The 121896-nt window shown below is 42.9% G+C and overlaps 2 protein-coding genes across 2 annotated transcripts; both read left to right on the top strand.

Moving 5' to 3' along the window:
- The first annotated feature begins 9970 nt into the window (after positions 1-9970).
- cUnh21orf91 (chromosome Un C21orf91 homolog) lies at positions 9971-74839 on the top strand. Its single transcript, XM_083647258.1, has 5 exons — positions 9971-10041; positions 16178-16311; positions 65512-66012; positions 71715-71777; positions 74323-74839. The coding sequence occupies exons 2-5, from the start codon at positions 16185-16187 to the stop codon at positions 74490-74492; spliced, it is 861 nt and encodes a 286-aa protein (XP_083503384.1). The 5' UTR covers positions 9971-10041; positions 16178-16184; the 3' UTR covers positions 74493-74839.
- A 9140-nt stretch (positions 74840-83979) lies between these two features.
- Positions 83980-118616, top strand: vdac1 (voltage-dependent anion channel 1). The gene is made up of 9 exons (XM_083633218.1): positions 83980-84037; positions 96598-96667; positions 108425-108474; positions 109267-109419; positions 109756-109808; positions 110162-110389; positions 111685-111835; positions 113546-113603; positions 117477-118616. Exons 2-9 carry the CDS (start codon positions 96601-96603, stop codon positions 117566-117568), a joined length of 852 nt encoding a protein of 283 aa, XP_083489344.1. The 5' UTR covers positions 83980-84037; positions 96598-96600; the 3' UTR covers positions 117569-118616.
- Positions 118617-121896: the final 3280 nt, after the last annotated feature.

Here is a 121896-nt window from a genome sequence, read left to right as displayed (position 1 = left end):
ATGGCTTAATTTCTGAAGATTTACGGGGCCCCAAACTATATGCGTACCAAGTTTCATGCTTTTATGAAAAAGTTAACATGATTTTCACATATCATCTGGACTAATAGCCTACACAGAAATACGGGGTTTTGTCATTTATATGGGAGTAGGTTTTTTACAGAGTGATAACTATCAATAAGCTACCAGATTGGCAGGGTTATCATACCAAAATATAAACTAGAGACATGTAGGAAGACAAAAATACAAAAATTGCACGGTCCCCTTATGTGGTACCGATTTCACCATTGGCCCATGGACTAATTGCATTGTATCCTTCTCAAAACACCACTGAATTCACCAAAACACCACTGAATTCACCTAACTATTCATGTGAACAGTTTATGATGTTGTATATGGTGTCATTGTAATCCTTGACCATGAAAACATAGGGGTAGACATCACATTTTCTGTGTTATCATGTGTGGTTCAGGAGATATGATGAAATCAGGTTTTTTGTCATTTATATGGGAGTAGGTTTGTTTACAGAGTGATAACTATCCTTAAGCTACCAAATCGGCAGGATTATCATACCAAAATATAAACTAGAGGCATGTAGGAAGACAAAAATGACAAAATTGGGCGGTCACCTCAGGTGGTACTGATATGTCAAAATTTCAGCATTGGCCCATGGACTATAACTTCCACGATGTTTGTTGGATTTGCAAGCAACGTTTTCCCACGTGTTCAGCTGACCTTGGTCTACAAATTTGCCTCAAGGACCCTCAAGATCTACCCAGAAGGTTTTTGAGATATTTTGAAAGTTTTGGAAAACATATTTTTTACATTTTTTCATGACCGATTATCGAATCGTCACAAAAATTTGGGAACATGTTTAGAGATATCATCAAAGACCATGGGTACTTAATTTTGTGCGTTTCAAGCAAGAGGGGCCACCGCAAACACCAAAAATGTGGGTGGCCTAACAAAAAAAGGCCATAAAACTTGGCAGATATATAAAAAAAATTGCGACCTCAGTACCGTTCAGAAAAGGCTTAAACCCCTGTCATGGCCGCTTGCAGCTATACATCCATTTGCTAAGCTGCCTGACTTTTAATATCTTTGAAACAAAAGGAGATTTCAAAAATCTGAAAAGATCACTTGTAGAGCTTGGTCCACAGATGCTACATAGCGATGTTGGTGGAGATCAGTGAAGCGGGCTAGGAGGAGATGTCAAAAATGTGTTTTCCAAATGTTTCAAAATATCTCCAAAACCTTCCAGGTGGACCCCAAGGCTCCTTGAGGCACATTTGTAGAGCAATGTTAGCTGAACACATGGAAAAAAGTTGCTTGCAATTCGGACAAACAGCGTGGAAGTTATGGCCTTTCAAATTTTGAAATTTTTATTTTTTTGAAAAATATTTTCTTAATTTTAAGTGGTTCCTATCAAAAATGGGGAATTGTCAGTACATGGAAACAATTTTATGCTTTTGTCAGGAACGTACACATCCATTTGCTAAGCCGCCTGACTAAAAATGATGTAGGCTACATTACATCCATTAATCCAAAAAGTCAATGCTTGGATCATACTCACATTAAATGAGTTATCGAACCGATTTCTTGCCATCCTATTGGGGAGAAAATGGTGGTGGTGGTGGGGGGGGGGGACTGGGGAGGGGAGGGGAGAGAATGGAAGGGAGAAGGGAGAGAGAGTGGAGCGAGAGAAGGGAGAGAACAGGGGGGAGGGAGGGGGAGGAGAGAGCATGACAGCAATATCTTGTCTTTCAGTTTAAAAATTATACTTTTTTTATGTTTACTTTTATATAGCATAGTAGTTCATGTATATATAGCCTATTTTGTAATTTGGTGTTTCTGACTTGTTTTGTGAGTTATTAGGCTACGTGTGTTTTTGTCATGTAGGCCTATGTGAAAGTAGGCTACTATCTATCTATCTATCTATCTATCTATCTATCTATTGAAGTATATTTTAAGCTAGTATGACTAGCATAATCTCATTTTAAGCTCATTATGCAGAATGATACAGACCTCACTATCTATCTATCTATCTATCTATCTATCTATCTATCTATCTATCTATCTATCTATCTGTACAGCATGAGCCTTTATCCTATTATAAATAAGCCCAGCAGAATAACTTCACACTCAGCCACATTGATTGATAACATCTTCACCAATAATATGGATGGAAAATTGGTGAGCGGCTTGTTGCTCAATGATATTAGCGATCACTTGCCGGTTTTTGTAGTCTTTTACTGTGAACATGTATGTATGAACATGTATAACATGTAATGTATTGTTATCATGTAACCTGTCGAATGGAAGGTGTAGTATTCTTCTTTTAGCACTGACATGCTGCATGTACATCCTGTCTGTGTTTTTCTGTAATTTTGATGTCTGTAATGTGTGGTATCTCTTGCGATGACACGCTACAGGTATTACAGGTATATCAGTTTGTTGCGTACATCCTGTCTGTGTTTTGCTGTAATTTTGATGTCTGTAATGCTGTGGTATCTTTTGCGATGACACGTTACATGTATATTTCAGTTTGTGCGTTGAATGAATGTAATGAGTGATTGTTTTGATATTTATTGGGGACTACGGATGTAAATTAGCATTAGCTAACTCCGGCATATTTACATGTTTTCGTATATAGAGGCTTCTGTATTTCTGAACATGTCCATTAATGTGCATTGTCCCGTCACAATAAACCAATAAAGTAAAGTAAAGTAAAGAACACACAGTGAAAAAGGAGAAAAGAAAGGCCACCTACAGGAGAGTTAAGACGGAGGAAGCGCTAAATGCTCTTAAGGAGGATCTATTAACTCAAAACTGGAAAAATGTGTATGGAGCAGTGGAAGTTGACACAGCCTGATTCTTTTCTAAAAACATTCCTTTTATTGTATGACAAGAACTGCCCAATGAAACAAATTAGGAAGAAATCCAGCAGAACAGACAGCCCCTGGATTACTAAAGGGCTAATGGATGCCTGCAAAAAGAAGAACACCCTGTATAGAGAATTCATAAATAATAGAAAGATAGAAGCAGAAATTAAATATAAAAAATATAAAAATAAATTAATAGATATTATTAGAAAATGTAAAAAGGATTATTATAATAAAATACTTAATGATAACAAAAATAATACTAAGGGGACATGGAGGATATTGAACAGAATCATAGGCAGAGGGTCAACAAACATTGCCTTCCCTGATCACTTCATTGAAAATGATGTTAAAATTACAGACATGAACCATGTGGTTGAAGATTTCAACAGCTTTTTTGTGAATGTGGGGCCTAATCTGGCAAAGGAAATCAAGCAAACAGAAGAGGGAGGCTTTGCCCAATACCTTGGAGAAAGTAACCCTCATTCTATTTCCTTGAGAGAGGTCGAGAGAGAGGAAATCATTGACACTGTCCACAAGTTCAAAAACAAAATGTCCACAGATGAGAATGGAGTTGACATGGCTTTAATAAAAAAAGTAATCATTGCAATAGCTGACCCATTGAGGTACATTTTCAATCTCTCTTTCAAAACAGGCTCTTTTCCTAAAAAGATGAAAACAGCTAAAGTGATACCGATTTACAAGGCTGGTGATAAACATCTATTCACCAACTACAGGCCAGTCTCCTTACTCTCGCAGTTTTAAAAAATACTGGAAAAACTTTTTGTTGAGCGGATGGACAATTTCATTGATAAACATCAGTTGCTTATTGATAGTCAGTATGGTTTTAGAACAAACCGATCAACCTCTATGGCCTTGATGGAGTTGGTTGAAGAATTAACCAACTTCATTGATAAAAGGAAGTATGCATTAGGAGTATTTATAGACTTAAAAAAAGCGTTTGATACAATCGATCATGACATCTTGTTAAAGAAAATGGAGAGGTATGGTATTAGAGGAGTGGGCCTCAACTGGCTGAAAAGCTACATTGAGAGCAGACAGCAATTTGTACAGGTAGGTGATTTCAGATCTACTTGCTTAGAAATGACATGTGGGCTGTGGGGTGCCACAAGGTTCCATTTTAGGTCCAAAATTGTTCATATTGTATATTAATGACATCTGTAGAATATCAAATATTCTGAAATTTGTTGTTTTTGCAGACGACACCAATATTTTTTGCTCTGGAGAGAATCTGCATCAGTTATTGGAGGTTGTCTCATCAGAAATGGGAAAGTTAAAGCGGTGGTTCGACCTGAACAAATTATCGCTAAATTTAAAGAAAACCAAGTTTATGTTGTTCGGTAAAAGAAGGGTCCACTTGAACACCCCAGTCGTAGTAAAGATCGATAACGTTGATCTAGAAAGAGTTTTTGAGAACATTTTTTGGGGGATAATCTTGGACCACAATTTATGTTGGAAACCCCACGTTAAGTTTGTATGCTCTAAACTGTCAAGAAATATTGGTGTCCTAGGTAAAACTAAAAACATTCTGAACCTGAAATCACTGTACATGCTGTACTGCTCGCTTATTTTACCCATCCTGAATTATTGTGCGGAAGTCTGGGGGAATACCTATAAAAGTACCCTTCAGACATTATGCACACTGCAAAAAAAAGCAATAAGGACTGTCCATAAGGTAGGTTATTTGGAACACACTAACGCACTATTTATAAAGTCAAATGCATTGAAACTGAAGGATTTGATTGATTTGAAAATTGCACTAATTATGTTAAAAGCGAGGAACAATCTACTTCCTGGTAATATTCAAAAAATGTTTGCAGACAGAGAAGGAGGTTATGATTTAAGAGGCAAATATAATTTGAAACAGCCGTGTGCTCGCACTACTCTTAAGAGCATGTGTATTACAGTCTATGGGGTGACTCTTTGGAACAGACTGGATGACAGGATCAAAGAAAGCTCTAGTATCTCTATGTTCAAATCTAATTTAAAAAAATATTTAATCAAGAAATACATTGAATCTTGAGTTACTAGGATTCTTACTGTTTTTTGGCAATGTCCTTTTTTCTTCCTGGTAGAGAATTACTGTGTTAATGGTGGGTGTATGTACCTGATCTGATGTGTATTCTGTACATTAATATACATATATGTATGATATACATATATGTATAAAAATTATTGTATGTGTAATGAGGTTATTATGCATATAATGTATAATATATGGTGTACATGATGTAAATTATATTGTAATATACTGTAATAATCCGCTTCCTGGATCATTAATGAAGGAGGAAGGAGGCGAGTACTTGGTCTGCAGGTTTTATTCACCCTCACACTCACAGCTTCCAGCGCTTAGCCACGCTTGGCTACGCTCCTAGCTAACACACTCAGCTCCTAGCTAACACACCCGTCCAGTCCCCTCGTATCTTCCGACTGACAACACACGCACATTTCCCCGCCGACAAAATGGCCGCCTCCCGCTCAACCAATCCCCAGCGAGCTAGCAACCCCACATGACTCCATGTCGCCTTCAGGTGCGTTCCTCCTGTTCCCAGCGCGTTCACGTGCAGTGGGACACACTCTACAACAACACCCCCAGCGAACCAACCCAACCCTCAGACAATCCCATGTTTACTGACAACCCCACATCGCTACACAGCCCCCCCTTTTACACAAACACTTGTCCCAAGTGGCACAGTAAACATGCAACACAACAACACAAAACACCCCACATCCCCATTCAGTTCAACCCGTCACATACATTTTTTTTTTTTTTTTTTACAGACAATGCAACCACCACCAGAAGCCCACTAGTCCCATTCCCCCCCAGCAGGGTCAGTCCTCCGCAGGGTAACTCTCCTCAGCCCCCCCTTGTGCTCTACAGACACCACATGCACGGCAATAGCTCCGCACATCCTCCTTGTGTTGGTTCCAATAGAAATGTTTCCGAACACTGCGGAGCGTCTCCTGAGCCCCCTGATGACCCGGTCCCAGTCCCCTGTGAGCCCACCGTAACACTAATACCCGCAGGTGGCTGGGTACAACCTTCTGGACCCCCGTTATCCCGTGCCCTGTCCTCTCCAACAGCCCCTCTTTACCCAGACGCAGGTCGGTGAACATGTTCCACAGTCCCTTCGTAGTACCGGAAAACATGTGCGTCTCCTCCACAGGGGGCCGGTGTCCGATCGCCACACACGCGAGCATCTGACTGATGTCCGCGTCCTCCACCTGCCTGCGTCTCCACTCACCCACGTCGACATCCGTGATGTCCATGTCGTCATCCTCCAGGTCCACATCTGAACAGTACTCCTCTTCCTCCGCCTCTTGCACGTGCTCGTCCTCCCGTCCCCATCCCCCAGGGGGCGGCGTGTTCAGGTCAGCGGGGGTACCGGCCGCGATCTCCACCTCGGCCTCCTTCACCGCAACCGTGGGGGGTGTGGAGCAGTCAGGTTGGGCCGGCTCCTCCGGCGTCGACCCCTTGCTCACCCGGAGACACGAGCGCCGCCCTCCCGACTGCAACAGCGCCGCAGATGACGTCCTCCACCGTGGGGGTTGCAGAGCAGCTAGGCTCCTCCGGTGTTAGCAACACCCGTCCATCTGGACACACAGCCCACACTCTCTTGACCTGAACAACCAGCTCTGCACCGCTCCGCCGCCTGTTGCTCCGGCTGCTCCCCCGGCTGTGTGTCTCCTCCATCCCCCAAAGTCTCAGTGCACTCTCTGGCTAAGTGCTCAGGTGAACGGCAACTCCAACAGAGTCTCACCTTCCCGCCGCCGGCACGTCCCTCCTCTCCCGTTGTCCTCCGGTCCCCAACAGCCTCTCGACACTCCCTGGCTAGGTGCCCGAACCCGCCGCACGACCAACAGACACCCGGCCGCCCCCAGTACCATTGCTCCGCGTACCTGGTCTGCCCCCCGGGACCGCTGCGACACCACCTCGCCAGATGACCCTGTGCTCCACAAGTCCAACACAGTCTCTGCGGCTCCTCCGTCTGCCGTTCTCCGCGCTGCGTGGCCCCCCTCAGTAGCTTCATAAGCACCTCTGCCCAGGCAGGCGTTGCCTCCAACAGCCGTCTGATCCCCTGCATCAGGCGGGCCTCCACGCCGGCAAGCACCGCGCTGAACTTCTGCTCCAGGCGGGCCTCCATGCCGGCCAGTACCGAGCTGAACTCCGGAGTCGGTAGCTCCTTTTCCCCCCCGTCCAACGACGAGGGTCCACCAACGCGCGCCATGCCACGTGGTGTTTGTAGTGTTAGCAGACACAGCTAACCTCGTATCAGCTAGCAGACACAGCTAACCTTTTAGCAGCTAGCAGACACAGCTAGCCGCCCACGCCTGGCCGATCCTCCAAGGCGTTAATTCTTGCTTCCTCTCCACCTTCCCGCTGCTACCGCGCGAGGCGAGCGGCCAAAGTTCGTAGTCACTCTGACACCAATGTAATAATCCGCTTCCTGGATCATTAATGAAGGAGGAAGGAGACGAGTACTTGGTCTGCAGGTTTTATTCACCCTCACACTCACAGCTTCCAGCGCTTAGCCACGCTTGGCTACGCTCCTAGCTAACACACTCAGCTCCTAGCTAACACACCCATCCAGTCCCCTCGTATCTTCCGACTGACAACACACGCACATTTCCCCGCCGACAAAATGGCCGCCTCCCGCTCAACCAATCCCCAGCGAGCTAGCAACCCCACATGACTCCATGTCGCCTTCAGGTGCGTTCCTCCTGTTCCCAGCGCGTTCACGTGCGGTGGGACACACTCTACAACAACACCCCCAGCGAACCAACCCAACCCTCAGACAATCCCATGTTTACTGACAACCCCACATCGCTACAATACATTATGTAAAGAATTGTTCTATACATTGGATGGATTCTTGGATGCATTGGTTCAACACAGGTTGATATCAAAACATTGGGTTTTCGGGGTAATGTTGGATTGTATTATTGGGAATGGGTATTGATTCAAGATTTCAAGATTTCAAGATTCAAGATTCAAGATTTTTTTTATTGTCACTCCATGGTACAAGTACCACGTGTGAAATTCTTGTGCAGTGGACTCCGTTTACGACATAGTACAAATAGGCAACAAGCAATAAGTAATAGGCAATAAGAAATAGGCATCAATAAGCAATAAGACAGCAATAAGGCAATAAGAAATAGGCATCAATAAGCAATAAGACAAGTCGGTGGCTTATACGACAGTGGCATATTCATTGCACATAGGTGCACATGTCATGTGCATACGTTAGACGTGTTCAGACATTCCAAATTCGACGTTTTATACATACATGTGCAAATAGCATGTACCTTATTAAACATACACTTAAATTTACAATTAAACGTTAGGCACCTTATTAAACATACACTTAAATTTACAATTTAACGTTAGGCATCCGTAATAGTAGCAGCTGCAGTACGGTACGGTACGACTACTGCACTATTTTGTGCATATTAAGGAGTCTCGTGGCCTGCGGGAAGAAACTGTTCCTCAAGCGATTTGTGCGTGTTTTTGGAACCCTGTATCTCCTCCCTGAGGGTAGCAGGGAGAACAGGCTGTTGTGGGGATGGTTTGTGTCTTTGATGATCTTCAGGGACCTCCTGAGGCACAGCTGGTTGTACAGTTCGTGCAGTTCTGGCAGTTCACCTCCTGTTACGTGCTGGGCCGCGCGCCTCACCCTCCGTAGCGCTCTGCGGTCCATGGTGGTACAGTTCCCGTACCAGGCGGTGAAGCCGCCTGTCAGCAGGCTTTCAATGGTGCCTCTGTAGAAGTCCCCGAGGATTTCTTTCCTCAGCCCGAATTTCTTCAGGCGCCTGAGTCCGTGTAGTCGCTGTTGGGCCTTTTTGACAACAGTGGCGGTGTGGCCGGCCCAGGTCAGGTCCTGGTGGATGTTGACTCCCAGGTACTTGAAGCTGTCCACCCTTTCCACCACTGTGCCGTTGATGGTGATTGGGGGGTGTGCGCCCCCCCCTCTCCTGTAGTCTACAATGATCTCCTTGGTCTTGGAGACGTTCAGAGAGAGGTGGTTGTCCTGGCACCATTGTTCTAGGACCCCCACCTCCTCTCTGTAGGGATTTGTAGGTGGATTTATGATGTAGGTGGATTTATGATGTATGTGTATAGGTAAGTTTGTGTACGTTTGTGTATATACATGCATATATATGTATGTGTGTGTATGCATGAGCATGTGGGGAGGAGCGTGAGAGGTGGGATATGCATATAATATAGGGATGTATGATTTTGTTTATGAATGATTGGGGGGCAGGACTCGATAAGCCTAGGCTTCTTCCTGCCCCTTTTCAAACAGTTCACCTTTTTTATGTTTGCGTTTACGTATTTTTCTTTTGATGAAGTCTATTAGACTGTTATGTTTACTGTTTTTTCACTTTATGTATTGTTTTAACTGTTTGAAATAAATCGTTTCAATCAATCAATCAATCAATCAATCAATCAATCAATCAATCAATCAATCTATCTATCTATCTATCTATCTATCTATCTATCTGTCTCTGTCTGTCTGTCTGTCTGTCTGTCTGTCTGTCTGTCTGTCTGTCTGTCTGTCTGTCTGTCTGTCTGATCTGTCTGTCTGTAGCCTAATGAAGGCCTGTCCTCATTAAAACAGTTAGAGAGCATTTAATATTCACCAAACTCACTCAGTAGATATCGCTACTTCAACTGCATGGCGTTTTATATACCATAATAAAAACTGGCTTGTTGTGCCCCCGGGCCATAGTTGTGCGTGCCGCCCTCTTCACATATGGAAATGTTTTGATGACGCTAAAAAGACCTACCAGTTTATAACAGTGGGGGTGCGTGTATAGCTATTACTGTCAGAAACGGGTGGTTTAATCGAATATATACAGATATTATGCAATCATATGGTTTTTTACATCTACTATATGCATTCAATACTTGTTCTCTTTTTCTAGGGCCAGAGTATTCAGTGTATAAACTATTGATTTGTTGGTACACCCCTCTGATAAACTAGTGGGTTGTTCCGCTAAGAGGGGGAAGGGGCTCCTGTAGCTTCTGTGTATTTTTGCCGTAACGTGCAGCGTTTGCTGATGTTTGTGTGCGTGCTTACCAGAGCGAAGAAGACACAGCAAACCAAAATACTTCTCTGAAGATAACCACGTTTTCAAGGTAACAGCGAGTTAACGCTAAAATAGTCTGAAATGATGGTGGCAACCGCACTAGAGTTTAGCTGGATAGGTAGCTACTTACCAACGCCGAATAGCGGTCACGAAGCCAGCCCAGCGCTAAAGGATGTCAGCCTTGTGCTAGCTTAACGTTATAACTTCATGTGTTAGCAAGCTTGTATGTAGATACTCAGTACTGCTGACTGCATAACGTACTGCTTAACGACATAAGGGGAACGCGGTAGTGAACGTAATTATGGACCGGGGGCCTATCGCTAGGATTCTGTGAATAAACCGAGGTGAAAACTCCAAACATAACACGAAAGCCTGTGAGTAACGTTGTGTCCCCAGCTGTCTCTAAACTGCTGTCGAGTGTTGTATAGGTCCAGAAAAACTATTGTGTTGTATTTAATTGAGTTTTCTGCATTCAAAGCATTGGGATTTCATAAATGCATGCATAATAGGCATACCAGAAGTCTTAAAAATTTAGTTTCAGTTTGCTGGTTCTCTAATGATAAAGGATCTGAAGCCTGGATTAATTCCAAAATGCCATATTTTCATTAGTCAACACAGGCCTTTCTCAGAAACATAATCGTAACTCAACGTGCGTGCGTTTACATGTAAGGTGACAGGTAACAGGTTGCATATTACAAGAGAAGGTATCCGTTTCCCCCCCCCCCCCAACTGTTGGTTATCTCAATGAAATGAAAATGAAATACTTCACATCAATCCAGTTGCACTGAACCATACTCCCCCCCCCCCCCCTTTTTCAATTTCATTGTGTGACAACACTGTTCTTGAATTTGTTCTACTTTGCATGAAAAGTCTTAACAGTACTCTAATCCAATTACACATGGATGCTATGTGGAATAATTATAGCCAAACTCATTTTGTCTAACTTCATGTCATCCATCAGGGTGGAAATAACTTTCTCATTTTCCAGCTGTAATGCCAGTGGGATAAAAAAAAATGCATAAAGGTACTTGTTAACTCATTGAGTGCCAGCCACTTTTGGAGAACGGATGCTCCCAGTGCCAGAGTTTCAGAGCGTTTTCAGTGATTTCTCGAGGCCCACAGAATATTGTGTGATATTACTATGTAAACACCGAACACGCACAAAGAACGATGAGACTCTCTTCTATCATCTGCAAAAAAAAGTTTATTGATCCCATTTTCCGTTCTTTAGTTATGAGCCGGAGAAGATAGGCTGTTTTGAGCAAAAAGACACTTTTCAAATTAGAAGCTGAGTTATTCCGCCTTTTGTGAAATGCAGCATTTCAAGCACATTCACTGAGTCTGAAGATAATATTTTCTGATGTAGTGACGTGGTGTAGTTGTGTGGTGCACTGCGTGCCCCACCCCCCTCTCCCCCCCTCAGCTGCAAACTCCTCCCCACACTAACACACAGCCTAACACGCACCCAGTCTATTTTCGGAGCGCTCCGTTTTTTTGCGCCGGCTCCCAGCGCGACTAGGGATGTCGACGGTTAACCGTTAACCGGTTAACCGCCGAGAACGTCTTTGGTCGGTTAAGCATGTCGGTTAAACGGTCAATTTCCATGTTAATTTGCATATAACAGTGTTGCCAATGTGGCGATTCCCCCCCCTCCTTCGTGGTCAGCAATGTAACATAAGTATATTAAATGATGGGGCAAGTATTAATCAAGCTAGATTTGGAAATAAACACATGGTTCATGTTGATTTTATCTACCTGATGTCTGATCAAACGCATTCCGCAGCGAAGCACACACACAGCTGAACACCTGCTGCAGCCACAGAAGTGAAGTGAGCGCACTGACTGCCCCGCTCCTGTCTGAGCACACAGCTCAGATGTGCTCTGTGACCATTTCAGAACGATTAACACACCCAGCGAAACAATCAGCTCATACATGTTCTATAGTTTTGTTAACTCCGTGTGTGCTGTCATTAGCCTACTTTTTCTTCACTGTCTCATTCGGTCTGTTACGGCCGGGACACACATCTTGCATGTGCGTGGCGTGTGCGTGTGCGTGGCATGCTTGCTGCGGCTGGCAACTCTCTCCCTCCCTCTCTGCAGTGCATGTTCAGGCACACGCATGCATACGCTCGCGCTCAATGATGAAACAGTAGTTTTTACCGTGTTACAAAAATGACATGAAGCGGTCGAATTGACGATTGAAAAGTATCAATTAACGTTAACGTTACTGTCCAACACATGGCAGTTCGGATAAATTGTTTCACAAGAGACTGGGTGCAGAGTGCGGACTCGTTTTTATAATGTTGCCCTGCCAGACACAGAGAGCACAGCCCTCGCCGCGTGTGTGAAGAGAGAGAGCGAACGGGTGAGACAGAAGCAAACTATGTTTTGCAGATCTCAAAAGCAGGTAAACCACTGTGGGATTAGTGAGACTATTGCTAAAAGAGAAGATACTGTAGTGATGCTGTGCACTTTGTCAGTGCGCCCTGCAGCCTGGGCTGTCGTCCGCTCAAACACTACTTCACGGGGCGGCTGCGTGTCAATTGACGTGTCCTTAATATGCAAAGCGTGCAGCTCTAAGCAGTATAGCCTATCGGAGGAATGTTTTTGTTTAGATGGCTGGAGGGTTCAACTTGTCTTCTCGTTTTGTTAATGTGTTTTTTTCTGCTTGTAGATGTAAAAATAAACGCTTTCTACTGAAAAAAAATCAAGCATTTGGTAGCCTAATGGTTTAATGGGGCACAGACAGTAAAACAGCGCATTTTAATCTTCTCGGTTAACCGACAGTTGTCGGCTAATGAGTGTCGGTTGTCGGTCAAGAAAAATTATGATTTTCGACATCCCTAAGCGCGACACGGAAATGCCAAACCGGACTGCAGGGAAAGGTTTGGCCCTTCGGCGTCGGGTGCTGCCTTTCTGGCGGCTAATCGTGTGAAGAAACTATGCAGACAGACAGACAGAGGCAGAGGGGCTCAGTTGTGTGCGCGGATTGACTGCTGTTCGCAGCCAACATCAGCTGCAGTCAGAGCCATCTACAGTATATGGCTCTGGCTGCAGCATGAGCGGTTTCTCTTTGATCACAGGGGTTTTTCCTGCTGTTTTCCGGACCTTTCTGTAATCTGGAGAGCACTGTCGCCACCTAATGGGTCGGTAAAATAGGTTATACACATTCAACATGCCCCAAAATTTTACAGGAGATATATTAGGCTTTGATCCACGTCCCACCGTCAAAAAACGCAATTGACGAACATACTCGTCCTTGGCACTCTACGTTACTAAACCAATTGACGAACATACTCGTCCTTGGCACTCAATGAGTTAATAGAGCTGTTCCGATACAGATACCAGTATTGGAAATGCCTCCGATACTGCCTAAAATACTGGATCAGGTATTGGCGACGGCGAGTACGCAAGTCTATCCACCGATCCGATACCACGTAATTTATTAGCCCCGAAAAAAGTAGTTTCACCTGGATAAAACAACAGTTTTCCTAAAGGGTTTTATTTGAGCCTGGCCATACATCAATCATATCGCATCCATACAGGGTTAGCCGGTCCTATTCAAAAGTGTGTCAACCCTTTTTGTGAATGGCCAATGTGACTTTGATATATTTCCCTCAAGCAGGAAAAAACAAGATGCATCATTTTTGTTCTAACTATATACTGCTGTGGTGTGAATGCTTGTCATCCAACATAGAACTGGAGTGAGACACACTGTCCCTGCGGTTCTGTTTGGCTCATCACCTAATGTCATTGAACCATTTCCAACATTGGGCAACGGTTCTCCAAAGACCAGAGACCAGAATCGCTTGTGGCAATTCTGTACCTCCTGTACAAGGACATGAGTTTTCCTCTTGGGAGGAACATTTGTGGTTCATCAACTCCTGTCATCACCAAATTGTCAGTGTGCTGTAGCACAGTAGGTCCCTGGGCCGCGGACTGGTGCCATTCCGCAAAGCATTTGCCGCCAGGCCGCCAGGAAAATGCTATGAATTGGCAGGGAGAAAAAGAGAGAGAGACACACACACACACACACACACACAGAGCGAAATACCTACACCGTGCATTAAGAGAGGGAGCAGCAGCATCACAGTGAAAGTAAAAAGACAGGAGCAAGGAGAGGATCATAAAACATTGGCCCTGTCTGATTCTCAAGTGAACGAGCAATATAGGTGGTATTTCTAGCTAAGAAGTTGTAATTAGGCTGTCTGAAACCAGTTTGATACATAAGTTCACTGAATTTGCAACCTTTCTAGGTACCTGGTTATGGATAATTTCCGAGGAACCATACCATGCATCCTTTGGTTGGTTAGGGTATCCCATAATACCTTGCGCCCCTTCCAAAACGACGAAGAAGAATGGAGCGAGCCCCTAATGACGGCGCCCACAAAGCTTCCCGCCTCAGAAAAAAGTGAAACATTGTTGGCTAAATCAATTTAAATTGATCACACCAATGTTAATCAATTGTCAATGTAACTGAATGTATGTAATTGATGCTCTGTAAGACAAACGGTAGCTGCGTGTATTGTTTTGGAGGAAATAATCAGTTTTGAGAAGAGAGAACATGATTTTGAATGCGGTTTCATTTCGCAAGAGATTTGGGGAGTTTTGACACACCCTTTTCAGTTTTGTGTGGTAGAGTTTTGAGAAAGTGAGCCACAGTTTCTGGAAATGTGTTTAAAACCTTTGGGGAAAACTGTAATTCATAAGTGTGGCCTAATTGACCTATCGCTAAGCCCCACCCCCCGTGCACACTCGGACAAACACAAGGCAGGCTGACTAGAATAAATGGCAGCCGTCACTGTCAAAGTTATATCCCAAGACGCTCTTCACAACTTTTTGAGGCCTGATATTGTCTAGAAGCCATCAGAAAGTACTTCACTATGCCATGGTAGTAGCCTACATCATTTAAAGCTATCGATAAAAAGAAATGCGATACGTGCATGCCTGGAAACGGCTGTAGCGAATCTTTAATCAAACGTTTTAACTGAGGAAGACAGCAGGCAGGGATAACAGACGACTCACATCCAGAATTGACATACACGTAGAGTAACCTCTCCGTGGATTATATAGCCTATATGCCGAATTGAAGAGTGGCGCCTGGTAATCTATTTCATGTACCTCTGTATAATCAATAAACTTTAAATAGTGTAGATGCTTTTCATAGTGAGACAACGGCATGCACGCATGGGTGGTGGTGTAGTAGCAGATCAGCAGAGGCATAGCTTACAGCTTTTAACAACATGTTTTCCTCCTGGATCTTTTCTCTTTAGACTACCTCACATTTATTTGGCGAACGGGATTAATTCCCTCGTTTTAGGGTTTGACTGGTGTCTGGCGATGTTATAATCACATCAATCAATGCGCCTCCTCTTCACTAGTCTCGCTGGCCAGCCTCCCCTCTCTACCTCTTCACCAACTCCATTACGCGCATAACGTAATGACTGGAAACTCGCATAATTCAGCATTTTCTTTCTGAATACCAAGATGATTTCATGATACCTTTTGGATCATGGAAGCCAAATGAGGGAGAAGACTCATCTCACTGTCACCACGAATGCAGATTTAACGTCCTAAACAGCAGCATTGTGGATGTGAGTGGATCTACGTGTACTAGTTTAATATTATCAATTACCTGGCCTCCCAGGATACCTCGTAATGTTGCATTTACCCCCAGGTTAATTGTATCAATTATGTTTGGATGTGCTCCACCCTGTGAGGTGGTGATTGTGCCACCCCCACCCATCAGCATAGAGCTCATCAGCCTATGACTGCGCCTGTGGTGTGCTATATATATGGGCATTCTTCATCCACCAAACATTGCTGACCTGACGAAGATCCAGTGTGGATTGAAAACGTTTGTTTCTTTGAATTAAACTTTTGGCATTGTGAGCAAGTGTGCTGCAGGCTCTACCTTCTTGCATTTACCCCCATGCACATCGTTTGACAATTCTTTTCAATTTATAACTGTATGAAACACCATAAAACCAGAGGAGAATCCCGATTTCTTATGCTTCTCTATGGAGCCCTAGGCTCAGGTTGTCCGAGTGTATGGTAGAGCTGCACGCGCTGTGATTTGCTAGTCTGCATTCGGTGCGGGACTTAACGATAGGTCAGTTGTCAAACTGGAGGTTGGGCAACTCCTCATGTCTAACCATGTGCTCATATTGACTGTTTCTCCCTAGAAGCACTATGGATGAAGAGGAGCAGTTTGTGAACATTGACCTGAACGATGACAACATCTGCAGTGTCTGCAAGCTAGAGACGGATACAGGGACCTTATCCTTCTGCCACGTGTGTTTTGAACTCAGTATTGAAGGTAAGAGACAGGATTGTGTACCTCCGGGGCTTGTTTGCTCATAGCAATGAAGAGCAAACAAAGAGATTCAAGATTCAAGATTCAAGATTTTTAGGCAACAAGCAATGAGCAATAGGCAATAAGAAATAGGCATCAATAAGCAATACTAAGCAGCAATAGGCAATGAGGCAGAATAGCGATAAGACAAGTCAGTGGCATATTCATTGCACATAGGTGCACATGTTATGTGCATACGTTAGACATGTTCGGACATTTTAATTCGACGTATTTGACATACAGTGCAAATAGCATGTACCTTATTAAACATACAATTAAACATTAGGCATTGTGCATACGTTAGACGTGTTCAGACATTTTAAATTCGACGTAATTGACATACAGGTGCAAATAGCATGTACCTTGTTAGACTTACAATTAAACATTAGGCATACATAATGGTAGCAGCTGCAGTACGGTACGGTACGACTACTACACTATTTGTGTATGTTAAGGAGTCTCGTGGCCTGCGGGAAGAAACTGTTCCTCAAGCGATTTGTGCGTGCTTTTGGAACCCTGTATCTCCTCCCTGAGGGTAGCAGGGAGAACAGGCTGTTGTGGGGATGGTTTGTGTCTTTGATGATCTTCAGGGACCTCCTGAGGCACCGCTGGTTATACAGTTCGTGCAGTTCTGGCAACTCGTCTCCTGTTACGTGCTGGGCCGCGCGCCTCACCCTCCGTAGCGCCCTGCGGTCCATGGTGGTACAGTTCCCGTACCAGGCGGTGAAGCAGCCAGTCAGCAGGCTTTCAATGGTGCCTCTGTAGAAGTCCCTGAGGATTTCTTTCCTTAGCCCAAACTTCTTCAGGCGCCTGAGTCCGTGTATTCGCTGTTGGGCCTTTTTGACAACAGTGGCGGTGTGGCCGGCCCAGGTCAGGTCCTGGTGGATGTTGACTCCCAGGTACTTGAAGCTGTCCACCCTTTCCACCACTGTGCCGTTGATGGTGATTGGGGGGTGTGTGCCCCCCCCTCTCCTGTAGTCCACAATGATCTCCTTGGTCTTGGAGACGTTCAGAGAGAGGTGGTTGTCCTGGCACCATTGTTCCAGGACCCTCACCTCCTCTCTGTAGGCCGTCTCGTCGCCCCCCGAGATCAGCCCCACGACTGCTGTGTCGTCTGCAAACCTCACGATGTGTTGAGAACCAAATGGGCTCTTCACATGCTGCCCATAACATTCGTGCTGGGGAATGTTTCAAAGCAACCTGTGGGCTGTAGTTTGTTTGTGGTCTTAACCGTAGCTCCTCAACCATACCATGACGTCTTTGCTTCAAATCGCTATAGATGGTTTTCATGGAATTGTGTTACTAGGGAACAGTTTGAAACGTAGTTTATTCCCTGTCAGCTATCGTATTAGCAAACACTGCAACAGGAAGTAAACTAGGGACAATTTAGATTCCTATGCTGTCAAGTTAAAACCATCTATATTATGAGTTTACGCCAGTAAGGATGTTTCTACACTGAGGTGTCCCTGCCTTATATGTGCAGGGACATTATATGCAGTCAGAAATATTTTCAAATGTGAACCCCTCCTCTGTCTCAGCAGTCTCATTGGCTAGCTAGCTTCCAGAGACACATGGATATTCCTCCTCCATGGCTAGTTCACATCTCTGTGAATATGTATTTTCACCAGGTGTGGGCTCTAATCAGCATGTTTCTTCAGATACTGTAGGTTGTTATCTCACTGCAGAGATTGTTTTTCAATCATCATTCCAGGCAGGGACCATGATGGAAATAAGTGTTTACACTTTTGCATGTCATCCCTTGGATTTTGTTATTCTTTATCCAAAATAAAAATCAACCAATCGTCGCCATTCACAAACTCCACTTCAATCCTCTCCAGAGTGCCACAACAGTGTCATATCTCTGTGCAGGGTAATGGGCCTGGAGGACTAACCTCATTGAGCCTTCTTCGTTTGATGTGGCACTCTAACACAAGAGCCTGTGTTTGAAGTGCTCCTTTATTCCAGTCTTAATTAATGAGCGGCCTGTTTGAAATCAGAAGGGATTAGATCTGCCTCTCCACCATTTGTCTCATAGATCCACAAGAGCTCTTTTTGTGACGGAGAGAAGTGTGATTATCTCCGCACAATAGGAGTGTGTACTCCTTGTAAGACAGCGTCATATACAGTAGCGGACTGCATGTGTCTGTGTACGTCTCGTAAAACAGCGTCATATAGCCCAACTTAGGGTTCCCAAACTTTTCAGCCCGCGACCCCCAAAATAACGGTGCCTGAGGCTCGCGACCCCCACGATCCCTGGAGGTGGTTGAAGCATACAAACAAACAAAACTTGACACTTATGGTTAAAATGTGCTCTTTTTAAACATTTTTAAATTAGATTTCACACTTTTTATAGTTAACACATTCTTTAGGCCAATTTCACACATTATGGAAATGATCTCGCGACCCACCCAGGGGGTCCCGACCCCCACTTTGGGAACCACTGATATAGCCGACTAAATGGTTCTCAGAACGCTATATCATTCTGTTGGCATGGATGGAGGAGGAAGTTCATATGCATCAAAGATTTATAAGTCTACTCTGTTACAGAATATGACAACTGAGTCAGGAAATATTGATTGATTGTTCTGTGCTTTTTTGTATTGTTGAAAGGGTTACACCGGCCACAGTCCCAGAAAGAGCATTGTTGAGTAGTGCTGACTCGGAGTGAGACTGTGATAATGAGTGCCTTCTAACAAATTAATCATAATTTGGGGGGGATAATCAAAATGTAAATGTTTTCTTCTCTTAATCACTGGCACAACATAATTCATAAGTAGTGGTCAGAATTGATTCTTGATGTAAAAAAACTGATTATATATTTATTTAGCAAATACGTTGATTTTATCTAGTGACATTAGGCAAGGATTGCTCCTCTGGCTCGGCTGTGGGGTCGTAGCTCCAATTACAGTGTTTTCGCCCAGGATGCTGTGCACATCATTAGCCACTAGGGCTGTGCCGATTCACTTATCTCCCGATTCGATACTATCACGATACTTGGGTGCCGATTCGATATATATTGCGATTCTTAAGTATTGCGATTCTACGATTATTGCGATTCGAAATTACGATTTATTGCGATTTTTGTTTCTTTTTGTATTTTATTTTTTTCAGTTTGTTTGCTTTTTTACTCTAGAACATGGGAAAAGTTGAATCATACACTTCTAGAGACTGTATATTATATCATGAGTAGGGCTGGGCGATATAGTTAAAAAGTATATCGATATAACATCTTTCATATCAGTCGATATCGATAATTATTGATAATTGTAATTACCCGTTTTTATTAATAAAAAACATGAGAAGAAAAATGTTGCATTTAGCCACTTCATTTTGAACCACCTTATTTTCAAGGCACAGAGGTAGGTCTAATTTGTCACACACACACACACACACACACACACACACACACACACACACACACACACACACACACACACACACACACACACACACACATACATGCTCTGAGTGCAACTGCAAGCAGTAATTTACAGACATGGTGACGTTTTACTTTGATGACAGCCTAGTGTTGCCAGCCTTCTAAAAAAACGTTTGGTAACGTGTATTTCAGGGTTGTAGGGTTAACGTTAGGTGAATCAGAGGTGTGGAAAAGCCTGGGTTTTGCTTTGACTTGCTTAACTACAAATATGCCATAGGCTGTAGGGCTGGAGGGCGACCGTGCTGAGGACCGCGTGCCGTTTGTTGGGTGAGAAAAAGCCTTGCCTCGCTGAAAATGCGGTAGGCTACATTTCTCCATATCAGTTATATACCCATCAAGACTCCGCCCAAGCAGAAGACATAAAGTTATAAGCTGTGTGCTCAATAGATGACACAAGTTATTCCTGTCCCAAAGTACAAGTAAAACCTTTCTAACAGTTCAACTTTGTCTCTGCTCACAGAATTGAGCTGCGGATGCCATTCCGTAAAGGAACGTTGCAGACGTCCGTATTTGTGAAATTGATGTCTTAATATTAGGGGTGTCAAAAATAATCGATTATAAGATGCATCGCGATGCGGACGTGCACGATTCTGCATCGATTAACAAATATCAAAAATCGATTATTAAAAAAAAAAATTTTTTTATTTTTTTTATTTTTTTAATCAAATAAAATAGAATGTAAGTACATGCAGTTGTTTATTTTAATTATGGATCATAATACAATGCAATTCCAAATGCACTTTTATTTTAAAAGTAGCCACACAGTGAGAAAAAAGAAAGTGAGAAAAAATAAATCATGTATTGCGGAAAAAGTGATGCATCGATTTAAGATGCATCGCGATGCATCGTGATGCATCGTTTAATCGAATCGAATCGAATCGAATCGTTGACAGATGAATCGTAATCGAATCGTGAGGCCAGTGTAGATTCACAGCCCTACTTAACATTAACGTTAATTTCCCGGGCGCTTATTAATAGATAGAAAACATGTTAACACGTTACATTAACACAAATTTAAACTCGATCACCCACATCGAATTCTTTAACGCCGGGTGAGATCAAACGAGTGGCGTCAGCGGAGGACCAAAATGCGAGACTCATTAGCCAGGAATGGGTCTCGTGCTACTTTTACATGCTAAAATAAAGCTGATAATGTACAATTTGATTCAAGGGGGGGAAAACCCTTTCAGAGTACAACACAAACGGTCTATTTTGCTGCAACTCAACAGTGCTGCTTAATCCAGGACAGGAGATGTCAGGACTCTCGGCTCTGCATTGTCAAGGGATATGATTAGCTGTGTGTGAGTGGGGGCGGGTCATGGGGCGGGTGCACTCGGAGTTTGTCCGTAAATGATTGGCTGTTTCCGTGTCACTTGTACTAACAAGGTACATGATTGGCTGTATGAACCACGGAGCAGAGGGAAGCGCTCTATATGTGATTGATGAAAGTGGGAACATTTCATACATAAACAGAAAAAATGCGATTATCGATTCTGGAATAAAAGATCGATTCAAAAAATCGTGACATTAAAAATCGCGATACTTAAGTGAATCACCCCTATTAGCCACAATCTGTGTTCAGGTAGGCAATAGCCAACCAGAGGGACAGTTATGTAAGTGCATCTCCACAAATAATAATGAGTTGGGGGCGGGGGGGCGGGGGGGCGGGGGGGGGGGGGTTGAGAATGATGTATTGTGTACCCCTGTTACTGTCTGAGCATGAGGGCAGTTTGTACTGTATTGTTACCATTGTGTGCTTTTTGGGGTGCAGACGATGTAGGCTGTGTCTGGCAATGAGGTGGCCATTACGCAATCATCGGTCCTGGGGGGGGGGGGGATTACAGACAAGTACGTGTTACTCAGGCCATTTACACCTGGTATTAACATGCGTTTTCTGCCATCAGATTGCAATCAGATTGTGCTTGACCACATTAGCCTGATTTCATTTACACCTGGCGTTAACATGCGTTTTGGGTGATCAGATTGCAATCTGATGGCAATCTGATCACCCAAAATGGGTGTCCTCTCAATCCGCATACAGTTGCTGTATCCAGATTGAGAGGACACATTGCATTTACACTTGTGTTCAATGTGGTCACAATGCATCCCTGACCACCTGTGGAGGTGGTTTGGCCGATCAGATTGCAATCCGTCTTCAATGTGTCTTGGGGGTGTTTTACACCTGTACTTTCAAGTGGTCAAGCACAATCTGATTGCAATCTGATGGCAGAAAACGCATGTTAATGCCAGACAGGTGTAAATGGCCTCACTGATGCAGCCGAGTACTACTGTGCATTGGGTGGGAGGGAAGCTAGGATGTGGCTACTTCAGGCGCCGCTGATTCTAAACCAAGGCCAGGCTGTGTGCCCACTGACTGATCATGTAGACGTAATGCCCACAGAGCACTCATCCTGTGCCAGGCCTCATTAGAGGAGAAAAGAAGGGAACAAAAGACTGCTGACTGCCCATGCAGACATGCAGACATACAGAGTGGACAAAGAAATAAGAACGGGAGAAATGAGTGTTCATCATGGAACTTGTTGTTGTTGTTTGTATGCCTCCGGTGACGATAGCCAGGCCGGAGGCATTATGGATTCGGGTTGTCCGTCCATAAACGTCCGTACGTACGTCTGTCCGATGTTCGTTAACGTGATATCTGAGGAACACCTTGATGAAATTTCATCAAATTTGCCTGATTAGAACAGATTAGATTTTGGTGGTCAAAGTTCAAGGTCACTGTGTGACCTCACAAATTTCTTCCAATTGGGCTCAAACGTCGACTTGGATGCAAGGATGAACTGATTAGATTTTGGTGATCAAAAGTCAAGGTCACTGTGACCTCTCGAACACCATTTTCGAGCTCGTTAATGCGATATCTCAGGAACGCCTTGATGGAATTTCTTCAAATTTTCCTCAAACGTCCACTTGGACTCAAGGATGAAATGATTAGATTTTGGCTGTCAAAGGTCAAAGTTGAAGGTGTTGAAGGTCACTGTGACCTCACAAACCCCATTTCCAAGCTCGTTAACACAATATCTCAGGAATGCCTTGACGGAATTTCTTCCAATTTGGCTCAAACATCGACTTGGACTCAAGGATGAACTGAGTACATTCTGGCTGGCAAAGGTCAAGGTTACTGTGACCTCATAAACGCCATTTTCAAGCTCGGTAACGCCATATCTCAGTAACACCTTGACAGAATTTCTTCACATTTGGGTCAAAGTCTGGACAGACATGGATGTCGACTGCTCACTTGTTGGTGGAGGCATTTATCCGCAGTGCGGTCGTTCTAGTTTTTGTATAACATAAAACATTTAATTAAATGAATGTTGGTGCTATGATGCTCTCTGCACTAATTGCACACCGCAACAGTTTTACATTGTAGCCGACGCCGTTGAGAACAGGTCCATATGAATTTACAGTGTATACGTAAATTCTGTTTCCACCCACAACCTCCCCTAGCCCTGCAGGTTTACATGAACTGGGGATGTTCAGGCTTGTTTGTTTACACATCAGCCACTGACACACACAGTATTCACACTTGAAGCTAAATGGTATACACACTGATGCACTCACTAACAAGGTCTAGTAATATCAAAAGACTTTTCCTTCAATCCAGAGTCCAGTACATTATATGTGAATACAGTTTTGAACAAGAGGCTGGTGGATTTGAGTTTTGATTAATGTTCAGGAAGTGCAGTCTTTGTTGTAGCTCAAAGTGTTTGTTTCCTGTGGAGAGCTCTGTGGCCTGTTGCTGTATCCCTCAGAAGCGACGTACTGCCAGTACTACCAGAAATTGCGGCTACGGTATATATATGCCGCTTAACCTCTTGCCAAACTGGGCGTTTCTTACTTGAAAACTTTTCTTTCTGTGTGCACAATCTGAGCTGCCTAATACACATGGCTACAGACTAGAGACCGACCGATAAGGATTTTAGAGAGGGGGAAAATCACCGATAACCGATATGGCAGCTGATATAGTGAATTTTTGAGCTGGAATGAAAACAGACCTTTTTCTATGTGGATTGTGCAGATTTTGCTTTGATTTTGATATGACTATGCAAAGGTACAGTAACAGTACAGAAGGCTGCTTTCTTAAACAAATTAAAGAGTATGTAACATTATTAAACATTGTCAATGGATTATAGAAATGAACACTGAGAAAATAAAGAATAAATAAAAAAATGGCATTGCTGCATGTAAACTTAAAGTCTGCCTTTCATCTTCTAAATTTCGTGTCAACACTACAGTTGTAAGAGCCCTCTTATGGACTATGGACCTTTTTTCGTTAGACAATCTGTGTTGGGCATTAAATCGGAAGCCTAGTTGCGGGAAAAAGTGAGCGGTTGTTCTTTTTTTAAAGACAAAGTTTGATGAGAATCACCAAGTTGCCTGGAAACAGAGTCCAGACGCATGCGCACTGGCATCATTTTGTCTTATACATACATTCTGCAATGCATTTTAGACAGACCACCACCGCTCACTTTTTCCCACAACTAGGCTTCCGATATAATTAGGGATGCACGATATGGATTTTTTCAACTGATACAATAACCTATAAATATCTGCTTCTCCTGCCGATAACCGATACCGATAACTGATAATTATTATAATAAAAATAGATATACAGTATATATATATATTTTTAAGTTTTTAACCTGTATTTTATGCACACCTGGGGTTAAAAAAGGGTTAGGGTAGATGTATGATGTAGTGAGCATAGCTCTCACCTAACCAAATCTAACTGACGTCACTGTGAACGCAAAACAAAGAAAACTTCTGATATAATATGATTGTTTTAATAAAGTGTATCACTCAATTATAGTCAATACAAAAATAAAGGCTTTTATAGAACGGAAAGCCAAGCTGCTTAGTCTGCAGATAAAACACAATGACAAAAGGCATAGTAATTTAGACTCTTATTGTCATGTTACTGATCTGTTCAAATTTTGCATTGGTTCCAGTTCTCAGTGAATTGTAGCCTGGGCCCAATGAATGGGGCAGGCACTATAAACCATCTGTGTCGTTTCACTTTTTAGTACTGAAAAATGCTGCCACCAGATTAAAGAAAAGACACTATGTGATGTTGACTGACTCATGCTTTTTATGTAGCGTAATGTGCTCGACTGCGCCTTTGTTTTCATTATTGGCTCTGTTAGATTGCTCTATCCAGCACTTATTTAGCTCAGGGGTCCAGCAGCTAACGCTAACTAGCGCGGTTAGCTTAACGTTAGCGAGTGGTTTTTTGGAGTGAAATACACAATCCCTGGATGTTTAATTTCGGGTAAAGGGGTTTCCATTAGTTTCTATAAGTTTACGTCAGCTCTGTGTATTAAGTGCTTTTGCGGGCCTGTTTGATCACAAGCCACAGACTGTAAATGTCACAGTTTGTCTGCCAAGCGGACGAGCCTTCAGGGTAGGCCGCGCTACGAGCTAATGCTAACAAAACTCGCTAACAAAACTTGCTAACAAAAACAACAAACATATCCGCTGCATCATCGCCAGCTTTGGTTTAACGTAATGCCAGCTTAGAGGTTTCCCCTCCTCTCAGAACCTGCGTGGGACATGGATTGCAAATTACAGTAGCTTTCTGATCATTCTGAAACTGAACAACAGACTGGCAGCAGCCATGTTTGCATCGCAGCTGTGATGTCACGTGTGTGCGACAACAAAAGCTCAGCTTCCGAGTAAAAAATAAAGCATGATTATTATCGGATAATTTATTGGAAAAAGGCCATTATCGGAATAATAAATAATAACGCAAAATGCCCAATCGGCCGATAATTTATCGGTCCGATAATTATCGTGCATCCCTAGATATAATTAGTTTGCCTCACCTGTGACTTCAAAGTGCAGAAATAAGGTGAGTTTAATGCCAAACACAGATTGTCTAATGAAAAAAGCATGGTCCACGAGAGGGCTCTTACAACTGTAGTGTTGACAAGAAATTTACAAGAGCCTGAGGGTAACCTTTCATCCTACATCGGTGCTGTCCTACTCCTCAAAGTAACGTTACAGGGTGGGCACTGGTTTCTGATCATTTTTGAGCATGTTTAGACTGTATGACAACTATTAATAGCAGAGCTGTGCTGCAGTGTTCAGAGTATTGTAAACAATGCCAGAGCCTGCTCTGATCGATCCAAGCACCTTTTCTGCATTATATATCCAGTCAAAAAAATATTTTCATACATATCGGCAATATCGGCATATCGGCAAACATTTAAGCCGATACCGATATGATGTTTAACGCCAAATAAGGGTCATATCGGTACCGATATACCCTCTACTAGGGGTGGGGGGGGAAATCGATACACCATAGTATCGCAATATTTTGCCTGACGATATTGTATCGATATTTGGACGCCAAGTATCGATAAAATAAAAATACCAGATACCAGTGCTTGACATTAATGGCTGTCCAGTTGCCCTTCCTTGGCAACCATAACAAAAAAAATTGGCCTGTGGTTGCCTCAGTGGCAACCACATTTGAACATATAAACAATAGGGACAGCAAATTGCAAAATGTGCACCCCAAAATAAACATGTTTCTAATATTCCTAAAACCCTAAATCGATATTAATAAGATGACATCACTCACAGAGTCTCTCATCTCCCCGATGCAGCCCTGCGACTGCGCAGTCGCTAGGCATCAGCTTTTGGTTGCCGAAACTGTAATATGGTTGCCATTCTTAGTCACCTTATATTTTAGTAATTAAGACACTAGTATGCACTTAGTCAACTGGCATGGGTTGGTGGTACAATATGGAAATGATTCCTGTCAGAGAATCCTTTGTTGTTTGAGGTTTGATTATTTCCATGAACTGAGTTGAACATATAGACTCGTACTGCGTACGTTTCGTATGATGAAATATGATTTTGGTACTGAAAATTATGTTCATTATAATTTATCAAAAAAACAGAGAGCCTTATGTGCCCAGCTGAGATCTGGTATTTTACCGCTTATGATCGAAACTGGACCGTATGTCAGTTTGGAAGAAGAGCAGCGGGTGTGTCCAATGTGTTGTTTAAATGACATAGAAAATGAGTTTCATTTTGTTTTTTATTGTCCTTTTTACAGTGAACCGCACAATATTTTGTTCAGTAAGATAAAAATAGATTTTGATTTTCTTAATAATGATGATGCACATAATTTGAGTTGGTTGTTTATGTATGAAACTTTTGGACTCGCTTGTTACTTGGAAAAAGCTTGGGACATGAGAAAAAAAGCTCTTTATCAGGAAAAGGCAATGTAAAATAAAAAAAATAAAATGTATGTATGCATGGGTATGTGTGTATATGTGGATATGTATGTACAGTATGTGTGTGTATATGTGTATGTATATGTACAGTACATACGTATGTGTATATATTATATACTTTGTTTATTTTTTTTGTATATTGAGGTACAGCCGGATGGTTATATATATTTTGGTGTGATAGCGTCTTGTAATCGCATGTGGGATGGGCCAGAAATGGCATGACATGGAAATAAAAAAAAACTAACTAACTAACTACAGATATTAGGCTCTGAAATAAACATAAGCAAATAAATGGTCTTGAGTTTAATGTAAATCCAAATATAACAAATATGACAGTTATACAATGACAGTGTACAATAGCTAAGTACACTGTGTATTGAGATAAGTAACTAACTTGACCTCTCTTTTTTAGCACATATTAACAGATTGTCTTAATAAGGGAGAGTAATAAACATTTCAACTGTGTCCATACACCAATAAAGCGATACAGAATTAGGCTACTATTATTAGCACACAATAATCAACATTAGCCTGAACAGCACTGATAATAAGGTAAGGTAACTTCATCTGAAAAGTAGGGTACTTAAACCGTCAGTCAATTGAGCAAGACGTCGGCAAGTAGGCTATGCTAAACAAACAAACAGAATGAGGTAGAATTATTCACAACATAAGTATCACAGCTTACATGTACCGGTAGGTTATGTCCTCACGCAAACTTCAGGGTTATAGACCGTCCATATTATTGTCTCTGGACAGCATTTCGATCTTTAACTAGCTGCAGAGTCGGAGTTGCTCTTAATCAAGCAGGGCTGCGTCAGGGAGATGAGAGAGGGAGAGAGGTCCGTGTGTGATGTCATCTTATCAACTGGGCAGCTGTTAATGTCGAGCCCTGTGTCAAAGTGGTTGGCGTAGCTAGCGTGAAATACCTCCAAATAGGTGATCCTCTGGCTTGCTCCATGCTCGATCCTGCCTAGCCTACATCAGCTTGTTTAGAAACAGTCTACCAGGCGTGCTGAGCACGTTGCTAGCGTATGACGTCACACGCTGCACACACATAGAATTAGAGTGAATAGAATGGCCCCTATGGATCGGTCTATGGACCGGGCCATTTGCCACCGATACCCGATCTAGAATTTTGTGCTATATCGGGGCCGATACCAGTATTGGATCGGCGCACCCCTAATACTTGACTGCTCATAATATTGTGATACCTAGTCCCTTCAGAGCGTCTGGTTAGAATCAGACAGACAGTAATCAGTACGTTCAGATCACAGGCTACAAAGCAACAGGAAGTCATAACTTTGCAATAGAAGCCCGCGACACAAAGCTGCAAATGGCAACAAATAAGAAGTTTACTGTCTACTCTACATAAGTGCATAACATATAACAATATTTTCATATTGATACTATATTATTATATGAATACTATATTATATTAACTGCATACCATTTAACATATTATGCATAACATATTAATATTAACATATAACAATAACGTAACTATTTCAGTGGTGTAGTCCCGGCAGAACGCGTGGGAACGGCGTTCCCATACTTCTCCAAGCAGTGTTTTGTGTGTGTCAACGTGTGTGTGTATGTGGAGCCAATAAAACGAGTGAATCTGGACAAAGTTGTCATTCGTCTATATTTAAGGTGGGCTGAATGATTCACATGGCATCAACTCGTGAGTCGTGGCTTGAAGGAAGAAGGAAACGTTCCACCTTAAATTTAAGGTGGGCTGAATGATTCACATGGTATCAACTCTGGCTTGAAGGAAGAGGGAAACACTCCACCGGTCCACCTTAACTAGCTAGTAGTGGCATTTTAAGCATCAAAATGTTTTTTTTCTCCCAGTACCTGACGAGATAACAAGTAAAGATGAAAAGACAGCCAAACATCCTTTCATTTTTCGGACCAGTTGCGAAAAAGGTACGTTTACAATCATTTAGAAACAATGTTAAAAGCTGTTTTGGCACCAGGCAGGCACACGCCCCCTGGGCCAAATCAGCTACACACGGAAGCACACCGGTCCGGTTTCTCAGTTTCTGCACATGCGCAAGCGGTGTACATTTTACTATGGAGTGCACGTTACATTACCGAGATTTATTTTCAATTAACGCTAATCAAAAGTTAGCGTTAATCACCAGATTGCAATTTGCAACGCCAGAATTCGCCACAAAATGGTAAGTTACTTGCTAAAAATGCCAGCCGCCGTGCCAAATGATCAATTATGCAGCCTTGTGCAACTTGCGTGATGCTTGAGACTTGTTTAGCTTAGCTGTTTGTGATAACTGACTCTGTCATGGGCTACTTCTGCAGTGTCTAGAGGACACAATAAATTATGTGTGTGTGTCAGTGTAGTGTGTGTGCGTGCGGGGGGACCTGTGCGTGTGCTGGGGGAGGGGGGTGTTCCGCAAATAGGTGCGTTCCCTCACTTCTCAAGATAGCACTACACCTCTGAACTATTTCATTGCATTTTTTACCCTACTGGGTAGTAGCATGGTATTTAGTCTGATATTTCATAGGCTATGGTGCACCTATTTTCTGAACACGGGGTAGTTCAGAGTAGGCAGGGCTTCTTTTAATGAACCGGTCTCATTGGATGTGACGTGCTGTGCTGTGTAAACACCTGAGGAATGTGCCATTATGACCTGAGCACAGTAACCTCCAGGCCATTTCTCTCATGTTGCTCTTTTGGTCTCCTTGGCTTAAGCTGTGTTCACACCGAGATATTTATTTTTCTCTCTGTCGCTCGATTCAACTCTTTGGAATCGCTCTGTTTAAATCGCTCGTCAACAGGCAATAATTGACGGACATCTGGGGGCTATAACGTTACGCAATGTCATGATATTTGTCCACTATGAGCCACCGTAGTTGTTTACAAGCTAAGCCTATCAGCGTGCTCCCCTTGCGAGCTCTATACCGGTAGTACAGACTTCACTTCATGTCAGCTGTCAGCCTGTCAACAGCTGTCAATGCGGTTTGTTGCCACACAATAAACCAGCGGTTTGTTCCAAGCCAGTGTGATCCTTGACTCACTCTCACACGGCAGCCAATCAGCGTTGAACAGCGAGCGACTGATGCCAGCGTAATTTCGCTCGAGTTGGGATATTTCATCTCGGGCGACGAGCGAATTTTCTCCCTATCGCTCTGTCTCTGTCGCCCAGCGATTTTTCTCCCAGGCGAATATATGCTCAATCGCTCGTTTGCATTGACTTTGTATGTAAACTCGATGCCAGCGAAAAACTTTAATAGGTCGGTGTGAACGCAGCTTTAGTCTCAAGTCAAAACTAGATGTCTGCTGAGATGCCAGGTTCAGCTAAACCCCAGCACCTTGATTCAGGCTGATTCAGCTAGGACATGCACCAGCCTAAAGCCCCAAACACACAGACGCCAAACACGTCAGACGCTCGCATTTTGAAGTACACCCATTGTTTTAAATGGCCGAACACGCACCAAGAGCGTTCTGACGCACGTTAAACTGCCTTGACGCCCGTACTCCGAACCTGTTTCGATTTTGGTGCGTCAAATGAGGTTCCAGCAGCGACCAAAGCGCTCTGAGCTCCCCCCCCTCTCTGCCCACTTTCATTCCCGTCTGTCTTGCTATGCTCCTCAAACAAATCTCACGGCAGTTTAAATACAGCAAGCATGTAAATACGCTACACTATATCTGATCAAAGTGAGAATAATGTTCTAAACACATCGGCTAGCAAAATATAGCCTATCCCTGGATGTCATGATGAGATTAGATTGGTGAAAGTTTGGACAGAATGATTGCATCATTTTCCCTGCAGCGCAGTCTTTTCTTTCTCCGCTCTGCATGGCAGACAGATAGGATGATCCAACAGCATCTGTTTTTTTCATCGGTCATTGTGCCTGCCTACATATAAATTAGTGGCCTTTCCCCCCAAATACTGATGGTTCTGTCATTCTGTGGTGTAGACATTTCAGATCTGATGCTTGCAGTGCGCTATAGGGGCAGAAATTGTCAAGTTTCGCTCCCTGTGCGTTTCGGGCTTTATACCACCCAATCCACCACATCCTCCCTCCTAGTAAGAAAGAAAGGACTGGCCTTGTTCTGCGCAAAGGCAATCAGTTGTCTTTGCCAAAAACCAGAACAAATAGACTGAGAAACTCCACCATCTCTTGCGACGTCAGGCTTTTAATTTAATGGGCTGTAGATTTGGATAACGTTGATTGTATTTTTGGTGTTGGGGTTTGTTTTAATAATGCATAATGTATGTGTATTTCTTATTGTCTTCAAGTGTACATTCTGCATAATTCAATCATGTATTGCAAGTCAGAATGATTAAACTCAAACTAGTCTTCATCCCCTCACTCACTTCATGCAGATGGGATTTGTGCTGAGGCGTGGTGATCTTACCAGCTGGGGTTGGATCACCAGCAGCTAAGAGTGAAAAAACAGAAAATTCCTCCATCTAGAAGCACAATGCAGTGGAATGATGGACCTGATTGATTCTGGTTGCTGCTCCATAGCGGCTATTGTGGCACTGGCAAGCTCTTAAAAATGGCCGGTTCATTGTGGGTGAACTCTTCACCTCGGGGTGTAGAGAGGGCTGATTATGTTGCTGCACAGTTATAGTTCAAAAACTCTGCTGACTCTGCTGTAGGAGTGTATAGCTGAGCCCTGTAATTCACTACTGAGAGGTTTTTAGTGGGCTGCTTTCAATATGTATTATTGGTTTGGATGACGAGCCCCATTTTCAAAGTTCATAGCCTAAATTAGCCCTGTCAATGTGAATTGTCTTGTTTATTTTTTATTGTATAGATGCCCAGTTTACTGTGGTGCCAAACTGCATTATTCCTTAACCTCGTTACAGATAGATAGATAGATAGATAGATACATTTTTATTTCTGTGTCATGCACCATATTCAAGGTGCCCAGCCTGTCTGGGCTTACAAGACACAAATCATTCAAGTTCAACAATACAAACAAATCAACAAACAAGCTACAAAACGCTCAAACATAAACAAGACAGAGTTATATATTCAGATGAACAGCTTCTCCATTCTGAGATTCCAAGCCCTCCCAATAAACCTGGCCAAACTGAAGACTTCATCTCTGAACAACCATTCCAACTTCGCATCATCTCCTGACCAAAATAGTTCCGGTTTCTTATTTTGCATTAACTGAAATAGAGATAATCTTGGTTCCTCATATAGCGTACAATGAAACAAAAAATGAAATTCATCTTCCACAACACCTAATTCACATACAGTACAAAGTCTCTCCTCCTCAGCAATAGAATTGAACCTGCCAACCTCAATAGCCAAAGGGAGGGTACCCGTTCTCAACTGGGCACATAAAGATCTTCTGGATCTATCCAGGGGTAAAGTAACATAGGGTTCTGGAGTGAACATATTTTTAATTTGAACATATGTTCTAAGTTTTGGTTTGAGCCAGATGTCATTGGCCCATTTTTCTTTATAATCAAGAAATAGCCTATGTTTAATATAGCGAACACTACAACGTAAACTGTTTCTGAAAATAAATTGCTGATCAGCTTCCCTGAACACATCATTGATATCATTACACCATGGATACTTATGTGCTTTATCCCAGTTAAACACTTGTTTTGCAACTCTACTCTCTGGCATATTAGATAGACGGTTCCACAATCTCAACATTTCACCTTTTTGTTTGATCAAACAAGGCTCCCAACCCATATCCCCTTGAAAAGCCAACACAGGTGTAAATTTATGTACCCCCAGAAAACATCGGATTGCACGATTTTGGATGGCATTCACCTTAGAAAATTCCTTTCTTCCCCAAACTCCAGCTGCATAAAACAAAACTGGTGACACACATGCATCATAAAGCTTTGAAAATGTAGCATAACCAAGATTTTTACAAGTTTTCACTTTACTTATTACTGAACCCAGGGCTCTACCAGCAGTGTCGGCCAACACACTGACGCCCTCTTCAAACGTCCAACCCATTAAATGTAATGTCTGGCCATTGTTCACAAATACTACTTTATAAATGTCAAGTCAAGTCATGTCAACTATATTTATATAGCACATTTACAAACAGCAGCAGCTGAACCAAAGTGCTTTACAGGCAGGGAGCAAATAGGGAGCACAAATATAAAACGGGTAAAGTGCAGAAATACTGAATAAAATGCATCACAATACAAGATATGATAGAAATTAAAAGGAGAGAAGATAAAAAGGAATAAAAACAAGAAAACAATAAAAGCCAGGGACCTAACAATAGCTAAGTGGAGGGGAAGGCCAGGGAAAACAGGTGGGTTTTCAGGAATCGTATTTTATTGTTTAGACCACCGTTGAGAACATTTTCGGTGTCTGTTACCACATCGGAGTGATGTGCATGAAGGAGGGCAATGTCAGAAGTTAAGTAGCAACAGCAAAGGAAAACCATCCATCTCTTTAAGTTTTGAAGTATTGATTTAGAAGGTTTCATAACATCTACTCTGTAGAACACCCCACCATGGGAGTGATCAAGACCGTGTGACAATATAGATGGGCATTTTCCCCAACACTTGTCATGTTACTTTGTATTTGTTCCTCATAGCCTGCCTGTTTAATCAAATGTTGGTTTGGTACTAATTATTAGTTTCGAGCAGCTGCTGTGGACAGAATGTATTTCAAAATGTCTCTGAGGTATGATTCAGCATGTTTTTGTGCCTGGTTTGATGTGTTGCTGCCGGAATTCATTTGAGTGAAACAACTTGCTGGCAGAAAGTGGATGTTTGCAGCAGTGGACAGAAAGGAAAATCCAGTAAATGACCAAAGAACTGGTGAATTTGAAGATGGCATAAGGTCTTCTGTTTTTTGCTGATTCTCACACAGACAAATCTTATGCATCATTTCCCCTCATTCTGGAACTCTGGTACACGGTGTCCTAGATTGTTTGCCATCATCAGACAGGCTTGCTAACTTGCTAACTCTGAAAATGCCTTCAGCGGAAGATTCTGTTAACATTGCTCCATGTGGAGAAAGAGGAGTGTCACTGACTACATGAACGTAGCCTCTGAAGGTGGAAAAATGAGCATGGTGCCTCAATGGACCGCTATCGGAATCCCTTATGAGTGGAGCCTACATGAAGTGTCTTGACATAACATGGGCTGCATCAGTTCAAACGTACAGTGGATGACATGTGAATGAGAGTAGACTAATATTAATACATACACACTGTAGGAGCCAAATTTGGTCTGGTATTATTTCCTGTGATTATTATGTGTAATGCCGTGTATGTCCTTGGGGTGTCGCTGTACCATATTACCTGGGCTCAGGTCATCTATATAGGTACCGGTTTCGCTGTGGTTCAGGTGTTTTGACCCCGGAAGGGCAAAGGGTTTTTGACCGCTTACAGTATAGACTGGGCTCCTTTAAGCCATTGATACCTGATGCAGCATTTGCGTGTATATCCCTCATTTCTGTGTGTATCCCTTTAAGACGTGGTTCGCGGTCTTAAAGGGATACACACACAAATGCTGCATCAGGTATCAATGGGTTAACGCACACATTCAGTACCAGTGTACAGGACATTGGTAAACTTTCACGATAACATTTTGATGCTTTTTCTTTGAATTAAGGATGTAAATCTCTCCTCCTTAGACTGATTTGATGTGAGCCTTGAAACAATATTAAGCAATTGAATACAGGAAAGATATATTTGAACAGGTCAACATTTAATATGATGACATTCATCTTTGCTGCTATTGATACAATGTGTTATGTGCTATTCATTCACAGCCATGAATAGCAATGCAGAGATTACTGTATAATGGTGTTCTTATTTTCACTCTGGTGAGTAGGGCTCGGTTAAAAGAAACGATTCTCTTATTTTGAATCTATTTTTATTTGAATCGTTTGATATCGATTCATATGTCCAGAGATCGTTTTTTTAATAAAAATAAATAAACATAGGCTATAATATTATAGGCTGTGTGTGGTAGTTGAAACATAGTTTCAAGTTGACATTTATTTATGTTTGTAGTTGAGACAAAAACATAAATACTGTAGGCTACATGAATGGAAATGTCTGATCATTAATATCTACTTTTAGAAATTATATAGGCTGAAATCAAATCATTGTGAAAGTGTCTTTATTGACAGATGAAAAGGCTGTTATTTACCCTTTGTCACCACCTGGTGAGTAAATATATGTGTAACTAAAACCATTAAAATTGACAACCGGTCCGCAACTTTTTTTTTTCATGTATCTATCTTGGCGCAAAAAAGGTTGGGAACCCCTGACTTAACCCTGACACTTGAATTACATGACTGTCCAGTTATGTAACAGTTACATAACTGGACAGTCATGTAACTAACCAAATCGATATTGAAATTAATCGAATCAGAATTGAATCGAATCGAATCGGGATTAATCGATTCGGAACCTTGTGAATCGGAATCGAATCGATTCTTGAAATTTGAACCAATACCCAGCCCTACTGGTGAGGACTAATCAGTATAAAAAAATAAAGGTTAATCGTATTATAATCAGTATTATCCAGCTAACTGATTCAGCATTATTCAAATAAATACAATTTCTGACCAGTTGCACATTTTACTTAACCTTGCGAGGCATCTGGATTCATGAGATCGCGATCGCGCGAGAAATCCATCACTGTGCTGTAGGGGTGTCACAATATATCGTCCCACGAAATTTCGCGATAGTAAAACGTCACGATATGTATCGTTGAGATGAAATCTCATATCGTGAAGATTTTTTTTTTTTTTTTTTTTTTTTTTTTTTTTTCAAAAATAGACAAAGAAACGTCTTTGTTTGTTGAAGTTCAATGTGTGGAAAGTAGTTCAGTTGAACAAGTCTCTGAAGAGACACATGAGAAGTTATACAGGAGAGAAACCATTCAATTGAGTTTCTGGCAAAACTGTTTACTTGACAGGAAAAACTGAAGATGCATAAAAAATAGACTAAGAAAAGTCTTGTTGTTTGAGTTTGAAGAAAAACTGAAGATGCATAATGAGAATTTATACTGCTGAGAAACCTTTTAGTTCAAAGTAAATCTAAGTGACGGTGTAACTCATTCTATTTCAAGATAAGCCTTATCTCCAATCTCATGTTTTTTCTAGTTGTTATTGTAATAACAATTTCCCCAACAGCATGTTTTGTATTTGTGCATTTCAAATAAAATACTACTTTTCCAGTCATATATTGTCATTATTCAAGTTTAAAAAAATATTGTTAAAATCGTATCGTATCGTTATCGTGAACCCAGTATCGTGATACGTATCGTATCGTGAACTGAGTGTATCGTGACACCCCTACTGTGCTGTAACTCCGTCCTAGATGATGTCACAGTCGAGCAATTGCGTGACATAATTTCCAGTTGAGTGACATCACTTCATACACGCACCCTCTTCCTTGTTGCCTCGATCGAGACCCAAATCCAGACCCAAATCTCGGGTGACGTCACAGTTAAGCAATTGCAAATGCATTCAATGCACACACAACTGCCCGACTGACGTCACTTCCAGGTGACCTCTTAGGTGACTTCTTGGATGACTACATCTTCGGTGACTACATCACAACTGCCTGATGACATCACAGTCGAGCAATTGCGTGACATCATTTCCAGTTGAGTGGCATCACTTCACACACACACACCCTCTTTCTTGTTGCTTTGATCCAGACCCAAATCTCAGTGACATCACAGTTCAGCAATTGCTAATACATTGAACACACACACACGCACACACAACTGCACGACTGACATCACTTCTGTCACAAATTGTCATCACGACTGCCTGATGACATCATAGTCGAGCAATTGCATGACATCACTTCCAGTTGAGTGACGTCACTCGCCAGATCTCGCGAGACTACATCTCATGACAACACAGGACGAGATGGATTCGCCCAGGCTTCAGGTCACTTTTCAGGTGGAATATATCTGTGCTCATCTCATGGTCATACACACAAAGTCACTTACAGAAGTGGTTGCACTGCTTAAAATGACTATTTGAAAATCATTGCGCATCCCTACTGACACCACGAAAAATCTGACTTTGATGAGAGCTCTGACCAGTCAGATACACACAACATTGGGCAAGGAGGACCCAGGGGGATTAACCCTCACACAGTGGGAATTAGTGAATAGAGACAAATTCATGTGGAGCCTAGTTTTGTCCATTGATTCACATTGTTTTGTTTGCAGTGGAGAGTAACAGTGTGACAGTAACATTAGTTTTGTCCATTGATTCACACTGTTTTGCAGTGGAGAGTAAAGCCTGGATTATGCTTGACGCTTTGGCCGGCCGCACGGAAATGAGAGACACGGAATCCGACGAGGAAACGTGTGGAGCTTGTATACTCTGTGTGGGTTTCTGCAGGCGGAATTGAGCGCGAGTCTTGAAAACTCCACTTTGTCCGCCCGTCCGCGTCCGCGTAGTTACAAATTTTGGCGTGCGCACGGCCGCTCGAAAACCATCCGCACGGAGCCTTGCGGAGGGGCGTGTCTGCTGATTTGACATCACTTTTCCGCGCGGACACTCGCGTTCCTCGCTGATGCGGAAAGCATAATGAGACCTTAACAGTGTGACAGTAACATTAGTTTTGTCCATTGATTCACACTGTTTTGCAGTGGAGAGTAACAGTGTGACAGTAACATTAGTTTTGTCCATTGATTCACACTGTTTGCAGTGGAGAGTAACAGTGTGACAGTAACATTAGTTTTGTCCATTGATTCACACTGTTTTGCAGTGGAGAGTAACAGTGTAGGGATGTCACGATACTACAATTTCTACTTCGATACCGATACCCAGGAAAATATCGATACTCGATACCATTTTCGATACCACACGGCGAGATGACAACACATCAAGAGGCATAAAAAATAAACAAAGACAGATGGACGGACAGATGCATGCTTCTCCATAATCTCGGCCCAATAAAACTCATTAAAAACTTTGACCTTACACAGCAGATTACACCTGCTCTAGTGATCAGCCTACCATAACACAGCAGGTTACACCTGCTCTAGTGATCAGCCTACCATAACACAGCAGGTTACACCTGCTCTAGTGATCAGCCTACCATAACACAGCAGGTTACACCTGCTCTAGTGATCAGCCTACCATAACACAGCAGGTTACACCTGCTCTAGTGATCAGCCTATCGGAACACTTTGAGCTTGTTGAAGCAAAAGATACCCACCAATGACAGGGAGGGAGAAATCAGTGGTATGTTTGATTTTTCATTAAGAGAAAGCACTGCTGATATTGATACAGGTGCAAATGAGTATTGTATGAGTTTCACATTTTTAGTGTTGATACTTATCGATACTATCGATACCTGTTGCAAATGAGTATTGTATCCGTTTCAAATTTTTAGTAGATAGATAGATAGATAGATAGAGTACTTTATTCATCCCCGAGGGGAAATTCTGGCGTTACAGCAGCAGTAGCATCAATGACAGTAACAAGAGCATCAATGACAAGAGCATCAATGACATTAAACAATTAAACAATAAAAAAAAGTTACACAAATAAAATAAAAAGTTACACAATTAAGGTAAGGTGCAGAAACAGCAGTATTAAAATATTGCAATAAGAAAAGAAACAAACCAATACGCGAAAATATACAATATACAATATATACCACTTTACTTCCACAGCCTTTACATCTTACGTTTCCCAGAAACTGTAGGTAAATTAAATCAAATCAACTAAATACTCCTAAATAGTATTGAATAATACTATTATTTATATTTCTATTATTTCTATAACTAAACTAAAGCTGTACAGTTTGTTATTTATATAATGATTGATATGACTATACATACTATACATAGTGAGTGTGCAATGTGGGCATGTGCACAGTGCATTGGATTCAATGTTCAGGAGGGCAGGAGGGGAGGGGGCGGTAGGGAGAGGAGGGCCCTCCTCTCTCTGCGTGTCCAGGAGTTATTGTAAATTGTATGTAGTATTGACTTTTATTAGGGGTGCACCGATCGACGCAATCTGTATCGGCCGATTTTGACCTCAAATATGTGATCTGCTGCTGCAGATATTTCTTTATTGTCGCCGATTGCATAGCCGATCATGCTGCACGTGAGAAACATGAGGCAGCCCATTTTCATGTCTTCAATGTCTATCGTTTAACTTTCATATTGTGCTCTAACGTTTATATCATTGTGTTGCAAAGCACACGCTTTGCTTTCGTCAGTGTACTCACCTCCACACACCACACCAGACTGTCAACACACCCCTTGCATCTTTGAATCACACACATCAGCTGGTGATTAGAGCAGACTCAGCAGAGAGAAGTTACCTCCAGTCCTCCCGCCTACCGAGGCATTTGCATGCTGTTAACTCATTCATGGCCAAAGACGTCTTTGACGTGTTATCAGGAATAGCCCAGAGGGCCAATGACGTGTTTGACGTGTTTTTGTTTTTATTAGTGCAGCGCGTAGTTCAAACACTTCCCCAGCCTGTGACATGTTATCAGGTCCCTAGCCTCAAAGCCAAGCCGACAACACGCGATCAAACACATACCGCAGCTGTTGTTTTGAAATGAGCAGGAGGAAAAACAGAAAACAGAGAAACGCGCTTCCTTGTAGAGAGGAGAAACGCCATTGAAACGCCCCTCGGCGCGCTGCACTGGTCGCCTTGCTGCAGGGCGAACCTGGATTGAGTTGTTCGCGGAAGTCAAACCCGTGACGAACATGATCGATCCGGTTCCAGCGCCTGGTCCCAAAGCCAAGCCGGACCCGTTCCTGTGTCGCAGCATTCGTCCCAGCCCGAACGAGAGGAGGAAAACGATGCAGAGGAGGCTAGACGCTGATCTCAGACCAGTTTGGTGGTCCCCTCCTATGCTAATTTGCGGGGGAAGGAGGTGCGATCCAGCAGCAGCTGTGGACAGAACTCTGTGTGTGTGTGTGTGTGTGTCTGTCTGTCTGTCTGTCTGTGTGTCTGTCTGCACACTCACTCACACTGAGTAAACTGTATTGTTGAATGTAAAAAAAGCACTTCATGTATATATATATATATATATATTAGGGGTGTCACAATATATCGTCCCACGAAATTTCGCGATAGTAAAACGTCACGATATGTATCGTTGAGATGAAATCTCATATCGCAAAAAAATTTTTTTTTTTTTTTTTTTTTTTTTTCTCTCTCAAAAAATAGACTAAGAAACGTCTTTGTTTGTTGAAGTTCAATGTGTGGAAAGTAGTTCAGTTGAACAAGTCTCTGAAGAGACACATGAGAAGTTATACAGGAGAGAAACCATTCAATTGAGTTTCTGGCAAAACTGTTTACTTGACAGGAAAAACTGAAGATGCATAAAAAATAGATTAAGAAAAGTCTTGTTGTTTGAGTTTGAAGAAAAACTGAAGATGCATAATGAGAATTTATACTGCTGAGAAACCTTTTAGTTCAAAGTAAATCTAAGTGACAGTGTAACTCATTCTATTTCAAGATAAGCCTTATCTCCAATCTCATGTTTTTTCTAGTTGTTATTGTAATAACAATTTCCCACAACAGCATGTTTTGTATTTGTGCATTTCAAATAAAATACTACTTTTCCAGTCATATATTGTCATTATTCAAGTTTAAAAAAATATTGTTAAAATCGTATCGTATCGTATCGTTATCGTGAACCCAGTATCGTGATACGTATCGTATCGTGAACTGAGTGTATCGTGACACCCCTAATATATATATATATATATATATATATATTTTTTTTGTCATTTGTGTCATAATGAATAATATTTACATGTCTGATGTCAATACAGTTCAAAATAAAAGAATTGAGAGCGAGTTCTGCCTGAGATTGTGTCGTTTACAAAAATGGCCTTTTCTCCTGTTTGTCTTCTCAGAGAGACCTTTTTGGTGAAAACAGGGTGTATATAAATGGCTATAAGTAGAGTACAGAACATGCTAAAAGCTCACTTTTTTTTTCCTGGTGAACCCAGAGACGTACATCTTCATTTTGAGGTATTGCAAATCACTTTGGTGCTAATAGATAATTTACTGTGGGTCTTGAAAGATGACCAACAATTATGAAAATCTTTGGCCTGTGCTAAATATTGGCAGTCCTAAACTGGCCATGAATGAGTTAAGTCCGTGTTTGATCCATATTTGCGTGTATCCTCCTAACTAGTGTTGTCACGGTACCAATAATTCAGTAGTCGGTACCGGTACTAGTGAATTTCCACGGTACTCGGTACCAATTTCGGTACCACGGTAAAAAAAACAGACTGATATTTCTTGAACATATTCTCCTTTATTAAAGTATGCAACCATTTCCAATGAACAAATGGCATGTAGGCTTCAACTTTAAAACAAAACAATGTGCTTCTGCTTACTTCTTACATTCAACTATGTATGGCAGTGAGTACAGACAGTGCAACACATGAAGCCCTCAAGTATTTAATTGTATTATTATATTAAATATTATAATTTAATTTATTTCACAGAATTGCTGGAATCCTTTTTTTTCCTCAACGGTGTATATTGGTATTTGATCGATGCATAGGAATTCTGCCAATGCCCTATCACACTTTCTTGCTTCATGTGAGTTCTTGTCATATTTCCTCTGCTTTTCAAAAACATCAGGAATTGTCTGCTGGGTGGTCTTTTGGGCTCCGCGACTTGTGCCTTCCTCTTCATCTTCATCTCTCGCATACTGTTAAATGGAAAGTAACGTCAGTGAGATTTACTAAAATAAAGAGATGATAAAGAGAACTGCACATACACACATGTAGAGTGCAAGCAATTTTATGTAGCTAGTTTTAATTCACGGACATGTTTCACCCGAAAGAAGCTTGTATTTATTTTGATGCCATGTTGAACTATGGCTAAGTTCGGCTATTAGCCGTGTCCCATAATGTTTCCATTACAAACATTGCATTGCACACGTGTTACACTATGCTAGCTAACGCTGTACCAGGTATTAGCCGGGTCCCATAATGATTCCATTACAAAACACGTTACGTTAACGTTAGCGCAAACGTTTTTTGGTTACACAATGCATTGCCAGCTATCTCAAAAACGAATGTGACAGGATAAGGTCTGTTTGATATGTTGTTAAACGTGTTATTTTACACCGTTTGAAAGAAGTAACCCACCTTGAATCATTTGAACAGGTCTGGGTGCCTGTCTTTCAGCTGCTTGGCGAGATTGGATGTGTTATCCTGTTTGGTTTGGAACTCCCTTTCACACTTTTTGCAGATGGGACTTTGGGGACTGATATTTCCAAATGTGACTCTTTGCATTCTTCTTCTCAACAAGTTGAGTTGTTGGAATAGGACAGGAGCAGCCGCTCCTGCTGTAGCTGTTAGCCATTATCTTCGCTGCCTGTGCGTGCCCTCCAGTGTTGCTCCTGGCCAATCCAGGCGCCACAGGGCGTGGTTATTGCTTATCCTATGTGGGGTTAGAAATCACGCGTATGCGCAGTATATGTATGTATGTTGATCAGGCAGACAGGCTAACGTTAGCTGGCGGCTGGGTCCATGAAGCCAAGCCATGGTGGCAAACTAAATAGTAAATTCGGTACCCTCGGTACCATGAAAAACAGGTCCCGTTCAGTACCGTAGCAATGTAGTACCGTCCAAGTACCGAAGTACCGAGTACCGTGACAACACTACTCCTAACGTTAATAGCTTCGGTTAGCGTTAGCCGCTTTAGCTTAATCGATAAAATAGTTTACTTGGGTCGAAGTAATTTTTCTTGCACTGACGATAGTCCAACTAGGACTGAAACATTTGCTGCCAATTTGTGCCGATCCTCAATAAAATGGATCTGATTTTTTGTCTATAGTTCTGTGTGCGAGTCCTCCACTGCTTGTTCTTGTGTAACAGGGAAATCCCGGAAAATGGAGTATTTTTGTTGAGTGAACTGAACTGCATTGAACTGGTAACATGGAAATCCCGAAGTGGAACAAATTTTGTTCTTTTATAAACTGAACTGAGGGAACTGGACTGAACTACTAGCCATTTAGTTCAACACAGTCTTGTGCTCCAATTATCTCACACACAAAAAATCATGTTGGCGGTTTCCTTTAGCCTACACAGTATAAAATATTGATGTAGAAAAAAGAAAATGTGCTGCACTTTCAATTTGATGCATGAAATGTAGGCCTATATGTAAAATGGACACTGTTCTATAATAGACTGCTATAGCTGCTTACAAAATAAAAATAAAAATATATATATATATATCGGTGATCGGTAATCGGTGATCGGTCGATGATCGGTTGGGCAGATATTTCTCATAGGTGATCGGCAATCGGTGATCGGTGGCAAAAAACGTGATCGGTGCACCCCTAACTTTTATCGATACTTTTGACAAGCCTATAACAGTGTGGCAGTAACATTAGTTTTGTCCATTGATTCACACTGTTTTGCAGTGGAGAGTAACACTGTGACAGTAACATTAGTTTTGTCCATTGATTCACAGTTTGCAGTGGAGAGTAACAGTGTGACAGTAACATTGGTGTTCATGTGAGCTCTGTCTCAGTGTCCAAGTTGGGCTGTGCAGCTGTTGATGAGCCATTGCAGTAAGCCGTGCCAAGAAGCTCTATTTGGACACCTTACCCCCATGACCTCTGTCCTACTTGTCCCTGGTACCAGCTCTCAACCCCCAGCTCCATTGGAAGTGTGTCAAGGATCGAGTGTCCTTGTCTAGGACACACAAACAGTTGAGCGCAAAAACAGAATTCTGCAGAATTGCAAACATGTTGCTTGGTTCTTTGCATCCTAATAATAAGCAATGTAAATGTAGGTGAGGGAATAGCCTAATCACTCAAATGTTTTTTTATGCCTCCGCCAGCGATAGCCAGGCCGGAGGCATTATGGATCCAGGTTGTTCGTTAACGCGATATCTGAGGAACGCCTTGACGGAATTTCATCAAATTTGCCTCAAGCATCCACTTAGACTCAAGGATGATCTCATTAGATTTTGGTGGTCAAAGGTCAAGGTCACTGTGACCTCTCGAACGCCATTTTCAAGCTTGTTAACGTGATATCTCAGGAACGCCTTGACGGAATTTCATCAAATTTGCCTCAAACATCGACTTAGACTCAAGGATGAACTGATTAGATTTTGGTGGTCAAAGGCCAAGGTCATTGTGACCTCTCGAATGCCATTTTCAAGCTTGTTAACGCGATATCTCAGGAATGCCTTGATGGAATTTCATCAAATTTGCCTCAAACATCGACTTGGACTCAAGCATGGACTGATTCGATTTTGGTGGTCAAAGGTCAAGGTCACCGTGACCTCTCGAACGCCATTTTCAAGCTTGTTAATGCTATATCTCAGGAATGCCTTGACGGAATTTCATCAAATTTGCCTCAACTAGTAACTTGGCCTCAAGGATGAACTGATTAGAATATTAATCGTGATCAAGATTTTGGCTTCCCCACAATCATGAAAACAAGAAAATCGAAGATTGTGATAAAATCTGCTGCATTCCGCTTATTAATGTTGCTCTCGTTTTCTCTTGTGTTCCAGTGCACCTCTTTTGCTCACAGTGCTCCTCTAAAGCCCAAACACACTGTGGTGCATGTAGTTTCAGGTCGAGTCGAGAACAGAGAGCCGCGTGTTTGTCCATTTAACCTTCCTTGCTAAAAGGTGACCGACCGTTCAAAGAAGTCCAGTGTTTTTTAGTTTGTTTTTGTTTGATTATCGGTTTGGCCGATTATTATGGCCGATATTCATCATTTTGCCGATTATCTGTATCGGCATTTTCATTGGCTGTTTGCCGATATCATAATTTAATAAAAAAATGCGCTAATTTGCTGGCTGCTGCACCTGGAAGAATCCTCTCCTACAGTAATTCCCTCTGTGTGTGATCTGGAGCAATGTCCCGCCCACAGCGCTATCTGATTGGTTACACATCAAGCAATAGCCTATCAGAGCGCTCAGAGATGAAATCTGACACCTCACCTCAGTGCTCCCTGTTCAGCGCAGCCTGTGCACTGGAGAGGGGCACAGTGCGAGGCTGCCTGAAGCGAGAGCAGCGGACTAGTTGGCTGTTGTGACTGTAACAGTCACTTGTGTTAAGGAAAAGCAGCAGATTTTGCCATGCCAAAGTTGTAATAAAGTGAATATACATAATAATTACCTACGCTGACATTGCAAAAACACCACGATCTTATGAGCGATTCGTATGAAGCGCTGCCTCGCAAAGTGTGGAGTGTGGAGAGGTCTGTCTATCAGTGAGAGAGATGAAGCAGTTTAATTGAAAATGCGCGCATGCACTTTGTTGCAGTGATAACGATAACAAGATAACAGAGATTATTTGTGTACTGATAGCATAATATATCTTTGAGTAACGTTGGTGCCTGCAGAAGTGCAACTCAAACTTATCACCACCGCTGTTGAAAAGGCAATAGCCTAGTAGCCTACAGTAACCTCAAAAAGCATTGGGGCACTACGGTAGTTTTTAATTCCATAAACCATAGTAACGTGTCCACGGTGTAGCGTCGCTCTTTTTGAATCAAATGGCCATTGTTGTCAGTAGCGAAGCTGTTTTATTGATCCAGTCGCGCTGCGTGTCCGAAATTGGCAGGCATGTCTGGGCAAGCTGCAAAGCAGACTTTTTTTCTGTTCTCTGCCTGGAACAAGGAACCGAATAAACCAGGACGAGACATTTCGTCAGCGGAGCGGACTCTTTTTGTTTGGAATGAAACAAGGAACCGAATAAACGAGGATGAGACATTTCGTCAGCAGACTCTGTTTGTTTGGAGGATGCACGGATGAACATGTTTGTTTCAGTATTCTCCTTTGAGAGCCTGGGGGTGAGGTTATCAGGTGTAAGCGGAGGGAAACCCTCTATTATCTTGTTACTGTAGTGAGTCGGTGTTAGTTTGTTAAAAGCATAAGTCCACAGCTTTATCTTGATAATATGCCCAAGTCTCCACTAGATTGAGCACACACACACACACACACACACACACACACACACACACACACACACACACACACACACACACACACACACACACACACACACACACACTTTGTTCATATCAATATTAATAGAGTGAATATTTTCAAATAATATTGTAGTTGGATAAACTGAAGAAAATGAATTTCAACAACGGGTCGTGTTATTCTAAATTTTGACACCAAGATTTAAATTTTTACTGCAAACATATATCGGTTCCAAAATATCGGTTATCGGTGTCTTTCATTGCCGATAATCGATATCGATATCGGCCCTGAAAAACCCATATCGGTCGATCCCTAATGCATAATGTTCCCAAAGTCAAAGAGTAATCGTGTTAAATAATAATCGTGCAGCCCTACCTCAGGCTCCTACGTGCCTCGTCCTTCTTCCTCTCCTCCTCATCTCTTTAGTTTTAGTTTAGTTTATTGGACAGTAGATACAATACATGATAAAAGATTGTCACGTATCATTAAAATATGTCAAGGATAACACAAAAAAGTCATAGACTTATTTCCGTTGTGGTCGTTGGTCTTGGCACACAACAAAATACATAATCAAATATAATCACATGTCAACATTACAAGTCAACGCTACCTCATAAAAAAACAGTCAATAACTAAACAAAATACTACCTGACCACAGTACTTACTCAAATCAATCCTGGACTTTTTCTAGGAACCATTTCCTAACGTTCACCTTAAAGCTATTTGGATTCAGGCTTTGTTTGATGTTCAAAGGTAACTCGTTCCATTCCTTGGCTCCTAAGTAGGCAAAGGAGCATTGCCCCATCTTTGTCCTACACCTTGGAGGATGCAGGTTGGCCAAGCTAGATCTAGTTCTGTGGCTGTGGGATTCCCGAACACTTGGGAAAGTAGCTACTGAGGTACTTGGGTGCCCTGTTGGTAACGATTTTGTGCACCATGTTGAGCCTAAGCTGAGCTACTCTGGCTTCAACTGGTAGCCCAGTTGAACTCGTAGAACTGGCTTCTCCCTACATGGTCCCGGGGGCCAAGCCCCATCACAACTCGGACTAGTTTGTTTTGTGACACCTGTAGTTTTTTCTTGGATGCAGCTGTCTGTCCTCCAAACCAAGATGCACTAGCATAATCAAAGTGACACTGCACAAGACTACCAGCTAGTAGTCTAAGACTGTCCCTGTCGAGCAGGTTAGCCTTCCTAGCCAGGAACTTGGTGCGGGCATTTACTTTGCCCAGCACCTGTACCTACAGCCTTCAGCTTACTAAGTAGGAGACCATGATTGACTGTGTCAAATGCCTTTTGGAGGTCAAGTAGGACCATTCCACACAGTTTGCCTTCGTCCATCTCCTTTCTAATAAAATCAGTTAGATACAGGAGGCACGAGTCTGTAGAGTAAGACTTCCTAAACCCTGACTGAAATTCATATAAGAGGTTTTCCTTACCTACATATTCTGAAATCTGCTCGTGCACCACTCTTTCTAAAATCTTCGATGCAACACTCAAAATGGCCTATAATTACCATGATCAGATTTGCTCCCCTTTTTATACAAGGGAATAACCTTTGCATGCTTGGTAGCTTGTGGAACAATGCCTTGTTCCAGGGAGAGATTAATTAAGTGGGTGACGCAGGGAGCTATCTCCCGAGCCCCATCTCTCAAAAACCTAGCTGGGATGTTGTCCAGGCCGGTGGCTTTAGCTACATTGAGCTCGGCCAACATCTTACCTACCTTCTCAACTGTCACCTTGGACAAGGAAAATGAACTGGCCACTACCCCTCTGCTAGAATAAAACTGGTGGGTAAATCCCTCACCATATACTCCTGTCTTAGGGGGCAGTGCATCAACAAGCTTGTTGGCTACTGAGGTAAAGAAATCATTAAATTCATTGGCTACCTGTTCTTTATTAAAATCAATCTTACCTTTGATATCTAGGCCTATATTGGGCTTGCCACCGTTGGTCTTTCCCCCACATCCCATGTCTTTCAGAGCTTTCCATAGTTTTTCGGATCATTTTTGTTTTCTTTTATTAGGTTCATGTAGTAATCCCTTTTTGCTACTTTAATCCTTCTTTGAGCTTCATTTCTGCATTTTTTATATGTATCAGCATCTACTTGCTCATGAGATTTCTCAAACCGCCGCCGTGCCTCCTCCCTTTGCTTAATGGCGTTTAAAATCTCTGGTTTAAGCCATGGGCTCGACCTCTGCTTTATCCTAACCTGTTTGTGTGGAGCCACATTATTCAATACACTAAGAAAATGTTGGTTAAAAAGGTCCCAGGCGCTGTCAACAGAATAATTTTCCAACACTGCAGACCAGTTCATTCTGCTAAGCTGCTCTCTAAAGGTGTCAATGCAGTAATTCCTAATATATCTAATTTTAATGGTTTTATGACTTGAAAAAGTTTCTCTATGAACCTTCCTGGAACAGAATGTGATGAAATGATCACTGAACCCATATGCAATCACACCATGTTGTGAATGAGATCAATTATCGTTTTGGAAGTTTGGCTTACACGAGTAGGTTCATTGATCAGCTGCTTCAAATCAAAAAGTTTGCTAAACTTAGAGAAAGCATTATACGTGGGGCAACCCTTGTTGGATAGATCGGTGTTAAAATCCCCCATCAAAATGCATTCATTTTTTGTAACACCGCAGCTAGTCAATACATTTTCTAAATTGTCATAAAATGCACTTTGATCAGGCGGCCTGTAACATACTCCCATCAGCAGTGGTTTCGTTTTTGGCAGGTGAATGTCCAGCAGAAATCTCTCATTTCTACCTCAATGCTTTGCCCTCGAGGTCTCGCCTCGGGGTCGCAGATGCAGCTTGGCTGCTGCACAGCCTCGCCCGCTGCACAGCCTCGCCCATTGCACGGCCTCGCCCACTTCACGCAGGCGCAGTTGGGCAATTATGGGCCCCCCACTCTCCAATTATAGTGTGGTGAGATGAGGTCCAAGTTGTAGCTAGTCAAAACAAAACCTTGGACATTCAAATACGGTAAATGTTTCTCCAAAAAACATTTTAACATTAGACTTAGAAAATCTTTCTCATGGAATTTACGGAATAATCATTACAAAGACACATCTATGTTGTCCTGCAAATATGGACGTATTGCACATACTGTACCCAGTTGCAAGCATTGTAACTTTAGGCAATTCGTCTTAGTTTGTGATAAGATACAGGTATGCATTGATTGTCTGACGCTCTATAGCAGTGATACTGCTATCACTGCTAGTATCACTGTAAAACAAAATGAAAAGAACAAGTCATGAAAATACAAAACAAAGCACTATCCAAACTATCACTGTGTGGTCCGCGATGGAATTGCATTTTTTTTTTTTTTACAGTGCACCTGAACCCAACATGCAAGATACCTGCTGAATAAGTGTCCAAATGTTCATGTCATTCTGGCCAATACTCCACTTCTGTTATAGCATTTCAGTCTGGAATATGGAATATCTTTCAATAATCTATGATTTAGCTGCTAAACTGTCAAATACCGACATCTGGTTGTTACCCAGGCACTTATGTTATTGTATGTACTTAACCTAACTAACTTAACCTAACTAACTATCCGGTGTGCGCAACATTGTCAGACTAAACTCTGGCTGACACCCCAAAAACCTACAATCCGCTACAGAAACATATATTGTTGGTAGACATTTTTGTCTTCAGACCAGAAGATGAACAGAAGAGAGCAGAACATGTTGACGGTGAGAGGCATGAAAAGACAGCTTCAGAGCAGATTAGACTACATGATAAGATTACTGTTTCCATGACAGCAGCACAAGGCCAAGTCTGCAGAGTGAGTCAGTTATTCTAGATTACCGTTTCCATGACAGCAGCACAAGGCCAAGTCTGTAGAGTCAGAGCTATTCTAGATTACCGTTTCCATGACAGCAGCACAAGGCCAAGTCTGTAGAGAGTCAGAGCTATTCTAGATTACCGTTTCCATGACAGCAGCACAAGGCCAAGTCTGTAGAGAGTCAGAGCTATTCTAGATTACCGTTTCCATGACAGCAGCACAAGGCCAAGTCTGTAGAGAGTCAGAGCTATTCTAGATTACCGTTTCCATGACAGCAGCACAAGGCCAAGTCTGTAGAGAGTCAGAGCTATTCTAGATTACCGTTTCCATGACAGCAGCACAAGGCCAAGTCTGTAGAGAGTCAGAGCTATTCTAGATTACCGTTTCCATGACAGCAGCACAAGGCCAAGTCTGTAGAGTAGGGATGCACCGATTGCCATTTTCTTGGCCGATTCCGATTTCCGATTTTTGAATAGTCTGACTTGCCGATACCGATTTTTGCCGATTCCGATTTTTTTTTCTAAAAACAACAATTGACAGCTTACACAAACGTTTTTGTAACTTTGTTTGAAAATTAAGATTCATAGAACAATTCTTACATCTAATGGGGATCCAAATAAACAAATAAACAATTCTTATCATTTGCATGACCATCTCACTCAAACACATCTCAAAATAAAAGTGTTCCAGGTTAGGCTACTGGACAGAGCTTTTTTGTGCAAATACAATGAATACAAAAATTTTATTAAATCCAATAGCCTATATCCCACAGCTATCATGCATTTACTTTTCCAAAAGAAAACAGGTGCAACAGAACATCAAAATGATCCATGGACAAGGAGTTTATAGACTGGCTCCAGACCAGTCCTCTTGAGTAGAGGGGAAATGAGTTTATGAGTTACAGTAACGATCTTCAGTCTGAATATCAGGCGGAGTTTACACACAGTCCGAAGTTTGGTATGCGTATTTTTATCTGCCATCCGAAAAAATATCGTCACGCACAGAAATCCTTGCACACTTGTGAGTCTGATGCATTTTTATTATTATGTCCGTCGTGCTCATGTCGTTCTATTTGCAATACGAAACAAATAGTCGTATCAACGTTACAACATGACTTGACAGGCTGAGGCAGCAGCGCTGATGTGGAATGGAAAAGGCAGGTCGGGGAATGGTTATACTGGACACAATGCTCGCGTTCACCTCGCCAAGCCGGCTGTGCGCTGTGGCCGGGTGCAGCAGCACTGCTTCCCGGGGAGAGAGAGCAGAGAGAGGGGGGCCAGTGAGGTGAAGCGAGCCGCTCAGACTGGACTCCAGCCGAGCGGGACTCGGCCGCATCTCTGTCTCCACGGCTTATTTTCGACTTGCATGTGTGACAAACTGCAAGATTTGTCTACTTCACTGACGGTGAAAAAAATCCACAACGAGGAAGGTATGCTGGCGTGTGTGGTGTGGTGGCTGGGTGCCTGTCTCGGCGCACGTCATGTGAAAATCGGCTCACAGAATCGGCTATTTAGAGTGACCGGCGCAGATCACCGATCGAGGCCGATCACGTGAAAATCGGCCATTTCCGGTCACGTGCCGATCGATCGGTGCATCCCTACTGTAGAGTGAGAGTCGGAGCTATTCTAGATTACCGTTTCCATGACAGCAGCACAAGGCCAAGTCTGCAGAGTGAGAGTCAGAGTTATTCTCTGGCAAAACTGTGCATGCTAAATAAGTATGCTAAAATGAGCAGGATTAGATCAAACTGAGGGATGCATGCAATCTCTCCTCAGCCAGAGGATGCAGCCTTCGCTTGAAAGTCGTGAACTCGTGTACACGACATGCTTGGCATTCAATTGGTCACGTCGTGAGCATGCACAGTTTACTAGAAGCCACCGAGGCTAACAATTTTAAAGCTAGCTAACGAGTGGCTAACTAGGTTAATGCAGGAAATGCCATGGCATAATGACAGAGAAAAAAATAGGAGGCGATTGGGAATATCAACATGCTCCTCAGACCTATAAAATTACTATCGAAAGCTCTATACAGCTAAAATTACAATACTGTATTTACTTTCCATCCACCTCCTCCGGCATTTTCTGAAAACGTCACAAGACAAAGCAAAAATCTCCACTTAGCATGTCATGAATAGCAGGTGAGGAGGGCGTTCATATGGACCTAAATCACGGTATTCACGGTAAACACAACCTCATTTGAAGGGCCCATTAGTCTTGCATCCTTTTGGGAGCTTTAGTTACTTTGCCGCCAAGACTTCTCCAACAGCAGGCGTCATCATTCTTCCTTTATGTACCAGTTAAAGCAGGGGTTCCCAACCTTTTTTGTGCCAAGGACTGGTAGATGCATGGAAAAAAAGTTGCGGACCGGTTGTCAATTTGAATGGTTTTAGTTACATATATATTTACTCACCAGGTGGCGACAAAGGGTAAATAACAGCCTTTTGTGTTGTACTGTATGTAGCCTATACAGTAAATGTTTTTGTTTTAACTACAAACATAAATAAACGTCAACTTGAAACTATGTTTCAACTACCACACACAGCCTATAATATTATAGCCTATGTTTATTTAATTTTTTTTTTTTTTTTTTTTGGGGACCGGCTTGCGGCCCAGTACCAAATGCGTTGCGGCCCGGTACTGGTCCGCAGCCCAGTGGTTGGGGACCACTGAGTTAAAGGACTTCACTGAAACTCTGCTTCACTAGATGTCAAACCTTTCTCTTGGTGGAACAGCATTTTCAGACAAATTTTTCTTGTGACCCCAAATTTGTGATTTTGTGGGCTATTGCACGCAGAACAAACTAACTCTGTTTTAGATTACAAACCTTCTAGTGTAAAGTGTTTTATTACAACTAAGGGTTTCGGTCCACCAGATTTTTTTTTTTTTTACTTTCATTTTTATAATTTTTTCCCCTCCTCCCATTTTCTCCCCAATTGTACTTGGCCACCTGCTGTCCCGGTCGTTGCTCACCCCCTCTGCCGATCTGAGGAGAGTTGTAGACTAGCACATGCTTCCTTCAATTACATGTGCAGTTGGCAGCCGCTTCTTTTCACCTGACAGTGAGGAGTTTCACCGGCAGGACATAGCGCATGGGAGGATCACGTTATTCCCCCCAGTTCCCTTCCCCGCTGAACAGGCACCCCGACCGGCGACCAACCAAAGGAGGCGCTAGTGCAGAGACCAGGACTCATACCCCACCAGCTTCCCACCTGCAGACACAGCCAATTGTGTTGGTAGGAATGTCAGACCAAGCCCAAAGTACCGCTGCCGGGAATAGAACCCGGGTCTCCTCCAGTGGCAGGCAAGTGCCTTTACTTCAACACTACCCAGACGCCCCATTCCTTGAGACTTCAGAATGCTTATTTCCAACTTCAGGTCCTGATACAGACTTACACTGCGTTATTCAGTCATCTGACGTCAGCAAAGTGCTTCACAGTGAGGAGGTCTTTGTTAGTTGTTTCATTGAATGGCAGCCTAACCTTCAGTCGGACACAAAAGAATGGGGAAAACAGGCCTGTTGCTCATCAGCATCATGTTGCTTCATGTCCCTAGCTGTCTCTGTTGATTCAGCTCTACTGAGTCGTGTAAGTGTGTGTGTGCCACTCTACGTGTATAACTGTGTAAGACCGTAGTGCTAAGCTTCATAGCTTATTTGGCTGGTGGTACACTGCCCCGGTTGTGGGCCTGTGATTTGTCCGCTAGTAAGGCCTTATTATGTATGTTTTTTTCTTTCTTTTTTTTTCTGTATATTTCAATTTTAGTTTATAGGGTTGATTTTTCTCCTTTTTTGACAACTTGTTCTCTCAGTCATGTCTCTGTCATGTTTCTCAAAGTATTGTAAGGGTCCCACGCAAGACCCCCCCCCCTCCTCCCGGTCGAAAACGGAATTATTTCTCTAGGCCTATTTTACAATTATGAAATGGTTTTAGGTTACAATATTTAGGTGCAGCTAAATAGTGATCACCATGAAGCGATTGTTTCCCAAAAAGTAATTATTTTCCCCACATTTCTTGTGACTAACGTTATGGGAAACGACAGTGTAGTCAGTAAACTAGTGAAAAGTTTTGAATGAGTTTTATCGGGCGTGCGCTATGAAGAAGCGAGCATCTGTCTCCTTCGGCAGCATATCTCCAGCCACCATTTTCGGGATGAGCTGGAAAACTTCCAGTTAAAACTTTCTAGGACGTACTTGGGACATTCTGGCTGACTTGACGCCCGTGCAGTTCATGCTGCTAGATCCACATGACGATGCATGCGTAGATTTAGACAATTTTTAAAGGGGTGGGGAGTGGGGCGAGTACCCGAACAGTGGAAACGTTACTCGAGTACTGACGTTATGAACGAGTACTCGAGTACTCCCGCCCATCCCTACTTCCCATTTCCATTATTATTGGACTTACAAGCCTGTGATTTATCCGCTAGTAAGGCCTTATTATGTATGTTTTTTTTCTGTATATTTCAATTTTAGTTTATAGGGTTGATTTTTCTCCTTTTTTGACAACTTGTTCTCTCAGTCATGTCTCTGTCATGTTTCTCAAAGTATTGTAAGGGTCCCACGCAAGACCCCCCCCCCCTCCCGGTCGAAAACGGAATTATTTCTCTAGGCCTATTTTACAATTATGAAATCCTTTTAGGTTACAATATTTAGGCCTCCTTTAATCAATTTCAGACAAATTGTGGAAAATTCTGCAATGTTGCAGTCCAATGTTTTACAGTTGATTATCAAATTCCATGATTCCGTCAGGTTTTCTGCATTGCGTAAATCATATATGGCCCTACGCTGGGCTAGTTATAGTGCTAGTCAGTGTCTTTTTATGGTAGTCACAGAGCCGAGACTGATCGGCTTATAACATGGCTGTTGGGTCGGTGGAAAACTCCTGATGTTCTTAATGAGCGGTGTGCAGGTTGAAGGTTCATAGGATGTGCGCGCACACAGACACACACATAGACACACACACACACGACTAGCATACCTTTAATATAGTAGTGTGGCTCACATGACTAAGCCGTTGTTGACAGTCTCGCTTTTAGGCACCCAGGGTCAACACACACACACTAGTAAAAAGCTAAGAATAGATCATCCCACACACAATGGAGTCATGGTCTATGAAGCCGTTTTCACACATGCGCACAGGAACATTGCCTGTAAATCAATATCGGCCATTTCCCGGAATTTCCCTTCACACCTGAGGGCTCACATGTGTGAATATATAGCCGGCACTGCAGAGCGGGTGGGGAGTGACGTGTGCACTTGGATGGGGAATCGTTCTTATTTTGGGGGTCGGCAAAACTCTGATGGTGAAATAAGTTTGCTTGTCACACAATAAATCACACTCGTTTGACTTAAGAGGGCATGTATGTTGTATCCTTCACATTCGCTAACCAGTCTTTGAACTGAAATCTTTGAAGACGTTGGGATCCCTGTATGAGAGAAATAGCCTGGCTGGTTCGATGTTTATCCGTTCACCTGCGTCGCGTTGAAGCACTTTTTACAGACTGGCTTTGTTTGATGTGTCCAGGAGCTTGCCTTCACTGTCAGCAACGTAAGCAAAATACTTCCACATTTCGCTTCGTGCATTTGCTTTCTCTACATACAAGCGTTGGGCGGCTGTGTTTACGCTGGCTTGACGCTGCCTGGATACTACTCTGCACTGCAGCCCATGACTGCAGCGCATGCCTGCTCGCATCGCATTTCCTTGTCGAACTCCGACGTTAAACGTTTGCTCGTCACAAAATAACACTTGTTTTGGGAATGTAGCCTAATGATGTTATCTATCACATCCGCTAGCTAACCTGTTGCTCATTGAACAAGTCGGCATTTATCAGCTCAGCTGCTACAGGTAGGGCAGAGGAGACGAGAACATAATTTCGCCAGTTTGCTTTGATGTGCGCGAATGATTAGATTATGCACGCTGGACGTGAACGTTAAGCAACGTGTGTACACCTCACCCATGAGAGAAGGACCGGCAAATGAATTGACACATTTCACACTTGATTCGCTCTGCCAGCATACCGGTCCTGTCACTACCGAGGAGCTAGTAAAAGATCAGCGATCGCGGGGTGCGCTTGTGCCGGAAAACAATTTTCACACATGAAAGGCATAGACCACTTTCTGGTCATTTCCCGGTATAAAGCGCATGTGTGAAAACGACTTCTGTGTACTACTACTGAAGCAAATAAGATCCATTAATTAATTAGATGTGGGCTATTACTCTGATCCTTTTAGCTGCAGCCATTCAGCAAGCTTATTTATGCTCCATTCTCGTTCAAAAATAAATGCCTCCATTTCAAACGATGTAACCGTCACTGCCCACATACTTCCATGTGTCCTTCACGTTGGGATCATATATTAAGCAATTCATCCACTAGTGGGCAGTAGAGAGTCAAATGTGTGAGTGTGTGTGTGTGTGTGTGGCACTGCTCCGTTTCATCTGTATCTGTAAGCTTTCAGAAAACGTGCAGAATTATGGACGAAATGAAGGCAGAGTACGGACAGAAAGCTCCGTCTGTATGTTTATCCGTATTTAACGTTACGCATAATTTGGCCCTTACTAGGAATTGGCACTCAAAACTGATACCCCCCCACCCCCCTTCATTCTTTGTCTCAACATTCTCTATTTTACTACCTCATTCTGCCCTTGAGAATATTGGCCTAATATTTCAGCCAACATCTCTTAGGTCATGTCTCCACCAGGCGCACGTTTGTAGCATTTTTAGCAGTGCTAAAGTGATGCTCGGAGGCACTCGGTCATGGTTACTGCTGTTGATTGTAAACCTGTTTGAAATGAAGTGCTCTGACGAAAGGGTTCAATGTTTTATTGAAATCAGAATGAGATGCCAGCACTTTCCAAGGTTATATCCATCCATGTGCACAGTATTTATGTGGTGTGTGCGCAAACCTTTTTTTCTGTTTGTCACAGAATAGCGTCTACGTAGTAGCAAGTCCAAAAAGCTGTCTTTACAGCTATTTCAGCATGTATTGTGATGTCCTGAAGTCGCATGTCCAAATTGCACCAAATCCGACACTGCACTTCCTTGGGTCCCCAGCAACACGCTGGCCATGTGTGAAGTCGATCGGACAAACCGTGCTCATTATGTGAAGGATGCAGGCACACAGACAGAGATTCCTCACTTTAATAGAGAGATGAGCTTAAAATGTAGTCTCACAATAAACTTGTGACAGTTTCTCACGCATGCACATTTACTGTCATTGTCGATGCTAAATCTGGATCAGTAATATGGAATCCTCCAAACTGCAACAAATAAATGAATGTAGTACTTCCCATTAGGGATGGGCATTTTAAGCAATTTAAATAGCCTACTCGAATACTCTCCTTCTATTATGAATGAGTAACCGTGTACTCGCGCGCGCGCGGGGGGGGGTCTGTGTGATTACTATGGTAATGACGGAGCAGGGGTAATCTGCTGTGTATGGGGCTGTTCACACATAACGTTTGCATTTCTGCATGGAAAAAGCGCTACCTGGAGCATTTTTTGTGATGAGAGGGACTGACTGTGATATTCGGTGATGCTAAGCTAACATCTAAACTTTAGAGTTACTGTCTGAGGTAGGCTTTAGATTCTAAAGCCTACCTCAGACAGTATCTCCGATGGTTGGATGTATGGCATTAGCACTTCGGAGCAGACAATAGTGTTGTGAAACAAGCGAAGGCTCATTTCCAATACATGTCCATTGTCCAGTATCATCCATTTTACTTTATGATCACTGTTACACTAACGTAATCTTTGTAATCCACGGATTACAAGGTCCGGTGTTCTGCCAAAAAGTGAAAACTGACCAGTGTGATTAACGTTACAGCTGCAGCTAAATAGTGATCACCATGAAGCGATTGTTTCCCAAAAAGTAATTATTTTCCCCACATTTCTTGTGACTAACGTTATGGGAAACGACAGTGTAGTCAGTAAACTAGTGAAAAGTTTTGAATGAGTTTTATCGGGCGTGCGCTATGAAGAAGCGAGCATCTGTCTCCTTCGGCAGCATATCTCCAGCCACCATTTTCGGGATGAGCTGGAAAACTTCCAGTTAAAACTTTCTAGGACGTACTTGTACATTCTGGCTGACTTGACGCCCGTGCAGTTCATGCTGCTAGATCCACATGACGATGCGTGCGTAGATTTAGACAATTTTTAAAGGGGTGGGGAGTGGGGCGAGTACCCGAACAGCGGAAACGTTACTCGAGTACTGACGTTATGAACGAGTACTCGAGTACTCCCGCCCATCCCTACTTCCCATTTCCATTATTATTGGACTGCCAAAGATTGTCAAGTAATTCTACATAGTTGAATAGACTGCTACAGCAGACCCTCAAACATTAGCAGATATTGACAAAGTGTCCAGCTTTTGTGCAGTAACCTGTTATTGTAGTCATGTGCTAATTGTTGGAGCCCTAGTCATGGCCTGCTAGTCTGTGTCCTGGCAGAGCACTGAGAGAGCTATGAGATAAACTTGCTAGCTGAGTTCATCAGTCTTCGTCTGTGTGGAGGATAATGACTAATCTCCTCACCTCAGGCTCCAGCATGTGGGTCTATCTGCTAAGAAATGTATGCCGTGAGAAGGCGGCCATCAGACAAAAGCGTGTGCAAACACACTCACACTCATTTCAGCCTCAATCTCTTTTCACTCTCGTCGCTCTCCAGCTTCTTTCACTCCCCGTTTTTTTAGCCTTCACAATAATAAGAGACCCTCAGACCCAGTTTGCTCCAACTATCCCTTCATTTCCTCATGCAGCTCAATTGGTTAGAGTGACCTGTTTTCACAGGATTCAGGAAGTGTTCATTCTCCTCCTCAGGGAGGCCGTTCTTCGGAATGTATCGCAAATTACACATAACACAACTGCCCACACACAAGTCAGTGTTTCCTGTAATAGTGAGCCGCTGCCCCCCCCCCCCCCCCCCCATTATCGATTAAACGATTAATCATATAAAATGCCAACAATTCTGGCAACTGCCCGTAACAAGTTGACAGAGCCCAATACGGGTTTAAAATGGCTTACTTAGTCTGACCACCTGCCAGCAGCCCAAAGGCAAAAACCCTCCGAAGTAATATAACTTAATTTTATAATGACATGAAATAGAGAAAAGCAAGCAAATCACAGCGTTTGTGGTGCTGTAACCAGCAAATGTTTGTGGCATTTTTGGTATAATTATTTTAATTGACTAAAAAGATCAAAGTTATCATAAAGTTTAACCAACCAACCATTTCTGCACTATCTGAGACCCAGGTTCACTCCTGGATTTGTGCCAGGATCAGTTGAAAATAGTTGGGTTTGGATATTATGTACAGTACATCATGATGCACAAGACAGTTGAACTGTGTTCTGTTATTTGGTTTGGCTGAGCACTAATGGCTCATTTATACTAGGGATGGGCATTTTAACCAATTTAAATACTCAAATACTCTCCTTCTATTATGAACGAGTAATCGGGTACTCGCTGGGGGGGGGGGGTGTTTGGGGGTCCGTGTGGAAAGTGAAACACACGCTTAACCCAAGTTTGGCTATGTTAAGCAGTTGATTTTCGAATATATTACTATGGTAATGACGGAGCAGGGGTAATCTGCGGTGTATGGGGCTGTTCACACATAACGTTTGCATTTTTGCATGGAAAAAGCATTAACTGTAGCACTTTTTGTGAGGAGAGGGACCGTTAGGTGACGTTAGCTGCAGCTGTTAGCCTACCTCAGATCTCAGGTGGTTGGATGGGAGCATTGGTTAGCGCTTTGTTCGAGCAGACTTGTGAAACAAGCGAAGGCTCATTTCCAATAGGCCTACATGTCCGGTATAATCCATTCTGCTTTATCATCACTGTTACAGTAACGTAAATCCACGGATTAAAAGGTCCGGTGTTCTGCCAAAAAGTGAAAACTGACCAGTGACCATGACGTTAGCTGCAGCTAAATAGTGATTGCCATGAAGCAATAAAGTGATTCGTTCTCCACATTTCTTGTGGCTAACGTTATGGGACAACGACAGTGTAGTCATTAACTAGTGCCACGTTTTCAATGAGTTTTATCGGGCGTGCGTTATGGAGAAAGTGTGCGTCTGTCTCGTGTAGTTAACGGGAGCGCATCTCCACCAGTCAATTTTCGTGATGAGCTGGGAAACTTCCGGTTAAATATTTCAAAATAATATTACTTAAACAAAAGTAAATAGTAGGGATGGGCATCGAATTTCGAATTTTCGAATAATTGTTGTTATTATCAAGGTCGATTATTATTATTGAAAGTCGAAATTCGAAAATAAAAATGTATTTATTTATTTATTTATTTATTTATTTTTTGTGTGAGTGAAATGTTGCATTGTCTCCCCTGATTCTAAGTATAGTCGAATCGCTTGGTTTGAGCAAGTAAAACAATTTTTATAAGCATTTTAAGCAAGGTTTATGGAAAAATGAATGGCGGATGAAATCCCATGAAGAGGGAGAGGGGGTGACTTTGGCACCCCTTTGGCACTCAGACCTGAGCCTACTAAATATTTAATGAACCACTCATGATTGTCAAAACTGTTTTTTATTTTCGAAAATGTCAATGTCATGTAACATGTTCTTTACTTCAGTGGTGCAATGCTTGTTTGAGCTAAAAATCCACCGCAGACGCTGTTTCTATTAATTAACTCATTGAGTGCCAGCCACTTTTGGAGAACGGACGCTCCCAGTGCCAGAGTTTCAGAGCGTTTTCAGTGATTTCTCGAGGCCCACAGAATATTGTGTGATATTACTATCTAAACACCGAACACGCACAAAGAACGAGGAGACTCTATTGTATCATCAGCAAAAAAAAGTTTATTGATACCATTTTCCGTTCTTTAGTTATCAGCCGGAGAAGATAGGTTGTTTTCACCAAAAACAGACGTTTCAAATTAGAAGCTGAGATAATCAGCCTTTTGTGAAATGAAGCATTTCAAGCACATTCACTGACTCTGAAGCTAATATTTTCTGATGTATCGACGTGGTGTAGTTGTGTGGTGCCCTGCGTGCCCCACCCCCCTCTCCCCCCCCTCAGCTGCAAACTCCTCCCCACACTAACACACAGCCTAACACGCACCCAGCGTCTATTTTCGGAGCGCTCCGTTTTTGTGCGCCGGCTCCCAGCGCGACACCGAAAAGCCAAACCGGACTGCTGAGAATGGTTTGGCCCTTCGGCGTCGGGTGCTGCTTTTCTGGCGGCTAATCGTGTGGAGAAACTATGCAGCAGAGACAGAGGGGCTGAGTTGTGGGAGCGGATTGACTGCTGTTCGCAGCTAACGTTAGCTCCAGCCAGAGCAATCTATACGGCTCTCAGCATCGGTTTCCGTTTCATCACGGGGCTTCTTTGCTGTTTTTCCTCACCTTTCTCTAATCTGGAGAGCACTGTCGCCACCTAATGGGTCCGTAAAATAGGTTATACACCTTCAATAGCTACAATATTTTTTACAGGAGATGCATGAGGCTTTGATCCATGTCCCACCGCCAAGAAACGCATTTGACGCCGATCGACGTCATTGGCACTCAACGTTACTATTTGATTTGACGCCGATCGACGTCATTGGCACTCAATGAGTTAATAAAGCCTTAGACTTAGAATCAGGGGAGACAATGCAACATTTCACTCACAATTTTTTTTTTTTTTTTTTTTTTACATTTTTTTTTTTTTTTGAATTTCGATTAACACATTCAGTGCCACAGCGCTTCAGTAAAATTGTCTGGAGCCTGTGCCAGATTCACTTCCATTCAGTTGAAAACAGCTATAGAATTTTTTCTATTATGGCTATATTAACGGGGCTGGACTTTAATGAAACATTGAACACTCCTGCTTCTTCCAAAGAAGAAATTTTGTTTCTAGACAGTTCCATTATGAAATTACAGCCTCTCAAAAAAGTGCACTTTCAAGGGTTTTCTGTCGTTTTTTTTTACTTTCCAAGATATAGGCCCTTTTATGAATACCTTTTGCACTCTAATTTCGAGCACATTCACTGACTCTGGCTGGTGTTTTCTGATGTGGTGGCGTGTGGTGTGGTTTCTGTGAAGCCTGTGTGCCACACACCCCCCCCCCCCCCCCCTCCCCCCTCTCCCCTCTCCACCTCTGAGCTGCGGGCTCCTCCCACACGCACAGAGTTTGTTTTCTCGTTTTTGCCCCGGACAGATCCCAGCGCCCATCAAGAAGGAAATGATGCGCGCTGGCAAACGCAACTGAACGAAAAGGCTTGGCCGTTCGGCTTCGGATGCTGGCTTTCTAGGAAATCGTGTGGAGATAGATAGAAGCATAAGAGCTCAGTTGTGAGCGCGGATGCAGCCGAGCCCACTGTCCGCTGTAGACAGAGCAATATATACGGCTCTGGCAGAAAGCATGCATCGGTTTCCACTTTCTCCGCTGTCTCCTGTACAAAGTAAAGGATCTGAGGTGGGTGGAGCAGCTCCTGTGACGATGTTTAAGGTGGCGCCGTGTGATCCCTTGAAGGGATTCATGCTCACTGGCTAGGTACGACCTTAAACAGCAGAATTATGGAATAATATGAATTATGATTTTAGGACGTCCACAGACGTCCTTGGCACTCCTCGTTACTTTTTTTTAGGACGTCCACAGACGTCCTTGGCACTGAATGTGTTAAAAGTCGACTTTGGCCAGCGAATTTCGAATAGTGTTTTTGCTAGAAATGCCCATCCCTAGTAAATAGCTTATTGATGCACGTTGGATGAGAAAAGGGTATTTCAACCAACAAAGCAGCAAACCTTGTATCAAAAATACTCGTGATGTTAAGATTACAAGTGAAACTGTGGCTGTAACGCATTACTCAAAATTAATATTAATGCCAATGTTACAATAAGGGTTTTATTTTGAAAGCCCTAAAGCAGATGACATACTTTTACATTCTGGCTGACTTGACGCCCGTTCAGTTATGCCTGTCTGAAACATATGTATAGCCAGATCCACATGATAAAGCGTGCGTACAATTTTTAAAGGGTTGGGGGGTAGGGTGAGTACCCGAACAGCGCAAACATTACTCAGGTATTGATGTTATGAACGCCCATCCCTAATTTATACTATATATATATTTTTTTTCATACATAAATAGATGCGTCTGTTCCAAACGGTGTAATCGTCACTGCCCACATACTTCCATGCGTCTTTCACGTTGGTAACATGTTAAGCAATACATTCACCAGTGGGCAGTAGAGAGTCAAATGTATGAGTGTGTGTGTGGTTTTGCTGCATTTCATGCGTATCCGTAAGCTTTCAGATGACGGACAGAAAACGCACGAAATGAACGCAGAGTACAGTCCATCTCCGTCTTTAACATGGAGTATAATTGGGCCACATGATGGGGGGAGGGGTGTATTGATAAATAGCAGTGTAAAGAAAACACTGCTGCATTTGCACAGCGAGACTCTGCGCACCTTCCTCCTGTAAGCAGACATGCCTGTAGTGTGTATCCCTCCCTGCTCTGTGTGCTCTAGTAGCTAATCCGCTGCACACTAAGCAGCTTTCACAGAGATAGTAATAGGTCAATCAGACAGTTTCAGCTTGCTTTCATACTTTATTATTATTATTATTATTATTATTATTATTATTATTATTATTATTATTTTCTGTGGTGAGTTCAACGGGTCACTGCTGCATTTTGCACCAAGTGTATTTTTCAGTTGACTGTGTTTTCACTCCTCCTTATAATGGGTGTTGTTATCTCCAGATTATGTTATGCAGGGAGGCGGGGCGAAGCTGGGCATCTCCAGTTTCTCCACACCACACACGAGCCAGTCAGACAGGCCGTTTACAAGTTATAACGCGACTGCCGCAAAACAAAACAAAAAACACACAACTGAATATCCTAATCCTGTGTGTGTGTGTGTGTGTGTGTGTGTATACACTTCAGTAGAATCGATTGTGGACAACACTCGCTGGCTGCTTGAAACACAATGTGTGAACTGTCTAAACTCTGTGGTCTAAACACTGAGTGAACCAAGTGAAAGTAAAAAGTGCAGGCGGACAAATGCAGTTTGACTGCCTCCCTCGTCAGTTAACTACGCTCTCAGCCTACAGCCCACACACACAAACACACAGAGTTAACTCAATTAGATGAATGCTGATTGTTTGGCTATCGGTGTGTTTCTAATAAAGTCATTCTGAAATGCTCAGAGCATCATCTGAGCTGTCAGTGTCAACTTCAGGTTGGTTCAGAGCAGAGGGCAGATAGCGATTTGGAGCTGCACTGCTACCATGGGCGGATTTAGCTGGATGGGCCAGGCCCCCCCAGTGGTTAAAATATATACACTGTATATATGTGTGCATGTGTGTGTGTAATGGTATGTATGTAATGGTATCGTGATTGTTTTACAGTGAAACATTGTTTTGGACGATGGCATCGTCGTGGGTGGGGGGGAATAATTAATTATTTATTAAGTCGCTGCGTTGCTGTAATTCCATTTGGCTAGCTGCTGCAAAGCGTTCACATTAACAACACAGGACAGCTGAGCTCTATGATACCAGCGGGCTTGGATAGGCTATTAGCCTCTGCTCTTTGCTACAGCACCGAGCCAGGCGACTGGAGTGGGCAGTGGCTGTCACTACCAGCAATTTGAACGGCGCAAAACAAATAACGTTAACGTTACAGATCCTCACCAACAACGTGTGTGTGTGTGTTGAATTTAACTAGCTGGCAGAAAACTGACTGAATTACTGGCTGATATAACATTAGATTTGCGTTGGCTTTTATTCATCCTGGTTGGTGCTCCACCCTCTGCCAATCTGGGGAGAGTCGAAACTGGCTCCATGCTTCCTCCGAGACATGGGCAGTTGCCAGCCGCTTCTTTTCACCTGACAGGGGAAGCTTCACCGGTAGGACATAGCATGTGGGAGCACGTTTCTGACGAGAATAAAGTAACGTTAATGTTACATTATGTCAGACTGTTCTCACCCCCATCCCAAAGCCTTCGCCTCGGCCATGAGAGGCTGGGGAGCACGGCTGCACGTGCCCCCGCGGCCCGGAGCTTGCGGCTCGTGCATGTACATACCAGAGGGGAGGCGGCCATCAGCGCCTGACTGGCCGGGAGAGGGTGCTTCCAAGTCGGACTGATAACATAAACGACATAATTTGAGCTCATCCACATAAGATATTAATAATGTAATGACACATTCAGCGGGAAACTAACTATAATTAAGACGTGCCTACATTGACAAACGTTTGGTTCAGTATTTTAAGAGCAAACAGGGTTTTTTTTACTTCCTGAAAAGTTGCTGTTGTGGAGATTCGAGATCCTGCCACGACAGCGACGATATATATATATATATATCACGATATATATATATATGCTCAGTGCTCACCATTGTAAATCCCCATGTCACTGTCAAGGCTGAATATGATCCACTTTGACAAGCATTACAGGGATCTCTTTGCTAAACGTGTGACGGGGGGGGGGGGGGGGGGGGGGCTCTGAGAGAGCCTTGCTGCAGGTGCCCCCTCCCTCTGGAATGCCCTCCCCAGTCACATCTGACAGGCCATAACTCACTGTCTTTCATACTCGGGTCAATTTGCTACTGTAAGACTATATAATAAGGCTATAAACACGATACATGCCGTTCACTCTTGGCCATATGACAAACACGATTAAACAAATGTTCATGTTGCCTTGTTATCTGCAAGGTGTGGCGCTGCCTGGCGGAGATCTGCACTCCACTGAGAGCACTTTTCTAGTGTTCACATGTTGTTAGCCTGTAGCTTGTAGCCTTGTTTGCTTACTGCTTGCTTACTGACTCATTGCTTTGTGTCTGTGGGGGATGCAGGTGTTTCCTCGGCGACCCTGTTGCACTCAAAGTCCCTGCGTGGCCACAGAGACTGCTTTGAGAAATACCACCTCATTGCCAACCAGAAGCTGTCGCGCTCCAAGGTCTCCCGCAGTGCCTACGAGGGCATGAAGCTGGCCCTTAGCCAGAAGCTGAGCCGCATCATCCAGTACGCCCAGAACAAGGACTCCTCGGAGGGCCCCGGGCGACGGGGGGCCAAGCTCCTCTGCTACAGCCAGCAGAGTGAGCGCAAGCTGCTGCCCCAGTCAGATGCCCAGGTGCCCCGCTACACGCCCCGCTGGGACACGGGGAACGCAACAGGGCTGCCCGACTACACCGCGGGGATGTTGGAGTGCCACACGGCTGAGGAGCTGGGGCTGCTGCAGGGGTCACAGGTCAACGTTTGGGCCGGCGACAGCAGGAGGGCTCTACACCGCCGGAGTCAGTCGTGTGGGGGAGAGCAGACGCAGCACAGACACCAGGGCCGCAGCAGAGATGAGTGTGAGCACATTTTACATTCTCTACCAAAAGCAACTGCATTTTCTTTGAAGAAGCACTTGAGAGTTTGTGTCAGAACGTACAGTATCTCTGTGGAGTGACATTGAATGGAAGGTTTTGTTCTTTTGAAGGAAAAGAGGGCACGTGTAGGAGGCAAGCCCACGTGAAAAACTTGCTTCTCACTGCTTCTCTGCTTTGCTCTGCAGACTTGGGTCAAATAATTATTTTAAATCCTTCTCAAAATGTTTGAGTCAGCCTGAAGTGGAGTTTTTGTCTCTGCTTCTGAGACTGTTCCATACGCATCTTGACACATGATCAACAATGCATTGCATGAGATCAAATTGTAGCAGCGAGAAATTAAATTCAATATGATGACATTCATCCCTGTTTGATGCAATATGTTGCAATGCGATACAATGCACCGCACTTCAGTATAATGCAAAACAGTTCCATCTTAGGCCATGTTTAGATGACAACAGTGTCTGCATAAAACGCCAAACTGCCGTTGCGTTCTCACCTTTTATTTCATGTTCATACTAGGGGTCGACCGATATGGGTTTTTCAGGGCCGATATCGATTATCGGTAAGGAAAGACACCGATAACCGATATTTTGGAACCGATATATGTTTGCAGTAAAAATTTAAATCTTGGTGTCAAAATTTAGAATAACACGACCCGTTGTTGAAATTCATTTTCTTCAGTTTATCCAACTACAATATTATTTGAAAATATTCACTCAATTAATATTGATATGAATCAAAGTGTGTGTGTGTGTGTGTGTGTGTGTGTGTGTGTGTGTGTGTGTGTGTGTGTTTAATCTAGTGGAGACTTGGGCACATTATCAAGATAAAGCTGTGTACTTTAAACAAGCTAACAGCTCACCACAGAAACAAAATAATAAAGAGGGTTTCCTTCAGCTTACACTACTTGACACTAACCTCGCACCAGGCTCTCTCAAAGGAGAACACAAACGGGTTCATCCGGGCATCTGCTGACCAATGTCTCATCCTAGTTTATTTGGTTCCTTTTTTTATTGCAAACGAGTCCGCTGACGTACTAATGTCTCATCCTAGTTTATTCGGTTCCTTCTTCCTCCTCCACTCTGGAGAGAGTGGTGCAGCCTGCTTGCGCTGCATTACACATGCGAGTGGATTGGAGATAGATTTTCGGGACACTACAGGACTATTGATTAATAAAACAGCTTTGCGCTTGACAACCATGGCCATTTGATTAAAAAAGAGCGACGCTACACCGTGGACGCTATGGAGTTAAAATCTTGTGTCCTGCCCCAGTTTACAAGGCACACCAATCGTATCGGACTTTCTCCAACAAACACAGACAGACACAGACGGACTGCTATGGCACACCAAACGAACATTTGCGAAAAATCTGCGTTTGTCTGTGTCTGTCCGTGTTTGTTGGAGAAAGTCTAGGAAGGCTGGCAGTCACACTCGCTCACACAGGCAGGCAGGCAGAGTGGGACAGGCATAAAACAAATGTGAACGAACTCATCCATCTGGCAGCGTCAGGTTAGGGCAGGCAGGCAGCATCTCAAATTTCATTTCTGAGGAGCCCTCTGATAGGCTATTGCTCAATATGTAACCAATCAGATAGCACTGTGGGCGGGACATTGCCACAGGCCAGACAGGGAGCTGCAGCAGAGAGAGAGACACACAGGCTTCTGCAGCGCTTTATGGCGAAAGTAGCGCATTTTTTAATAAATGTATTATATCGGCAAACAGCCAATGAAAATGCCGATACAGATAATCGGCAAAATGCTGAATATCGGCCATAATAATCGGCCGACCCCTAGTTCATACATACACAGCGTTTGTGATAACGATTTGCCTGCAGACTGAAGCCGCAAAAGACCCAGAGCAGCGTCAAGTGAGCCAGAATAACATTGAAACTTCTGGTTAAAACCTTCACAATAATGGTAATTAAATAATCTAATAGTCTTATTGGTGCATGTTGCAACGTCTTTTTTTGTGTGTGATCCGAAATACACAGAAGACATAGAACACAGACAACTAAAAGTCAATTTTAACACGTGAGTCGACGGCCTTGATTTTTATTTACCAAGTTATAAATTGCGGCTTTTATTTTGAAGGTAAAAAAAAAAGAATAAAAACCCAGTAAAAGCCCCATAAAAAAGACCTGTTTTCTTTGCATCACAATTGGGACTTGAAGAAATTCATCTGGCCGTGAGTTGTCTTCAATTATTTAATGCGGGAGTGATTAATATGTGTGACGTTAGTAGGGGGCACTTAACGCACATTGTGTTTTTAGCAGATCGTTATCATGTTTGTTGAATGCCAATGCGATTTATTGTGCCTGTGCCATAAGGCTGTATTGGGCTAGTTCAATGCTTCTATCATTGTCTTCCATGGCAAAGGGCCGGGGGACTGTGTCGTCACCTGCATTGCGTTTCACCACTTTACACGGTGACAGTAAGGGCGGCGTTATCAAAGAATTCCACTCTGGGACCTGTTTTCACTTTTTTTGTGTTTTCAGGCACCAAGAACGCCGTTCCCATGTGAAAGGAAGGCACTAACGCTAAAAAAACGTTTCGCGTTTTATGCAGGGAGCGTTGCCGTGTAAACAGGGCCTTAGTTCTACTTCATCCTTGACACTGTTTGCAAGAAGAAATCTAGTAGGCAGGCTTAAATCAACACAACGTGCTATTGAGGAGAGTACATTCATGTGGCTCCTTTTAATGACATGATAACATCCTACCAGGAATCAAATTTATTGTTAATAGTAAAAATGTCAAAATCTGTCATCTCAAAATAATACTTTCAACTGGCATTTATTAATAATGCATTGCTGCAATGTTACAGTCACTAAAACAATGTGAGGCAGTGTTTGATTTCTTACAAAAAAAGAAGAAGAAAGCTGAGCGTTAATGTAACCTGTGTAGGTCTTTGTACTGCTGGGACAATCGTCCCGACACACAGCCATATAAACAGCTGTGCGAAGACAATAACAATGTGGTGCTGTTCCAGGCAAGGAACTGGGCCATTTCAGAACCGCAAGGAACTGGGTCATTTCAGAACCACCTGTGGCAATGTGTAATTCCATTTACCTTTTTCACAGCAACCATTTTGTGTCTAAATTAAGGCAGGAAGTAACACAGGTGCACTGCAAGCAGAAGAACATTAAAGGAGAATTTCGGTTTTTTACACCACGGACATTATTTCCAGCTTAAAATATGATGTTGTACTCACCCAAATAACTTTGGTTTCATTCGGATGTCCACAGAAGATTTTGAGCTCGGAGTAGCATCCTCAAACAGGCTATAATGGGAGAAAACGGGGCAAGGTGCATGCTCTGTAAATAACACATTTTCTGTCACGCCGCGGTCCATATCCTCATTATATGATACATAAATACACGTGAGGCTGTTTGTACCCCTCTGGGCTGTTCTGGTCTCCTCATAGGGGGTCTGTGAACCGTGAGAGTTACAGCGTCCACATGAACACCACCAATCAGCATTTATTCTCGGCCGTGCAGCGGCTTGTTCATTCCTGCTGTCCCTCTCTCTCCTCGTCCGCTCTTCAATTTCGGCCAACTCTTCAAGCATATACTCTGGCTCAAATCGATAAGGGCGGCCATCTTCAAGTTGTTGTGAACAAGACAATAGTCACAAGGGGAATGGCTCCTGTAAATTCAAAGCAGCCGGTGTGGAAACTCTCACGAGACATGAACGGGACAAACGAGATTTGGATTCACAGACCCCGTATGAGGAGACCAGAACAGCCCGGAGGTACAAACCTGGTACAAACAGCCTCACGTGTATTTATGTATCATATAATGAGGATATGGACCGCGGCGTGACAGAAAAAGTGGTATTTACAGAGTGCATGGACCTTGCCCCGTTTGCCCCCGTTATAGTTTGAGGAGTGTACTCGGAGCGAAATATCTTGTATGGGCATATGAATGAAACCAACGTTATTTGGGTGAGTAAAACATCATATTTTAAGCTGGAAATAAGGTCCGTGGTGTAAAAAAACGAAATTCTCCTTTAATGAGGGTTTCCATTTAGGTGTGAAAAAGGCAGATTGAAAACTAAACATAACTAAAATGGTAAACGTTTCAAATCGGTTTGTGTAGTAGCACCAGTGTTGGGGGATTGCTGTAATCACATTACATTTGTCTGTAATGAGTAGTGTAAGGCATTACTGTTCCTAAATGCAGTAATCACATTACAGTTACTACATCAAACACTATGTCATTGCTTGCATTAGATAAGTTCTTCAATTATCTGCAGGATCGAGATTGAATCTGCAGGATTATGGAAAAAACCATCAAACGTGCTGTGCTTTTTCATGCACAATTGCACAACACAACAACAACTGACTGTAAAAGCCGTTAATTGCTAGAATGGATGGGCTGGGGGGACGGGGAGAGGAGTGATGATTTGTTAGGTTTCGGCATGACGATGGGTTGGTTCAGGCCAATCAGTTGCAGAGTCGTCCCTCCGGCCGATCCATTTGTAGCACCAAGTTTCATCAGCGTTCAAGGCAGATGGTGGGAAAATGGCAGCGCAGTCTACAACTTTTGAGGGGTGGAGATATGCACATTACTTCACATCTCAGGCGGTGTTGTGGACTAATGTAAAAGTAATGTAACGAGTAGTTTAACAAATTACTTTCTCTAGGGAGTACTTAAATAAAGCAAGGCATTCCTTTCTTTTTTTTAAGTAATGTGTAATATATTACTTTTTTGAGTACGACCCCCAACACTGAGCAGCACAACTACACTTTCTGAATGCTCCAAAACAATAAAAGGTATTTGCAAATGCAAATCCTATTTGACCCAATTCCTGTCTTATCTTGTTAAATGTAATCTCTGCGATCCAAATATTCCTATTACCTCTGAGCTCTCAGTCATTAAACACCGCAGACAAAGCAGTGAATGCAAGGCCAGGAGATCTTCTGCACCATCTCTCTACATTCTTACCTCCTCCTCCTTGCCATTCACTGTCCACATTACATTTCTTCCTGCCTCAAATCTGTCCTTGGCTCTCATGTCTCGTCACTCTACTGCTTATGTCTATTTAGGCCTTTCATGCCTGTCTATGTATTTCAAATCATATTATTTTCCAATGAAAGACAGTAGTCATTTCACATGATTCTCACTTATTAGTGTACATGTCTATATTTGCTCATGGATCGTCAACCTCAAACAATAGCTGCTCTGAAAATGTTATGGTACCCCTGGTTTTCAGGCTTCACCTTTTTCAACTCTTTTTTATTGATAGTTACAGACATGCAACTCAAATTCTTAAATGTGACATCTGTAGGTGTTAGATGAGGTTGTCAAGCATTTTGCGTTTACAATGGCTCCATTACCCTCCCAAGTTGCTAGTTGAATTAGCAGTTGCAGTGAATCCACATGGCACCTTTTTCTGCTACCAAACAGCTCGGAGCTTCCCTGTAGCCAACACACTCTCTAAGATAATACTGCTCCAAATAGTCCTGTATGCAATTACAAATTAATTGGATATGAAATTCCTGCTGAAAATTGTAAATACACAGAAACTGCTTGCCAGCATGTGAACTTGACCAACTTTGAGAAATGACCAAGTGGACAGTTATTATTTTAGCTGATATTTTTTGCTAGCATATAATAAGTTCCTTAAATTGTATGTGCCTCTCACATTCTGTCATTAAAACGTTCTTGTTTTTTTCTTTTCTTCCAGTGGTTAAAATGAGTGTGGATGAGCTCCATCAGCTGAATGGCCAGCTGCTGATGCAGATTCAAAGTAAGAAAATGTTAACTGGCATTCTGTGTGAAGTTAACTAATGTAGCCAAATGAGCAAGTCGGAGTCATGAATATTTTATAAATGCACATTGTTTTTCATCGTGTTCAGTAATTCCCATCTATAATAATCAGAGATTCTTGGTGCTTACAGAAAAAGGGTACTGTGGTATAGAGCTACGTTTTAGCTGGCAGTGGACCAGTCTTGAGTTTGGGCTCAGAGATTCAATAAATGAGACTTTATATAGCAGGCACTGATACAGACTGGAAGGCTAGTCTAGTCAGCACATTAGCTCCTCCCATGTGACCAACTGCATTGAATTGGGCACTGTGTTGTGCTGGCTCATGCATACCCTGCCTGTTTGTTCACTCAATTCTTCATCAGGGCTACTGTTTGCTACACACAGCGAAGCTACAAGCATCTAATCTCTAGTAGAGATGTTCCAATACAATTGTTTCCTTCTCGATACCGATTACGATACGCGAACTAGCGTATCGGACGATATTGAGTACCAATCCGATACCAGCGTGTTCAAATATATATAGAAATATATTATTATTAGATTTTTCACACATTCAGAGGATCTACGGTACATAGGAAATCTGTAATGTGTACAGCAACATAACAAACATCAAACAAACAAACCCACAATACAACCACATTCCATACAACCACATCCCAAATGAAAAATTTAATAAAAATATTTTGGAGAAAATAAATATATTATTATTATTATTATTATTTTTAACAGCTGTATACTACTAACCCTGTATATGGATGTGATATGATTGCTTGCTACCATTGTTGTATGACCTGGCTCAGGTTAAACCCATTGATTTCCGGGAAAATTGTTATTTTATATCAATACTGTTATCGAGTAGCGGCCGCTGGTCCATTAATTCCCCCCGTCTTTCCCCTCTCTGATCTGTGCGCTGAATTCGCTGTCAAGCGCCCTGTCACTGACTCAAGGCCGTGCAGACGTGAGTGACTGTCTAACTTAAGTAATAAAACTTGTAATTCGATTGAGGATTGAATCACGTGCATCACACGTGACGTGACACGCCCCCTGTTCACTGTTCATTTGATCATGTCATTTCATTTGGTTGCGAACTTGTGTGACAGACCAGTCGACACAGGAGGAAGCGACAGGATGACTGGACACGTTAAATGATCAAAAGCTTGGCTACACTTCACCAAAGTGAAAGACAAACCTGAAGCCAAGGTATGCATTGTCCACAGACGCCACGCAAGTCCCGTTCGTTGACATAATCCACTTGATAAAAGAATCCCAAAATATGCGGTCCCAGGCAGTGATGAAAGTTCCTTGTGCCATGCATCCTGCTCTGTGACACGTCATGACATGTACCGTTGTCCGAACATATTAGGAGGGCAGGCGGCAATGTAGCCTAATAGGTGACCATGGGTATAGAGCATTATATATTAGGTATAGAGGCTATTCTACCCAGTGTGGATATTCAATGTGTATTCCGTAAAAAAAAAAAGCCCAAATAGTTTGCAGTGCACAATAAATGTGTTTTCACAGCAATATAAAATTGCGAGAGGGAATTATGATCTGTTTAACTCCTAACAGCTTGTTATAGGCTATTAAAAAAATACTATTGCCAAGATTTTTGTTTCAATCAAAGCAAATATTTAAATTAAAATACAACCATTAATTTCATAATAGTTGTTTCCACTGGTTCATTATCAGTACAGAGCACATCTTGAAAAGTCTGGAAACAAATCATAGTGGTGTAAGGATAACAGTTACTCTGTATGTGAATAACATTTATTTTCTTTATTGTTGGAAAAAGTGTTGCTGAGTGCTGATGTCTCTGCTGCAGATATTATTTTACTATTTGCATGTCATCATGTGGGCCCGATTCCTTTTCAAATAAATGCACAGCAACAGCATCAGCAGTTTTTGTTTATTGGAGGCGAGGCTAATCCTTCTGTTCAGAAATAAAACAGTCACAGACTCACAGTTAAGCAATAAAAAAACAGTTCTGTAACAGAAAAATTGTCGTCATGTCTTTCCACCAAATAATACAAAAGAAAAGTATCGATAGTGGACCTGATAAGGACCCGGTTCGTTAAGCAGACTCGAAAATGGTATCAATATCAATAAAAATTAACGAGTCCCATGATATCCCTAGGTAGGTTATACTCTTCATAGATTATTCAGGTAGAACCAAAATGTTACGGTCTATTTGTTATGTTGGAAACAGTTGCTTGTCCATAAGCTTGTTTAAATGAGCGTTGCCTGGCTGCATCACACTGACCTTGACTGAAGTTGTCTTGTGTGTGATTTTTGTTTGTTTCTCGTGTCTTTGGAGATGACACATCTTCTGTTGTGTTGTCTTTGCTCTCTGCGATCTCACTAATCAATTTGATTGATTTTCTTTCTACTTTGTTTTCATCCATTTCTTCGTTGCATCTGCGCATGAGATGACCTTGTATGTGAATGGAAGCACTGATCCCTCTGTTTTCTGTCTCTCTCTCTCTTTCTCTCCCTCTCTCTCTCTATCTCTCTCTCTCTCTCTGCAGAGGTGTTTGAGGATCTGACCGCGGCGGTGCAGGAGAAAGACTCGTTGACTTCGGAGCTGCACGTGCGTCACATCGCCATCGAGCAGCTCTTCAAGAACTGTGCCAAGCTGCCCTGGCTGCACATCAGCAGGGCCGGTGTGAAGGCCAGCAGCAGCAGCCCGGTGGAGTGAGGCACCTATGTGTAGAGAGAGAGAGAGAGAGAAAGGGGGGCGGAGCTTCTGGATCTGTCCTGCCCTCCAGCTCACCGTGGACCCGGCTTCAGCCAGGCTGGAACATGCCTTTGTGTGTACTGGATGACTTTGCAGACGGGGACGGTGACATGTGACATGTGATGTGTGCTGTTTAGCTTTGCACTAGAGCAGGGGTAAGGGTGGGGCTGACGTGGCCTCCCCTCTCTTGGTTGGAGTGATAGTGATCATACAAGGATTAGTGATGGTTTGCGGTTTTCAACGTACGGCTGGTCTGGTCTGGCATGTGACCTGAATTATAGGATGCTAGTCACGCTCTCTTTCTGTTCCACTGCTTTGACGTTGAAGTCAAAACGGTTCAGCAGGGCCAAGATAAAAGCCCCCTTTACACCCAGCACTAACACGCATCTCTGGTATACGCATTCAAATCGTACGATGCTTTCCTTGCCAAAACGCATGTCACTCCCTCTCATAATATGTATGTCCTTTAAAACTGGCAGCAAACACCTTGTCTTGCTGGTTTCCCAATCACGAGCATCCTGACAATCCATTTTGACAGCGATGTCACTGTCACTTCCGGAAGTATATGTGTCCTGGAGTTGAATTGCATTTACACTTGTTGTTGTTATGGGGCCAAATAAATGGGTCTCTGACCACCTCCGGAGATGGCTGAGCAGATCCAGTGTGTCTTGGCTACATTTACGCCTGGATTTTAAAATGGAGTTAAGGACTTGAGGCCCAGTGCTGGTCCCATAGAGACACTGCGGAGCACGTCATCATTCAGAAACCACACCCAAAACGGGGTAAAACACAAACTCCCGTCCAATCCTGGCGTTCTCCTATGTCGCGTGCATGGTTGGGTGTTGCACACAAAGATCATATATACGGAAGATGAACACTCCAACTTACTTGATTGACAGCAACATCCACATTTTTCTTCTCGCCAATCCTCAATGGCTTCCTTGTTTTGCTCGGGAGTACAAAAAAACTTGAACTGGTGATTTTTTTTCCATTTGTTGTCTGCGCAGCCCACCACACAACAGCCTTTAGCTATGTTTAATTCAAGGAAAATGACGCTGGTGTGTGGAAGTGAACGGAGAGCTTTCCCCCGTGATGGGCGTGGCCTATTTCATGCAGTGTCTCTATGGACAATGTCCTTGGATCCTCTGGTTACAAGATGAGGAAGTGTTCTTATGGGACCTCTATGCAGACAATGGTATCCTTGAAGAATACCTGTTCAGATTTACCTTAGACACACTGAACAAGATCTTGTCTATGTATTTCTATGTTAATGGTTGCTGTTCATTTTGTGTAGCTTAATTTGAAAAGTGTTTTGACTTTTTTTTATATATAATTTCAAATGTGGTTATTGGCACTGCTCCATACTCTTGCATATTTGGTCAGATGGTTCTGTTGTTGCTGTGGTAACTTTTTAGCCAAATGAGGAGCAAGTTACAGTATTTTATACCATGAATACTTGACGCAGATTGACTGGAAGCTGTCCATTATATTCATTTAACCAAGCACTGCCAGCAGAAGTGTTATAATTAATAATAATTATAATTATTATTATTAATAATAATAATAGAATTAAGGTCCTTACACATCGGGAGCGTCTTTTTTCGTGCGATTAATTCGCACGTCAATAATATTTTCCGAACCTATTATCAGTCAATGCAACCGTGCATACCAACGGCAAAGTTTCGCTGAGCGTTATTGCGGCGTTTATTTTTTCGAACCACAGTCAATTTTTCAGAAATTAGCTTCCGACGTGTACACATCTGTGGCTGTGATTGACAGGTGGGTCAAAACTCGCATCGCAATTTCGTGCCGTATATTCGCATCGCTCTTGATGTGTAAGGACCTTTACTGCCCTAAATTAATGCACAAATAAGCTGTTTTTTCTGTCAGCACAGGCAATATAATGGCCTGAATAAAAGAGTTTTCGCGTTGCCTTCAAAACACCCATGATAGTTCCTCAAAACTAACCTGACGATGTCAGATGGTTGGTTTTCACATAACCACCTGGGGAACGAGTCGCTCGGTAAAGCGTTTTCAAACAGCAGGCACTTTCAAAAAATACCTGGCAGGTGATTGGATGAACCATCTGTCTATCACATCTATCACAGGCCTGCTCTTGCTGGCGTAGTACCAAAGCCCGCCCGTAGCTGCCTCATAGGATGCTGATTTGTGCGAACCGCTGGTGTTTCAGATTCAAACCAACAGATCGGAGCGAGGCGAGATGGATTTTTTTGTCATGTGATCGTGATCACGCGCAAATCCAGACGCCTTGCAAGGTTACCTGAAAACAGTGATCCTCGAAAATATTAGCATTCAGCCCCGATACCAAAATGTGATCCTCTGACCTCTATAGATCCTCTTATATCCACCTTATTTTTGAATGCCCCGCTGTAAAATAATTATGGGTGTAAGGTCCGGTTCAGAACGTGACTGATTGTTGCAGCTTGCGCATTTCCTTGTTAAAACTCCGACGCTGGGGGAAAAAAGTTCCTTGTCACAATAAATACACTCGTTTGACGACTTATTTGAGGGAATGTAATCATTTTATCTATCACATCCACTATTTCTGTTGCTCTTTGAACAATTCTGGATATTTATTCACAAGATTTTTGCCAAGCTGGATGCGCTACGGGGGTTTAGGGTTCAAATCGCTAAACCGGAAGTCAAACTGTGGGAGATTGTTGCTCACTTTACGGAGATCGGGGTGGGGGGGGTGGGGGGCTTGGAGGATTACACCGGAAGAAGCACCCATAGGCATCATGGCAGCTAGAAATAAGGTGGATAGGTGTGATGAATTCATTTTGCGATGGCCCGTGAACTACTATTACCTATCAACTGTTTCAACAGAGCCAACTCTGTTACAGTCGTTGCAAAGTGGCTAACTTGCCAAAACATTTCATTTGAAAGAAACTACGACTAAAAAATTGTATTTAAACTTTTATCAAGTGGCAGTGATAGATGCAGAATAAAGAATGCAGGGGATCCTCCCCTTTTAAGTCAAAATATCCTGTATTATCCAGGATTTTTTATTTCCCATTTTTATTCCTACTTTTTAAACATGGATTTTATGTTTATTTTTCAATTCATAGAACTGTGTACGACAACTGCTATTGCTGGTCCAAATCTACTTGATCTTAAGTACAAAGCTATTTGTTGTCTGTATAGCTGTCAAGCACAACTCTTATCTACGGTTATACATCGAATGAGCGCTGTCAGCGGAGGAAAGGTTGAACTGTTGGTGTTGTGGTCCACAGCCACCAAAGCAAAGAGGAGAGCCTCGCACATGACGGCCTACAAGCATTTGGCCTACTTACATTTCATAAACGCAATTAAGATGCAATACCAAACTGACTTAATGTGGCTTAGTGATTTACTCGTTTTGTTCAATGTTCTTAATAATGAACTGTACAATTTGACTTTTAATCTGATGGTGTGCAAATCATAGGTTCTCATTTTAATCGTTTTGAGTACCCACTAAGCCCCATGTGTCCCTCAAATTATTTGTCTTTTCAGTTCAATGTAAGCGTTTACTTTGCCTTGTCTCCTTTGTTGATCTGTGAGAGCTAAGTTAATGTCACAGCAATACACATGGGAACATAACAGGATAGTTTTGCCTCCTATGCCTGTAGAGGGCACTGGTTTTTTAACAAAAAGAGACCAAGTTTGTGTTGGGGATGAAGAGTCGGTGTCTTTAGCGTGTGGCTGGTTAGTTTGTGAAAGTGTTCTGTCCCCCTCTGGTGGCTGAGATACTAACTTCAGAAGGTCCCATCATAAGCCCCGAAATGTATATGATTTATAAGGCAGGAAATAAAGATTTCCTCTTTTTTCTTTTCTTTTTAAATCAGGCTCTGTTGGTGACATGGCCAGTTGAGTGGCAGGAAGAGATGGTGGATTGTAGACTCAAAACATTCAACAACCTTTGGAAGGAAAATAAATGTTTATGTGAATATTCAGGAACCCTATGCAAGAAAGAGATACTTTAAAATAAATCAGAATCCTTAAGGTATTTACACACCAAGAGCGACGCGAATAGCATGAAATTGTGAGGCAAATTTTGACCTGTCTCACAGCAACAGATGTGTACATGTCGGAAGTGAATCTCTGACAAATCGACCTTGGTCGGAAAAAATTACTTTGCCGTTGGTATGCACGGTTGCATCGACTGGATATAGGTTAGAAAAATACTATTGACATGTGGAGGGGGAAGCCACCTGTGTGTAAGGACCTTTTATAAGTGGAAAAGATTTAAAATAATATTGGCTATTTCAGTTTTTCTCTAAGGTGGTCAGTGAGCTAACAAAGGTGTTAATACTGTAGTTTGGGGGAAACCCTAAATTGATGTTTTGATAAATTGTATAGTCTTTTGCTCTCTCTTTATAAGAGATTAAATGTATTTGAACCCTTTAGGGTTTAAAGGAAAGGTTTTAACTCCATTTTAAACTTTTACCTTGGTTTTCTTTGGATAAATGTGTATTTGGGTGTGCTTGAGTGTTTTATTATTTTGATTTCTGGTTCTTTGTGCAAATTTTCGGTCTTCAGTTATTGTGTCTGAATGCTGTGTGTTTACTGTGGAAACATGTCTGGTTCAATGCCTCTGCTCAGCAGAAATTTCAAGCTGCCTGTTTTTGGTGGTCTGTCTGTCTACAACAGACCCCATTCTGTTTGATTGGAAATGTCAGCATAACTGTTACACATTCACTCCTCCTTTTAAACTTGACTCTTCATAGACCTGTTTTGTAATACATGAGGCTGCATTCGTGCTGTGTGATGTTTTACATTGTATTTATCTCCTGTGTCCACTGTCCTTGGAGCGTACTGTGTGATTTGTTTGTATTTTTTCTAAAGTATTTCAATAAAATGAAATTATTTTTTAATTCATATCCTATGATGGTATATAAGCATGGATATTAATTTAAAAAGTTTTAAGTCAGAGCTAATCAGGCCGGAGCTGGACTCTTCTCCTTATTTCCCTACATTGAGTGATGAGCATTAATTAGACAAACCAGACATGCTTACCTCATGCATCGAAACTGACAATATGTGGGTATTAACATGTTTTTGATAGCCAGTGTTTATTATACATGCATTTTGGGGTCCTATAGGATGAATCAGCGTGACGTCACTTGCCACCCAGAAATGCGGTACCCCGCAGAAGTTATTCATGAGTTGTGCCAAACAAACATTAATATCTCAAAAACTATACATCACATCGCTTATATTTTGACATTCTGAGTGAGAGCAGAAGTAGCTCAAGAGTTTGATGTATAATACTATGCATGTCGTGTTAAAGTTGTGAACCAAAGTTGTGTGAACTGTCGCAGTTTTTAAAATGTAAACAGAGTCAGCCGGCTAGAGTCAGACACGCAAGCCTACCAAAGCTCACACTCAATAGGGTTCCATTGCTGTTGCCACCCAGTGACGCGGTTTGTTTACCAAAATGCTGCTCGGCTGATCCCCCGTATTGCTGCAGCATTTCTCTCCCTCTCTCCCTGCTTGCTTGTAGACTAGGACGGCTTTGAGTCTTTTCTCTTTTGTCCCCTATGAGAACTATACACCGGGTCATACCAAAACGTTTGGCCAGGAGGGGTGTTGTTGGTATAGTTGCTGAATTCCGAAATGCAAAAATAACTAATAAATAGATCAAATAAATATATATCTTTGATCCATTCAAATTTGTATGACCCTTCTCTGGACTCAAATTAATAACAGTGCACCCTCCCTGAGACTACATTTTAAAAAGCATCACCCTCCCCTATTTTCCTCCAGTGACCCCTCCATAAATAATGAACGTGTGATTGCCAGTGAATGTAAATTTTGAAAAGCATTGTATTTATGGTAAATGATCAGCCTTTTATACTGCTTTTTATCCAAAGCGCTTTATAATTAGGTACATTCACCCAGTCATGCAGACATTCATACATTGATGGCAGCAAGCTGCTGACTAGCCTCAACGCGAGAGAATGACTGATGAGTCCCACGTTGAGGCTAGGTGCTGACATACCATCGGGAGCAATTTGGGGATTGAACCACTGACCTCTTTTATCCAAAGGGATTAGTGGACAAAACGCTCTACCTCCTGAGAAACAGCTCCACATTATGTCTGCCAGTGGACCATCACGATAAGAGTAGGTGTAACGGCATTGTGTAGGTGGTACTTGCAGCAACCCATGTTAAGGGCTTGCCCAGGGGTGGATACGAACCGCCGACCTTCGGCTTGGGAGTCAGACAAGACAACTTGCCTTTATACTGGGGGAGTGAGTTTAACCAATCCACTCGCTACCACACTGGAGGAATCAACGCTGATTCACTTCGGTTAGGCATAATAATGTGTTAATTCCACTACAGGAGAGACTCGATATTCTCTGGAATTAGGTGGGGAAAAATGTGCGCATATATCGGTATCGGCAATCAACAAAAACAGCTGGGAAATATCGACATATTGGATATCGGCAAAATCCAATATTGTGCATCCCTTTTTTATTGTTTATTGTTTAAAAGGATCCCCATTAGTCTTCACTTTAGTGGAGACTACTCTTCCTGGGGTCCACATCAACATACAATCATCCACAAATAACAATTAGTCGCTGTACAAGAGAAGTTGACAGCAGGTCAGTATACATAATACTCAAATAGCAGATCAGTTAATCAATTAATCAAAAAAGTGAGGTCATAAACAGAAGAAGTTGACAGCAGTCCAGATACATAATACTCAAATAGCAGATTAGTTAATCAATTAATCCAAAAAGTGAGGTCATAAACAAAATTTGTCACTAAAATAGCAGGTCTGTTAATCAAGGAAGGTTATGTCGGACCTAATCTGAGTTCTTGACTCAAGACAGCTTCTCTTAGCTTATTTTTAAAAGTGAATGTATTAGAGACCACAGTGAGATATGGGGGAGACAATTCCAAAGTGCCACAGCTCTGTACATGACCGCTTTAGGGCATTGGTTCTAGGTAAAGGCAAGGTGAAACGACTGCCCAAAGCTTGTCTGGTGCTATAGCCATGTCTATCGTGTGTAGGTAGAAGCTGTGAAAACAAAAAACCTGGTTTACGAGTTTACGACTGACAGCCTCCTCCTCGCCAACGAGCTCAACGAGTTTTACTGTAGGTTCGAGACAGAGAAGCTCCCCCCTGCCCTCTTCCCGCACGCCTCCCGGCCACATCCCCAGTCCTCAGTCCCCAGTGGTGACCCCATTTCCCCTGCCTCCCCCCCCCCCACACTCCCCCCTCCCCTGTCTCCCCTCCCCCTCCCCCCCCATCCCCCCACCTCCTCCCTCTCTGTCACCGAAAGGGAAGTAAACCGCCTGTTTAGGAGCCAAAACCCCCGGAAGGCGGCCGGTCCAGACTCCGTCACACCTGCCACCTTGAAGCACTGCGCCGACCAGCTGTCCCCGGTGTTCACCAACATCTTCAACACCTCACTGGAGCTGTGTCGGGTCCCAGCGTGCTTCAAGGCCTCGACCATCATCCCCGTCCCCAAAAAGGCCAAGGTCACAGGCCTTAATGACTACAGACCGGCCTCTACCCGCAGGTGGATCACTGACTTTCTAACCAACAGGTCACAGCGGGTGAAGCTAGGGAAATTCATCTCCCTCTTAAAGTTCATCAGCACTGGCTCCCCGCAGGGCTGCGTTCTGTCCGCCCTACTGTTCTCCCTGTACACCAACAGCTGCATCTCCCTCCACTCGTCGGTCAAGCTCCTGAAGTTTGCAGACGATACCACCTTGGTAGGCCTCATCTCCAATGGGGATGAGTCCGCCTACAGGAGGGAGATCACGCTGCTACAGAGCTGGTGTCGACAACAACCTGGCCCTCAATGCTCTCAAAACAGTGGAGATGGTAGTCGATTTCAGGCGGAAGGCAGCCCCTCCCCCCCCGCTCAACTTGGGAGGCACCCCAGTGGCCTCTGTTGAGTCTTGCCGCTTCCTTGGCATGACGATCTCCCGGGATCTGAAGTGGGAGCCGAACATCGACGCTCTCATGAAGAAGGCCCGGAAGAGGATGTTCTTCCTGCGACAGCTAAAGAAGTTCCGGCCGCCGAGGACTATGCTGACTCAGTTCTACACCTCCATCATTGAGTCCATCCTCACCTTATCCATCATCACCTGGTTCCCTGCGGCTACGGTCAAGGACAAGACCAAACTGCAGCGGGTGATACGATCAGCGGAGAAGGTGATCGGCTGCCCCCTCCCCTCTCTCGAGTCCCTACATGACACCAGGGCCTTGAAGAGGGCCAGAAAGATTATGGCCGACCCATCCCACCCGGGTCACGACCTCTTCACCATGCTTCCCCACGGTAGGCGGCTACGCCTGCCAGTGACTCTGAAAAAACCGCCACAGACTCAGCTCTTTCCCCTCAGTAGCACGTCTCGTAAATCAGTCAGGTACCCCCCCCCCCCCCCCTAAGGGGAGCTGCCTCGGGCCTGAACTCTAATCCAAGCTTGCACTGCCCATCACCAGATATTGCACTTTCTTTGTCCTGTTGTTCCACTGTATCTGTCTTGTTTTGCACTTGTCCCTCTTATGTGAAAAAAGATTAATGCACTTTAATGCCAAAACAAGTTCCTATATGTTACATAACATAATGGCGAATAAATGATATCTGATTCTGATTCTGATTACGTGAAATGTGAATGTTCCTTAAAAACCTAATAAGGCTGCATGCCAGTCTGTCATCCTCATCCATGACAGCCTGGCATGCATTCCTTAGAATTGAACAGCGGAGAGCAAGCCATGCAGCTCTATTCTGAGCCAGCTGTAATTGAACAAGTTCTTGTTTTGACGCACTGGACCAAACTGTTCACAGTAGTCAAGATGTGATAAGACTAGGGATTGAATTAATAATTTAACAGTATTCTCATTTAGCAGGTAAGTACTTGTTCTAATGTTGGATAGCCTATATTACGACTTATATTTAGATACTACATTATGAATGTGAGTGGACCAAGATAGTGTTTCATCCACAGTCACACCCAACAGTTTTGCCAGTTTTTGCCTTTTCAGGCTGCTTTAAAAAAGAAAAGAAAAAAGACACAAATGCATTCTACTATATTTGTGTAAAGTGACCCATTTATAAAATGCCCGATAGTCCCTGATTTATCCAGAGACTTGATCAAATCCCCCAACTTTCCCTGCCTGGAATATCCCTCTCTATATTCCATGATAATCCACAACCAAAGCGACACACCCCATAGTTCTCCACACCATGCTCCACACTGGCAACCGTGACTTCAAACTTGGGGAGTGTGCTTGGGGGGACCTGATGGAGTGCAGTGTGTGTGTGTGTGTGTGTGTGTGTGTGGGGGGGGGGGGGGGGGGGGGGGTTGGGGGGTGGAACGGGCAGTGCACTAGTATAATATTTAAATTCAGCATCTTTGGAGACGCAGGGGGCGTGACTTGTAGTAGCGTTACGTGACGCCGGCCACGCCACCTCCTCTCTCTCGCTCTCCTCCCTTTGTGCAGTTGACAGGCTCCTTTTCGTGCAGATTGGAAACCACTGACAGAGGTATGTCAAAATGTGATACCGTTGCCGTTTTCAGCCCACGGCTGAACCGCCTGAACCGCTGCCGTCCTCCGCCGGTCGGACTCTGACCTCCACACCCCGGAGCTGGCAGGCTGATTTATCCGGAGCGGGATGCAGCTCGGCGTGGGGAGAGATGCTCCAACTGAACTAGCTAGGCCTGCAGCTAGCTAGTAGCGTTACCTCGGCGGCTATATAATGCTTTGCGGGAGGGCGGTCATTTGACAGTAGGCTACAGTGGGGTCGTTGGCAATTATTCAGGTAGCTAGAAATAAAAGAGATGATCTAGTTTACAGCTTTACAGTCCTGGCATCTGACAGCCTACCTGTCAGCCTGGGCGCCATACTCTTCGGACAGCTTGGTAGTTAGCTAATGTTTAATCTGCTAGCAGGCTAGGCTAACGTCAGTGACAGAGATGCTACCTTGACTTGTCTTCACCTCCTCGTTGTTTGGGTCTGCTGCAGTCACATTGGAGAAAGGCTTGGTGATTTTCTACTATCCGTTACACAGCTCTATATTGTAGTTGAATTTGCTTGCATCTGTACGAGTAAAGGTTAATGATAGATCCCAAACCTAACTTGTTACCTGCAAAGTCAAGGGGGGTTGATGATTACACAATGTCCAAGAAGTGGCTAGTAAATGAGTAATCACTTCTTCTAAGCATGCTTTGTGTTCTTTTTGTAAAGTGGTTTGGCAAGAGGATGAATCCCTCTTCTCAACCAGCAGCAACATTAAAACAGTATAAGGACCTTGACTCCTCAATGACAGGACTAGGGATGGGATATCCGTATAGGGATATCGGTATCTGGTGCCGATATGACGTAATTCACATATCGGATATCGGACTGTCTTCGCTGATCCACATTCCGATCCAGATTCCATTCATAGCTTGCACTTGACCATAAACCCACTGTAACATAACATGAAACAGTGCTAGTAAGTAGTAGTAGAAGTGAGGTAGTAACGTTAGCGGTTAGCTAACTCAACAACATCTTTCTTAGTTTGGGAAATATTTGGGGGGTTTCCCACTTTACCAAATGTGGTAAAGTGGAGCAAGCAGTAGGAGCAAGCTACTATGTAAACGTGGAGGCTGCAGCTCCTTGGGAGAGTTGCCAAGAGCTCTGGTATCGGAATCAGTATCGTTATCGACAGATATCCAAATTCAGATATCGGAATAGGATCGGAACTGAAAAAAAGTGGATTGGTGCATCTCTAGACAGGACTTTGCAGGTTGTGGCCCTATCTACTGTACATCAAGAGCCAGTCTGCAGGTTCTCCTTCCAACCAAAACAGCAGAGGGGGAGTAACCACTCTGTGAATCCACTTGGGGTACTACTGGTTATTTGGAAGGAAAACCTGCACTCTAGGCCTCCATGGCACATGACTGGAGACTGCTGCCCTACATCCTTCAAGGCCCCTCCATATCTGCCTGTAGCCATATGTTGAAGTCATAAAACTTGTCCTTAGGGGGCGGGGGGGGGGGGGCTGTATTGGCAGAGTCTTGATGTGTGTGTATATGCAGTGTAAATTCCTGACATGACTCAACTTCCTGTCCAAGTTATTCTTTATGACTTTTTGGTTTGCCTTGCTGGTCTCTGGAGGCTGTATCAGCTCCAACATGCTTCCAACCTATAGGCCAAATCATGTTTAATCAGAAAGAAAGCTTATGGAACAGCAGCTTCAGCCTCGTGTGTTGAAACAACTGGGCACAAGCTAGGTTTAGCCAATTTAGGCCTCAAATGCACATGGTTCATACATTAGGTGTGTGTTAGTCATGTTAAAGTTGGAGTAGGTAGGAGGAGGGTGGAGTTGTTGAAAGGTCAGGCATTCTATAACTCCTGAGTCACTTGAATACTGGGGATTGGACACCATGGCTCCAGACTAACTTTTTACCTTTCGTGCACTGGTACACCTTACTTTTTAATTTAGGTGCACCAGCTCATAATTTAGGTGCACCCAAAATTTTACACCGCGCCTTTGGCCGCCGCAAAATACATCTTAAGCGTTACCTTTTTTTGTCAGTTCCCACATTGGTAAATCTGACCAATCTTAACACATTGTGTAAATGACTGTAAACAGGAATAAAGCCTTTTTTGTTGCATTTTTTCTTTTTCTTCTTTTTTAATCTGTGTAACACATTCAGCTCAACAGCCTAAACCCAGCTTTCAGATAGTACTTATTATCAATACTCCACATTAAAACAGAAAATTATCATGAAAAAATAAAACTGAATAATAAATTATAACAGATTCTATAGTCAGGGCCCTATACAACAAATTGTAATAGTTATATTCAGATTGATTCAATCGATCTAATAGCTTAATAACTATTTGAATTTGTTGCATGTTTTATTTATGCTTAAAATACTATTACCCCAATAATAACGTTATTGTATTGTACCTTGTGCATGCGCGATTTGAAGAGATGTCCTTTTTTTTAAATGTCTGAAATGACTCCAATGAATTGGACACGATCGCAGTGTCAAGATGACTGTAGGTTGGATTGACGTCTAACCCGCTTTTCTTCAAGAGGGATTTGATACTTATACTTTGAGAAAGAAGTAACTCCCGCACACTGTCTCCAAATGCAAATAAAAGTTTAATAGAAGAATGCATTTGGAGACAGTGTGCGGGAGTTACTTCTTTCTCACTGTGTCGGGTTTTGCCCTTCTCCGACGCACCTGTCGCGTAGGTGTGCGAAAGCCTTTTCTCCTCATACTTATACTTTGGAAACGGCACCTCTTTGCCTATATAATAAGCCATGTTAAATTTGATCATCATTTCAGCCTCCTCGCTCGCTCTGTTTGCTGTTGCCTGGCGCTGAATCGCTGCAGGGATGGGAGTGGCAGGGCCTGCCACACACCTGTCACGGCATGTGATGTGTTTTTGGGAGGAATTGTGTTATAAAATTATCTATAGTTCTCTTAATTTTTTAGGTATGGCGTTGCTGGAGGAGGAGTGGGCTGGGCACTGTCTGTGTCACGTTTCACACACGTATCGTTTTCCCTGGCAGAGTGTTAGGGCCTAAACATTTTTCTTGTTCGGTTCCGGTTTCCGACCGACCCTGTCAATTTACGTGCGACCCAAATTTATTTTATGAGCTTGTTGATTTGACGGTGGCGCTAAGGGGCGGGGTTTGCCACTGCACAAAGGTGCTTTTCGCTACGGATACTTTAAAACGAAAATGGCAGGGAGCATGACGGACATGTGCTTTGTGTCGCTTGTCTGCCCATGCAGCACTAGCCTACCAACCAAAATTGTGAGATTGGGGTTAAAATCATTTGAAAACGTGCTTCAGGAAGTTAAACAGTGCCCTTGTATATTCGTATCAGCAGCCGGCAAAGTGGACAGAGCTGACAAATGGACGGATATCGCCAGCGATGTGGTGTCGACTCCCACTCAGCAGCTTGGTTCGCTTGTCATGGCTTTATTTCAATTCAGGTATTTAGCACTGAAGTGCACGGCAGAGCTAGAACCTGTGCCCTCGACGGCTCAAAGTACCGCGACTCCGTCCGCCTTCGAGATACTGTTTCGTGCACAGCAACTTACTCATTTGTGGTAGAGTACATGTAGGCTATGTTATGAAAAAAGTATCCATCGCTGCTGTAATTTTAAAGAAAATAAAAAATTATATATATTTCCTATCTATCCCTTGCTGCCACTGGAAAAAAAAAAAAAAAAAAAACCCTACCGACCCATCACCTCAACTGACAACCAACAGGAACCAAACTTTTTTTTTTTTTTAGGCCTAGAGCCAATCAGAGGCAGAGCGGGGCGGATTTGTGCAGAATGGACATCCTTGCCATTCAATACAAATATGAGGAGGAGGATCTGAGCGAATCAGAGACAGAGCGGGGCGGATCTTTGCAAAAGCAGCACATGCCAAAGCACATGGCTTAGGAGGGGGGGGGAAGACACAATAAATTCCAGGGCGCACTGGTGCGTGTTCTAAAAATATTTACACGCACTGGCCGAATTTAAGGTGGGAAAATGCGTGTATTTACACGCACTCTGGAGCCCTGGACACAAGAATGTTGAACCAATTGCAGGAAGCATTGCTTGTGCTATTTCAGAGAATTGAGTTGTGACTCATATTGAACTATTGCATCAGACAGTATTATAGGGCTCACCCTTATTCCCAATCCACTAAATTAGTTCAAGGCATTTTGTTTTATGGATTCGGGTTGTCCGTCCGATGTTCGTTAACGCAATATCCGAGGAACGCCTTGACGGAATTTCATCAAATTTGCCTCAAATGTCGACTTGGACTCAAGGGGGGAACTGATTTGATTTTGGTGGTCAAAGTTCAAGGTCACTGTAACCTCACGAACACCATTCCCAAGTTCGTTAACACGATATCTCTGATGAAATTTCTTCCAATTTGGCGCAAACGTCGACTTGCATGCAAGGATGAACTGATTATATTTTGGTGATCAAAGGTCAAGGTCACTGTGACCTCTCGAATGCCATTTTCAAGTTTGTTAACGTGATATCTCAGGAACGCCTTGATGGAATTTCTTTGAATTTGCCTCAAACGTCCACTTGGACTCAAGGATGAACTGATTAGATTTTGGTGGTCAAAGTTCAAGGTCACTGTGACCTCACGACCGCTTGTTTCATGCTTGTTAACGCGATATTTCAGGAACTCCTTGACGGAATTTCGCCAAATTAGCCTCAAACCTCCACTTAAGGATGAAGTGATTAGATTTTGGTGGTTAAAGGTCAAAGTTCAACGTCAATGTGACCTCACGAATCCCATTCCCAAGTTCGTTAATGCGATATCTCAAACGCCTTGACGAAATTTCTTCCAATTTGGCACAAACGTTGACTTGCATGCAAGGATGAACTGTTAGATTTTGGTGATCAAAGGTCAAGGTCACTGTGACCTCAAGAGCATTTTCAAGCTCATTAACGCGATATATCAAGAACGCCTTGACAGAATTTCTTCAAATTTGCCTCAAACATCCACTTGGACTCAAGGATGAACTGATTAGATTTTGTTGGTCACAGTTCAAGGATACTGTGACATCACAAACGCCATTTTCAAGCTCGTTAACGCCATATCTCAGTAACACCTTGACGAAATTTCTTCACATTTGCCTCAAATGTGAAAGTCTGGACAGACTGCTCACTTGTTGGCGGAGGCATATATCCACGATGCGGTCGTTCTAGTTTTGCAATGTTACAATGTTATTACAGGAGTAGGCCTTTGTACAAAATGAATGCGAACTGGTTCTGCCTTGCTTATCCACCTTATTTTTGAATGCCCCACAGTAAAAAATTATTGTGCGTACAAGGTCCGGTTTAATGTGACTTATTGTTGCAGCTTGCCATTTCCTAAATGGTATTCTACTTGATTTGAAAAAATGGCCGCCTACACTCAGTCCCTTGTACCCTGGCTGAATTGAACATAACTTGGCCAATAAGTATGTAACATACAAAATAAAACAACCCGTAATATCTTAAAGTCCCTGGAAACCAGAAATATTTCTTTATTATTTAGCATTTTGAGTTCATCACATCACAGGAGCCTATGTTAATAAGCCACCAGCCAAATTTGAACGATGATGAACGTCGCAAAGTATATAAATTTAGGTTTGACAGTCCTGGCAAAAGTCATGAGAATCAATTATTTTTTAGAGTGTATTTTCTCCCGCGGACTGTGTGGGCGTGTCCCGTCTACAGCAGGGAAATTTCCCTCTCTCAGTCAGACCTCTCTCCTCTCCTCGGAGAGGGAGAGAGAGAGAGATGGTGTGTGTGTGTGTGTGTGCGCGTGTTGCTACGCGCATAGCGTACTGACGGTCATCTGTCTATCTGTCTATCTGTCTGCACGCGCGCACACACACACACACACACAGCAGCGCCGTAGCAGGCAGAGGAGAGGTTTCGACACACCGCCGACGAGACTAATCTCTGCTCTGCCACTTCGAGTGCACAGCGCTTCTGTCTCCCTCCCACCGTGTGCTGTGTTCGTTCATTCTCTCTCTCTCTCTCTCTCTCTCTCTCACTAGTCCAGAGAGAGAGAGAACGAACGAACACAGCACACAGAGTGGGAGGGAGACAGACAGACAGCACTGTGGGGGCAAAGAACGCGCGTGTACAAAGGTTATATAGAGCTTATGACGTCATAAGCTCCTGCGTTTTAGCACCTCGCGCACTGCTGTCTTCAATGAGGAAGTACTTTGTAGAATCTTGTAGAAAAGTGTCGATTTTAAGGCTTTGGGTTGAAAGTAATGTATAATAATTTCGGAGACACAATTACTAACATAAGACCCTAAATAACATAGTTAGAACGTTTTTGTGGATTTTGGTTTCCAGGGACTTTAATTTTATGTAGAATGCAGAGGACATGTAACTGTTTAGTTAAACTTGCATTCCAGGAATATTGTGCTCTAAAGATGACGTTAGTGGCTCGAGACGGTTTCGTCCTGAAACCCAGGCGCAACCTATGTGGGATTCGAAATAACGCATCCGAGATAGAAAACGTTATGAATATAGCCACATTATAAACAACAAACTAACGCTGGTGATCCGTATGGAAACAGTGTTACTCGAAATGGTTAAAAGTTATATCAATTTGGTCATTCAGTGGTGTTTTACTGCCATGTAACATAACTAACTAGCGGCTAATATTAGCCACAGCAGGCAATTACCCATGAATGCACTGCGCTCTTAAAGGGATATTTATCGACGAGATTTTTGCCAAGCTGGACCTGATTAGTGATTTGCTCCGTTCGCCCAGACGGGTGTCAAGCTGTCAGCAACAAGGCTGGGACATTATTAGGATGACCCTAGGACACACAAGGGACCAGGACCAGTTCAAGTCCTGATAGTTTAAGAAATACCAGGGTCGAAGGTTGCCTTTCACTTGGTAAATAGTTGGAATTCCAGCTATATCTATGATCAATATGCACATGTATGTTATCAATAGGCCTGTGTAAACACATGACTCTTAACGATTTGAAATGATACGTAAATTCTATTCTGAAAAATTAAATATACCTGACTTGCACAACAGACTGATATGGGTAAACGGAAAGCCGCAGATGTGCGCGCATGCCTGCATGAATGAACACAGCCAGATCCCGAAAGTTCGAGACGCGGGTCTGTGTGAGAGGTCTGTGTGCACTTCAGTAGTTCAGTCTGAAGCCCTGACAGTCTGGGTCTGTGTGCACTTCAGTAGTTCAGTCTGAAGCCCTGACAGTCTGGGTCTGTGTGCACTTCAGTAGTTCAGTCTGAAGCCCTGACAGTCTGGTCTGTGTGCACTTCAGTAGTTCAGTCTGAAGCCCTGACAGTCTGGTCTGTGTGCACTTCAGTAGTTCAGTCTGAAGCCCTGACAGTCTGGTCTGTGTGCACTTCAGTAGTTCAGTCTGAAGCCCTGACAGTCTGGTCTGTGTGCACTTCAGTAGTTCAGTCTGAAGCCCTGACAGTCTGGTCTGTGTGCACTTCAGTAGTTCAGTCTGAAGCCCTGACAGTCTGGTCTGTGTGCACTTCAGTAGTTCAGTCTGAAGCCCTGACAGTCTGGGTCTGTGTGCACTTCAGTAGTTCAGTCTGAAGCCCTGACAGTCTGGTCTGTGTGCACTTCAGTAGTTCAGTCTGAAGCCCTGACAGTCTGGTCTGTGTGCACTTCAGTAGTTCAGTCTGAAGCTCTGACAGTCTGGTTTGGGTCTGTGTGCACTTCAGTAGTTCAGTCTGAAGCCCTGACAGTCTGGTCTAAACCATCGACATATATAGATGGACTGAGGATTTGGTCCTGTTCAGTGAAGATCCCGCTGCATGTTAGATCGCCGCTCTGGCGGCAGGTGCCAGTATAGGCCCGCCTCCCCATGTTAGTGGATGGGGAAATGGACAACCGAAATAATCACAGTATACGTCAGATAATTTTTTTCCAAAGGTGGTTTGTATCATTTTAGATAGTTATTATGCTAATGCCTGTGCAAGTGGTCATTTTTCTGATCAGTTTGTTTTTATGTAGTTATTTGACATATAAAAAGGGATGATTGACAGCTGTGGCAGCCAGTCTCAAGCCATCATTGGCTGGACAGGCTCTTCATATTATAGAGCTAGCGTTAGTTTTACATAGACAGGACACAGTACTGCTTGATCTGTTATCTACCAGACATGCAATAAAAAGGACATTGTTTTGAGAAAGGTGCGTGAGGAAGTAATGTTGGTTGGGGACTGAAGTAAGTTCAGTAAATATGTGTTTTATTAGTTACTCCAGCTACGTTATTGGTTATTTTAATACACAATGGTTTTAATGGATGCAGGCTAGCATTAGCCGCTTGAGTTAGCCGGCTGTTTTTGCATTATTTGTCGGCTTAATATTATTATAACTTAACAACCGATAACGATAGCTGGAATAACACAATAATATACATATTTTCAGAACTGACCAGGTTGTCCAACTGACAGGAAATGTGTTTTATAATGTTAACTCCCGGGTATAAGATGGGGCCTACACAACCACCAGCCATTAGCTAATCGCTAACGGGTTAGCGTTAGCTAAGACAAACAGATACTGGAGGTTTTATTTTTGGTATTAAAGCAATACACGTTTTTATATGGATATCTCAGGGAAATGCTTTGACTGTGGGGATGTTGGTTCTTCACAAACTCCTCTCTTAGTAACGATATACCATTGGCATAAATAAGATATAGCTCAGTGGGATATACAGAGTCAGAGAAGAGACCAGGCAGCCTGGCTCACTCACTGGGCTAATGTTAGGTTTGGCTGCTCTACCCACACTATACCAGTACAACAACGTAGCCTCACGGTTAGATTTGTTAAACCAACATTTGCTCCAAAAGGAATTAAATCATAAAGTTAATCAAAATGCCACGGAAACATTAGGCTAATCAACACAAAGCTGCAAACATCAGTTCATCTGATAATCTCCCCCTTATAGCTCAGTGAGAGCAGCCCGGAGGTCTGACTTGTCTGGCTGATACGAGCTCAATCTCCGACAACGAAAATCAGATTTCCATACAGGCGTCATTTTGATAAACTGATCTCATAGTGGGAATCTTCCTGGTTACTTTTGGCGAGACAAAAAATATTACAACTTAAAGTGCCATATTTACAGAGCTAGACTGTATATAAATACACAACGCACTGTGCGCAAATCTAGAAACAGCAGCTCTACATAAGAAAGTTCAGAAGGGCGGGGACCTCACAGAGGTTCTAACTCAACGGAGCTACTGTGCAGAATCTGGTTCACTGATCTGGCAGGATTTTGGCTTCACTCGACCCTACTGGGCGGAGATAGCCATCATCTCTCCATATTGAATATAGCTCAATGGTCTAAACTCCTCTTGTCCCAATATGAACGGAAGCATCGGTCAGTAAGAAAATATAATCAAAGGATAGTTTGTCATGTTCAATGATTATGTAAAATAGCTGCCGCAGTAAAATTAAAAGTATATATTTAAAATGGAATGGAAATAAGGGACAGAACAACATGATTGTGTTCACTCATTCATTTGCCCTGGTGGTGCCAGTAGCTTTCTGACAGCTGAGGTGTAAAATAGGCCTGAGCCTCTTCTAAACATGAAGTCTGGATCATGTCCGGCTAGCCAGAGCAGGATATTTTCCGGTTTTACCTTTCTAGACATCAGAAGTCTGTGTTTAGAAACAGCTGGAAATGGTCAGTATTCTCTCTGCCAGTGGGCGGGGGGAGGGGGTGCGGTAGCATGTATCGATAACAAGAAATGTGATATGGAAACAGCTTCAGTGAATCTGTAACCAAACTCCATTCAAAAACATGCAGTTTTAACGGCGGGTCCATTCCGACCATTCAGGCAATAACGAGGGGTGGCAATGTGCCAAAAATGCCGCCCAGTCAAAATAGTGGTCGCACCGTCGTCAATCTCTGTGGGTGATTTATTTTACAAGTGGCATTCAAGTCATATCTGACTAGTTTTCAATTTATTTCTCCCCACAAAAGTTAGGCTAGGCCTATGTCTCGATATAGGCTGTCACAGTCACACAACATTGGACGCTCACAGTCACACAACACTGGCTGCCTCACACAATAACTCGAGAAAACTTTTCAGACCCTCCTGGAGACAATCTTTCTCAGAAGAGACTAACGTTAGCGACAAATCTGGAGACTTTTTCTGACATGGGAATGATGGGATTAACATTACCAGCAAGCAGGAGTAAAAGCAGGCAATGACGATAGCTGGGTAAGTCCCGCTAGCATCAATGCTAAGTTAGCAAAGTACAGCGAGAGCGCAGCTGAAGCTAATTAATATGGACGTTAACATCCATATTAATATATAGCCATGTGCTTGCGCGATGACATCGTGTATTGGTGATGTCAAAGGGTGGCGATTGACGATCTGACTGAGGTCAAGATCGCGCAACTCTAGTAGGCTATCATCTCCCTTGTTGCATTTTTAAACTGGCAGATGGGGGACAAAGAAACGATTAAATTTTTAGTTGTTTACTCACCTAATTTGGCTCTCTTCTAAATAATCCAGCCACCTAACTAATGCTATACGTCCATTTGTGAAAATAATGAATGGACATTAATGGTTTGTAAAGTGCCACCACCCACCCACTCACACATAACAGCTACATGATCTGGATCATGAGCTGCCAGTGTTAAACAACAGCTGCTTTTCCTATAATGCGGATCGTATACTTGGGGTTGAGATGAAAATGATCCGCACTCGCGGGAGTGCACATAAGCCGGCTTATTGTTTAACATGCAGGCCAACCGGCTAGGAGCTCGTTATAATCCGGATTCCACTGCATGTTAAGAAGTGGCTCTACTGTTCTCTTGACACCGATTACCATCCAATGATGTGGGCACAGCATGGTATTGCAATATTTTGCTTGGCAATATTGTGTTGATGCATGGATTAGGGATGTCGAAAATCATAATTTTTCTTGACCGACAACCGACACTCATTAGCCGACAACTGTCGGTTAACCGAGAAGATTAAAATGCGCTATTTTACTGTCTGTGCCCCATTAAACCTTAGGCCTACCAAATGCTTGATTTTTTTTCAGTAGAAAGCGTTTATTTTTACATCTACAAGCAGAAAAAAACACATTAACAAAACGAGAAGACAAGTTAAATCCTCCAGCCATCTAAACAAAAACATTCCTCGGATAGGCTATGAGGAGCTGCACGCATTTGCAGAAGGGGGAAATACGGAGGGAAAAAACCCATACTCACGCTCACAATTCTTAAATGAATTATCTTACTGCATGTGTCGTAAATAGTCTAATAAAACCAGCAGAAACTAATTTTAAAAGCTCAGAACGAAACGTGTCGCTAATTGAACGAATTTCCACTTTGAATAGCACATCAAGACACCGCCCCAAGCCTTCACGCTGCAGGGCGCACTGAAGAAGCGCTTATTGCTCTCTCCTTCTGACATTCTCACTAATTCAACAGTGGTTTACCTGCTTTTGAGATGTGCAAAAAAATAGTTTGCTTCTCTCTCCACGCTTCTCCCTCTCTCTCTTTATCTGCGACGAGGGCTGTATGCTCTCTGTGTGTCCGGCTGCACGACATGACGACGAGTGCAGCAAGTCCGCACGCTGACAGCTGTCAGCATTGCGGGACTCGGGAGGATGAACAAATGAGGCAGGCTGTCCAAACTTTTTACCGATCTAATATGAGATGCAGATAAATAATTATATATTAATAGCCGATGTGTTTAGAAGAGCATTCTCACTCTTGCTGTAATCGTTGTGGGATTATTACACCTGAGAGACAGACAGACCTGGAGAGAACTCAATTTACGGTAAAAGTGTGGATTCCTCAGTGAATCGATGTGGAAGGCGCAGCTTGTTTTGAAACGCGTCATTGAAAGTAACCTCATGGTCTCATGACAGCGGCTGAAACACAGAAGGAGCATGACTGACTGGCTCGCTGTAGTCTGACTCTGCACAGGGCAGGGCGTCTTCTCCCGTCTGGTCAAAGCAGAGGGGAGGCGGGGGTGTGGCGCATGTGTGGAGCTGAGTTTATCACAGAGCACATCTCGCACGCGGGGGGAGAGGCGGACAGTGCACACTGCTTTTCCATTTGGAAAAGCCTTTCTCTAAATGAATGTTGTTCTGGCAGTGGCAGGAGCTTTTAATTCCTATATAATGCTGCTACAGTAACTACTTAGGCTAGTTAACATTGTTGCTTACCGCGAAGGAGGGAAAAAAACCACCATATTGGCAACACGTTGTATGCCAATTTAATATGCAAATTAACCGTTTGACCGACATGCTTAACCGACCAATGACGTTGTCGGCGGTTAACCGTGACATCCCTAGCATGGATGCCAGTATCGATCTTTTAAAATCGCGATAATATCATGTATACTGTACCGTATCGTGGGGCCTCTGGGGATCCCCACGCTTACTTCCTACCTATGAGTTTTGATAATAATTCACAATAATGTTATCGCAGTACTCAGCATACCGCAAAGATGTTTAACATCACAATATCATCGTATTGTGACTTAAGTATTGTGATCATTTTGACGGACTACTTTCCATCACCTCCCTGACTATCCTCTCTCCTGTTAAATTTGCAGATAATGGCTGTACCTCCTACCTACGTTGACCTTGGGAAGTCTGCCAGGGATGTTTTCACCAAGGGATACGGTGAGCGCTGAGCAGGCAAACATTCACCCATTTCATCAAACTACTGTATAGAGGATTCTTGAAGGTGCCGCGTATAGCATTTTAAACATCATTAAGTCAAATAGCTTGGTGAAATTAACATGAACAAATGAGAGCATGGCGGAGACGATAGGTAGCCTACTAGTAGCCTCTATAATGCGTGGGGTATTGCTAGTGTGTCTCAAAAATGAAGACCACATTTACCATGAATTTTCCATCGGCCTTTCAGTTGTTCCACCATCTGCCTGGATGAACAGCGGCATCTTCCTGTATTGTGCTATGAAGCAATATCCCTTTGTTTTGTAAAGCAATACTGCAGATTTCTCACACAATCTGACCTGGTGGGACACACTATAAAATGCAGTGTAGAGGCCTCCGTTAAAACGTTTGATTAAAGATTCGCTAAAGCCGTTTCCAGGCATGCATGTATCGCATTTCTTTTTATCCATAGCTTTAAATGTTGTAGGCTATGTTTGTATCTACCTATGTCTTGTAATGGAGCCCCACAGCATAATAATTTCACATGTGCATAATTGTACAACGAGTGACAATATCTTGACTCTTGAAAGAGAGAGACCGCTAAAGCTCCGTTGAATGACCAAATAAAAAGAGTTCCGGTTTGGACGTTTAGCCTTCAAAATAAAAGCGGCCGCTATGCAACCACATACTATTTTTAGCAATAGACCTTATTCAATTGACGGCACTCACATACGGGCACGCCCACCGCCGCCATATTGTTGACATTCCGCAGCGCACTGTTTAAAAGTGACTGACAGCTGTCATAGCTTAGGACGCTAGCCAACGTTACTTACTAGCCTATTTAATGCCGTTTTTACTGCGCCAGGAGCTATTTCACAACAGCGATAGTGTGCTGTGTAATAATACACGGCTGTAGTAATAGCAGCAATAAAAGCCCGAGTGTTAGCTACTGTCCACAAACGTGAAGGGAAAGAGACTAGAGCCTAACGTTATTAGCAAACATTGGGCTCATGCAAGCAAGCGTCAGATCAAACAAACATTTAATGTTAAGGTTATTTACCTTTGCTGTCACGACAATGTTTGATGATGATGATGTCGTTGGTGGCACAAAAGTAAAAATGTCACACCAATTGCCACAGATTAAATAGTTATAACGCTCGGACTCAAGGGATTTTAAAGCCTTCAGCTCCTGAGACGTGTAGCCTATGCCAATACTGTATTCACAATGTCCGGTAGGCTACATTATACTTGGCAATATAATGAGTTATATTTACTCTTAAGTCAGTTTTTTATAAGGGTCCGCACCTCCGACCAAACTTATTTTTTCATCACTTCTCTTTGACGAAGCCATAACTGTTGCTATACGCTCGGCCAGACTACGTTACGGCTGCGGTTTGTCAACAATATGGCGCCGTCCGGGGTTATCGAATAAGGTATATTTCGGCTAAAATAAGCCCATACAGTAGTGATGCGCGGGTCACCCAGAACCCGCCGGGTCCCACGGGCTGGGCCGCCCCGCATGCGGGCTGGGTTGGCAAATTATGAAAATATCGCGGGTGCGGGCGGGGCAGGCTCAGAACATGACAAAGCAACATTATTAAATAATTTAGAGCAGTGAAACACGCAGAGTAATTAACCTTAAAGATGTGAACTCTCTCTCACAAGTAGGTAGGCTACACACAATCAGACATACTCCTGCTGCACTCTCTATAGCAGGGCTATTCAATTGGCGGCCCGCGGGCCGAATCCGGCCCGCCAATCAAGTCCGACCGGCCCGCGAATGAGTTCCCAAAAAAAAAAAAAAAAAAAACTTTTTTTTTTTTAAGATTTTTTTTTTTTTTTTTTTACAATTAAACCTCATTTACTTATTACACTCGACTGGTTGTTTTTCAGATGTGATGTGAATCTAAAGTGAACTAAACAAGTCAGATCCACTATAAATGTTTTTCAGTAGATGCTGTGATGTAGCCACAAGAAAGGTGCAATATTCATGTTTTTCAGAAGATGGCGATGTGATGTTGCTAATCAAGAAAGATGCATTATAAATGGTGTTTCAGGAGATGTGTGATGTTGCTAGCTATAGGTTCTAAACAAGAAAGGTTCAAATGTTTACAGTAGTTTTCCTTTCTTGCTGCACTACAATGTTACAATGCTGTGAGACAGAGCTAAACACAAAAGATGCAATATTAATAGTTTTTCATGAGATACTCAGTATTTAATACGAATACTAATACTAATAATAGAAAAGGAGAACATACTGAATAATGACATCACAACAGTATAATCCTAATGTTAATTTAAAATTAAATATTCTTCTAAATATGGATAAAAGTCCAAAAAAGATAAAATCTTCTTCGACGCTGCCCTTGCGGGCAGCGTCGAGTTTCCATTCCTTACAGCACCCCCTACTTAATAATAGTTCCAGCGCGGCTGCGAAAATGTGGTGGCGCATTGTGTCAAGTGTACATATAATGGCTCGGGGAACGGTCCGGCCCCCGGTCCCTTAGGTTTCTGACAATGCGGCCCCCTGAACAATTTAATTGAATAGCCCTGCTCTATAGCCTACATGGAGTAAAGAACGCTTCAATGAGGTAGCCTATGTGCTCTCAAAACAAACATTTTGGAAGGATTATTCGCTGTAATTATTATTTGAAGTGTCTATAAAACTAACCACCGCAGATTTTCTGTTGTGGACTCGACTGTGTGATCTATTTGTCAAATTTACTGCAACATGAGTAGCTAGGCTGTGAACAATTGAGAGCGCAAAGCGCATGAGGCTAATTAAAAGAAATCAGACAGCGAGTCTAGCCGTATCTGCAAGCCGTGTGCCGTGTGCGCACCTGCTGCAGTACGTTTAGTAGCCTACTACTGCAACATGGCCAATTGAGACCGCATGAGGTAATTAAAAGAAATGGGGAAGAATAAGAACTGTTTCTGTAGCGTGCCTCTTGCCTACCTCTATACCTGCTACCTCCATTTGAAACACTGCGGTCACGCCATCCGCACTTTGGGGAAGCGTAGTCGCGCTATCTGAAGACCATGGATTAATTGAAGAAAGACCGACATGAAAGCAGCCGCACAACTCATCCAGAGCACTGAGAGCAGTAGGCTACAACTGTTGTCGCGCAGGCAGCATGTGAGTGTGTGTGTGTGTGTGTGTGTGTGTGTGTGTGTGTGTGAGAGAGAGAGAGAGGGGAGAGAGACAGAGTTATTAGCTACTTTGCACACCTTGGAAGCTCTGCTGTGCTCCTCCTGAGTCCGGAGACATATTACATTAAATTGGCCGTTGCGTTGCCTTAAAAAACCCTGACCCGCGCATCACTACCATACAGTATAGGCATGGGTCGGTTTGAAAATGTTGAAACCGGTTCGATATTCCCCAAAAAACCGTATCAAACCGGTATATCGAATTTTACATTTTTTTTTTTTTTTTGTGTAGCCCATAAATGACTGTAATGCGACTGCAGTTGGTGGCGATAATGCACCTCTAAGCTGGTATGCCAACCAACACTAACACTGAATAAAAATAAGCAGAACCATTTAACTGTAACAACACACTGTTTTTATTTCTCATAACTATTCAGCTTAACTTTTCTTCAAACATCAACATAATAAACAAAATAAGACTTTTGCCTACTAGTGCAACTTGAGAAGAGGCTAATACGAAAATAAAATAAAAACTTTTTTTCCCGTTTTTTACCGAAACGGTAAAACCAGAAATCGACCCATGCCTACAGTACCAGTGAATTGACATTCACCTCGTTTTTGTAAAATATTGCCGCTATGCAACCACACAACGTTACTATTTTTTGCCATTTCAGATAACATAAGCCATACATTCCCACTCTTTGACAGCGGCGCGCACCTCCTTGCTAGTGATTTTTTTTTAAACAGGAAGTCGACAACCGGCTACCGCTGAGAATCATGGGAAATGTAAGCCCAGGAAAAAGGTGAATAGAAGGTATGCATGTGATGTCACTGAGGCAGAAGTGCGGGGTCATGCTCACTGAGTGGCAGCATTATAATTTTTTCCCCTTTCAATATTTTATTTTTCATTTTATCCAAAACAGACACACAAGAATAGAAGAACAAAGACAAACAAGCTCAGTCACAGGAAAGGAGATGTTATATATAGAATCCTGTGCAAGGATTCAAGATTCAAGAGTCAAGATTTTTATTGTCACTCCATGGTACAAGTACCACGTGTGAAATTCTTGTGCAGTGGACTCCGTTTACGACATAGATACATAGGAGTCATTGAGAGATCAGATGGGGGCGTTACCCATCACCCCTAACCTCGTCCAAGTAAGCCCATAAATGGGTCCCAGATGGTAGAAAACTTCCTAAGTGAATTGGTCCTCAGGAACCTGAGTCACTCCATACGTATAACTGAAACCATGTCCGTCAGCCACAACTGAAAAGAAGGTGGGGAGGGGGACTTCCACTCCTTTAGAATGAGTCTCTTGGCGACGGCCGTGCCCTGCGTCAGAGACTGCTGCACAGCCGTAGGAAGGAACAGAGAAGATTCAGATTCTGCACTAGGCAACTTTGCACGTCGGTGGCCCCAAATGGCAAAAATAGGTAATTATTTGAAATTGAAGGACTTACTGTAAACACCCACAAATCATGTAAGGTGACATCATTAAACTGCACACAGCATGCCATGCTCATATTTACCAACCCAGCCAGCCAGTCTGTGATGTTTAATAAAAACAAAAAACAAATCAAATCAAATGGACGAGACGAAAATCATATCTGTTGCAGCCCCCAATTTATGATTTAATCCGATAAGACAGGAATGTTTTTGCATGAACATCTTGCCTAGAGCAGCATTAATCTTGATAACTAAAACTGCGATATATGATTAATAGTGTAGCTCTAACTGTACAACAGCATTTAGCAGTAGAACTACTTTGAATCTCCACTCAACATGTGTGTGTGGGGGATGTGTAGCTTGATGAATGAGTGGACGGATGAATAGAGAGCCAAAGTGGAACGTCACTTCCTGCTTCAGCACTGTACCAGAGATTTTCATCCGCCATTTATTTTCCCATAGACATTTCATAAAATGCTTATGAAAATAGTTTTACTTGTTCAAACCAAACGGTTCAGATATACCGTATTTAGAAACAGGAGAGCATAACATTTATAACATTTATCTCGGATTTAAAGAACATATCTTTTCAATGCTTTTTAAGTTTTGGTCCGGGTGAAATGTTCTATGGCCTCTCCCGATTCTAAATATAGCTGAACCATTTGGTTTGACCAAGTAAAACAATTTGTATAAGCATTTTATAAAATGTCTATGGGAAAATAAATGGTGGATGAAAATCTCTGGTACCGTGCTGAAGCAGGAAGTGACGTTCACTTTGCCTCTCTATAGACCAGTGGATGGAGAGCTGGAGAGATGTTGGGAAGCTGAGGAAAACTCTGGCCACTAATCAATGGCTGGTTTAATGGAGGGGAAGCTAGGCCATAGCATTATGCCAGGGAGTTGGATGTGCAGATCCCCTGGTCATATAAAGTATGGATGGATGCAGTGGTGTAGTCTACCTTTTTCCGGTTAAGTCCCTTAACCGGGGCTTAACCGGAAGTGGGCGGATATTCGACCCATTTTTTGTTGTTGTTGTTCCTCCCCAAATTTACAGAATAGCTTCAGAACTGAGCTTTGGATCAGTGTTTTTGATCACCATTGTAAACTTTTTACAGAGCAGAAACAGATTTCTTTAATTAACTAAATTCAGTCAATCAATGAACACATCACATGCTGTATTTTTTTAAGCAAAATGCATCAACTCCCCCCCCACACACACAAAGTCAAACCAAACCACAATGTTAATTATGTGGTTCGAGTTGACATCAAAAATGACTTTTTTCTTATTTTAGATCACATCCCTGGGTATTCAGTGCACCTATATAATAATGTATGCAAAACAAAATCACAACAATCTAGACGTGATCATGGTCTCGCCTCCAGTCCAGGTGTGCCGTGGGATTTTGTGACAACCAGGCATTAAATTGAGAGAGCTATAGATTTAGTATGAAACAACATATACAACTAGAATGTCTACATTTCCTACCGAAAATGTAATTGTGCTTGCCGTCCTCGCCATGCACCGCCTGGCTTGCAAGGTCCCTGCCCATGGACCTAGGGGGACTAAGTAGTTATGGGTGTGCCTATGTGAGTAAAAGGACTTTGGAGTAGAAGTACTTGGTAGGTGGGGAAGTCAGACTGGTTGTAGCCTACTACAGAGACACAAAAGGGGAAAGTCGGCTCAATCTCTGCAATCTAAAACTACATTACCTGCAAACTACAGCCTCAATAATTACCCTGTATTCTAAATGTCTCCAACTGTCTCAAGGAAAATAGGACATGATAACCTCCAGAGAAGTAGTATTCCTTGTAGTGTCATTCATGTTCATGGTTGCGACAACAACTGTTTACAAAACTAGCAGGCTTACCAGAGCTGCAAACACACAAGTGAAAAGCTATCAATGGCTGCATCTAATCAGCCAGTAACTAATGTAGGCTATCTTCCATTATGTTAGTGTTAGATTAGAAGTGAAATGTACTGATAATAGTCCCTGGTCACCAAAGTAATGTTACCCTTTTAGTTTTGTTACAGAGTTGCTGATCTGTTGTCATGTGTCCAGTCAGCCAGAGAAGCTGCTTGGGTAGCATGCTAACTAACGCCTAACGCAGTGGTTCTCAACTGGTGTAGCCTCAGGACCCACTATTTTCCTTGTCATGAAGTCGCGACCCACATTTCAGATTTATTTTTAAACCACTCAAATTTATTGCACAAAAAATAGCGCATTTATTTAATACACAATGCCTTCATGCACTGTCAAATGAACAAAAAAGTGCAACAGAAGTGCAACTAGGGCTAAAAACCAATTGAAATAAGGCAGACTTGAATTACAGGCCTATACTGTATGTTTTTAAATTTAAACAAGTCAAACTGGTCATGGTCAGAAAGTCTTATTTGAACTGTATGAAATATGAAATAAAAGGCAGACTTTTCTTGAATCACAGGCAGGCTATATGCTTTTTAGTTAAACTGGTCATAACTTTTAATTAAACTGGGGCCATGCTAATCCAGTTTAAATCATCTGAATTGAACTAAAATTAAATATGAAATGAAAAGGCAGACTTCTCTTGAATTACAGGCAGAGCATATGCTTCAGCTTGGTAAACAAGTGAAACTGGTCAGGCTAATCCAGTTTCAATAATCTGAAAAAAAAAAAAAAAAAAAAAGTAATGTACTGTAAATGTCCGCGACCCAATCAAAACGGCCCCGCGACGCTACCCACCAGTTGAGAAACGCTGGCCTAATGCTAGCATTAGCTCAATTAGCTTGTTGCAACTAGTCCCAAACATTGATGAACAGTGTGTCCTAACGCCAGGGGGACAAGGTGTTTGTTTTGGCTGGCTGAGGTTAGCCTATAAGGCACAGTTGTTGTGGCTAACAGCCTCCATTCACACTAGGCTATTCACACTAGGCTATCTCTTCCATTATGTTTTCAAACCCAGCTGGCTGTATAAAATGAACAACCACAAAGTGGTGACACTTACCCATGGGTTCAGTTCATTTTGTTCATTCATTGTTTTCTGGACATGTTACCATGCTACATTAACACAGCAGCTAACAGAACAGACAGGCCTCCCATGGTTGGCGACAAGTGTATATCATTCTCTCTACCCAAGATGCAACACTGCTCTACCCAACATGCAATGCTGCTGCTCAGAGTTGCTCTTTAGCTCTATTTATCTGGTCAAATCTCACCGGATTCCTGTTTCCAGTACACTTTTAGCATTTGGTTTTTAACAGAGAAGAGTTGGAGCTGCTGAAAACATACAGTATGCAAATGAGAGTGAGACCATGAGTGATATACCCACTGAGATACAAGCATAGGTGTGTCTGTTGTCTGTATAATAGCGTGCGTGCGACAAGTGACAAGTGTCAAGTGTCATACAAGAAGGAAGGCTGGCCATAATGAGAATGAATCCGCACTTCCTGCCGCCCTTCAACATAAAACCATTTAGAAGGGACAGGCACTGAATGCTGCTATAGCGCCCCCTAAAGGCTAAATGACAAAATACTTCTGATATAGGCTCAGAGTACATCCCTCCACACCTGTACCAAGTTTGGTTAGCATCGGACGGTCTTTGTGAAATAGGCCCCACCCACAGAAAGTTGGAAGTGGATTATATCGCAACGGTGCGTTTTTTTTTAAAACTTCCAAATCAGTGTTGTGCAGGACAGTCCCCACATGATGTGTGCGTTGGTTTGGTGAAGATTGGACAAAATTTCAAGGAGAAATGGCAAAAAAACTGTTTTGGACAAAATGCGAAATGGCGGAAAATCTAGTCAGACGGAAATGGGCGTGGCCTAGTTGAGTAGATGCGGGACGACCCAAGGAATGCAGGGAAAAAAGAATTTTGATGATAGACCCTACGGGTCAAAAGTTATGGACCAAAAGGTAAGGAGGGCTGTTATAGCGCCACCATCTGGTCAATTGGTGCAATTTTTTCGGGGATAGTAAAAGACCCCTCCGTGCACCTCCCTACCAAGTTTCGTAGCTCTAGCTGTTATGGTTTGTGAATGACAGCTAATTTACTGCAAGATTTTGCAAGATTTTTCCAAACCCCATGCAAGTCAATGGGGAAAAAAATGGCGCTTAATGGCGAATTGCGGCCAAACCGCTTTCACAAACCCTTAGCAAAGTCATAGCACACCTGTCCTCAATAAGCCGGTCATTTTGAGGTCTGGCATGTCTATGTGGCGCAAAAATTGGGGGAGTTATTACTCGTAGAAAAAGTGGATAGCAAGAAGTATAATAATAAGTATGTGGGATTTCAAGATTGTGCCTTGCTTGTCAGCAAGCACAATAATTATGTCACTATTCTAACTGATTAACCTCGAAATTACCTGCAAAAGGTTCAAAAACACTTATCACATTCGATCTATGACCCCCCCACGCTTTACAGATGAATGGACTATTCCTTCTTGCGCAGTTGAGCCTGCATGGGCAGCACGTGAAGCCAGAGTCAGTCCGGAGCATTGGGTCCCGAGTGGAGAGTGATAGGACAGACACACACATGTTCATAGGGAAGCATTAACTACTACAGGTAGCGTGGTGCAATTCAACACATCAAATTATTAACAAAAGTCCGCACTTTGTAACACACAGAGCGCACAGGGTGAATTTTATGAATGGAAAGTGAAAACGATACGTATCATAGCGCATTTCCCAGTGGGCATACGCAAATCTGAGTCATTTAGCAGTGTGTATACGCCGTATACCTGCGTATCACGTAGACTACACCACTGGATGGTTGAATCAATGAATGGGTGAAATGATGGGTAGAGGCAGGAATGGTTCTATTAGCTCGAGCCAGGAATCAGGATCTGAGTGATCAACGATTTAACTATTGGTCATAACTGACAGCGGGAATGCACTGACAGAATATACATCAAATCAATACACACATCGGGTCAGCAGGGCATATTAATGTCTTTAAATGGACCTAAGAGACTGCTAATCAATATTGCACCAATACCAAGCAATGGCTTGATTTAATGTGTTTATGAGGGAAATCTTTAAAGGGACTCTTTCAATGTGTACTTGTAGAAGAAATGTAAGTGGTTAGGCCTAATTATATCCATTTTAATGTTACATTGTTGCTTGTAAAAGAAGGTAGATTATAGAGAAAGTTGTTAATGTTCCTTTCAGTGCCTTTCGAGTGTTTTACTGGGGGAGGGTTGACATGTTGGAAGACTTAAGCCCGGTACACACATAAAGATAATCTGGCTGATTTTGGCACGATTTCCCCCCTTCCGACCAAGGACAGCAAACGCCCGATTATCTGATGGCTCTAAAGATGATCCTGTGGTGTGAGGTGTGTTAAGAGTCCATTTCTCCCCACCATCTGCTCGCAAAATGGTCGGGGCCGACGATCGTAAATATTAAACCTGTTCAATATTTACGATCAAAAGCCCTCTTGTGTGTGGGGAAAGCCGACAACTGCCAAGTCACTGACTCCACGGATTGTGACGTGGAATGGAATGTAGCCAATCAAGAAGCGAGTTGACTGAAGAACACGGAAGCATAACAATATAAGGAAGAAGACGACACTCGTTCTTCTTCTGTTTGGTTTAACGCGTCTTCTTCTTTTCGTTCTTTCGTTCTTTTCGCAGTTTATATGCCCTGTCACACATGGCTGCCTCCTACATGTCAGTCAGGGTACTAGTACTACATTAGATCGCGTTTGATCATACGAGATTTCTGGCTTGGGGGACGAGACTCTAGACCAGTGATACTCAACTTGCGGCCCGCGATGGAATTGCAAAAAAAAAAAGCATTTCAGTCAGTGTTATAGCATTTCAGTCTGGAATATGGAATATCTTTCAATAATCTATGATTTAGCTGCTAAATTGTCAAATACTGCCGTCTGCTTGCTACCCAGGCACTTATGTATGTACTTAACCTAACTAACTTAACCTAACTAACTATCCGGTGTGCGCAACATTGTCAGACTAAACTCCGGCTGACACCCCAAAAACCTACAATCCGCTACAGAAAAATGTATATTGTTTGTTTATTAACTGGCCCCTGGCCTTCTATCATTTCACGAAAGTGGCCCCTGGGCAAAGCAAGTTGAGTATCCCTGGTCTAGACTGTCGTAGGACAGATCTTTATGTACAGTATGTGGTGTGCTGTATTGGGAATATCGGAGCACACCACACACAATACAATCAAAACGGTTCAATCCATGATTTTTTATCTTCATGTGTGGGGTCACTCACATAAAAAATCTGTTAAGATTTAGAAAATCTTTATGTGTGTACCAGGCTTTACCTAATTTCTGTGCTGTGATGTGATTCATTACAAACTGAAGACCAGTTTCACATAGCAATCCTTTTTTGTATTGAATCCATAGTAGGGATGTTCATTTTGAACAATTTGGATATCTACCGATACCGATTCCGATACCAGAGCTCTTGGCAACTCTCCCAAGGAGCTGCAGCCTCCATAGTAGCTGGCTCCTACTGTGACATCAGTTAGTCTTTGGTTTGGTAATCAATTATCTCATATTAGTTACATGGCTCATAAATATTCCACAATATTCAATTAAACAATTAATAAAGGTCATTCGGTATTTACAAAACAATTGATCCACTCAAAATTATTAAGATTACATTTCAACAAATAAGCGACAATTAAACACCCCTGCCACTTTACCACATTTGGTCAAGTGGGAAACCCCCCAAATATGTATGAGACTAAAATATCTTTAAAACTCAGGAGATGTTGTTGAGTTAGCTAACCGCTAATGTTACTACCTCACTTCTACTACTTACAACTAGCACTGTTTCATGTTATGTTACGGTGGGTTTATGGTCCAGTGCAGGGCTGCAGGCTATGAATGGACTCTGGATCGGAACATGGATCAGCGACGTCAGTCCGATATCCGATATGTGAATTACGTCATATCGGCACCCGATACCGATATCCCATCCCTAATATTATGTGGAGTTTTTCCGCTTCAGCTTTAATCACCTCCTTGCAGTCTCCAGCATCTCTTGACCTATGCTGTGCAGTGTGCACATTGCCTTATCTTTTTCTAAACACAAACAGGCATTAGGAAGTTGATTTCTCCTTGCCTTCTACTCTTATATTATCCCCTGTGTTATTATATTTGGATTGCTATTGAGGCATAATTTTGATCTCTTCATATATAAATATGTGTTTCAGGGTTTGGGCTCATCAAGCTGGACTTGAAAACAAAGTCTGAGAATGGACTGGTAAGTCGTCGCCGGTCATTATCAGAGTGGCCGCTCCAGACTGCACCCGTCTTCTCTCTCAGCCTAAGAGGCTCTTGACTTCAGAGTGTGTTTGATAATGAAATGGCTGCTTATCTGATCTCCTAAAAAAAATTTTTTTTTGCATTTTTAAAAACAGAAACAGACACAATTTTAAAAAGTATGTGCGGGTACGGGTAGAGACGGGATACCCTAGATGGGCTTATACAGCGTCTCTACCTCAGAAAACCAAATAATAATCTGTACAAATCATACACTTTGCCAGGACACCCTGGCCTGGGCTACCTGGCTGGTGTGAATTTCTTGACCCTACAAACATACATTTAGGATTATGAATGAAGTCTTTATCGCTGTAAGTTTCATAGTTATGGCTAAAAATAGACTCATAATAGCAGAAATCGCAAATGTCGATCACCATCAAAATGTAATCAATTGTTCTTTTGCTCAAGGCCTATCTATTCACCAAATTTGATTTAAATAGATTTTTCTTTCTTTTACATATCCTGCTGACAAACAGACGAACAAACAAAAAGGGCAAAACATAACTTCCTTGGTGAAAGTAATAATAATACAACTTATACCCATTGTATTAATTAATAGTAATAGGTCTAATAGTAAGTGATAGATGCAGATACCGTTTTGTTAAAAGCTTTCCAGATGGCTTCCCTTTGGGAAACCTGTGCAGCCACTCAACTGCAAATATACATGAACATAAGATGATTTAAAATGGTAATTCGGTCTCTCGCCCCTCTCACCTGTCTGTCCCATCTGCAGGAGTTCACCAGCACTGGTTCTGCCAACACCGAGACCAGCAAGGTCGCCGGCTCCCTGGAGACCAAGTACAAGTGGGCGGAGCATGGCCTGACCTTCACGGAGAAGTGGAACACCGACAACACCCTGGGAACTGAAATCACCCTGGAGGACCAGGTCAGTGGGCGGGCTGGTGGATGGTGTTGTCAGCAGTAATAAAAGGTTATACATGCAGCAAATCATAAAAAAATAAGTAATGGAATTCCTAGAATATTATGGAATTTAGCATTTACTTTTCTTATTAGTGCCTTGCTGTGTGTGTCTAGTTAACATAGATAGCTACTCTAATGCTATTTACAGTGCCTCCTCTCAAATTGGACCTTGGCATCTTCTGATGAATAAGTCATCCTTCAGTTGATTGATTTGAAAAGATCAGAATCTTTTCTTGCTCTTAATTTGTCTTCCGTTGGTCACACCACACTCATTTCATCTGTCTCCTTCCTTGTTCCACAGTTGGTGAAGGGCCTGAAGCTGACGTTTGATTCCTCCTTCTCACCAAACACTGGGTGAGGAGGACACTGCTGCACACCACAGAACAGTATATGGAGGGCAGTTCAGTGTGAAATCAAGTTGAAACAGTCACTTCAAAATAATTTCAAGCTCATGCTGACAAAGAGCTGTGTATATCATGGAATTGAATAAGGTGTCTGGTTATAGGTAGAGTGTGGCCCTGTTGGGATTTGGCTTTTGATGCCCACTGCGGCCCACCCATCAAATAATTTGATGAACTCGTATAAGACATGTTGTGTTAGGGAATAAGGGTTAGGGTTAAACCAGTATGTGTTTGTCACAAGTCACAGCAGTCTGACCTTTTGTCCCGACATTAACAACTCGTCTCCCCCCCCCAACGCCACGTCAGCAAGAAGGGCGGCAAAATCAAGACGGCCTACAAGTGTGAGCACATCAACCTGGGCTGCGACGTGGACTACGACATCAATGGGACAGCCATCCACGGCGCGGGGGTGGTGGGCTACGAGGGCTGGCTGGCCGGCTACCAGATGACGTTTGAGGCCGGCAGGAACAGGATCACTCAGAGCAACTTTGCTGTCGGATACAAGACGGACGAGTTCCAGCTCCACACCAATGTGTAAGGACCAGTGTTGGGGTAACTCATTACAAAAGTAACATATTACATTTAATATATTACTTTTAGCAGTAACTCAGTAATATAACGTATTATTACCAATAGTAACTAAGGACACCAAGCAGCTGATCAGTGTGTTGATGATCATGCTGTACTTTGACTACAATGTTGTGGGTTTGCTGTGATGAGGGGAAACAAATCCAATTTTGCCCATAGGCCCCCAAAAGTCCAGGTGTAGCTCTCGCAAATGCTATGTTAAAATAGCAGGGAGGTTGTGTCCGCAAGTCTGAAATACTAAGCAGATGTTTCACTCAAATCGCGAGATGATGAACTGGAGAGAGAAAATATTTATTGGTAACAGAATGAAATGTTAAAGTGTAACTTACCACCAAAACACTTTTTTCAGCTTTTAACCAATATATATGGCTTTTGGGGTGGTATGTGAAGGATTCTGGTCTCACATTTGAGACCAATCTTTTTTTGTGCCCTCAAATGAATGGGCGATTTGGTACATCGTTACGTCACGGTGGTATTTGCGCATGCCCCACTCATGTGAAACACCCCCCCCCCCCCCCCCCCATGTGATTATTACTGTAGTTCACGCGGCGCGAGCCCTTTAAGAGCAATGCATCATGTGTAATCGCCTACTGTGGCTAATGTTAGCGGCTAGCTAGTTATGTTACATGGCAGTAAAACGCCACTGAATGACCAAATTGATATAACAACCATTTCGAGTAACACTTTCCATACGGATCACCAGCGTTAGTTTGTTGTTTATAACGTGGCTGGCTATATTTCTAACGTTCTCTATCTACTGGATCTCTGATACACTGAAAATACTGGGAGGCGGGCCATAGCGCCTCTGTCGATGATTTGATTTGACAGTTCTGGGCACTGGCGTTGGCCAATCCTGGCGTGTTCCACCCCCAAATCGATTGTGTTCTGGCGCAAAGCGAGTGGGTTCCAGGACGAAACAGGCTCGAGCCAACTACGTTATCTGGAGCAGCGCAGTAAATACAATATTCCTGGAATGCGAGTTTAACTAAACAATTACATGTCCTCTGCATTCTACATCAAATGAAGACATTACCGTTTGTTTTATTTGGTATGTTACATACTTATTGGCCAAGTTATGTTAGATATGGCCTAGGAATTCTGCCAGGGTAAAGAAGGGAGTATAGTATAGTATGTACATATATACATCTTAATTAATCTTAACATTTTGTTTGAGGGTGGAAAATGTCACCTTTAGAGTGGGCAAGAATCAGCTTTGTAATAATAATGCCCCCCCCCCTCAGAAATGATGGCACTGAGTTTGGCGGCTCCATCTACCAGAAGGTGAATGACCAGCTGGAGACGGCTGTCAACCTGGCCTGGACCGCCGGAAACAGCAACACCCGCTTTGGCATCGCCGCAAAGTACCAGATTGATGCCGACGCAGCCTTCTCTGTGAGTAGTGTGCAAGTAGTGTGGTAGTATTTGTTGTAGTAGTAGTTGTTGTAGTAGTAGTAGTAGTAGTAGTAGGGGGGCACGGTGGCTCAGTGGTAGAGCTGTCGCCTCGCAGTCAGAAGGTCCTGAGTTCGATTCTCGCCTGGGACACTGTGGGCGCTGTGGTTGTGTTCCCCCCCATATCTTCAGTGCCTACTGCCCAGGTGGGGTATCTCGTCGTAAGGGCCTTTCTGTCTGTGTGGAGTTTGCATGTTCTCCCCGTGCTCCCCCAGGGGGGTTCCTCCGTATATAACCCCCCCATTAAAAAAAAACATGCAGAAGATCAGATCGTCATCATCATCCGACCAGTGACGACAACATCCGAAGTCGGTCCCCGGGCGCTGTACGAGAAAGCGACCACTGCTCCTGGCCTGCCCCCCGGAGGAAAGGACAAAGCCAGGATGGGTTAAATGCAGAGGACAAATTTCACCGGCCACCATCAGCATGTGTGTGTTGTGGCCCTCCGTGCATGTGTTGATTGTAATCGTGTGACAATAAAGACGGGCTTGTCCGTCTGAAATCGTGTTTTTAGTAGTAGTCATCGTCGTCGTCATAGTAGGGAGCATTCAGGGTGTCTCTGTGGACTCTGATGCATAAGGTTGATTTGGCAGGGACAGTACACACCAATCGACATTTTAGTTTTAGTATTTTAGAAAAAACAGTACATTAGGTTAGAAATATAAACAGTACAGCAGTATTAAAAAGACTGAGTAAAAGCCATGTCATGAGTAAATGACCATAAAAGCAATGTCCACACATGAGTAAATGACAGTGGTACACAGGAGATTTAATTATGGGTACAACTGGTGTTCTTGAAGCCAGTTTTGAGTCTTTTGGATAGTCCAGATATACAGTAGAGCAGGTCCTTACGTTTCAAGGCAGTGATCCAATGCTGCGTGGCTCAGGCAGACAATGCTGAACATCCAAACATAATATAGATTTGGATGTTGTCAGTGGTTCTCAACCTTTTTACACCAAGTACCACCTCAGAAATTGCCACCATATGAAAGTATGAGAGGGAGGGGAGCGCTGCGTACTAGGGATGTTCATCAATTATCGAAAATCGATAATTGATCGTTAAGGATTGGAATCGATCCTGTGGCATTTGGATCGATTTTTTAATTATTAAAAAAAAAAAAAAAAAAAAAAAAAAATTGGACTAGGTTTGGGTGGAATTCGTTCCTCCTCGCCCCACTCCATTGCACAGCCGACTAACGTGAGGTGGAACTTCATATAGTCTCTAGTTTTCTGGCTGGGCATGGGTCTTTGTGCCAACAAAACTGTTTTAAACATGGGAAATTCACCGGGGACAGCAGTGGCAGCACCGGGGACAGCAGTGTTGGAGAGGAGACACATTGAAATAAAGAGTTCATTGAGGAGAACACGTTGTCTTTTGTATTTTCTGCCATAGGCATTCATTTTGTTAAAAAAAAAAAAAAAAAAAAATGAAAATTTTCTAAGTATTAATAAAATCGATAATCGATAATTGATCGTTAATTTTCACCAATTATCGATTTTGGAAAATTTTCAAAATGAACATCCCTACTGCGTACCACCAATGTACCTGAACCACTGTTCTATGTTGTCTTACTAGTAACAACTGCTAGCAACTGCTTCAAATGCTTTGTCTTTTAGTGAACTGTGAAAATGTCTTCTTTGCTTCCCTCACAGGCCAAGGTGAACAACTCCAGCCTGGTGGGCCTGGGCTACACTCAGACTCTGAAGCCTGGTGAGTTCAGCCTGCTTTCTTTAACTAATGCCTACTTCAGACTCTGAATCCTGGTGAGTTCAGTCTGCTTTCTTTAGCTAATGCCTACTTCAGTTCAGACTCTGAATCCTGGTGAGTTCAGTCTGCTTTCTTTAACTAATGCCTACTTCAGTTCAGACTCTGAATCCTGGTGAGTTCAGTCTGCTTTCTTTAACTAATGCCTACTTCAGTTCAGACTCTGAATCCTGGTGAGTTCAGCCTGCTTTCTTTAACTAATGCCTACTTCAGACTCTGAATCCTGGTGAGTTCAGTCTGCTTTCTTTAACTAATGACTACTTCAGTTCAGACTCTGAATCCTGGTGAGTTCAGTCTTGCTTTCTTTAACTAATGCCTAGTTCAGACTCTGAATCCTGGTGAGTTCAGTCTGCTTTCTTTAACTAATGCCTAGTTCTTCAGGCTAGGCGCTCCGAGCCCTCGGCGAGCTGTTTTTAGAGCTCAGCGACAAACCGCCTCTGATCAGAAGCAAATCACGTTGGCTCGGTGCTTGCAAATCAGTGCTCGCTTGTTAAATGTGAACTGTCCACAGACGCGAGTGGTGAGCTCCCCGGGTGCTCACCGACGAGTCACAGTGGTCCAATGGATATCTAGCCTGCTAAACATCTGGTCGTGTCGGGAGAAAAGAGCGTAATGAGACAGACACGGCTCTCTGCAGCACGCTACAGACAGACAAGTGGTCTGACTGAGGAAGCCATTCTTACAAACTGCTGTCCCACAACCAAAAATCTAATTTATAAAGCATTTAAAGCAGGACTAAACAGCAGCTTTTAACCAATATATATGACTTTGGGGGTGGTGTGTGAAGAATTCTGGTCAAAACTTCCACATTTGAGACCAAACTGTTGCCATTGTACCATTTGTATCATTTTCAGCCGCATAAGTGCCCTCTATAGGTTGAACACTGCTTTTTTTTGCCCTCAAATGAATGGGAGATTTGATACGTCGTGATGTCACGATGAACCAAAGACTATGGGATTTCAAGATAGTTACTCCCCTACTCCCCCTGTACCCTTTCCCAGCTCCTCACAACTCCAAGCCTATTCCCATGATGTCACAAGCATTTTCCTACCAATATGGCGCTACAATATACAGCTCATTGGCTGTTTGTGTCACTTGACCTGTTAATTGATTACAATCGCCTGTTATTTTCCTACCAAGATGGCCGTGTGGTGATGTAACACAATACTATCAATAAACGCCACTATAATCATAAATAGAAATAAAAGGAAGGAAATGGCATTGTGTTGCTGTAAATCATTCCCAACCTTGTTCATACTAAGGAGCCCTAATTTAGTTCACATTGGGGCAATGGACTCCCATGTGATGAGATTTGATCTCTCAGATGCAAATCTGCTTTTTTATGTAGCCTAGATATGATTTTGTCCAGAATTCCATTAGGTTGAGAGATAACAGAGAATCCTGGAATCTTCTCAAGGACCACTGGCGGTCCCCTGGCCCCACATTGAGAACTACTCAACCACTTGATTGTGCCAAGAGAGAGAGGAGGGAGGGAGGGGTGAGAATGTGTGTTTGTACTGTCAGCAGCAGCAGCTCCGAGTCCGCACCAAAGTGAGCCTCCCCCCACACAGCGACTTTCATCCCCGCCGTCATTTCCGCAAACAAATCTCATCACAGTTTAGCACACATGTAAAATATAACACTATACTACGACGTGACAACGTGACAATGCTGCTCTAAACACATTGGCTACTATAATATATTTCCCTGCATCTCATACTGAGATTAGATCGGTATTAAGTTTGGACAGACTGGAATGGATTGAGCAGCCAGGGTCTGAGGAGGAGGGAGGGGGAGAATGTTCTGCGGCCGCGCTGCAGCTCTGCCCTGCGCTCGAGAGGAAAAAGCAGAGGTGCACTACAACTTTTGACAAGAATCACACAAAAGGGAGAAACGAAAATGAAAAACAGATTTCATGGCAGGGTATGTGGCAAGTTGGACAAGGGAATAACGTGGAGAAATCTCGCATTGTGATTACATGAGCGTGTTGAGAGCGGGGAGTTTGTCCTATTGTGCTGTGCTGCTATAATGAGTCTCGCGTCACCAGGCTCTTTTAACGATACTTAGACAAGCTACATACACACAAATGGGAGTCAATGGAGTCAATTTCTAGTTCGCCACTGAATGGCCAAATTGATATCACTTTCAACCATTTTGAGCAACGCTGTTTCCATACAGGCCACAAGCGTTGGCTAGTTGTTGATATTTATAAAGATTTTGGAGCTCTCAAATAACTTATTTTCGAGGCGGTGAGCAAACTGTCATGGCGTCGATTTCCGGAAAGAAATTCCTGAGCTGAGCACAGCCAAAGAGTATAGTGAGACAAGAGGAGAAGGTCCTTTATTGGTTTTTGGTTTTTCCCATAGGTTTTTTCAAATCAAGCATCATGCCGTTCTGCCAGAAATCTGGGGGGTTTAGTCCTGCTTTAAGTAGCTATGCAAATCTTAGATGTTTACTAAGATCATTTTATTATCTATTGAAAGATGAAATAATATTTGAGATAGCTGTAAACTTAATAACTCTGACTTTGAACCAATTTTGGAGAATGACTCAGATGTTGTGCGAGCGTCTCTAGGACCTGCACACCGGCAGGACGGTGAAACGGTCTCGTAAAATCATGGCCGACCCCTTCCACCCAGGAGTCAGGTCACGGACTTTTCAAAATGCTCCCCCTCGGCAAATGGCTGACGTCTGTCAAGACCAAAACCTCTTCGCCATAAGAACAGCTTCTTCCCAACCGCCATTGTCCTCATCAACAAGGCTCGGAATCCCCCACTACTAAGGACTCTACCCAACAGACTCTAAACAACAGGCCAGAATCCCCCACGCCACTTTAACGTAGCAGCAGCTGGACTGCATTCGTTAGATTTACATATCATAGCTGCCTTTTACCAGAACATGTTGCTCTATTCAGTTACTTTATATTCTTTAACTTACGTCAGGTAAAGTAAAGTAAAGTCCCACTGATTGTCACACACCTGAGTGTGCGAAATTTGTTCTCCGCATTTGACCCATCCCCTGGGGGAGCGGTGAGCGGCAGCAGTGCCGCGCTCGGGAATCACATGGTGATTTAACCCCCCAATTCCAACCCTTTTGATGCTGAGTGCCAAGCAGGGAGACAAATGGGTCCCATTTTTATAGTCTTTGGTATGACTCAGCCGGGGATCGAACTCACAACCTCCCAGTCTCAGGGCGGACACTCAAACCACAAGGCCACAGAGCTGGTCATGCTGGTCATGCACGTCATGCACCTTTTGGACTGTAAATTCCTAATTATCACTCAGGTCCTTCTACTTCATGTACTGTATATATTGGACCGCACTTTAGATTTTGTGTGATTTTATCTTTTATATTCTTTGTCTTCTGACTATTGATCTGACCGCAACGCTGCATACTTACACTAAGTGCACGTTCACACCATACACCAAACCCACGTTGAAGCCACGCAGTTTCATTTCGGCGTCCTTGTTAACAGGCGAGTCTGTTCACACCAGCTGCACGCCACGCTAAAGCTACGCTGAACTGATAGTTTCAGCTTCTGTTCTATTTTCCAAGCGTGCAGCGCGCAGCAGCCGACGTGCCAGGCATGGAGTGAATGCAAGTTGTGAAGGGGGGAGGGGCCACTGGAGCAGCTCCAAGCCAGGCGCTGAGGAAAAGAGTGTTTCTGGTGTGACCGCTTTAGCATGGCACTCAGCATCACTCACGTTCAGCTTGTCTTTGGCGTATGGTGTGGACCTGATTCAACGGACATAGTCCAGACTTGATGTCTGAAAGTGGCTTTGGTCTCCTCATGCCTCATCTTCATGTGTGTCTCCTCAGGCATCAAGCTGACGCTCTCTGCTCTCCTGGATGGCAAGAACATCAATGCCGGCGGACACAAGCTTGGTCTCGGCCTCGAGTTCCAAGCGTAGGAAGGCAAGGCGAACCTCTCAACCTCAACACACACGCACTCACATTCCCCGACCTCCACCAAGAAAACCTCCAATTCCCTTCTATTGAATATCTAGCCCTCACATCCTCCTGTTTCCCTTAGCTGTGATGCAGTTGAAGCAAGGCAGCAAAACAAAGGTCAAATCGCTCAGTTGACGCTCTGCCACTTTTAAAGGACCACTTTAAGGGATCATATATATATATTTTGAAAAACACAGGGCAAACTTCAGAACAAAACTACCGCCGAAGTTAAACAAAAAGAAAAGTTCGATTTTGAAATGTGTAGCTTACAAAAGGAAAAGTAGCCTCGAGTTCATTCATGTTACCCATTTTTGTTTCACTACAATGACACAAAATGCTTTAATTTATGTTTCTCTATGCTTTCCAGTGCAGATGGGGTGGTGGGGGGGGGGAATGCAAAACTAGAGACGGAAGAAACACGAGCTCAACACAGTAAGCATACAGTTGAGCAGTTTCACCACCAGATGGTGCTGTTGCCACTCCTCGGTCACAGCATTCAGTGGTCTGTCTTATCCTATTCTTCTACACTGGAGAGCGCTTACTCAATTCTAGGGAAAGTGTCTGTCTTGAGATCTAATGCGATGGGAAGGGTTACAGTAGTTGTCCTTGATGTAAACAGCTGTTGGTAGCTCAGAGAGGCACTACACCCCCTTGTGTATATTCTGTGTTTTCGTCTCACTTGTCTTTTGTCTGTGCATTTGGTGTGAATTGTCTTTTGTTACATATAGCAAAGATAATATTATTTTATCTACGGTCTCGCATACTTTAACCCACCTGTTAAGACGAAAGAAGGCAAATGGCCTGTCGGTTGCTCCTGGTCTAACAAAGGGAAGGAGAACCTGTCATGCGCACTGTTCACTTCCTCCCAATAAGAAATACTTTGGGACAAGGGAGGGAAAAAAGATGCACCTGACAGGAAACGCTGGTCTTCCAGAATCTGTTGTGGGAACCGAGCTTGGTGTTGACAGTATTCTTACTCCCTGAGTTAAATAAACATCTTGAACTGGTTTCTGGCTGTATTTGTTCTTGTGTAATTTGTCAGACGACAACCTTTTGTGACGACATTTTCAACCCACGGCTGTACTTGCTCATGCTTATTTGAGATACAGTGAGTCAATGCATTTGGACTCAAATTGAAGGGCCAAGCTGGCAGTTTCTAATGGCTAAAGAGGATTTTAAATGTATTCTTAAGCAGCAACTTGACTATTAGCCTATCTTTAGCCTGAGTTGTAATATTAGCCTATCTTTAGCCTGAGTTGTAATACCCTAACGGTTAGGGTGGTTTTTACCAGGCTAAGGTTAGGGCCTAACCCTACGCCTAGTAAAACCATCCTGATCACGTGAACTCACATTCACTTCACGCATCAGTCTGGACTTCCACCCGCCCCCAGCGATTATTGCAGAACTAGACTCAATAACTCATCTCAAGTGTATGTACCAGCGGAGTTTCTCGGCAGAAAAGACATTTTTGCCATTCTTTCGAGTGGATTTGGCGATGCCGATTGGCTGAAGGAGTTGTCTGTCAACAAGGCAAGTATGGTAAGTAGTAGTCTCGGTTTCCAGACGTTTGGTGAGAGCTGAGTCTAGGTAAGTCCAGACTGATGCAGATCAGGATGGTTTTTGCGTGAGAAATCCATCTTGCTGCGCAGCAAGCTTACTCCCTCCCAGCAGTGGGTGGGATTTAGGTGTGACGACGGCAAGAAGTGAGCCCGTTATAGACAGATGGTTTATCCAATCATGTGCCAAGTTTTCTTTGAACACCCCTGCCGTTTTCGAAACAGTTTCCAAAAAGGTGGTTCTGTCTAACAAACCATCTGGCAGCATCAGGTTAGTAGTAATACCCACTGATCTTAAGATATCCTTTTAAGCTTGTGGATTTGAAATCAACAAGGCCTGCGAGTGTTTTTTTTTAAAGAATTAATGGATGGCCTTTAAAGCACTTGATTGTTTAACTTAATATATAACATCCACATTAAAGGAACACTCCGCCCATTTTCAACCAGCTTTGTATCATTAGAACATCAGTAGTATATCAGAAAACTAAACGGTTTTGAAGTCTGTAATTTAATTTGACAGTTATTGAGTGTTAAAGTGTGGACCAGTGACATCACTGGTCCACACTAACTCAAATTAATAACTCATTAACTCAAATCAACTCTCAATAACTGTCAAACTATTCATCATTCATCTAGTTTGACAGTTATTGAGAGTTGATTTGAGTTAATGAGTTATTAATTTGAGTTAGTGTGGACCAGTGATGTCACTGGTCCACACTTTAACACTCAATAACTGTCAAATTAAATGACAGACTTCAAAACAGTTTACAGTTTTCTGATATACTACTGATGTTCTAATGATACAAAGCTGGTTGAAAATGGGCGGAGTGTTCCTTTAATATATAGGCTATGCCTTAGCTCTCTCTGGACTTCTCCATCGTAGCAGTTTTAATTCAAATTCATGTTTTCTCCTTGATCTGTTTGTTTGACCTGATCATGAGTAAAAAGGACTCTCTTTAAATATTTTATTACATTTTCTTGAAACGGGTCCCAAATAATTAAGAACTTTCTAAGCGAGTTGGTTCTCAGGAACCTGAGTCTCTCCATCTGTATAACAGAAACCATGTCCATCAGCCATACTTGAAAAGAAGGTGAAGAGGAGGACTTCCATTCCTTCAGGATGAGTATTTTGGCGACAGTTGTCCCCAGTGTGAGAGATTGCACAGCTGTAGGGTAGTTCAGAGAGGACTCCGAGCAGCCGAAGATTTCGAGTTCTGCCTCTGGCTGCAGGGTTATTTTGTAGGCCTTAGAATACCAGTCAAATATTTTGGCCCAGAATCCCGTTAGTAAAAAGGACTCTTGATCAGTGTCATAGGTTGATACACAAGCATGCATCCATTTATTTCCCATTATGCCAAGGAATGTTGTTTTGCAGGGAGAAAACATCAACACTAAGAAGCAAGCATTTTTTCTCAAAGATGTGCCACTCTCTAGACTCACTGTTACAAGTCTAACACCATGCAACTAATGTGTCCATTGTGTACGGTTTGATTTATATTACACATTGTGAATAATTAAAAAAAACAAAAAGGACAGCACTCCAAGTTCAAAGATTTATTGCCACACAATGGACGTTTCGGGCAACAGCCCTTCTTCAGCGTGTAATGGCAATTACATGCAGGTGATGCACAGGTGCCTCTAATTATAGGTCCCATACCGGCACAATCAGGGTAGACCAGCAGAGGGAGTCAGCAAAGTCAATGCAGGTACATTATACATGAAACACCACATTCAAAGAAAACAAACAAAAGACATCTCCTCATTAAGCCCCTTAGGGATGAGGGTATCAAGGGAGTGGATCCAGTAGGCCTCTCTTTGAAGGAGGATCTTGTCTCTATTCCCTCCTCGCCGTGGCATATTTACTGTTTCAATGCCCATGTAATGAAGATCACTCAAACTGTGGTTCAAACTATTAAAATGTCTCACAACTGATGATTTCTCATCATGATTGCGTATAGAGCATTTGTGTTCACAGATTCTGGTTTTTAATTCGCGTTTGGTTTTGCCTACATAGCACATAATACACATTGTGAATAAGAAAACCCAATACATTTTCATTATAAAAAATAAAATGAAAACGCTAAGAAGCAAGTAGCAATAGGCTCATTTGACATTATTTCTGGTTTGCCTGGAAAACAAGAGACAAGAGCAACAGAGTGCAGTCAGGCGAGGCATCAACAAGCCGAACACTCCCGACTGCACACTCACTGCTCCATTTCTTCTTCTACACTACAGTTCGGTTAAAGGAGGTTGATGAACTGAAAAGCTGCATTACTGCCACCCACACTCACTGCTTAAACAATCCAGCCCATCATGTTACTTTTATTTTGATGCAATGACAGGTGGCATTTATGGAAAATATTACATGCGGTTCTTCATTTCACTGTGAAATGAAGATGTAATATAAAATGTAATACAACTACCGTGATGAACCAATGAGTGCTCAGCTCGAGACGTTTCCTATCATGCTTGTGCAGGCCGGTGGAGAGCAACTTCGGCGCCTTCTGCAACCAAGCAAGTCGCTGGTTGAAACTGCGCAGGACTTGGCTTGCTAATCTCAAACAAGCCTAATCATTTCAACCAGATTTCAACAGCGACAACCTCAACCATCCCTATCTCTTTGTCACCCATAGACCGACTGACATACAGTATGTACACACAGGACTACTGTGTATCCAGGCTCTACATACTTTTTCTTTTACAAGTCAAAGTTTATTTCTATAGTCCATCAC

Source organism: Poromitra crassiceps, assembly GCF_964638095.1.
Source record: "Poromitra crassiceps genome assembly, chromosome: 1".
In the NCBI taxonomy this organism is placed as follows: Eukaryota; Metazoa; Chordata; class Actinopteri; order Beryciformes; family Melamphaidae; genus Poromitra; species Poromitra crassiceps.
Note: the sequence above shows the minus strand (reverse complement) of the source record. Positions and strands in the feature narration are given on the sequence as shown.

Bases quoted from the DNA above. Each gene is read 5' to 3' on its own strand.
- cUnh21orf91 (XM_083647258.1), top strand. From the start codon at position 16,185: ATGGATGAAGAGGAGCAGTTTGTGAACATTGACCTGAACGATGACAAC. The intron at 16,312-65,511 runs GTAAGAGACAGG...TGGGGGATGCAG, and splicing joins TTTTGAACTCAGTATTGAAG to GTGTTTCCTCGGCGACCCTG. The intron at 66,013-71,714 runs GTGAGCACATTT...CTTTTCTTCCAG, and splicing joins GGGCCGCAGCAGAGATGAGT to TGGTTAAAATGAGTGTGGAT.
- vdac1 (XM_083633218.1), top strand. From the start codon at position 96,601: ATGGCTGTACCTCCTACCTACGTTGACCTTGGGAAGTCTGCCAGGGAT. The intron at 108,475-109,266 runs GTAAGTCGTCGC...TCCCATCTGCAG, and splicing joins CAAAGTCTGAGAATGGACTG to GAGTTCACCAGCACTGGTTC. The intron at 110,390-111,684 runs GTAAGGACCAGT...CCCCCCCCTCAG, and splicing joins TTCCAGCTCCACACCAATGT to AAATGATGGCACTGAGTTTG.